General features: G+C 39.6%; 1 protein-coding gene across 2 annotated transcripts; it reads right to left on the reverse strand.

The window, feature by feature from the left end:
* Positions 1-4,943: 4,943 nt before the first annotated feature.
* edil3 (EGF like repeats and discoidin domains 3) lies at positions 4,944-114,059 on the reverse strand. Of its 2 annotated transcripts, none has more exons than XM_022754858.1 (10): positions 113,679-114,059; positions 87,076-87,102; positions 76,184-76,312; positions 54,753-54,866; positions 46,078-46,259; positions 37,479-37,634; positions 36,238-36,382; positions 35,814-35,998; positions 14,108-14,263; positions 4,944-5,390 (listed from the first exon to the last, which is right to left on the reverse strand). In XM_022754858.1, exons 1-10 carry the CDS (start codon positions 113,740-113,742, stop codon positions 5,241-5,243), a joined length of 1,308 nt encoding a protein of 435 aa, XP_022610579.1. In that variant the 5' UTR covers positions 113,743-114,059; the 3' UTR covers positions 4,944-5,240. The 2 variants fall into 2 exon arrangements, with proteins under 2 accessions (XP_022610579.1, XP_022610571.1); XM_022754850.1 differs by having other exon boundaries at positions 87,076-87,105.
* Between the last annotated feature and the right edge of the window lie 30,120 nt (positions 114,060-144,179).

Here is a 144,179-nt window from a genome sequence, read left to right on the forward strand (position 1 = left end):
GGAGAACGTGTTTGAAATGTATCCTGATGAGGCCTGGTACATATTTGATATTGAGTTCTATGATGCCACTGTGAGATATTTAACAGAATTTCTTCTCTGGAGTTTGGTATTCATGAAGTACTTTTTTAAGTGAAGTACCACTACTGTATTGCAACACTGCTTCAAGCTGATGCCACTGATCTCTATCATCTGTCAATAGAATAAAATGAAGAATAACAATCTCTCATTCGTAATACAAGCACCTAATCAAGTTCTAAGAGTTTTGATGAATTAGAAATGGAGCGCTGTTAAACCACTGCATCTTTCTTTATCTTGGTGAAGGAAAAAAGCTTTTTTCACAGAAGGCCTTTTGTAAATGAATGTGTCTTAGCCTCCTTCCACCTCTGGTTTACACAGTGTAGTGACGCTTTAATCTGGAGACTCATTTCATCGGTTTGCAGTTTAATCAGTGGGTCACCAGAATAAATATGACTTGCCTTTTGATCGTGGTAATAGAATTATGCTCTTTGCATGAGAAAAGATAAAAGAAGTGAAATTGGAAAGGGAATATAAAGGTCAAAGAACAGAGAGAAATCCAAACAGCTACACAAATGTTGAAATTAAGGTGGGAAATAGTGTGGCTGTTTTATTATACACAGAGCGTCATGGATAAAAAACAACAACTTTGTGAAACCAGATGAAGATTCCAGGAATTGTTGTCAACACATAGACTGGGAGTAGAAAAGTGGGAGGTGAGAAAACAAGTGAAAAGACATTTTGATGTGTTGATTATAACAATGAAGAGCTGAAGCAGATCACAGAGAAATGTCTTAGAAAGGTCCTAAACATGTGTGCGACAGCAGACAGCAAAATATATTCCTGATTTTACAAATAATATTTTGCAGTGTATTATTAGCTTACCGTGTATTTAAAGTACATTATTCTGTGCTGTAGCAAACATCTTCATATCATCCTGTCACTTTCCTTTGTTCTTCAGGCTCTAGTGAATGTAATGAAACCTTTGCTCTTTGATAACAGTAATAAATTCAAACGGCTTTGAATACAATATCTCTTATCAGCTCTGTCCAGCCAGTTGCACTAATTACAGTCAAATCGAACAAACTCAAACAATGATATTATGTTTTTATAATTGACATCATTGCAGTTATAGGAAATTACCCCTACCTTACTGAAATGGTGCTGCAAACTGAGATAAAAAGTTCCAAAAAATGTTTAAAAGACTCATGGAACTTATTCAATCAGACAAAATTAGCAGATCACAGTGTGTGACCGAAAATCTATGTGGAACTTCCTTGTGTGCTGCATTGATTTGAGACAGGATGCAGAAAGCATCTATTTAAAGAGGAAAGACTCCTTCACCAAAAAGTGGTCACTCTCGCTTTGGATGTACAATCATTATGGATGAAGCTTTAATGGAAAGGACAACCAAACTGAACTGATTGTTTTCTAATCAGCTTTTAATTGCCAAGTAGCTTCACTCACCTGAGTTACGAGGAAATTACATCCCACTGCACTGACACTTTGGTAACAGAATCATTACTGGACATTTCATCTACCACTGCTGTGCATCGGCCCCGTGACTCACTCTGATCCCCTGCCACAACTGTGAGAACTCACTTGGGAGACACAGACACTGGCAATGGCAGGACAAAGAAAATCAATGAAGGCGACTTCATGTGGTAAAACCATGTTGACACTGAGCCAAGCTTGATGGAGTAGAGGGCCAAACACTGCAACAAGATCTTTATCTGATGAATTAAAACCCAAAGTGACAGTGTATTGATACTTATTTGTTTGCAGAAGTTTTTTTTTAATTATTTATCTCTCAAATTATGTTAAATAATTTCCAGAAAAGTTATGTTTAGCTGAATCAGCAATGCACAGAACATGTATTGTTTATATGTTGCGACCTGTTATGTACTGTAACTATAGGGCTGTTACATACTGTCACTAAGGGATCAACTACCATAATCATACTTGGAAACTTGAAATGTCATCACTTCCAGGTTAAAGTGTCAATTTTAAAAATACAGGTTACATTTAATGGATTGTTGATACATAGTGTTTCAAGGCATGTTTCACACCAAAGGAATTAAGTCAAGAAAAAACAAAACAACCATGTCATTTTCACAGATATGTTTTTATTTGTCAAACTGAAAGAGCTTTTGTTTTGAAGCAACATCTTTTTTTGACTGTACACAGCTTCTCACTCTCCTCTGCAGGCTCAAACCTAACCAGCATTATAATAGGTACGTTTTTCTAGATAGTGATTGACACTCAGACTGAGGAGGTAAGAAATAATAGGTGAACAGCTGACGCAGAGATACAAAGACAGGATGAGTTTCCACTTTGCGCCCCCTTTTTAACCCATGAGATGAAGTTTTACAATGCACAAGACAATCAATGGTGAGTACAAAGTAAAGGCTATTACATCTTTTATGATATGCAAGAACATAATGTGCCGGTGGACATCTTTGTTATACTGTACTGCTCAAACTCATACATCATGCAAACTTCCTCAAAGCTTTGTAGCCGGCCTGCTCTGTGATAAGAGCTCACAGGAAATGAACTACGAAGATCCGTCAGAGCAGATTCTGGCTAAGATATAGCTATTTGGAAAGAAGCAACTGAAGAATCAAAATGGAAAATGTTCAAGACAAATAATCGGTGAGACATGATCTGTTTATGCTTATTCTGTGTCCATGAACCGAAAGAATGACAGTCACTGATTTACACCAATAACTATATCACATATTGATAATCCACAGTAAAGTCTTTGACTGAGTTTGGCAATAACAAAAGTAAACCTTTCCAAGATATCCCTGTCTTTAGAAACATCAGGACCATCATAGTCTACTGTATCATATACTGTATACCATAATATAATTTGCCAAACCAGAATACAGTCGGCTATACTCAGTTCCAGTTACCACTCAAAACTTGTGTTTTGTTTTCAGACTTCATACGGTTACTTGTCAACTACAACAACAACCATGTTGATGGCATGACGGCTGAAAATGCCCTGGAACACAACAATACAAAGTAAGCTCCAAAATATTTGGACGGTGACACATTTCTTGATGTTTTCTTGCTGTGCTTTTCATCATTTTGGACGTAGGAGTAAGTCCAACAGTGTTTGATTCCAATGCATTTTTATTCATTAAATATAAAGTGATGAAAATAACAGTGCCACGGTTGTATTTCCAATGTAGTCAGGCAAGCAAATTTGAAAAGGTGCATTAAATTAAATTTGGAATTTCCTGTAAATGTCTTACTTTCTCTTTCAGGCTGTGCTGCAGTCTCAAAACAGAAACACGGTTTTCCTACAATATGAAATGATTGGTTAGTTAAGCGACTGAAAGCTGACAGGTCCCTAGTAAAGCATAAAAGTAGACATGGCTCCTTTCAGCTCTTATTGGAGCACTTGAGAGCTTTGGGGAAACTAGTCAAGAGTGGAAACCACAGGAGTAATCCAGGCCTATTTTTAAGCCGTGTAGAATGGGCTGTAAGTTTTGACACTGCTGCAGTACCTCGGGTACTTGTTTACTTCCATTTCTTTAACCAACCAAGCATCACTGCTCATTTACTGCGGGATGCAGCCAACAGCAGAAGCCATACACTGAAAACTGCATTAACATAAGGTTTCAACGTGATTGGCATAACAGCATCTTTATCCCCCACAACCTTAATGTGTCGAAATATTATCAGCACCCTGAATCCATCTGAACACGCAGCGAGCTGCTGTCATGTCATGTGAAAATACTCACAACTTCTTTAACATTTCATTACTGTATTATTTTAATCCAGATCAAATCCCTTGAAAGAAAGTCACAGTCCATATTTACTTTCGAGCTCTGTACTGTTACCACGGTTCATTGTCATTGTAGGTTCGAGATAATGGCACGTATTAATATATTATTAATCTTGGACATTTGCTCTCTTTTGAAAATAAAGAAATTAATTAATTTATCATTTATCTGGGATAAAAAAAAATAAAAGACTGCTTTCAGTATTTGAATTATGCATATATGGACATGATTTAAATAATTGCTCTCACTCATTTGACATTTTCTTTAAATAATACACAGAAATCTTTAAATAGGTGGCCAAAAATTATACATTTGTGGGTTACTATAAATGACATCTATCCTGAGCTTTTTAATTGATTCAACTTAGATCTCCAAGACAACACTAAGACATTAAACATACATTTGTATGCAACTGACAGCTGAGACAAATTAATCTAAATAAATACAAAAAAAAAGAACAAGCACAAACAGTAATTCCAAATATCTTAGAAAAAGTGTAGCGATAATCAAATAGAATCAAATAAAAAATGGAAACTCCTTATGAGAGCATTAGGATATTTTACTAGAGAGCCTATAAGCCTCAGTGTCAGTGCTGCAGAACCATTCTAAACTGCAGTATTTTGTCTGTTGTCTCACATATCACTCATCTCCAGCAAGCTTTTGCAGTGTGTGTTAATGTTTCAGAACTATTTAAAAATGCACATAAAAATAGGTCCCTAAATCAAAGCCATTTGCTCTCAGGGCTAGAGGTTTTAAATGATTTGTCATAGTATACATTTATAATTCACGCACCATGCAATTTCTTAGTCTTTTACATATAATACAAGAGCATTAATAGTGTTTTGATTGATGTAATAATGCCAGTGTCCATTAGGGTAAAAGCATGGCTTGAGGAAGTGTAGTAATCCAAGTAAAAATATATCCGATAATGTGATAACATGTGATCTCTACATTCTATTTTAGACAGTTTAGTTATGGTATGACATTGGTTAATCATGTCCGATGAAGCACGGCAGACAGATTTCACATCTTTGTTAAAAAGTGATACTGTACAATAGCTTCCATGGCAACAAGTTAAAACCACAGTGAGACCCCCTCTTCCGACTCCACCCCCCTAACCCCACCCCTCCCATATATATATATTACAGAAGTTCATTCCAAACAGGATGGTACATCTTGAAGAATAAAAAGACAAAGATCACGCTTTAAAGAGGAAAACTAAAAGACAAAAGTGAATCAGGGGCAGGTTTGAAATCATTGTACAAAAGAACAAACAGCAACCCACCACAACCAAACACTTATTCTTGAAAAATTCCATTGGAAATCAATTTCTTTTTACAGGTTGCACAGTTTATTTTTGATATACTGGGTGAGAGACTCCAGTATGCCAAGGGACAGGGGGCGATGGCAAGAAAGATGGAGGAAAGGACTTCACTCTTCCTCTGTGCATCCGAGTATTTCTACACGCAAAGTGATCCTGCCGTACCATGACCAAGGAAGGATCCGGATCAGCCGAGCGTAGATGGGCGGGTCTATCACGTTCTTTCTGTGTGTGTCGTTGTCAAAGTTCCCCTGGAATACCTGTGGAAACAGCAGAATGGAGGAATTATGATGATTATTTATAACTGATTGTTTATTTACACAACAAGAACAGAAGCTAGAGTCAAGGTTTTTTCTCTACAAAAACAAACCACCATGAAAAACCATTAATTAACTTCATTCAAAACTTCATTTTAATGCTGCAGCAATATTCAGGGGCTTTTAAGACTGAAAGAATAGTTACCAAATGCTTTAGGAGGCAACATGTTGTGACTTCTTTTTACTGGGAGGCAGGTGCAGAACATTCCTGGTGCATTTCTTGCCTGATTTCTCCAGACTCCAGTTACCTTGAAGGCCTTATGCCTGAACAGGCAGTGAAGTGCAGCCAATCAGAGTTTCAATTCAAACACTGCCAATAACGGTACATTCTCAGAATTCTATTCTTGGTACTTTTCTTTTATGCACCTCACAAGTGAGCACATCAGCAGTTTCCCCCTGCAGAAAATTGTGCGTTGTTAGAGCGGCACAGCTGGAATCCCACCTTCACAATTAGTGACAGACATCTACCGTTGTTTTCTCCTCCTCACCGAGCGCTGGTGTTATTAACATGCATCCTATGCTTGTTGGTCTTCTTCTTTCTTTCAATTTTGTCATAAATGTTCTTGAATTTTTCACTTTGGCAATAAAAGAAAGGCTTTGGTGGATGCCAGAAATGTTGCTATGAATGAAAAACCCTGTTTTTTTTCCAGCTTTGGCTCCATAAAACTCATAGCATATTGTGTTACAGACTAATGTGAGTTCCGGATAAATACACCTACACTGTTATCATGTAGCCACCAGCATATCCTTCATGGAAATACTGAAATGGTCATTGTATTTACTATATTCTACACATTGAAGTTGTTAAGAAAGAGATTTCAGTATGTACATCACTATTACATCAATTCAGTGAGAGCCATTAGAAAAGCCTTGAAACACCAGTTCAAGGATTAACCAGCTGCCAGATACAAACAAATATAACTGTCATACTGGGACGTGTGTTCTGCTGTTGATTATTAGAAGCTTTTTGTTGGTGTTTGCTTAATAGACAGCAGAATGAAGTATATTAGGAAGAAATGTATCTACAATGACTGCTTCATTGAAGGATATGATCATTTAATTTAAACAGACATGATTATGCCTGTGTAAGTGGGATGTAATGGGATTCACTGTTGTGTGAGATGGAAAATCACTGGGCTAAATCCAAGCAGGTGCTGGAAATAGGGAGGTTGGGGGGGTTGACCATTTTGAGAGTGAAGCTTCAACTAATTCCCTTTCATCCTAGGCGCTGGTTTTAGATTTAGCCGATCAACACATGATCTCCAAGGTTTCATCATAACAGGTATTACAGCGATGGCCATGCAGGGTTTTGGAGGACAATAGTTTCGACCTTGTGCAGTTGGACAAAATATTCACACACTATCCTAAAATAGAAGGTCAAAGAGGAGATTTGGAGATTCAAGTTTTACGTGCCCCAGCCTCTGTGTTTGTTAGTAAGCACATTGCCAACTGGAAGACACCATTCACATAAACCTCACGGCGGTAATTACAAAGAGGATAATAGAAAGTGAGAAAAGGAATTGGTCATACAAACTGCGTTAATGCCTCATTCGCACACACTAGAGATACAAAAGGAAACCGAGTAGGGAAGTTGTGAAAGGTTCAGCTTTATCAAAATGTCCGCAACCTGGTGACAATCTGTTGTGCCCCCCCCCATGAAAAAGAAAGAGTTATCTTGTGTTCCACTTCATTGGATAAATAACATATAAAAGCTGAATGAAAAATGTAATAAAAATATTTTTGACAAATTTGTCCACAGACAAACCAGAATGTCTTTGTTTTTTAAGACTGGCAAATCCTGCTTTTACATGGCTAATGTAAACATAATCTTAATCTTAATCTTAATCTTGTTTGCTCAACTAATATTCATCCAATCTTCTGCAGTTTAAGGGACATGCATCTGCTTACACTGCAGTTGAGAAAATGATAATATATATTTTCCTACATGAAACAAGTGTGCAATCTCATCCACCATCATAATAAACCAGAAAAGCTCTTAAAAATATAAATAAAAATATGACTCAAGTACATGATGGTGAAAATTAAACAAAGGTTAAAGGAAAATCAATATACATGAAATGTTGTAATTAATTTATTTCTTGTATGAAAACTAAAAACTAAACTTTTCAATTAACTTAAGACAAAACTTAAAGACAATATGAAGCTCAAACAAAGAAGCTATAGCTTTTACTTTTCTTTTTTTACGTGGTTGTGACTATAGAGAACAACACTCACATTTAGGCTGTTTGTAATTATTCACAAGTATATAATAGCTTTAGGCCACTTAAGCTTGATGTTGGTGCTTGTAACAACCTGAAATATTATAATTGGAAATCCCATTTCATTTTGAGCCTTATGTCACTTTCATCATTATAAAACTCTTAGAAAATGAATTCCACTAAAGCATATAATCATAGGTCTGAATAAGGATTCAATATTGTTCAGATTCTATAGAAGCTGGAGCATGAAAGACATGGTTTGAGCATGTAGTAGATACTGTTGTGAGCCATTTGGTTATCCAGTGTCAGCTGGACATATAAGATGTAATTGTCCCAGATCAATATGCAATAATGTGACAAGATATCAAACCTCCTCCTCCTAGCATGTGTGCGTGTTTCCATTGCTGTGACTTCTTCCATGTCACATCTTGTTCTCAGTGCTTTTGTGAATTAATCTAACTGAGGACTGAAGCTGATATCATGTGACAGGCTTACACTTTCATTGCTGTCCTTATTTCATTCTTTTTCCTCATTTTCTTCCTGCAGCCCCCCCCCTCTCATCTATACTGTAGCATGGAGCTGTAGTCAGACAAGGTTTGCATCTGCAGACAAGCAAAGAACACTACTCTCTGTCATCTCTCCCTCTTCCTCTACTATTTAATAATCAGAGAAAAATCAATAAATATCTAAGGTTTCCTTATCTTGTACTTCTGCAGTTTTCATATATTCCACAAATTTAGAAAAAAGAAATGATTACATCAACACATTTTTAAATAAACAATTATTGACATGACTCCATCTGAAGTCCTGAGCAGTGTGGTTAGGCTCTCCCATTTGCTCCAGCCCACATCTGTTTCAGTGCTTTTTGACAGTGATTCTTTCAACTGCATGATGCTTACACTGATACTTGATAATAAAGTTAAGAAAGTCACGTTGCACGGATCATAAAATTCTACTGATTTTAGAATAACACAACAATAAACACTTGACAGTGGAAAAAAAGAAATGTGTCACTTCCAGGAGTGTTGCCAGAACCATAATATTACAACCAGGGCACATAAAAGCACAATATAAAAGGCAGGACAAGAAGGCCATAAAGGCAGCAGCTGATTGAAATATGACAAGAATCTGTCCTAGACTGTCTGGGGAACTGCACAGTGTCAGAGGCAATGTCTCTAAAATAAACTGTCTGGAACAGGATATGTGAAGAATCTCAATAACAGGACAAATAATATCAGAAAGATAGCAAGGTGATGAAAATATCCTCGACAGCAACATATTGGCAAATGACTTTTAGCGTATTAAATAATTCAGAGGTAGAAAGAAAACAACAAAATATGTCATTTGAAACATGTCTAAACCAGAGGTACTCAAGTGTAACGAAATGATTCCAGCAATTACCAGCAAACTCTATGAAAGCTGTGTGACACTGAGCCATCTGCTGTTATTTCACAAAGCATTTTAAAGAGAGTTTCTTGCCACATAAGCAAGTATGCAATATGTAGACATTATCAATAGTTACTAAAACTTCAAGTATCGATTTCTTCATTTGCATATGATCAAACGCATTGCCTTGGTGAATCATATTTCCAAATTTCAACAAAATAGTTGTGCAGTAGGTTAAAACATGTATTTTACTATGCTGATCCGGTTTGCCGATGTAGACATTTTGCATGAATTCTATGAAATGTATTGTAGATCTTTCCCTCTCTGCCCTGCCTGCAACCCTGTTCTGTTGTGTTTGCCCTGTGGTTTGTTTCTACGCCTTACAACACCTCTGACTACTCGCATTCCAAATATGATTTCATTTACTGGCCTTTGCATGTCCATTCTGTTTTCTCAACGGCCATATAAATACAGTATATATACACGCACACATAACTATGACTAGTTGAGTTAGAGCAGTGGCTGCTGTAAATAGTGACTGTTACAGCAACATAATGAAATTACTGTAACTACGATTAGGTTTCATTAAGCTGAGGAATTAACAGATTTGATTTGTGTCCCACTTCAGCAATGAGAAAACAAAATACAGATAGAGCAGAGCATAAATGACGCAGCTCCTGCAGCTGAAGCCCGACCTGCTGTGTCTGACCACCGTTCATCCTGCCCGACATCAGGGAAAAAAGAGGATGAGCCTCTTGCAACTGCCGGGTGAAGAAGACTGCTAGTTGTCTGTGCTAGCTGCCAGCTACTAAAATACTTTAACAATGTTCTAGTTTTTCACTTTAAACTGTTAGTCTCCGTTTCTCTTGCCAAAGTCAGGAAGCACCACTGATCTCAGCAGCACTGAGACAATCAACCCTTTGACTTTGGCTAACACACACATCCAAGGTGTCTTTACATCTTATAGATTGACCTTTTAGTCAAATATGCGAGAGCTAGTTCACAGTAGGTCTCGCTTCATGCCCTCCAAGTATAATTATATTATCCAATAGTCAAGACACAAGCATACAGGGCACATTTCTGTGTGTGTCTTCAGACTGACCCAGGGGCCAAAAGTCTGCTCCCAACTATTGATTTCCCAGGCTGGTAGATTCATGGGTACGCATTACTAAGGTAGGCCTTATTTGTGTCCGGAGATACAACACTGCCCATACAAGAAAGCAGGTCGCTCACATGTTTTTTGCTCTCTGCCCTCTTGTTGCCTGAGCCAGCTGCGGTGATACCGGGAAAACTCAGCCACGTCTTCATTGAAAGGTCAAGAGCAGTGTGCCAGCTTAGGAGGAGGCAGTTACACTCTATCAAGCAGTAATACACAACTACTCACCTCTTTTAAGAAGCCAGGAATATGTGATCTAGTTATGTGTTTTATTAACCCTCAGGTGCGTTAAACCTTGAAGCTAATATTTTCTAGGGATGGTAGAAAAAGAAGGTATCACTATAATAAGTAGCTAATCTTAAAATGATTGTATTCCCAGCTACAGTATCTAACAGTCAGTCACCCTATGACCCGGAGGGAACTGAAGGCTCTAATGGCTAATTAACCCTGTGTCACCTGAGTGAAACACTATTAAACATAAATCAATTACCTTTGTGCTTGATTGCCCCCATCAACTGTGTAAATATTGACACCCAGGAAAGAGCAGTGGTGCAGCAATAGACCACGCAATGACCCAGGTGCGGATAGTGTGTGCATGTGGGATTGCAGCCGAGCCGATATGTATAATTACACAATGTACCCCAGTTTAATTATGTTTAAACAATGGACTAAGTTGTTACTTGTCAGTTAAAAGTGCAGTACACAGGTACTCGGCAACTCCATGGATTTTGTAGAGGGTTACCGTGGTGTGTGTGTGTCATGTGCCCCCGCTTTGACAACATCTGTATTCTGACAGAGCCTCCTCTCTCAATCTAGATGTAACTGCCTGCAGCCGCTGCCACACAGGAGCTGAAGGGGGGAGCTGAGAAGAATACTTACAAGCCTCTACCGGTGTGCCCAAACCAGACACCCACACACACACACACACACACACACACACAATATATCCCTTCCAAGTCGAGCATTGTGGTGTGGCAGGAGCACCCTCGGGAGTCCAACAGCCAAATGTGTCCTCTAGCATTAATGGCTGCTTCAGTTGACTGAAGGGGGAAAACACCTTGAAGAATCATACATCTGAACAGCCCCTTGGCTCCGCTAGGGACAAACTGATTGACATTTTCAGAAGCCTTGCTAAACATGCCTGCCCTCTAATACAGAGCACACACGCACTCAGATTGACTAGTCTACCCTTGGTTCTGCTCTGAATTATAGACAGGGAACACATGGACGATCAAATGTCTTGTGTCTTGTGCTATACATATATACGTTTTTCTCTTTCCTGAAAATGAGATTTAGAAATAAAACATAATAAACATAATAGGTTCCTGAGGTGTCACCAGTATTTTTCTCTCCTTCCCTTTGTTATTTCAGATGATTCTTGCCAGGCCTTTGGAAGCCTTCCAGTGCTCAGTATTTAGATTGAAAATCATGCTGAGCCTGCAGTGGCCCGTATCCAAAGATCATCATGGGTGTTGAAATTATAAACTCTCGAAGCAAAGAATTTGACTGCAGAATTGGAAAAATATTTCCGACGATCGGCTGCTACTGCTGCTCCGGCTCCGCAAAACAGGATAAGGGTATAAATTGATAACTGGCTATTGATGGGTATTATTCGCTTTGACAAAGTGCTGTCATATTACAGTGTTAGATCACTATCACACTGAGCCAAACAAAATAAAAATCTTATCTTGAAATGACAGTTAAAGTTACCACATAACCTCCACGAACTGCTCAGAATCAGTTTTTACGAGAAAGCCAGACATCATAGCTGATGCTTTTATGTGCACACACTGCAGGGCATGGACTGCAGTAAGACTTTGAAATAAGGTATTATGGAAAATGAGCGGCTGAAGGATTTTTAAGCCATTAGAGACCTATTCACAAATGCTTTCCTTTTGGATTATATTTTTTAAATGTGTGGAAGAAATTTGCATTAATAAATGAACATGGGCCAATATGCATTAAAGATTGAATCTAGTGAAATCTAAATCAATCTGCCTTCAATTACTAATCAAATACGGTGTCAAATAAGGGTCAATTGTTAGAAGGTGGTAGTTTTGTGTGCCTGTCTCACCTCGTCTAAGAGGTTGCTCAGCCACAAAAAAAGTTGCACTCAAGCATGACGACATTGTCTCTGCACCTGAATATCTTACAAGCACTTGAATTATCTGTGCAAACAAAATATGATGCACAACCACAAACCCTGGGGTGAGACTCAGCACCTCCAAGTCTCAGGCCATAGTGGTGGCCAAGTGAAGGGAGTTTAAGTATCTTGGGATCTTGTTCACGAGTGACAGTAAAATGGAGCGCGACATGGACAGGTGGATTGGTGCAGAGTCAGAAATAATTCAGATGCTGTACCGGACTGTTTTGGTGAAGAGAGAGCTGAGCCGGAAGGTGAAGCTTTCCATTTACCAGTCGAGCCTCACCTCTGGTCATGAGCTCTGGGGAGTGACCAAAAAAATTAGATGGCGGATACAAGTGGCCGAAATGAATTTCCTCCGTATGGTGTCTGGGCTCAGCCTTAGAGATAGGGTGAGGGGCCCAGACATCTGGAGGGAACTCAAGAGTAAAGCCACTGCGCCTTCGTGTCGACAGGAGCCAGCTGAGGTTTTCTGGGCATCTGATTAGGATGCCTCCTGGGTGCCTTCCTTTGGAGGTTTTCCGGGCACGTCTAACTGGGAGGAGACCCTGTGGTAGACCCAGAGCTCGCTGGAGGGATAAGGTATCCCAACTGGCCTGGGAATGCCTCGGGATCCCCCAGGAGGAGCTGGGAAATGTTGCTAGGGATACGAATGTCTGGAATATCCTGTTTAGCCTGCTGCCATCACAAACTGACCCGGGATAAGCAGAACATCAAATGTCTTTTTCATGTTCAAAGAGTTAAGTTTTGTTTTATGAGACCTTTTACACATGTTCACTTATGAAAATGTGGTTATTTATTCACGCAAATGTCTTCCACAAGTTTAAAAATGATAATTACACTGTAAAGCATTCTACCTATGATCATATACTTTGAGATTATATTCAAGACATAGATGAAGACCTAAATCAAACTGCAGAATAAAAAAAGAACATATTATATTCCATGATCTCAGTGTATAACAATTTCAAGCACCTCTACAGTATTTGCTTTTAGTGCGATATGAGATATGAGTTCTACTAGATCTCAGCTTCATAATTTTCCATAGTCAACACATCACCAATACGCGAATAAGCAGAAGAAGTATGGCATATCTTTCAATAACACAGAGAGAGAGAAAAGTAAACTACCTCTCTTGCCACCAGTGTCTGAAAGACAAGGGGCTTCAGCTTTGGCTCTAACCTGCTGCCTGCAGCTCTCCTGATATCAGCAGAAAGGCTGCTGCAGCCCTGTGCTGTCTCTGTTGTTGTGGGCGATTGGAATGGACATGTGTACTCTGTTGAAGGGCTGTAAACAAGATTTTCAGCATAGCACTGGCCAGGCCAGGTTTGACAGCACAGTCTTATCTGATCCCAAACCAGCGAGAGGCAGTGGGACAGACCAGGCACACTCAGTTTGAGCCACAGATAAGGAGATGCTAAAGAGAAGTGGAGAAGAGAAACAGACAGGTCCCAAAATCGACATGTTCATACTTAATACCTGCTTCAGGTTTCTACCCTTCCCGTGCATTTTTTCTGTTGACACTGTTTCTCTCGTTTCACTCAGAATGCCCCTTGCCTTCATGGTGTGATATATAATTCAAAACCTCAGTACTCACACTACCCATAGGCATGCATTTATGATTCCACTGTATTTTTCTAAGTTTGCTTTGCGCACATGACGATAAAGATGTGTTGTATACAGTCTGCTCAGTCAATATCTTCGACCTGTTTAAACCCGTTTGTGTTTGTCATTATGTGGTGTGAAAGCGACTTACCTTGTCCTTCCCTTGTTTCTTATCTTGATATACATTCCATCGCTCTCCGTCATTACTGTAAGCAACTTTGTATGAGCCAACAAACTGGACATGGCCAAAGTCTTTAGCTCCCTGGGTGATGATACCTGTGACCTTGGTCGGCACAAGCAAGTCCACCTGAGAGAGGAACAAAAAGAGAGAAACAGAGAGGAAGAGAGAAAAATGATAAATTTAAATGCTCAAGAAACTTAACTGATGAAAAAGTTTCAGAGATGATACATTTTCACAATCTAGTCAGCATCTGTTTTTTTTGTTTTTTATTCTTTTGATGTTATTAGAGGATTTACTGTATAAAGATACTGGGCGCAAGAAGTCAGTTTCAATTATTCACAGAGTATTGAACAACAAGGCTAAGTCCACAACCTCGCCTCAGCAAAACAGAAATCACACACTGCAGCAGCTTCTGAGACCCAGACTGCACCATTTGGGTTAATTTTTAATACACTCTCACATTTGTTGCAAACAATTTGCAGCGCAATGGTGCTAGGCAGTCAACACACAGACTTGCTACTTGTATCGACATTTTAGGGTTCAATTATGCTTCATTATTTAGGAAAGTGCACAACACTGCTGAGTTGAGATTAAGTTGAACCCCAAAATGCACGACAACAAGAATAAGCATTATAGCCCCACCACATTTACCTTGCTCACTCTGCTTCACAGAACATTTTCTGCAATTATGATTAAACAGGTCAAGCGTTTTCTAAGTGCGACTTTACCACCGTGTTATTTATGTCAGATGAATAATGTACAGTTGTGTGAAAGAATAACTACATCCCATGGAAATTGTTGACTTTTTCAACATATTTGAACAAGCAAACATTTGATCCAATTTGATACAGAGCTTATAGATGAAGGTGATGTACTTCAACAAAACAACAAGGAAAACTAGCCTTTTGAATAAAACTTCAACAGATGTAATATTCTTCTGTTGGCCTCAGAAGCGAGTATTGCCCGTTTTAGCAGATATAGCGTCTTGTAGGCCTTTTGCATAATTGTCCTAAAGACAGCTTGCTGAAATTTTTGACCACTTTGCATAAGAAATTCCTTCAGTTGCAAGATGTTTTCTTGTATGTACTGCATGTTTCAAAATCCCTACAAAACACAGATTTCAATGGAATTGATTCAAATTTCAGACAGACGGCCTCACATTATCTTCATGAACACTCTTTAATATGATGCAGAATTCAGTTTCAGAGTTTAATCAACGACTGCAAGCTGCCCAGTCTTTCAAGTGATCAAGCACCCCAAACCATGAGATTTCTACGACTATAGTTGTTGGTATGAGGTTCTTCTCTTGAAAGGCTGTCTTCGATTCGTCTGGTCTGAGCATGTTATTCCAAAATACCCGGCCTTTGCCTATCTCTTCACTGGCAAACTTTAGTCTCGCTCTCATGTTCTTTTTGGTCAGCAAAAGCTTTTTCCTGGCACACCTCCCATGCAAGTCAAATTTGTGCAATCTCTTTCTCATGGTAAACACATGCACTTAGATACCAACAATTGTTGAGTTACTTGCAGGTCCTTTGATGACTGGGGTTGTTGGAGACCTTTTTTTTGCATGAAATGATCTGCTCTGCTCTTGAGCTGACTTTGCAGGGGCGGCCAGTGCTGAACAAATTGGCAGTCGTTTGAGATCTACACCAAGATGATTTTCCTTTCAGTGGAGTGATTTATTTCAAATACTTTAGAAATGTGTTTAAATCCCTTGGCAGACTGATAAGCATCCATCACAACTTTTTTTTTTTTTTTTTCTGAAGGCCAGAGAGAGGTCTTTAGATCTCGGAATGATGACCCCACACAATTCAAGAGCAAAGATAACACCAGATCCTATAGATGACAGAGCTTTAAATAACACAGGTTCCACCTGCATTCACTAACGCTGTTCTAATTATTAGCACTTGATCTGGAATGCCTGTTTTTAATTTTATGGATTTAAAGGTGTGCAACATTTTTGTTTATCAAAATGACATAAAATTCATTTGTTTGTGTACATCAGTGGGTGTTGTGTCGTGTTCATTCAACAGTTTTCTGCACTGTTCTGCACCTTTGACATCTCTGTAGCAAAAAAAACAAATAAAAATAAAAAATATGACAAATTAAGGGTGTGAAATCTCCATAACTTCCCATGCGATACACTTTGTTTAAAGAGCATGTTGATTTATAATGATGGAAAAACATGTAAATAATTGATAGCATTGAGTGGTGTATTTCTAAATCCTCAAAATGCAAGTAGCCAAAAATGTTAGTATAAAACTGTCTCACACATACATCTATGCAGCACCAAGTCGCAGTCAACACAGGATGAAAAAAAGTGTACGACTTGGCATTTTGCTGTCACATGGGAAGACAGTGGCAAAATTTAGAAGCACAGACAGAGCAAGAGAGAGAAACATAAGCATGCAGATTTATTTACTGCTGAATATACACAGCATCGTGACAACAATACATCACACTAATTGGCCTGGTCATAGGCCAACATATACTGTGTCACATGGCTCTGGCGTACATTAAACAAATGAGCGAACAAACTGAAGTAACGCATGAGATATGGCTCAGGTTCATTCCGGGTCTTGACACATTGCAAACCACCACAGTGCACCGCAGCACATTGCACCACACTTTTATTACCTGCAATATCTTACAAACCCTGAAACAATTCTTTTTTTTTTTCCTGAGCTGTGATGTGAATGGGCTCACTCAGAGTTTTCCTCTCTCATAAGGTTCAACACAGCTCGAGAGCTTCTCTTTCCTTCCATCTACTTAAAGATTTAGAACTGTTCCCTGGGTGTTAGAGGGGCCTTCTTAAATGTAGACCCCCCTGCTGTGTACATAAGCAGGCGTAGAGCTGGGTCCTGACACACATGTAGACAAAGCCATGCCTGGGTGACTACAAAGCAAACTGTTGGCTCTCTGAAAGGCATCCAAGTGGGTAAACTCCCAGTTCTCCAATTGTGAGATGTTAAGCTAATGAAAGCGGGACAAAAAGGCATTGAAGTTTGCGTGCACACATAATTCAACTCTTAACAATGCTGTGGTTACAGGTATGCAATTATGCAGATGCTGCTCACAATGTACGCATGCTTCATTTGTTGTGAATACACTATTCATGGAGTTTCTCCTTCAGATGGAAGCTGCCAGTGCTTCCCTTTTTTGTGTAAAGTAGTGCACATTTCTGTTTCTGAAAGCAGCTGTGGCAGCAGTGTGGAATATTTTCCTGTGAAGTATATGATTACCTTTAAACAACAGTGCTGTTATAATGACAGTGACGCCGCAACCCCTGGTAAAAGGGGCCAGGAAGAAACAGTGGCACTGGCTGCTTGGTTGATTTAGAGAGGCATGACACCTCTCATTGTGAAGCTTTGATTATGCTCCAGTTGCAGAACGTTGAGGTAATCTCGCTCTACCCAAGCAGTCAAGTCTGCCACCAAAAACAAAGGCACGCTTGAAGGGGGAACCTGTAATTGCTGTCACAGGTAGCGGTCAAAAAATACGACCGCCCCCAGCGACGTCAGCTCCCAACACTTTGATGGCCCAAACTAAATTAGGGAGCGAGATAAGCTTGTTAAAGCTACGCCTCTCCTCCAGCCCCCGCCTTCTGTTCTTCTTTCATCACACTCTCAACCCCATCCTCTCCTCCATGCGCTGTTAACCCAGACAAACTAGGAGTGTGTGAAGTCTCTGTAGCAATCTCGGAATGCTTGTGGCGTAGATGTTCCAAAGAAAAACAACACGAGAATCAATTTTAGGAATTTACTTGCTGTGTCTGAGATTGAAAAATAAGATTCATGCAACTCTAATCTAAGCTTCCAGTTTCCCCACCAATACAGCTGCACGTCAAAAAAAGGGAGACAGGGTCAATTACTTATTTGTACTTCTGTTTGATGGCAGCGTGCAAACGGGCAACATTTGTGCATTTCTTCCAGACACACACTTATCTCCTGTGCTCATTAAGAGTAGACTTGGTGCGTAAATCACATGTCCCTATTTGAAGTGGCTTTGCCATCGCAATAAAGAGAGTAATGCAGCGAGAGGCAGCCTTATAAGAAGCCAAATGAGGCCCAGTTTCCTTTTTTATGAATACAGAACATGCATACACAGCATCCTGCTGACATTCTCCCTCCAGCTGTGCTAATTTAACTGTTTGTGTAAAACAGACATTTAATCTTCACAGCCTGTGCATGTGTTTCTGTGATACATACTTTCTATATATGATCCTCTTAGGTCACAGTGCAGGATTCAGAATTGCGTGCTCACACTTCACAAAGCCACGAGGACAGTGCTATGGCCCATCAACGCCACAACAGGACAGCTATCATTAAAGCTTAAAGCCAGGGTGAGAGCTTGAAAATCACCCTGTTACACTGCTCTTGTCTCCTCAGGCAGTCTGGAAAAAGCAACAGCAGGTCATTTTCTCACTGAAACACTACAACATGTGAAAAATCACAGTGTTAAACTTCATGTGATATTGCTCAACATGAAATAAAACGCCCCACCCTATCACCATAACACACAGTGATTATCGTATCGAGGTTTTGAAAGATGTGGGTATTTAGGAGGTATAGGGCTGGTCTTATGAAAGATGATATTGAGGTGCATTATGGGAACTGAGGGATCCAGTATTTCTGGAGGTTTATCTGTACTAGAAGCTAAAAATTATAATATCTCTTCCTCTCCTGCTTTGATTTTGACCTTCCTTATTCTCTCGTTAGACTCCCCTTATGGAAGTGAAATACTAAATTGTTGTAGAAATAGCCATCTATGGTCACTGTGTATTTTTGTGAGATTCACTTATAGCGTACAGAGTAAATAGACCAGATACAAAAATACAAGTGAATGTTCAAATGCCATCACTGTTGTTGGTTGGCGTGGAGAGAGAAATGGGAGCCTCACAGCCCCTCAGTGTGTTTTGGGCTTTAAGAAAAGTAGCATGGACTTTTTACATGAGATTTCAGATCTGTCTGCTATCCGAACATAGTACTTGCCACATGACAAAGCTCAATATTCTGTGCTGCTGCAACCATCTTCAGAGAAGCCCCTTAACCCAAAAAGCGCACCTAAAATGACCAAAAAGAAACGAGGGATGAGGCTGAAGGCAGACAATTTCCAGATAAATGGCTGACTGAATACAGCACTTCTCTACAGAGTGCAAAGAAAAGCCTGTTTGAGTCATGACACCTTTCTGAGTTTAAAAATATGCCGTTCCACACACAGGCGAGCTAGCTGAACCAATTCTATATGATGAACCAGGGTCTGAGTCTCACTGAGCTTGAAAGGCTGTTATGTGACATGTATGGCTTTTTCTCTATGAAAGCACATTGTCCCAGTACCATGAAAGTAAAACATGAAGAGATATAAAATGGTGTGCAGCACACTTAAAGCTGCACTCAGCAACCACATCGGCCCAAAAGAAATTGACTGAAACTTGTATTAATTAATTTAGTTTGTTTTGTTCATTAGTGCAAACAAAAGCCTGTAGCCTTTCACAAACTCAGCCCGTGGACAAAGAACCCTAATGACTTATTAAAATGGAAAATCTAGGGTGCTGATTATAAATAGCTTCAGGTCAAAATGAAAAAAAAAAAAAAAAAAAAAAAAAAAGGCAGAAAAAGTTTTTAAGAGCTAACAGCCTGTTCACAGACAAATTTAAATATCCTGAGAAAGTACACCTTTACGCCTTCAGGTAACCTGGAACACGAGGTGGCACTGAGCACGTCTGGTAGCATCCAACTGTTTTAAGATGAAAATCCAAAAATGTAATTCTTCATACTGATACAAACAAACAAATATAGAGCACATCTCATAATTTTACAGCAAACACAGAGGTTTATGACTTAGCATCACACAAGATTTTTGTTTGCCTTAGGTTTCAAGTTAATTATATGGAAAAAGGAGATATCCTGTTTGGAAATGTATAGTTTAATTTCAGGATAGAATGATAGTTTGTATAAAAAATCACTCACTTACTCTGGTTGTCACTACAGGTTAGATCTTCTCATTATCCAATTACACTAAACACAATCTAAACCTTCATGTACACTGTTTATGGATGTACGGTTAAGGACGGGGTCTCATTCTCCATTACTACATTATGACTCATTCTCTCTTCCTCTTTCTTAGGAATATGCACACATGCACACACATTCTTTCAATCAACTTTCTTTATTTGTTTCTTCTTCTACAGTATTATCTGATTTATCATTTTTGTGTGTCTGTAACTCATGGTTTGTCATGTTGTCTAACAGGCTCCATGCAGTAGCACACAGTCCTGTGTTTGACGTTGACATGAAGTCCTCCTTTCCAATTTCTCTGAGGCTATTATGTGGCACACACATGGTGCGCACACACACACACACACACACACACACACACACACACACACACACACACACACACACACACACAGTGAATCCTCTTTCTGACACTTTTGTTTCCATGGGCCGGCGGGGTGTCAGAAGGTCTAAATGCCCGCTGAGTGCGCTCACAGTGCAAGGACAGTCTGAAGTGTGACTCAGTTGCCTGGGAGCATTGAGGATTGTATAGGGCCTCAACTATGCTCAATGGTATAGGCAATGTCATGGAGAGAAAGCATACTGTGTTAGACCGATCATGTGGCACTGACCACCTTCCAGCAAAAACTTAAACATTTTCCTTGTTTGAAATTTGACTTGTTTGCAGTATTTTTGAAACTGCTCAATGTGGGATGTGAGTCAAACACTCTGCTGAAAGAAACATCTCCATGTGGAATAAGCTGTCCTGACATGAGGACACGCGTCTTTGTTGCAGAGCAAGATGACTTTTGGCAGCGCATTACAAGAGTCAGCTGGTTGGCCGGACCAGGCAGATCTTACAGCCAAAATGCTGGGGACATAAATAAGAGAAAAGAACTGTGTAGTGACTGATAGTGAATTGCAAAGTGGTGGCAGGCACACAAAATTTGTAAACAGTTTTACATGGCATGAACATTGCTATGCATTACTTCCCTCTCTTATGCACTCTAGTCTTTAGGCCAGCACACGTGCTGAAGCAATGCTGCATGTAACTGAAATAAAGTCTTATTTACTAAGTCTTACTTAGTCTTATTCTCTCTAAAAATATCTACAGTTTTTCCCTCTTCACAGTACACCTGCTGTGCAAAGAATAGCAATCAGCAAAGACCAGAAGAAATACCTTTCAAGAACCGTATACTCACAGTTCAAACAATTTTAGCCGTGCTTGCGGCATGACTGTAGGGATGGTGGAATCAACCCTACAGCCATGGCCATGTAATTTAAAACAGATATTCATGGTACCCAGAGGATGACTTCTACTTGGTGATCCCCTATCTTCTCCAAAAGCAAGCCAATATTTTCATTTATCTAGTGAAACACGTCAATATCTACTGGGTCGATTGGTGTAACATTTTTTTTTATAAACATTCATCGTCAGAAGATGTATTCTAATTACATTGGTAATCCCCTGACTTTTCCTCTAATGCCACTGTGTGACTGACATCTGTGGCTTTGAGTGAAATATCTCGACAACTATAACATGTATTGTTGTGAAATTTGCTACAGATGTGAATATTCTCCCCCAGAATGAACTGCAATAACTTTGGTGATACCAGGTCAAAATTTCAATACTTTGGTTTATGACCAAGTACCTTCAAACCTAATGATGTTACAATCAGCCTCAGATGCAGTTTGTGTTTAATTTTGATTAGGAAATGCGAGCCTGCTAAAACACCATGACGGTGACCATGGCAAACACTGTGCCTGGTAAAGATCAATATGTTAGCATTGTCACTGTGAACGTTAGCATATCTGACTGTCCTTAGCAAATACTGCTTGTTTAATCCCTTTGAGAATTGGTAGAAAGGTAAATTGGTGAGGCTGTGTTATGTATGACTATAAATGCAAACATTTTATTGTAACACAGCCTGGTTTGAAAAGTGACCCATCCCCTCCCTATTAGTTTGCAACACAAACACCTGCGTGGTCAGCTTGTTTTTTTTTTTTTCCTTCCATTTATAATTTAACACCATAACTTAAGTGCTCTAAAATAGAAAGTGCACATTAAAGTATTATTTAATTTTTGTTTTTTTCTTCCAAAACAAAGGCAGCCCTCAATCAAACCCAGTGTATCAAAGCACAAACATTAGGACCTGAAATCCTATTCTAGTAGGCCGCTCGGAGCACGCAGCCATAAAACAGATGGAGCCTCAGTTCAGCATGTCAAGTTATGTCTAAGTGGTTGCAGGAACTGGGGAAGGGAATTGGCCATGGCAAAAGGAACAGCGAGGAAATCAACCATGGTGGTCTGGATCATTTAAAGCTATTACAGCAAGGAGAACAGCATCTGTACAACCAGTGAGTTGCATACCGTGTCAGTTTGAGTGAAGTGAAGGATTCAGATCCATATGCGTAAAAAATGGCCTTGACACTGCACTAGTAAGGGACTAGGGGGATTTCACACTCTGTTTAATGTTCACTGTGAGTAGACATGTGATGGACACCGATAAAATCTAAAGTAGTCTGTCTCTCCGTGTGATCTTGTCTGGAGTCAAATCTGTAATTCATGCTGGAGGAAAAAAACAACTGCTTTCTGGCAGAATATTAAGCAGGTGTAAAATGTGAAATAGTTTAATGATCTAAAGTCTGGTGTTCCTATTCTAACAATGATGATACAGGTTTTTAAAGGTCCTACAAAATAGGTGAGTTAAAAATAAAATGTTTTATGACACAGGCTGCTGCACTACACAGCTCATCATACCTCGCTCCTCTCTCCCCTCTCCTGCCTCTCACATGGTATATAAAATATTCATATCAAATTTTCACACATGTGTGCACATACACACACACTGCACAAAAAAACATGGTGTGCTTCACACGCAATAAAAAAGGCAACCGTGAAATTACAAAAATAGATAGTAATTATGGACATAAGTGGTCTGTGCAAGACAATACTCACCCTGAAATGAATTAATATCTTATCTTAATTTTGGACTATTCTGAATTAATAATAATCCTGTAGAATGTAGCAGTGTTGCTTAAGTGCAGTCCATACTCTCGTGGGTGCAAAACATAAAGATGTCTGACTTAACCATATGGAATTGAGTAGGGGATACACTGTTTGTCAAGAGATGGCTTAGAGACACCCTGGAAACATGAGATATACATGCAGAACACACTGGACCCAATCTCAGCTGCACTGATTTAAGCTCTGGCGCCTTCACTTCTGACAATTCCTGCAGATCCCACGATTACAGCTGGCGGTGCTGCAGACTCATGAATCAATCATACCAAGATAAAACAGATAAATGCATCCTACGTTAGCTGAGAGCGAGAGAGAGCGAGAGAGACAGAGAGGTGGAGAGAGCAAGAGGGAGATGAGAATCAGGATGTGGTGTTGAAGGATAAGATGGCTTCCTTGGATAATGAAAACAAAAGTGTACCATTACACAGGTTCCAAGCAAATCTGTACATTTAAGGGTATAGTTGGGGAGGGGACACTAAAAAACCACCCGACTGAATCAGGGAAGCAGATGGATTTACCATCCCCTCCGTAACTTCATTTGGAAGCTAATTGAATCAGCATACTAGCTGCAGGGAAATTGAATAAAATAGAGCAAAGAAAGAGCCATATTGGACAGGGTTAAAATGAGGCTCTGACGATAATGCCTTAATGAAATTTACATCAGGCATGTTTTCAAATTAGTGTGGATTCTTTCTAAGATTCTTCTTGAATTCTTGGATAATGTTTCAAGATGATTGAATTAGCAGTAGCTGTGGGCAAAATTTTTGAAGCAACATACCAAATTTATGTCTGTTCAAATTAGAATAAATTTTGCAAGTTGATGGCGCCTCTAACTGGGTCGTGAGCATTTAGATATCTGGTATCAGACTGGCCCCATCTGATATGCTCCTCTATAGAAGACTGGTAATGACCCACAACAGTCTCAATTAATATGATCCTCCATCTTCTAAAAACTTAAGTCTTATTATTGTGCACACTGTACACGGCTACATGTATTGGCACATCTGCAGAAGCAAGTGCTGGCTCAGAAGACAGACAGACATTGTTACATCTGTTATCCTGGTTCCCAAGCTTTGTATAAGTGGGCAGTGCCACAGCTCAGATGTTGCCGCTATAGGCCTAGACTTCCGGGGGTACTCCCATGATGCATTAAGCCCTCTCTCCCTCTCTCCCCCTCTCCCTCTCATGCAATTATATCTACAGCATGTCATTAACTTTGTATTTTCTCTTTCCCATAGTTTTGTGCTCTGTCTCTCTCTCTCTCTGCCCTGATTCTGCAGATATCTCTGACCCCAGAGCTGCACAATCCAGATCTGACACTTCATCTGTTTTCATTATTATTATTATTATTTATTATCATCATCATAATTATTATTATTGGTTCTACTATCATTGCTGCAGTTATTATTGACAACACCATTACACCTATGGGTATTACTATTATTATTTTCACTATAACAATCAGAATACATATATACAACCGTAGCTGTTCCTGTCTCTCTCTTTCTCCTCCTCTCTCCCTCTTTCTCCTCTCTTCCCCAGTTCTCTCCTCTCAACCCTACCGGCTGTCCACCCCGAGTCTGGTTCTGTCAGAGGTTTATGCCTGTTTTTCCTCTCCACTGTTGCCAAGTGCTTGTTCATTGTGGGAACTGTTGGGTTCGTCTGTATAATATTGTAAGGTCTTGACCTTACTCTGTAAAGTGCCTTGAGATAATGTATGTTGTGATTTGGCGCTACACAAATAAAATTGAATTGAGTAGAGTTGAACAAAGACAACATAGCTGCATATCTGATAACAGAAGGAAGCAGGAATTCAACTTGGTGTTAAAACTCTTAATTGTTTTGTTTCTATTTACACTGGCAAATTGATCGCTCGGTGGGAAATCCAACTAAATCCTATCAGCGTTGTGTTGGATACCAAACAGTGTTGCTAACTCCTGTGAAGGTTGAAGGCAAATGAAGTTTACATGCACAGACGTGTAGTTGCAGCATGACAGATTAGAAGGTATGCTCAAGCCAGTGTTTCATACATTTCATATTTTTTCCAGCATCACAGCTGTGGCTAAATGGTTGTGTGCTTCTCACTGATTGCAACAGAAACCACCTGGAGACGTTGTCCCTCTAACATTCTGTTTCTTTAATTAGTTCAGCAAGAATACTTGGCTGCAGGTGCTGTTCCTATTGATTCAGCTTTGTGTGTAGAGTAGTAGAACAAATAATGATAAAACGCTGAGCAGCCGCTAGAATAAAGCATGTATTTAGTCTGACTACTATGACTTTGAACAGTGAGATCTGCAGGGACAATTGCTTTTATCTATTTTCTACCCGATCAACATGGTAGGACAGTAATATAAATACTGGATTTAGGATGATATACTCTGTACGCTGTCGAAACAATTCATGGTTTTAAGGACTGTGTTTTCCATTGTGGGGAGGATCAAGCTTGAAGGACGCAGAAGACAACTCACCCTTGAAAATTCCTTATAAAGTCTTACTGTCCATTTTCCAATGCAAGTACTTTCAACAAAGTACTAGTGTCTTGTTCTTGAAATAAAGACATGATCATTGCTATTCCAGATGATCAAAATCCCTCTTAAATCCTTTCATGCAACAATGCCTTTACACTCTCTGAGGCAGCTTTTCTGTTTTTAGAAAGAACACGCTTCATCTTTGCTGCATAAACACTCAAGAAGAGATGATAGTTTCAATGGGACAAATTAAAGCCATTCTTCTCTGTAGATGGATGAAACAAACACCCTGCTAATTCTATTGATTAAAAGAAATAGAGTTCGCCGTCAGCAGCGCTGTATTTGAGGTAGGATTTGATTAGGAAGCTGTGCTCGGAAAAATTGGTGTAATGATAATACCCGCTTTGATTACAACAAATACACGTTCACAGGCACTGAATGAGAATCAATCTTGCATTACCTCTACTCATTGTTCCTGCTAGCCTTTGCTCCACATGGGACAATGCTCTATGTGAAGTGTCAACATGCACTGAATCTGTAGTATCCCGTGGTAGTAACAGCTGGGGTGTTTAGTATATTAATTTGTTCTATTTGAATTACACTTTTAAATAATTACACTTGTTGTGATTATGAATTCCTGCAAATAATTAAATAAAACATACTTTTACCTGCTTACAGGTTGATGAATACTTTTTTAACACAATTACACCAAAGTGCAGAAAGCTAAATGATAAAAAGCACTTGAAACACACGACTGATACTGAAACAGATTCACCATTTAAGCTGTGAATAATTGTTTCTATGACAACACCATTTTATTTCAAATTGACCTGTTTTTTTTAACCTCAAATCTCACACTATAAATTTTGCTTACAATTATCCCAATAATTCTTCATGTTTGATACATCTATATATTCAAATAAATTACCACATGTATGTATTTAATAAAGACGGACTAAATGGTTGCAAGATTTTTGGCTACAAAAAATGTAGCTTTTATTTGAACTTATTATTGCTTCAAATCTTGGGAACTTTAAGCACAGTAAAAGCTACAACTAAAACTGAAATCCATTAACACTGCTCTTTGCCAAATTGATTTCATTTAAGATTTGCTCTCTACAAAATAAATTTCACTGACTTCAGCTGTCCTGAGTTCTGCTTCTGCCTCTCCATCCGCCCTTGCCTTTCCTCAACAGAGGGAATCCCTGATGTCCACACATTTCAGTGGCTCACCTCTCACTGTTACTCATTAGTTCATCAGTTGTCATTTGCATTTACAATGTTCCTGTGATTCTATTCGTTAATTTGACGGCTTCCCAAACTAAACAGTTACTTGCTTTCTAGTGTTTGTTTACAATGTTGTTTAAAACATATACATGTGTCAGATGCATGTATAAGGTCAGCCAGCAGACACAAATCTGCTTCTGTCAGTTAAGCAAAATCGATTGGTGATAATTTGCTGTGAGTAAGTTGAGACAGAAAAGGTTCTGTCAGTCACAAAAAAGAGATGAGGTGGGAAGTAGAAGGTGACCTAATGCAGCTTGGCAGTATAAGGTTGATCATCCCAGATCAAGTATTGGGTATCATCTGTCTGTCGTGCTGCGTTACTATGCCCAGCCTGAACATGACAAATCTATACTATACTATACTATACTATACTATACTATACTATACTATACTTACATTCAGCCTGCTAGTGTGGCATACAGAGCCATCAGTGAGTTGATATACCTACATTATTATTTTTATTATTTACATGTTTAACATAATTTCCATTTAGTACAGCTCATGTTCAGAGTGTGGTTAAAATTGTCTGTGTTTTATGATAAGGAAAGGTTGGTTTATTGTTTGAAAAATGTAGCATCATCTAGCAGTATGTATCTAACTCCGACCAGCAGGACGAGCGCGTTCGCTACACTGTGTTCGGGGACAAGGGAAGTCTCGCGTGAACACGTTCAGAGAACGAGAACACATACTTGAGTGTGAAATAACTCTGTGTGTGTGTGGCGAACGGTGATGGTAAAAGACATATGTTTGCTCTTTACAGGTAAGAAGGGAGAGTTAGAATTGTGTAAGTGAGGGGTGAATATGTGTCGTAGTTTATGGTCCCGGTTGCGTTAAATGTAGTATTGTTTATGAACGTTACTTGGTCAGCGAAAGTAACGTACCGAAAACGGCTGTTGGGACTGGTTGCTTAGTTACCTCAAGCGAGTCGGAGGACCGAGAGTAAAACTAGGAGCCGGTCTAAAGAGCCCGGACTGCTCGTGTTTAGTTCATAAATAAATACATAAATAACTTAAAATAGATACATGGTTGATTTGATTAATTTGACAATGTTTGGGTATACATGATTGGTGACTGTTATTTTGAAAAACAATATATATGAATGTACAGTGATGAAAATGGTCTGGAATAGTCATACAAACAGACGTGATTTATATTGTTTGGCACGTTAGTGGTTGAATCACGGTCCCCAAACTTTTTTTCAGTGGGGGACCCTCAAACTTTCCTTTCTGAGATGGGAGGGCGAGGTTAGTTATAACGAGGAAATAGATATGGGCAGGGTGACAACCAGATGGCGATTACAGATGAAATTTGTTTGTAGCTGCCCTTCGTTTGGTCTTTGGGCACCACTGTTGATTTTGCAAAAAAATGAGGTAAAAAAGCGGACATGCCTAGCTCTGCTTGCTGGGCGCAATGCCTGTGACCGGGGGGGGGTTGGGGGGGGGCGCCGGCGGGCCACGCGGCGCTAAGCTCTGCTTGCTGGGCGCAATGCCTGTGCCGGGGGGGGGCGCTGGCGGGCCAACCGGGCAGGCTAGCTCTGCTTGCTGGGGCGCAATGCCTGTGCCGGGGGGGGGGGGGTGGGGGGGCGCCGGCGGGCCATCCGGGCGGCTAGCTCTGCTGCTTGCTGGGCGCATGCTGTTGCGCGGGGGGGGCGCTGGCGGGCCACCGGGCGGCTAGCTCTGCTTGCTGGGCGCAATGCTTGCTGCCGGGGGGGGGGTTGTGGGTGGGCGCCGGCGGGCACCGGGCGGCTAGCTCTGTATTGCTGGGCGCAATGCCTGTTGTGCCGGGGGGGGGGGGCTGGCGGGCCACCGGGCGGCTAGTCTGCTTGCTGGGCGCAAGGCCTGTGCCGGGGGGGGGGGGTTGGGGTGGGCGCCGGGCGGGCCACCGGGTGCGGCTAGCTCTGCTTGCTGGGCGCAATGCCTGTGCCGGGGGGGGGGCGCTGTGCCGGGCCACCGGGCGCCTAGCTCTGTTTGTGGGCGGCAATGCTGTGCGGGGGGGGGTTGGGGTGGGCGCCGGCGGGGCCACGGGGGTTGGCCGGAGCTAGCTCTTGCTTCGGCTGGGGGCGCATGCCTGGTGCCCGGGGGGGTGGGGCGCGCGGCGGGCCACGGGCGGCTAGCTCTGCCTGTGCTGGGCGGAAGTAGCTGTGCTTAGGGGGGAGGGGGGGCCTGGGAGGTACTTGGCGGTACAGCTCTGCTTGGCGGGGAAGCATGGCCGGGGTGGGGGGGGTTGGGGTGGGCGCCGGCGGGCCCACCTGGGCGGCTTAGGCTCTGCTTGCTGGGACGCAATGCTGTGCCGGGGGGGGGCGCTGGGCGGGCCACCGGGCGGCTAGCTCTGCTTGCTGGGCGCAATGCCTGTGCCGGGGGGGGGGCGCCGGCGGGCCACCGGGCGGCTAGCTCTGCTGGCTGGGCGCAATGCCTGTGCCGGGGGGGGGCGCCGACGGGCCGCCATGGGCTCATATGCTGAGGTGCCACACCATTAAGACTAGTGTGAATGTCACAATGGAAAAGTTTGTCCAAAGTCCACAAATTGGGTGTCAACGGACTCGGCTCGTCACGCTGAGTAACATATGTCAGCCCCAGCCTTCTGAGTCGCTTCCTTCCGAAGGGCCGCCATGGGTCATCTCTCATATGCTGAGGTGCCACAGTATGTTCATCATTTTTCTGTGTTCGAATGTCAAACACGTTCAGAGAACGAGAACACATACTTGAGTGTGAAATTACTGTGTGTGTGTGTGGCGAACGGTGATGGTAAAAGACATATGTTTGCTCTTTACAGGACAAAATAAAACACTTTTCAAATTAAATGTGTAGTGGAGGGCAGCTTCACTCTGCACCACGCTACACTGGCAGTCTCCTCTGGTATCCAGTGGCATGGATTAACAATCTTTTGGGACTGTCACACCGCTCTCTCTAGGATTCTTAGTTGGTTAAAGCCGGTGTCACTGAGCTAAATGTATCAAATATGAGATAGTATCCTCACTTTTCTCTATGACCTTGTGGGATCCCACGAACCCTTTCTAGGAGGCACTTTTCTCCATGACAGACCAGGGGCTATTCCCCCCTAGACCATAATATTTTACCAGGCCCAAAATGATAACCATGGTGACATACATCGAGAAGGCTTTAGCTGCAGAGTTCATCCATCCCTTGTCTTGGCTAGCCTGCTGGGTTCTTCTTTATAGATAAATTCAGGTCTCTCAAGACAGTACTGGTTATAGAAGTTTTAACACTAACAAAACCACAGATCTCTGCTGGTTGACTCATGCATTTCTATCACCTCATGTTCATTTATCAAGGGAGTAAGTGGAATGTGACATTTAAACCACACAGTACCTTGTAATGCCATCTACTGCAGGATCTCTTATCCTCCTGCTGTATTCAAAACTCTGTTGTGCTTCATGATTCTAATGCTTTGTCTCTGTGTGTTTGGATGTCATTTTCTGCTGGTCCCCTCAACACCAAGCTCCACATGTGGTGGAGGATGAGTTTCTTTTGTCAAAGTCAGAAAAGTATGAATTCAGTGTCTGGACCACCTCCTTGCTTGGCTTCAGCCATATACAGGACAAATAGATTTTGCCAGTGTCAGGGAAAAAAATGGCTGCAACCCAGTTCTGTCATACAGTTTTCTGATGATTGCCAACTTCTACCAGCAAAAACTACACTTACATGGCGGCGCCATTTATTGTTCTTACACCCTTATTCTCTGGTTTCTTGAGGCCAAAGTACTGTGTATGTGGGGCTCAAGCAAAGTTTCATGACTCCATCATGGTAGTCATTTATTATGAGGGAAGCACCATTTCCTCAACAGTCAGGGACTCCATCACTTTGCATGCCGCTCTAAACTGTCACCAGTGGAAAGAAACTATGATATTGGCAATCAAGAAATGCATGCAGGTAAACTGGTGCTAGAGTAATAACACTGACAGGAGCCTGTCGAGTGCTCCTGACAGTGTTATTACAGCAGTGACTGTGATAGGTCACATTACTTATATCTCTCCACTTTTCTTTGTCTCCTCTGTCTTGGTTTATAGTCTCCCACCGTGCTTTCTCCTTGGTCCTGCGTGTTCCTGCAGAGAGACACTTTGTTCCCCCATGTGCATGCAGTGCCTCACCTGCTAAGCTGCCACAATTTACCTCATCAGCATCTGCCTATGCAAGCCTCCACTCTGGCAGTAGTCATTTGCTTAATTGTTATGTGTGCTCTGCTCTGCATTTGTTAGTCTACGTACATTTACTCAAGTTCCTGGGATTTTACTGCACTGCCTTCAATAAAAAAAAAAATACAGCTAAATTCTACTCCTGCCTGCAGCTGCTCGTTTTCTTTTGGGTTCAAAAATCTGCTTCAAACCAAACAGTTACAACAGTGTCACTGTTTTGTGATAATGCCGGGTAAGTCTGTGTAATATAGTAGAATATTTGTACACCTATGTAGAACATGAAATGTGTGACTGAATTTGTGTCTTAGATCCAGATCCTGATGACACAGGTAAAGTTGCATGTGAAATACCATGTGCAGATCTTTGGTCTACTTATCCGTGATGACTTACTGTGACTTACTGTACATCACCTGCTCAGGCAATAACATGTCAGCAAAAATGGATGTCATGTTGCAGCTATATTACCACATTAGCCAGATCGTGCACTGATATGTGTAAATGACTTTAAGCTAAATTTAAATATTAGCACCAACATACCATTTGCACAAGGGCTACTGTAATTTGTTCTACTCTTTATTTTTAGCTCACTCTGCATCATCAGAGGCAGAGGTGATTGTGCCATAGCCACAAACCACACATATTTATCACTTAAAGGAGATAATTGTGTGTGAAAACCTTGGAGACAAGGGATAACAAATGAACCACCAGAACAGAATTACCTTCATAGCTTGTAACCTTTGCAGGCTACAAATAAGTTTAACAAGTTGAAAATAAAGTGATGAATGATAAATGTCTACACAGCACCATTCAGTGGTACACTACATGTTGGGATGGTATTAAAAAAAAAAAAAAACTATACTGCATCATTATTTTCTGTATAATTGTACATAACATGCCTTATAAGGATCGGACTCCATGGAATTACGTAGGCTGTTTATTGGACTAAATTACATTGCACACATGTTCATGTTACAGTGTTTATGCCAACACAGTTGGTTGTGTTGGCATAAACCTGGCAAGGGTTCTTGTTCTTACAAGACTGCACTGGCAACTCCTACTTGAAACTAGGGAAATACTGGAAACAGTGTAAGGCAACAGCCAAAAGTGAAGTTATATAGCAGTGCAGTTTTACAACCGTGCCTAAATGGTACCTATAAAGCAATGATCATATCCGTAAAACTGCTTGTTTAGATGCTGTTTAACAGAAAAAGGACAATTTCCCGATAGGAGAGAAAACAAATGTGAAGAAACATGCACAGTTTTCCTCAGGTAAATACAATGCAAGTCATGTGGGACCCTGGATATGTGATATTTTTTGTCTTATTTTCAGTAACAATACATAGTTATTCAGCCAATGTCCTGCTCATAGCTAACTATCAAACTGATACCTTTTCATGGCGAGGGATTATAAGTCTGACAGTGTTGAATGAATCACTGAAGATAGAACACCACGGACTGTGCAACTCAAATATTATATACATGTTCAGATTATTAGAGAAATGCTCTCTTTATTTCAACTACACATGAGAAACTGAAGTGAGAGATGTGCATTTGGAGAAGGTTAAACATTGTAAAATACAAAATGAATTCAAGTCCACCAAGGAGGTTATGTTTTCCCCCATGTCCGTCTGTTTAAGAAACAGGATTATGCAAAAAGTAATGAACCAATTTGGAGGGATGGGGCCTGGGCCAGGGAAGAGCCCGTACAATTTTCGTACGATGCAGTTAAAGGGGAAGATCCAGGAAACTTTTATCACTTTCCTTGAGATGGAGCTTTTTTTTTTTCAACACATTCGTCAATTTCTCCGGAAATAATGTATCGACGTAAAAAAAATCTGTCATATTTATGGTGTTGAGATCTATGACTTTGTACAATTTGGTGCGGATAATAATCTGGATCTGACAGACGTGTAAGATTGTGTGGTGTTGGCGGAGGTATGCACTCCACTGAGTGCCACTCTACTCTCACTGTGCACAGAGGCATTCATTGCTTTCACAATACTTCTCTTCAGTCTCTTAATTGTGAACAGTGTCTCGATATCCACGGTGTAGCTACATTACAGTTTAACATGCTGTTGGAAATTTTTGTTGAAGTTTAACTCAGAACTTCAGGTGGTCTCAGATCAATGTCAGAATGTCATTCCAAATTGGAACCACATTAGAATTATGCAATATATAAATGTGAAGAAGTTTGATGTAATTTAAAGTTTTATTTTAAATAACATAATAAATGTAACAACCAAGCCCATCAGTGGTAGTTATCTGTACCTCAAAGCTCAGCAGAAAGATTGGATGAGTGAGTCTAGGTGTCTGACTAAGGTATTTGTTCTCTGCAGTTCAGCAGAGGACACAAAACTTATTTCAGGTTTTCCTGTTCCTCACTTTCTGTCAGTGGAGATACCACCTGGAAGCTATGTCCCCTTCCAACAGAATTAAGAGATGTGAGATGAGGCGACATACTCACTAAATTACAAGCTTGTTTATGTCTTTGTCTGATGGATGTTTACCATAATCCACCAAAAAAAAAATGTTGCATTAGCAGGGACACTGTGAAACAGAAAAGTAGCTAATGTCTCTCTGGCAATTTCTCTTTGCTATGTGGACATGTTAATGTGCACAATTAACTAATCAGCTTATGCCAGCTGGAACTCTTGGCAGCTCAGTCTGACAGCCACAGCTCCTCTCTTGAAAACATCTTGAAAGATTCTGGTTCAGTCTCCCTCTGTGTAATTTTATCTCCTGCCAGGCTAGAATAACCAGCTTTGACACCCCAGAAACAAGTCCAGTTCTTGGTGTTTTTGTTTCGATTACAGTTTGCAGTGATTTGTGGGCAGAAATTTTTAATTCTGAAGTATTTAGTGTGCTGATCTCAACATATTACTCTGAGTGATTACATTCAAAAGATTCATTAAATATTTGAGCTGTTTGTTGCTATAATGGACAAGATCGCTCAGTTGAGCAATGTGCTAATTTATGAGTTAAGAAACACTGTATTGCCAGTGAACAGTGCCTGCCTGACAAAACACCACCTGAAATACATATGGCAAACAACTAATAAGACAAAAAATACAAACACAATATATAGAGAAGGAAAGCTGTACTTCGTCGTACCAAAAGTGCTTGGTGCAGGCTAAAAGACAAAATATGTGCATCAGATGATGACTCCACTGTTTGCAATTCAAGTACAATCTTGTCCAGTCCTATATATCAAGAAACCCCATTTGATATTTGGTGTCTGTAAAGAGTTCCCCCGCTGCTTCCACTCCACAGCAGAGCAGTTGTCTTGATTAATACGAATACTTAATTTGTCATTAAGGCTGATTAATTCCATTAATCTTTAAGGTTTAAAGTCATTCAGTAATGTCACTGAGAATCAATTATTTGCCATGGCAACCAGCATAAAGAAGACGAGGATGGTGGAAGTTCAACAAATGCATATAAAGCGATCAGTAAATTTGAAAAATTGGTCAGTTCCAACAGCTGTATCAATATAAATATGAAACCTGACTCTACAGTATATTACTCTTAATGCCTACTTTTCAGAAGCCAGATATTGTATATACCTGTGTGCACAGAAATTGGCCTTGGCAGTGGAAGCCATTGATTTTCTCACTGCTTCTGTATAGCATCACCCCTTTCCTGCCGGCACAGCATGTAATATGAGACCACAAGTTTTCCCTTACCCACAGCAATCAATTTTGCTTAGCCGAGCTCCCTGGCCTGGATGGGGCCCGGCTAAGTACCTGTCTCCTCCGACACACAGCCCCTGCTGCATACCCTCACCCTCAGCAAAAAGCTTTCAGCGTAATAAAAAACATATCTGACTCAAGACCCGACCAATCTAATAATGGCCAGACAAGTCAGTGTGACTACAGAGTGCTAACTGTGTCACTGCTAGGGAGGCGGTGTGTATGGAGCGCAAGTGCAGGAGAAAGACCAAGAAATCAAAGAAATCACTCTGATCTTCAATTCAATGTGAAGATGATCCACATCACAATTTCTTCAATGCTATCAGTTCTACAGGTTGAAGTATGCCATGGTTTCTCACCCTAAAAGCAAAAAGCATTTATGGCATTTTATGTTAAAAGAAAAGGGGAAAAAAATCCAATATATGAGGCCATATATGAGGGCATGCTGGGCATGATTGAGTCTGATTGATATGTATCTTAAACTCCCTCAGCTTCGATCAGTCTCACATATTGTTCAGCAGAAAGACTGGGTTGTAAATGTTCACTTAGAGACATGTCTTGTCCCTTACAGGATACATTTTCAGCCATCAGTTACAGTAATGAAAACAAATGGATTGGCCGGTTTCATAGAGATAGCAAGCCTGGGCTGCAGCCAAAGATAACAGGGCTAAACTCCTCCAACAGAGGCAGCGTGGGTGTTGGATTCAAAAAGACTGGCACGGAAAAAAATAAGAGATGACTACCTATTACTGACTGTTTCGAAGAATGATACTAAGAGCTAGCTAATAGAGGAAGGATTTTAAGATATAATTCCATTCACAACTGACACTGACCCATCAATGAAGTATTTCACTATGAAATATAATTGAATCCATTGGCATGCATTACCATGTACTCCGTCAATTATTATGCCAGGGAGGTAAGAGCTAATCCTTTAGCAGAGTGAAAGTCAGCTATCTGTAATAAGAAGGCTGGCTGTTGTTTTTTTTTCCTTCAAATATATTGATCTAATCTCTACAGTATAACAGATAACAGGTTGAGCTCAGATAGCATCTTACCTGTAGCCACTGTGACTGATCACTGTGTCCAGCTGTCCAAGCATTGACCTTGCCCTGTTTGTCCAAACGGGCCTTCCCAGGCTCCCAGGTGAACATGTCCATGTTGAGCGTCCTGAAGATGCTGGAGGCCATGACCTGGTAGTCCTGGATATGGCCTGACTTCATTCCCAGTGGTTCAGAACAGCCTGGTAACAATAGACACAAACAGATTTGCTCTAACCATACTGACTGTACACCCCCCCCCCCCCCCCCCCCCCCAAAAAAAAAAAAAAGTCAAAAAACTGTATATTTTCTGTGTTGTTACCACATTAAAAAAAAATGCAGTCTAAAACAACCTTGCAGGAGGCGTACTGCAGTGGATTTTCAAATCATCTTATGCTGACTTTGTGTACACAGTTGAAAGGATTTAGTTCAACTCACTCACCTGTTAGCTCACAGCCGAGCAGCTCCATGCGTAAGGTACAGTGCCTCCTGCAGACTTGGGGGTAGATGCGCACGTACTGGGCTTCAATGGGAGGGGTGAAGGAGTTGGCTGATGGAGCGTTGTTATCGACATTTCCTCTGAAAATCTGTTGCAGGGGATGAAATAACAGCAGATGGGGGCGGGGAGGATGGTGAAGCAGATCAGTTTTACCGTAATGTGGCAGTCGATCTGGCGCTGTCTCTAGTGTCTACTCCACACTCAACAAATTGCTGTCATTCAAGGTCAATGAGCTAGAATTACAGGGGAAAACAGACAATTTCTCGCACCATTTGAGCCCGTAATTCATAAGAACAGTGGTGTGTTTTAAATTAGTGCTCCAATTATATCGCCATACCTTCTGGAGTGTTTTATCCAAATGACCTGAGATAGTCTGACAGAAACTCTTTGACTTGAGTGACTGATGGGCTGTAAGTCTGACGTGCGGAGAGGAAGGGACAGAGAAAGAGAAAGCTACGGATAGACAGAGCGGTGTGTTCATGCGATATAGGAAATAGCAGTCACGGGGTGGCAACAGGTCAAAGTAAAAAAACAACAATTTATATTAGGTCAAGTATCAGGGCTTGTAACTGCTTCAAACACACCCACAGGCCCTATTACACAGGCATTTGTCCCACTCTGCTCATACAGTTACAACGTCCACCTCCAAAACTACTGTATACAAATTTACACTCAATCATGCACATTCTTGCTTTATGTAATTACAAATTTTGACTGAAAGCAAAAGACAAGACAGACAAGGAATAAAATCAAGATCATAGAATATTCAAGTCCAGCAGTATTGTTCTGCGTAATAAATTTGAGAACAAGTTTGGAAGTCAGGGTCATTCAGAGCTCAGCCAAATGGAGGACAGCCGTGGTTTGCTGTCAGGAATGATAGAACGCTGTGTGGCCTATTTGGTGGCTGTTCATCCCCAAATAGTATAAAAATTCAATCTAGAAGTCATAAAAGTGGAGGGGGTAAGGGGCAGCAAGATGGGCCCGGTGTGTGCTAGCTAATTAAAAAGCCATCTCATCACGTCCTCCACCCTGCCCTTGACTGAGTGCATAGTCTCTAGTCACCGTGTGTGCATGTGTACGAGTGTGTGTCTGTGTGTTACAGAGCGGGAAGCTAAAGGGAAAGAGCGGGAGAGATGACAATGGGTGTGCATGTCTGTGTTTGTGTGCCCACGTGTGTGTCTCACCATATCCTCATCTTTGCCCTTGACTTTGTATGTTCTCCAGGTCTTTCCGTCATCACTGTAGGCTACTTTGTAAGACTTGACGTACTCCGGGCTGCCGATACGCTTTGCACCCTGGGTAATTAGGCCCGTGACCCGCATTCTCCTCTGCAAGTTTATCTGTGGACAAAAAAAAAGAAAAAAAAGAAAGGTAAAATCAAGAAATTAGAACTTTATTTTCAGACACTATAAATGTGTGCATCTGTGTGCATGAGCAGTAAGTGTATGCAAGTCATGGGAATCAATTCACCCCCTTGTATCTTTTCTGTCAGGGCCATCCATCTTATTCAGAAAGTCTGTGATCAAATGGAACATTTAATCAATTCTCATGCTCCAGATCCATTCTGTCAACCCTGTGCAGACTGTCAATATGGTGCCAATGTAAAGTGGCTCAGAGAGCCAAGAGGAAAAGAGAGAGCTTAGAAAGAGGAAAGTGATGAATGCTTCGATAGATCCTGCTTAGTGCACACATCACAGGATCATTATTATCTGAGCACAATAGATGTGTTACACACCAGTGTGAGCTTTGCTTTGACATGCATTTCACTAACAGGTCACTTTGCTAAAGCGCAATTTAGCAAAACTGCACCTTTTCCAGACATTTCCATCTCATGAATTAGCGACAGCATGTTTAATAGGGTTGAAATTTTGCCATCATTGGATGGATCTCGGTTTAATTTATGTATCTGTGTTTAAATGCCAGTGTAGTCTCTTCATGATGCTAAATTTAGAGTTAACAGGTGGACAACTGAATTACTGGGTCTTTAAAAAAGTGCAAAAAAAAAAGACAGCTATAATATTGCATCCTTGCTTTTATTGCTTTAAACTAAGTGGTCACCATACTGTCTGGTCAAAACTAATTGCTCTTAAAAGATGCTTCAATAAAGGGCCGGATGTCATTAAATTCCAGAAGACATGATGATCTCAATGACTAGTTTCACATCTCCAAATGTTTATCTTTGTTGTAATAAAAAAAAAAAAGTCACAGATTAAATAAAAATAAATTTCCAAGAATTCTTCCTCGATTGACTGGAGTCCCGGCCTATCACACTCATGGTGGTTGGTGCTTCCTCAGTGCCATCCATCCTTTTTCATCTTGGAGAAAATTTTAAGAGACTGCCTCCAATTAAAGGATTGCAGCAAGCCTTGAGAGACCTGTGAGTTATGTTACAGATGTCACATCCATGTTTTTCTACAGTCAGTGTATTCAACCTGTCATCGCTGCTTCAAAAGTGGTTGCCCTGTAATTCTGGTGAACTTGTTTAAAAAAATGAGACAAGTCTCCAGAGATATTTTGTTATTTTTCTTAACAGCTAATGGCAGTTGACGGCAGCTCACCTCACTGTGACAACATGAAGAGGCCTGCGGTAAATAAGGAGTACTGCTGTGTTGGGTTACTCACACACTGCACTCACAGTTACACACACAAGGCTTTTTTTATAGTTAATTTTAATGATAAAAAAGTAAGGCAGGATAACACAAGGAAATTTCAGATTTATAATACTGTAGTGCACCTTTGATAGTCTGTGACAAATAAAATGAAGCAAATAAATGGTGATGACAATTCTTCATTAATCAATTTGGAAGTACATTCACAGCAAGCTGCTTCATTTTTAGGTAAAAAAGAGTTTGGTTCATCTAGCTCACCCTCTGACGAAATATAATAACATAGCCATCTATTCTTCTATAACTGCAGAACCAAAGGGCAGCGCTAATACAGTTTTAAGCAAAGTATTAAGCAAAGGACCATTAACCTGGAAAGACCAAATCAAAAAAACATTAAAATTAAAAAAAATACAGACTTAATAGAGTCTGGCTCAAGGTTGCATTTTTTCTTCATTTTATTTTTAGGATGATGCATTGTACACGGCAAAATCCATAACTTGATGTGATATTGCAAACAAACAAGTCTATATTTCATTTTATGGTTGTGAAGCTGAAGTCTGTTTCGACTTAAGAACATGAACCATTTTAAAGCTGATCCATGAGAAATGGAAGTCTAACTTCACTCACAATGTGACCACATTCAGGACGGTATTCCGGGGGTTTGAGCACATTTTCCGGTGTGGAAATGGTAACATTACTATGAAATAAGGCAATTTACAAGTAAAATATTTGAGAGCAAAAGCTCAAACCGATAGGCAGAGCCCACTAAGTTATACTCTCCTTTTCTGTTAATGAAAAAACTCTAAGCTGTGTCTCCTGAGGACATTAGAGATTAGAGTATTCGCTCTTACGGATCTAGCACTAAAAACGAACTGTTTTCTACAACCTTGTCTGAACTGTCATAAACTACTGGAGTAATGTACAATAGTTCTATTGCTGCATGGATTTCTTTGCTAATGTCCATTTGTAGTGACAAGACTCAATTACACATATTTTTCTACATACTTAAGCCATCGTTAGAAGTTAATTATACATAAGCACCCCTCTTAGAGCCTCAGAGCTGCAATGACCCACCCTTTCTCATTCACAGCATTTCTTCGCTCTTCTCAGTTTTCTCCATAGAGATAGATACTTCTCGCACTAATTAGAGGCCCTGTCACTAAAAGGCCACTGCCTGGGTAATTGGGGTGATCCTTCACATTTTTAATGACCACTCAGAAACACACCTCTGTCACTTCAGCGCTAATAGTGATGCATTTATTTGTCTGAGTGAAGCATCTTTGGAAACATCCTCCATGCGCAGAACCTTTGGCTACAGAGTTATATGTGTCGGTTTGAAGGAAAATACCTCTGTGTGAGAGACAATTAACCTAAATCGCTTGAAATGCTTACAGGGGTGTATAAAGATTACACCGACACACAAATAACACCACAACAAATTTAGTACATAGTAGTGATTGTTTGAACAAAAAAAAAGTTCTGAATTTGTTTCTTGGTATACCACTTTCCTAATATTATTTCATAAAATATGGCATAAATCTTGGACGTTGACATAATTGTGGTGTCGTCCCAGCTAAATCTGGTATTATGCTGATATGTCTTGTACGTAGTTGCCCTATACTGTCATAGTCATTACTGGGTGGTAATGACAGTGACAGTGATTTTGCACAATCCATCTTCATACAAAGACATAAAAAAACATGATTCAGACATTTTTCCAAAATCAGAATTATATTGTCTATAAGTGTATTTTGATGCATCATGGTGCAGAAAAACTGCAACAATTATTATGCAACTAATGTTACAAAACTAAGAAAATAAATAATAATTGTGTGTCCTTAGCAGACATTGCACTCTCTAAGTTTGGTTTAAAACTTTGCTACAAAGAACACTGCAAAGCAAAGTTTAGAGTTAACTCTTACCCTTTCAACCTTTCCCTTTTTTCCACACACACAGAGTATCTTATGTCAGAAGTGCTCTGGGCAAAATCCATGAGTGTCTGAAAAAATGAACTTACATCAAACTGTATCTGTTCTCGAACTTCATTTGCAACACAAAGAAAATACCACTCGTTTACATGGTGTGATTTAACCTGTTTAACCTGAAAAACATTTGCTACAGTGAGAAAATGTTCAGTATATAACCATCAGCAACATCCTGGAACTGACTATATACTGTAGCTGTAATTCAAACACAATGCCTTTAGGAAACACAATTTTATGGTTATGGTTGTACCTTTAGCAGCAAAAATGACTGTAACAAGGCAGCTCTTGATTTGCAATGAACAAAGCTACAGGCTGCATTAAGAGGGCCAGAGGATTCTGGTTTTGAAATTCTTTGTATTTCTGTTTTTATCTAGATTTAGAGCTCAGTGACATAAGAAATCCATGTCAGAAGCAAAATTTGACTTATGCAACATAAGAGAACTGAAACGAGTCATCAATTAATGACAACTATTTTCATCATTTCAGTCAGTGTTCAAGCAAAAATGGTTCCAGATTTCAGGATTTGCAGTTTTTCTCCATCATATGTGATAGCTAAGTAACTATTTTAAGATTTTTTGATTGTTAGTCTGAGAAATCAAGCTATTTGAATAGGTCAGTTTCAGCTCTGAGGAATTGTAAATGCTTTTCTGACATTTTGTAGACAGAACAATCATTGCTTTATTGAGAAAATGATCAACATTATAAACATTAATGAAAATAATGACTAGTTTCAGCCCTAATCATGACTAAAACTTAAATTCTTCATCTCCATTGCTTATAATTCAGTAGTGCTGCTCTTCACTAACTTACTGTATGTCATATTACAGTAAATCAGAACATAAAAGCCCTCTGATAAACAATGACGAACAACATGAAATAACTTTTTTTTAATACTTTCCATTAAATGCTTTCAACGGCTCATTAGGCCCTATTTAAATAGGAGAAAACATTTATTTACAGCAACAGCCTTTGTGTGAGCATGTAAGTGACTACACAGTGACTCGCTTCCAGTCATTTATATTGCAAAGACCACTATCTATTCCCAAATATAATCATAGCAACAAGCAAGAGCTCACACCTATGCTTATACAAATGTCAAGAGCATATAAAGGGAAAAAAAACCTGTGCGATTGCGCACTGAGATCCAAACTGCTGAGGGAACTACAGCAGAATTGTAACAATTAAACTGCCCTTGAAACTACCTAAGAGACCAGTGGCACTGTTGTGTAATAAAAAATTGCATGGGAGTACATAGTGTACACACACTCAAACTCAAAGAGTATGTCATTGTGCTCTCTCGATCTCTTACACATATGTGGGGACATAACGCCTATAAATTACATCAGGTTTCTTTTTTTTTTTTTTTTTGATGATTTATATGATGTTTATTGTGCAAGGTAATCAAACCACATGCTCTGTATATCGTACCTAACCATAGTCACATCACAAAACCTGAGCTATAAGCGAGTCCTTGTAAATGTGGCCACTCAACCAATATCCTTCCTAGAGTACAGGATAAAAATAATCCAGTGTCACAACCCTGGATATGCAAGCATGTTATCATTGTATTTGGTCCAAGGTTTAAATGATTTTAAATAGTATGAACAAAAACCCCAAATCTAAACACCACTGACATGTTGTGGCAGCACCCGAAATAGGCAGGCCCACTACTGCCTGCCATCTGAAGCAGTTCTGCCTGGGAATAGATGGCCACCGCAGCAATGTTAAAGACTCATTCAGAAAACACTTTTTGCATCATAGCGTATGTATCCAAAAGCTTAATTAAATTACTGTTGATTGCTGTCATGCTGAGTTTACAAAATAAACTGTGATGAAAAGGCATTCGTCAGGGTCACATCTCAACCATATAACAGACTGTAGAATATTTGATTGTGTAAAGTTACAGTAGAATGAAAAGAGTAAAGCTTTGAGTCTTATATATACACATGCCAGCAAATGTGAGCACACTGATGGAGATCTGCATCTGAACATTATGTCATTTACTGTTTAGCGTCCATTAAATTATGTATACAACCTTTTAGCCTTCACAAGCGATTTGGATTGTTTCATTCTTCCAACACGACCGGCTGCAGCTATATTTTGCTGATATTGGTCAGACCAGCAGCATATTTCCCTTGAGTGTTCAAATGCAATTTTATGTGTGAGCTAGTAGTGGCGAGGCTGTGGAAAACTGATATTCTCACAGCACACAGATGTGTGAACAGTGGCGAGCTCACGCGCACGCACAATTCACAAGCACACAAACTGACGTAAACACAAACAAACACATTTACAGTGTTTGTATGCTTTGTCTGCAGCCCTGTGATGTATTATTCAAAGTATGTTGCTCTATGTTTGATTCATTTGTTGAGGTTTAGGGGGAAAGAGCTGAAACTGGCTGACATCCAAAAGTTACATACTGCACCAGAGAAAACCTTACAAATAGCCAGAGAAATCTCATCCCTTATCCTGATAGGGTTGTCAACTGTCAGTGTAACCTGTTTCACATGACAGACATGCAAACACAGTCACGCCACATCACTCTCCACAACAGAAGCACACCACCGACTCCTTAGCATAATCCCAATGCACTGACATGACTGTACACCTCTGTACTCACGTCCCAATTATCCAGGCCCTCTGTAGAAACACACAATGCCTACAGCATCCCGCACAACATCCCACATGGCATCATTAAAGTCAAACAAACCGGCTGAATGTTTTATGTTCCGTTGTCTTCACCCTCTCCATGTGCCAGGCTCCTTTTCTCTCACTCATGTCGGCTCTTCCTTTGACGCTCTCTCTCTCTCTCTCTCTCTCTCTCTCTTTCTCTCTATCTTTTTCCTTTTTTTTTTTTTTACAAATCCATTTTTGCCTTGTGTTACTCTTATTCTCTTGCTGTTAGGTACAGCTTCACTTTCTCCATCACGCTGTCACAGTTTAGTATGTTTTTTTTTTTTTCTGTTATATTTTGTTTACGGTTCACTGTCTGTGGATCGTGTATCTGATAACAGCACGCCTCAAAGGCTGCTGTCAGAAACTCTGTCGTCACAGAAGTGACTCAAGAGTAAGAGAAATGTAACAAAGTTGGAAAAAAACATTATTTGCGTAATAGTTAATTACTCAACTAGCCAAATAAATAATATGTATTTTTATTATTTATTATCGTGTCTTACTATCTGGAATACTGAGGGACTGGACCAAGGACTGGCCTTGGAAGAGAACTGGAGTTGAAGGCAAATTCATACCACATGGCTATACATCATTTGACAGTTGTTTTATATGCCACAGCCGTTTCACCACAGGCTCTTGATGTATGACTATTCACTCAACATAAATCCAGAAAATCTGTTCTACACAGGTCTGCGTTCGTACACTAGAGCAAGGGGCTGCACGATTAATCGTTTTTGAATCGCGATCTCGATTCACACCCCTCTTCAATCTCATTTTTACATGACAACAATTCTGCCATATTTGCATTAGCAGAGAGAGCCACTGCATCAAACCAAAGGCTACCCTTTCCCCCTGAGCTCCCTGTGACAAATGACAGAACTGTGTTACACCACCTGACGATCCGTACACAGCAAAGACGGGGAGGATGTGAAAACAAATCTAATGCGTATGTCATGTTGACATAAAAAGCAAAATGAGTCAGATAGATTATGATATGCCGATTGCTGGTTGCACCACAGTATGTGTAGTGTGGGGAAGGAATAAATAAAAATGCCTCTGTTCCTGTTTGATTCATTGGACTACCCAAAAAGGATTATGATCGAGGTTAACAACATCCTTGGTCTGTTAAATCATACAGCGTAACATCTAATCTTTTGTTTACATTTGTCATTTACATTGTGAGAGGCCCTGTAAACAACAGCTAATAATTAATGATCACATTTTTTTACCATCTTCCTATAATGAAAACATATAATGTAATTATAATAATAAAGAGGGAATATGTTCCTCAAGAATCAAGGGAGAGCTGTGATCTCAATTCAGATTTAAAAATATCATGATTCACATTTCACTTATAATTATGCAGCCTTAACTGGAGCCAGATCATTGCAAGTGAGGGAAGCGCAGAAGCTTCTTCATTATCATTTAAATCATTGCCTAATGCAATGAGATCTAATAAACAGCTAGGGTTGAAATTCTGTAATACCACACATGGGAAATGATCATTTAGGATTAAAACAAGCCCATAAATAAGAGTTCTGGGGTCTTGGCAGGGCAGGATTGGCGGGGACAGAAGCTCGGGACTGAAGAAATAATTCAGGACCACGAGGCAATCTATCCCATCGATCTGTCCATGTAGCTCTTTGACAGTAAGCACCCACTTATGGCACAGCAAGAAGGTTACATTTAAGAAAGCCTAAGTAAGAGGGGAGTTGAATGTATTATAGTTTTGGTGCTGTAATCATCAATTTCACAATTCACATGATGTTAGAGGTCAAGGCTCCTCCGTGGTCATTGAAGCACAATTATACAAAAGGAAAAGAAGAACTGAAGTGTTGAGCTGAATTCAATCATTTTCTATGAATAACAGGGAGTTTACTGTCAATGTTACTGTTGAGTGTTGTGCAAATTTATAAATCTAATCTCTCTAGACAGCACAGTCAGAATTTACATGAGACATTAGAAAGAGAAAGTGTCAGTGCATTGAATAATTACAATAATGCTTACCATAGTTTTTTTCCATGTATGATGCAAAATACAGCATACTCGCTACTGTGGGCAAGTCACAACTAAATGTGAGAACGCACGATGACACAGTTGAGTAACTTTTAGCAATTCATCACCACAAAGTGAGACACACCGGCCACTAGCTGGAAACTGTTATGCCCTTTCACATTGTTCCTCACACTTGACTACACCTGCATCTGTTCTACCCCCATCTTACACTTTTATGGCTCTTTATTACCCTGTAAGTGAGCCATCAATTTTACAGTATGTGTAATTAATTGTAAAGTTAAAACTGTTGCTTTTTCACAATCAACAGTTAATGCAAACCATCAACTACCAAGTGGAGTTATACGACAGGGAGCTTTTAAACATAAGTCAAACAAAACTACTTAAAGTCACGAAAATCAAGAGAATAAAGTGTATCCATAATTAAGATTGTGCTTCTGTCTTAATTCATTTGTATCTGGCCCTGTCCCGGCTTTCGTGTTGCCTGTCCTCTGACTGTGCTTTACCTGGATCCATGGCCATCTGTCATTTTCGGCAGCAGTCCAGGCATTGACCAGGCCCTTCTTGTTGAGGCGTGCAAAGTACGGGTACCACTTCTGCAAGCCAAAGAGAGCACGGTGGGTGGAGGAGGCTGTTATCTGTTGGTTGGAGATTATACCACCCTCCATGCCCAGTGGTCCGGAGCATTCTGAGTGAAGAGAGGGAGAAAGAGAAAGATGACCCTTCAAAAATGTGTGCAACTCAGTCTATGGAATGCATACAGATTTTTTTTTTTTTTGGGGGGGGGATATAGATGATGTCATTTTGTCCTCCACACCTTGTTTCATTTTTCTCTTCAGTATCTCCACATCAGAGTCAATATCCTTGTTTATCTCTCACACACAAACACCCCAGTCTCCTGTACTTGTATTACAACCAGACACAGCCATTAAAACTGTAACTGTATCTGTTATATTGTTGTAACGACATGGTTCTTTAAGGTCAGCATAGTTTTATTGTTTGACCCTGACTTCTTTTTCTCTTACTATAATTGTTGCTTTGATTCATCACAAAAAAAAAAAAAAAAAAAAGGCAAAATGCTTTTGAGTCACAGCTGCCAACGAGAGGACTCCCCTCTGCCTTCATGCTGTCTGCACTAACAGGTCACTCCTCCATCAGTCACACAGCCCTCAGGCTTCCTCCCAAGGAGCCGCAGCCACTCCTGGACAGCATCATCCCCAAAGTCAACAAGCTTTGTAACACCTTAAAATATCCTGCAGGCTGCAGCATTAAAGTGGGGAGGCAGGACAGCGACTGTGAAAAGCACTGTCCTTTCTTCTTCAAGCAGCTTGTTTTCCCTCTTAATCCTAATTGGTATGTCCAGACACATCAAGAGCATTTTAATAGACATACCTGTGGTGAAAGGGATTCTGGCAATGTTTATCCAATGGAGAATTTATTGTTCTGCAAAACTAATTTACTTTCTTGGTGGTTTCCATTTAAAAAAAAAAAAAAAAAAAAAAAAAGCCAATCGGGAAATCAAGTAATAATAGAAAACACATGAGAAATGAAAGCACAATGTAAAAATAGATGGGAAGGGGGCATGCATCCATATGGTATGTTTGATAAATATAGCACATACCACAATATACAATTTTATTGCATAAAATTGAAAAATCCCAAAAAGTTGCCACTACTCCCCAAATGAGATTTTCCTAATTGCTCATTTACACATAAAAACATCTGGTTTTCTATCAAAACATATCACAGCTTGTGAGGTTTAGCCAGCATCGGGTCAGATTCAATTAGGATGTGAAATGCATGCAAATCGTATACTTTGCCTCTGCAATTATAAACCAACTCAGCCCGTGGAAAGGCATCATCAAAGAAAACTCAGTTGTGCCAAGAAAACAACCTAAACAGTTCAACTGTGGTTGCTCCAATTGTTGTCCAAAACAGCTATGGGATATTGCCATCAAAAATGAATCAGATGTCACTGTGGGTCGTCAGAATCCTTCAGCCTGAATAAATTGTGTTACGACTTCTGCAATGAAATTGTCTCTCCACTGGAAAATATTCAAAGTTGTAATATGCATCTTATTCACTTAAAAATAGCTAAGAAAGCGGTTTCCCATGCTGCGAGAAGTGACACAAAGCTGGTTTGAATTCTGCTCGGCAGTCAGGATGCAAAGACACCCTCGTCATTACACTTCTCCTAGCCCACAGTGTCTCTTAAAAATAAACAGCATCGCAGCTGTTTGTGTGCTGAATAAGTTATGACAGATGCTTAAGTTTTAATTAGTCTTTAAGTCAAGCATATAGTTGACATAAATACAAGGAAATACAGCTGAGCATTTTTTTTTTTTTTTCTTTTTCAAGTATCTCTCCTAATTGAACATGATTGCAATGAATGCTGTATCATACTGCTGCTACCACCTTCTTTTCACTGTGTAAGGGAAAGTGGCTTGACAGTATTTCAGTTATTTATGGTTTGACCCAAAAAGGATGATGAACATCCAGCAGGAAATATACTGAGGACACTTGCAAGTGAAGAACAGCTGACACTGGCTAAATAGTTGAAAAAGTCTGAGGACAAATACTCAATGTTTACTGGATTTTTTGATGCAGGGCAGTCTGTGTTACACAGAGAAACTACCTAAAACTGCAGTCTGGGGCATTTAATTCTATATCAGAATTTTAAAGTCATGAGTTTGAACATAAACCTCAAATGGGCGGCCAAATGGATTTAGTTTCCCACAGCTTTTCTTATTGTGTAACAGCCGTAAACAGGCAGGGATTCCGCCTTCTCTGTTGTTGGTGTTTATTTCTAATGACAACAGGGATAAAATTGATTAGAGCAATAAAACAGAGGACACACAAAATTTATAATACTTCTCTGTGTGAACAGTGGTGGATCTGATTAAAATTTAATCAGTCCATTTGATTTCTCCCATTAGCGCATGTCTGGTTACAGATGATGAAATAGCTGTGCGTAAGAGACTAAAAAACCACAGCTGAGAGAACTTGGAAGTGCCCCAAAAGAATGAGGACATATCAAGCCAAGAGTTCAGCTAGAGGCACTGCTTGCTCATGCCGGATAAACTGTAAGTGTCAGTGTAAGTGAGCCTTCGGGGGACGCCTGGAGCAATGGTCACCAGACGGCTGTGATGCGTTCATCGCCATTTAAGCAAAACACCTAAACATTTCACACCCAGCACTGACACACTGACAGACAAGACACACACATACCAGCAGACAATGAAACTGGCAGCACTAAGAGCTGTGAGATGACTCTCACCCCACAAGAAATCCAAGAGTGAGAGAAGAATGGAACAATGAAAGCAAACCCTAGCACGACTTATCCAGCTGGTAAAACAGTGGGGTTCTAGTCAACAGGGAGCCAGGGAGACAGTGAGTAATGTCTGAGGATGGTCCAGGGGGATCAAGTGGTGGAGAGAAGAGAGCAGAGAGTATATCCGTGTGTGTGTGTGTGTGTGTGTGTGTGTGTACTGACAGTACTGACAGAGATGTTTTTTTTATATATTCCACTATGGTAAATCACTCTTGCTTCACTGGTTTTTCCTTGTGTGTGACTCACCGCTTCCAGACCTATGAGAGGATGGTGTAGGTGGCTGCGGTAGCCTACTGCTGAAACTAAAAGAAGCTTGGATGAACAGCTTTCATCTTGAGACGTAGTAAACCACTTTAAACCAAAGGCTTGGAAAAAGAGAGAGCCAGATTAGGACTTTCCAAAATGACCAGTGTGTTGCACATACAGTGATCCACGTTACATTTGCATTTTAGCGCTGTAGCCCTAATCCTTGTAATTCAGAGACAATGGACGTCTTTGTATTTTAGTGGCTTTTTCTGCTTAACACAGGAAGAGGAAGAGGAAAAAGTGCCTTAGACAAGGAGGTACGTCCATCTGCAAGATATCTAAAAATGAATGGACGTCCATGGAATTGGACATACACATTTATGTCCTCGGCCAGGGAGCAATTCATTCAAAGTGATTTAATTCATTCTATAATTTTTAGCCATGAAAATAAATAAATAAAATATATATTTCAAATCCTATGGGTGTGTTTGCAGACTCAGCAATCAATAGGGACATTTTTTAGGTGTTGCAGTAAATAGCACTATGCACTGATTATATTTCCTTTTTCCAACTCAAAGCAAAACAACATTAAGAGTCTATAATTGTGCTAGTGGCTCTTAGGCACAGGGGCACTTTGAGCTAAATGCTAATGTTTTGGCGAGCTAACATGCTGATGGTAAACAAGTGCAATGTTAACCATTTCAGTTTAGAGTATTAGCCCGCTAACATTTGCTAATTAGCACTAAAAGTACAGCTCAAAAAAGTTATTAGGCTACAGCACCTTCTCTAAAACCATGGATGTCTGCACAAACCTCTGTGTTAATCCATCTGGAAGATGTTGAGATATTTAACAACATGTGTAAAAATGTGTTGATGGACATGTAGGAAAAATCAAGGCGCCACCAAAGTCAATAGGATTCATCCTCTGGGACTGTCATGGTAATCCATCAAATAGTTGTTGATTTTGGACCAGAGTGGTGGAACGACAGACAGACTGTCACTGCGTTCCCTAGAACCAGGTCACTAGCATGGCTAAAAACATGTTTCAAACTAATTCACAGAGAGCAACATGTGATCATTTGCTTTGTGGAATTAGACATACCGATACATGGCTGATCTAAAGGAGTGTTAACTGAGTTGAGGGAAATAGCTCCTGATCAAATGTAAAGAATGTAGGGAGTGAAAGCTTTTTGGGGATCGTGTAAAAATAATACATGCTATTTGGACACAAGCACCAAATGGCATATCACCCTGATTTAACTTTTTTTTTTTTCTCTCCTTACTTCGACATGACGTTAGGGCTGAGGTGCAATGTTACAGCAACACATTATCATATTTGTCTAGATGTTGTGCTTCCAGCGCTGCTCTCTTGTAAGATATTTTATGTGGATGTTGTGGCAAGACACTGTTGCAAAGCCGCGGTCCGTCTCACCTTGCGGCAATGATGGGCCAGTCTTAACGAGCTGCCTGCCAGCCGTCCGTCAGAGCAGCAGAGGCAGCCAGCCCCCGGGCCTTGGCCTGCTGGCCCCTGAGCATACATCAGCCCTGCGACAGCACGCATCACTAACACCAGCACTACCATGATGTGACAGCTGAATCCATCTCCCACAAGCCCTACCTACAGCCTAAACAAATTAGAGCCCCACTGAAATTAATGCCAGCACACCAATACTAATGAGCATGCGGTGGAACGAGGGAATGAGGAAAAGAGTAATAAACACACAAAACAGACGTCAGCCATGCAACGGAAGTTCTTCAGGTGACAAATGAGACTGATTTAAATGCACTTGTACGTATAAGATGTAGGTGTCTGAGAATGTCCGCATGTTCCTGTGCAGTTAGTTTCAAAATGTGCAAGACAGCAATCAGTATTCTAATAAAAGATTTAACAATATTATAATTGAATAAAAAGGAGCAAACATAAGTACATGCATACATGTTTTCACACAAATATACACACTCATATTGTATGCTGTGCAGTTTTATACAGTGGAGTCTGGGTGGTCTACAGCAAAATGAATAACTAGTGCAACCATGTGCTTAAAATAACAACAACGGTCCCAAACTGGCTGCTTTAAGGTCAAGCCAAGGGTGCTGAAATATTTCTTTGTTGTTGTGTTCTCAATAACTGTTTAATATAGAGTTATGCTACAGCTAGGACTGGTATCAAAAACCTCATGGTTGCCAGTTGTCAAAGCAACACATGGGTACATAGAAGTCAGAAAAAGTGACTGTCAGGAGAAGCGATGGAAAGATGGAAGTAAGGCAAACTTGGTGTGCTTAAATCAATTTCGCTTCTGCTGACAGCAGATGTGTCTACAATCATGTTAGCCTTAAGATGCGTTTGTGAGCAGTCACCACACCACAGTCACCACCTTCTCTCAATATCGGTCTTTAACTGACCATTTAACCCATATTAGTGTCTGAATGTGTGACTGTCTCTGGACAATTACAGCAGTAACAACATCAAATTAGTTTCAGCGGAAAGACCGAGGCAGCTCGTTCCAAGTGTTATCTGACTGTATTTCATGCTTTCATGTGTATTTTACTCGGATTCACGTTGGCAAGTGATAGATACGATTCTTCTCCTCACTTCTCGCTTTCCATTGGATCATGGGAATCAATATTGAAGGCACTGTAATTATTTCAGTAAAACAGGATAATCACTGAACAGGCAGGGAATGGCCAAAACCCCACTACTGCTTTCACATAATATTGTCACGCTGATTTCAGGTATAGTGCGGCACAGGCAGAAAATGTACAGCTGCTTAATCTGCGTCCGTCAATGTGTGTGCGGGACCTGCCCACACACACAATGTGGGCTGAAGGAACAAGTCAGAAGAGATGATGAGTCCTTGCATAGAAGTGCATTCCAGGCATTCTACCTTTTTTTTTTTCCTGTGTGCACTGTATTCACTGGGGACCTGACTGTACTTCTTATGATAAGACTGCAACATATTCAACAAACACTCAATTTAAATATGAAAAGTCTAAATTTAGATTTAGATTTTAAAAGGGGCATACCACCGCTCAGTTTACTCATCACAAGGAGCTCTGGAGAAGCTCTGTTGAATTAACCCCGAGTGATGTCGCAGTAATGTCATCAGGGTTATCTCAGCTTGAAGACTACGGATTTTTAGCTGAAAGTTTGTGTAAGTGAGAATGTCACTCTTAAGTTTGCTAGGTGTGGGCGTTGACGAGGCAAAGAAGGTGTCTTCATCGAGTAACACTATGGGAAATGTAGGTTTTGGAACTACAATGATACCAGGGATGAAGAATCAAAGTCAAAAGTTGCTGCAGTACCTGCTGCTTTCATCTGTAGCATTCAAGCTACAGATGAAAGACTGAGACTGGTGGCAGTAAATTTATCGAATAAACCTAATAGAATCCTGCCTGTTATCATTCATATCATTTATCCATTTCAAAACTGTAGCTGTGGTTTGGAGATTTTGACAGACACGGATATTAGTTTGTTTTTGAAATGTTTTCAATAATAAATTCTGTAAGAGAAAACAAATCTTTTTTTTTCTATTCCTGCTGCTGGTAATCCAATCTCTCAGTTTCTGACTGCTTTTCGACATGAAGCAGCATTGCCACAAAAAATACTGTAGGCTATAGTTCAGTCTGAAAGAATTGGGACCGTGTTGTGTTTGGCTCAACTCCAGCGCAGCAAGTGTTTGGGGTTGTTAACATTAGGTGAGTGGTGTAGGACTTATGGCCCGTTTTACCCTTGTGGGATATGTTTAAAAAGGGCTAAATTTTCTAGACATTTCATCTGCTCTGGATGTACACACCATCGAATTAAAAGCGAGAGCCAGCACTTTCAACTCATGGTCCCTGTTTCCTTTCCAGTGTAATGTGTTGAGGTACAGACTGCACCACAACTTCGAAAATTATAGGCTGAATTAATGGTTGTATAATATGCTGTACAAATATTGAATTTAATGAGAAAATGAAAATGAGCATCATTAAACAAATAATGGAGCTTAGTATACATTCAATCAGCAAGACTAAATCTTTCTTCTGACAAGTGAGTGCTTCACTTACGAAACCAACCTAATCACAGTTCACAAATTTCCCTCTGCCTTCTGTTTTTCAGGTTTTCAAAGCAACTACCAACATTTTTCCCTCCCTGACGCAGACTTGTTCGAAATTCCTGTCTGTTGAGATCTAGTCTGTCGCAGAACAACTGTGCTGCACCTCAGATAGTAAATCTGATAGATTAATTTGTGAGTAGCAGTGCAGGGGTGGCTCAGGGCTGAGTCCACTGATACATTAATCCGAAAGTGTTCCTCGACTGAGCAGACAAAATCCCCCACAATAGCATAATAAACACATGAAGCCGCTTTGAGCGCTACGGTGTCTTGCAAAAAGAAAGCCACTTCTGATAAGACAGAAACTCTCTGGCTCTGTTAAATGAAAAGAGGGCCTGCTTGTACAAAGTGACTTCTCAGCATTCAAATGTTTTGATTTTTTTAATTCATTCATTCATTTTTTTTTTATCATTACGCTTTAGGGTCCATGCAGAAATTTTCTTGTTATTCATGTTTTCTACTAAACTAATAGAAGGAGAAAATTTGATTTATTTTCATGATGTTGATGAAATTTTAATAAACGGGCTGTGCATACTTTTGCATATCTAATGTTGCTCGGATCTCATATTCATGTTGTACTGTTTGAACATCAGTTAAACAGAATCAGGAGTAATTCTGTACTTTTAGCTGATAACTGATCTCAGTGGATGGATTTCAGGATGTACCTATGATGCCTTTCATTCAGAAAGCATGAACATTGTATGGGATGTAAAGACTCCAGATATTTTCATGCTCCTCTAGCTATAACCAAAAATATACCGAGGTAATTTCAGTTTATGTATACACTGTAATCCTGTAATCTGTTCAGTCATATATCATATAAGAGCAACTCATACCCCATATGCATTTTCAGATATAATCGAGGAAGGATTATTTAATAAACATGCACGATTTCCCCTTATTCATTAGATTAAATTCTACAGTATACACCAAAACAAACAAACCTTTCAAACTTTTTTTTTTTTTTTTCTATGTCAAATGTTGCAAATGCCTATTTTCCTTCTTTACTTTTGGTGCTCGAATCTCTCTCAAACATATTATTTACCTGCAGTGGTGCACACCGAGCACATGATGGTTCCTGCAATTATCACTTCCCTTCACTTGATAGCTCACCCTTAAACCCACATGACTCCAGCCAGATGTAATGTACAGTTTTCTTATGACCTTATTTTGAACTTCTGGATGTTGTTGTAAACAAGATAAGATAAATTTTGGGTTACATGTGATCCCAAAAAATCTACAGTGAAAATAAAAACAATGGACTAATTATGAAACATCCATAAGAAAAGAAAAGTCCTCAAGACTTAATAAACTCGTAAAACACATGAACAGTTTTCATCACAGGTTGGTGCACTATCCACTGAAGCATGGTTAGATGTTCGATCAGTTTGCTTCTTGGCTAATACTACCCGCTGTGCAATTACCTGCAGCATCAGGTGTGCTGTAAACACTGGGAAGTTCTAAAAGAGTTGAAAGACAAAACATTAAAAAAAGAAACATGAGCACTTACTGTATTGACAGTTCCTCCCCATGTACTCCCCTGGGCATTCGCAGGAATAGTTGGCAACCAGATCTGTGCAAATGCCCCCATTCTTGCATGGGTCCCTTTCGCATTCGTTAATATCTAGAAGAGCCAAGAAACAACAACAACAAAAAAAAAAGTTGCATTCATTTATTTAAAGCAGACAGTCGGCAATTAGAAAGACCTCATCCTCATTAGAATGCATTGGTAGGGTGCATATATTGAATTTTCCCTGTGTGTTACTTGATTCTGTTTGCCCCTGAGAAGCTCTCACAAAGACACTGGTTTCTTGAAACTAATAAATCAAATTGCTCCTTAGGAGACCATTAATGCTAGAACATAGGCCCAAGTTCTCAAATGTTAAGAACAATTAACCCAGTGTATTTTCTTTGTAGTTTAAAGAATTATCATACTTTCCAATGTGATTTCCAAAGTGAAATCTCTACAGAAACTAACTGCTCAATTCTTCTTCTAAGGGTTTTTGGATGTTGGCCAGTTTCCAGAAATGTTGACTTATTGATAATGATAAATTAATGATGTCTTTGTGAGAGTTAAGAATTAAAATAGCATTTAGGGTGTTTATAATTGCATTGCAGCCCTCCTAAACTGCATACATACAATTCAAATTTTGCTAAGTTGGCCTGTTAGATTTTATATCTGTTAACACCAAATCTAGCCAAAGCAGAAAAACTGCCAAAAATCTTTAACATGAATTATTTGAAAATCAGAGATGCCTTTGAATTGGGAGTTTTTCTTTTCTTTTCTTTTCTTTTTTCAGCTGACCATACACTCTAAAACTATTATTTCCTCACAGGCAGTATTTGATTTATGAGTAAACAAAGGTTCTGTTTGATTATATTATCAATAATATTATATAGTTTAGTATAAGTTTTTTTTTTTTTTGTTCTACTTTACTTTCCAGACATGAGCAAGTCTTAACCAGACACCATTATATTTATTTTATTCAAACATTAATCAGTGGCAAATCAGACGGACCACAGCTGGACTCACTGACTCATCTGAAATGTTACTGAATACCTTCACTAAATTAAAAAACAAAATACTGCACCAGTAATTTAGCAGTAAAAGTAAAAACCCTCTTCATTCAAATAGCACAGCCACACAGAGCCAACTATCAATATGACTAATTCTCACAGGATTATCATCTACTGTACAGCCACCTTTGCTCTGTAATTGCTCTCTAAAATAGCTCTTCTCTGTTTGATTAATCTAACCAGTTACAGAAGGTGACAGACCCTCAAACCCACCCATCACACCAATTTGCATGCTGCTCTATTACAGATCCAGTTCGGGGGAAGGAGATTATAGGGATGGTTTAGAAGGAGAGGCAGGAAACGGCATTTGAACATTTTTTTACAAATTTCTAATGATTTCCAAACTTGCCTGTGGCAGCCGCAGGACTTTTAATCCTCTAAAACATACCCTGAGTCGTCTGTGACTCATAGGTGTATTTTGGCTTCATGTATATGAAACTAGGTTTGAGATTTGGAAAGCTTAAGAAAGTGAAACATGATTAAAGTAAGTCCGTTACGGTGCTTCATCTCTGTGAGGGTTTATCTATAAAATCTATAATAGTCACTTGAGCACATTTGTAATATCTCAAAATACATCTTTTTTTTTTTGGTTAATGTCTCATGCTCCGGGGAAATACAGTCATGGTCTTCACACATAATGGTCACCGAGGTACTGTGACTTGAGGCAGTAGCATTTTTAATCTGCAGCAGAGCAGAGTACTAAAAAATAAATAAATGAAAAGAGTGAAATAAAAGTGAGGGAGAGAGGCTCTGAGAGAAAAAGAGAAATGTTTTGTGATTCACCCAAAAATCCACGGGGGATCCGGGAGACAACTCTATTCGGGTGAAAAGATGTTTGATGAAACTGAGCTGTAAAACCTTTCCCAAAAGACGAAAAATAAAATGTGACGCACGTTGAACCTGAAACACACATCTACTTTGTTTTCATTTATGTGGTGTGCACAAGATGACATTTTGTTTTGTGTGTCAGCCTGGATGTGTACGATTGTATATAATCTTGAATACAATCTAACACTGTGTTTTTATATATTTATTTTCTTTATTTTGTGAGCACGTAGCCGTAGCATTTCAAAACAAGGCCTGCTGTTTCTTGTAATGCGATGGCTACATCCCCATTCTTGTTGGACAGACTGGAGGAAAAGAAAAAAAAAAAAAATCACCTTCTGGCTTACAGAGCAAAACAAAAGAGTTGATTTTCACAGTTGGCACTTAAAACATCCACCACAAAAATGCTTTACACAAAGTAGGTGGATGAAAGAAAAACTGCAGGGTCCACTCATGTTTGATTAGGATGGAATGTGTAAATTATAACAGAGAGAAGTGAAACATGTTTACACTGTCAGGCTGTGAGGATTCATGTGCATGACATTTTGTCATGAGGGGCGCTGCATTACGTTTGCATTTTGCCATTGCACAGATGGTTTGCGGCCGTCTATCTGTCTGTACATGGTTTTTCAGGGTCTGTTCCCTAAGACATTTTCAAAGCCATTTAATACAAAGCCATTAAAGCTCCAATTCGCAGTTGGCGCACAGTCTCCCATCTCCCCCAAAAATTACATCAGCGTTAGATCAGAATTTGTCTACAGTCCGCCAGGGATCATGTAGTTGAGTCTACGTGGTTTGCATCATGGAGATTCGACCTATATGCAACAACTGGAGAGATGCACTGTATAGTAAATACGGAGTTGGGCTTCAATCTGAAGCTTGGAGAGGGACAAAACCGATTTAATGATTTTCCTCACACAATAACGACTCAAACAATTCAATCTCATAATCATTATAAAACTGATAGGTGATAGGAAGAAGGGGAATTTTTAAAAGCACTTTAAACAGCATATAACAGATCAGACTTATCTGATGTATGTAATTTCACGAAATTTAGTTCAAAGTTAAGTATTTGTTATGATCTACACTCTGCCATGATTGGTGCATGTAAGAGAGCCAATCTCTCAAAGACTCCAGGTCTGTCAGTGATGGCGTGGTGTTTTTTCGGATGCGTTGCAAACTTCTAACTGGTTGCTATAATCAGATGCTATCGTACTTCTCCATAGCTGATTCCAGTTACTATCATGGTTCAGATGAGAAACAGAATCATGCTTAAAGCCATTTTCCGCATGTTTGCCAGAGTTTTTTCTTTTCTTAAACTTGAGCCGTGGCTGTAACTGTTCTTTGAATAGCTAGCACAGGACAATAAGGGATAATTACGAATCTAAAAACAGCCGGCATGACTAATACAAGAAACTAGACTCCTACTGACAACACATTAGCTGCAAACAAATGAACAAACAAACACTTGTCAGAAGGAAACATCTTGATTATGGAAGGTTACTGCAATCAAGGGGGATTATGTTTTAATTAATTCCAGTTTGAGGGGCCTTACAATCCCATTAACAACCATAACCCTGAAAAATACCAACTGGAGTCCGCCTTGTAAAGAAAAACAATGGCCAGTCCTCATTCAACAATTTAGCTTTTCAGTTATTTTAATGGTTATAATCCTCAATAACCAGTAAATGTTTGCAACTGTGACAACAACAATAACAATACTAATGCAATTATTAATTAAGGGCACAGCATACCCATATGAAACATCATTCATGTATTCCACAGCAGATTAATTTGTACAGGGAATATCTGGTCTTTACTAATCGCCTGAGTGGAACACTCAAATGGAAATATGATTTTATAACCACTTGTAAACATTGAGATATAATGAATTCAATACATTAACTGAATGTAGATCCATCTGAGATCAGATGCTGTAGCATTAATATGTATGTCTATAAGTGAACAGCTTACTCTTGACGATAATAGAAGTGAACAATATGCCCTGAACAATAAGCGAAAAAAAAACTAACAATCCTCAGCTCATTCTGCACACAGAACAATCTACTGTTATTTCACAACAGCAAAAACTCCACTTAGATACGTAATGCTGTAGTTACCCTTTGAGTTCATATCCTGCTTTGTTGTCACCGGTGGGTTCAAATACAGAGGTGAGCCAAATGGGCAAGCCACTCAAATAGCCTGGAGCACAACATACCACAGAGAAAAGAAAACACAGCCAGCCCATCTTACGATTTGCCTCTCTTTTATGAGAGGCCATCAGTCCCTGGGAGATCAGCGCAGGGAAAGTGAGACTTAAAAGCGGCGCATTGCCAGTAAATCAGGTGGGAGAAAAGGGATTACTTCGGGGAATGCAGTTAATCCACTCGGTAAAAACTAGAGAAGAAGGGAGAGGAGAAGCATGGAGAAGATGGGAGAGACAGAAACTGTGAAAGCAAAAAGAGAGGACAGGGGGGAGGAAATACACAGAGAAAGAAAGATGTGCTAGCCCAGTGGTCAGGTAAATGAACTGTGTTTACACAACTTCTTTAACACAGTCACAGTTACAGGCAGACATCCAAGTAGTTCCTCTCATTGATAATAGTCCAATATCTACCATTCTGCATTTAAATATATTCATTAAAGCCTTAAAATGGTAAAACAAAATTTTTCCGTCTTCTGTTTAATGAGGATGGTGCTATCTTGGTTATGACGATTTAACAAGCCACTTTGAGTAACGATTTCTACAGTGCATGGAGACAATAAAACTACCAGGCATACACACTTTAATGCAATCCAGCACTCTGGCTCTCCAATAATACGACTGTAGTGTCGCTTATAATGCTCAGTTATTGTTGAAACGGAGCCAGAACAATGCTGATTCATCTGAACCTGTATTTAGTGGCATTCCACTGGACTGTAATACTTTGCAATCTGTTATTTTGTCCACATACACTGATTGGCAAAATGCTATGCTATGCAACTTCACTACCTGCAGATCAGTAAATAATAGAAATGAATCAAATCTGATACAGTCTAAAGACAAATTGAACAGAATCATCAAAAGGTAACTTCAGTACAGAGAATTGTAGAGAGCAGCTGTTGGTTTTTCATGTGACATATTAGGAATGATAATGGAATTCCATACATTTATCAGTGTGTTATTATCACCCATCTCTAACCCATGCACAATGCCTCTCCTTAAAAAAAAAAAAAAACAAGGTTTGCAATCCCAAAAATATATTCCTTCAGTCTGTAGTCAGACTCTCATCATCCTCTCATCGGTCCACTGGAACGTCTCGCTCCCTGGCTTTGCTTCACTATTGCTCTCTAAAAAGTGTCTCAGTCAGACAATAATGAGAGCAATGAATAGTGCTATGTGTCAGAACTGATACTGGCTGTGAGCACTAAATTGGCTACAGTGTGTCCAGGGAGGGAGAACAAGGCCTGCAAAGGGAGGGGTCACCTGTGCCCTCTCCGCTGGGCTGCACTGACCTCTACAGCGCCCTGCACCTGCTACAGCCACACAAAACACACAGCCCGATGAATCTGCTTTCCAGTTCATTCAACAGTGGAGTTATTGTGTCAAATCGCGCACATAGGAAGGTTATTGAAGACGTAAATATGCCATAAAGTTGAGGCAAAAAAAAAATGATGAAATTCCAAGTGTATTGAACCTCTTTTCTGCCTGCCTGAGTGTAAATAATTGTGCAGTAGAGAACTGACACAAAATAATAATTTATTGCTGCAAATTTTTAGCAATAAAAATGTTTAATAGGAGTTTTTTTTCCATTCAAAAATAGATTATTTTTGAAAGAAAGAAAACAATATCTTTGGAACTTATTCACGAATGTCACCTCCAAGCTAAGAGTTATGTGTTTGTCTGGCAGCTGATCCAGCAGGGGCAATGAGATACGATAGGAACCAAGGGACATGTGCAGACAGTGCAATGTTAGCAGTGGTGTTAACGAACAACACAATTTATCATCTAAAGTGACCAGTGCTGACATTTGTGGGTAAGTTTTTTTACGCGGTACGTTTAACTGCTGGAGGTGACCAGCTAGCAGTTAAATCTAGCCTGCAAAATGATGCCCACATGTACTTGTTTCTCTTGTTTGTCAAGTCAAGGTACAAAACAAGACGTGTCTAGGCTTGTAACTAAGAGTTGTGTTGAAAGGTGAACGACTGCCTGTACTCTGGAGCAGCTTTTCTTTAAGGACCTCTCTCTATTTGGCTGCATCCATCCTTCCCTCAATTCTGACCAGTCTCCCTGTCCCTGCCGCTGAAAAGCCCCCCCACAGCATGATGCTGCCACCATCATGGTTCACTGTAGGGATGGTATTAGCCAGGTGATGAGCTGTGCCTGGTGTTTGCCAGACATTCTGTTTGGAGTTCTGCCCAAAGAGTTCAATTTTTGTCTCATCAGACAGGAAAATCGCTTTTCTCCTGAGTCCTTTAAATATTGTTTGGCAAACTGTCATATGCCTTTTACTCAAAGTGGCGTCTCTATAGCCACTGTATCATAAAGCAGTGTTTTCCACTTGGGCTGACTGCCCAGGTGTATTTAATGGTAGAGTATATATAGTGACCCATTTTAACATTTTTTTAGTTCAATCTTTTTTTTATCCGTCTGAACAATCTCCATTTGCTCTAACCCTCCCATCCCTGCTTGTTCACCCACCACTGTCTAATTTGGCTGTGAAAATATTTTCACACTTCTCATAAAAACATAAAAGATCTCTAAAGTAGTGTTTTGTGCTGTTACTTCATTGTAGAGCTGCAGCACTTGCTCTCTCTCTCCAACACAAAAACATTGACAACAGACCTATCTGTCATAATCAAACTGTCCATCGGGAGAACTGGGTGAAATCCCACCACACTGGTGGACCAGTGCACCGTCAGAACATCATTTGGGTGCGAAGGGTGTGCTGCATGCGTGTGCCGACTGGGTTCCTCGGCATATCACAAAATGTAATCAACCATCTCCAGCAGATCCACGCATGCCAAAAGTTTACCGCAGTAAAAGGCCTGAATACTTTTGCAGATGACAGAATTCATAATTTGCTAAAATGTCTCGAAATGTGTTTTCACTATGTTGTTTGTTGATTGATGAGCAAAAATGGCACTTTTATCAATTCAAAATTAAATATGCAACACAATAGAGTGTGCAAAAAGTGAAGGGGTCTGTATATTTTATGAAGCCGCAACAACAAAAACAGGATTGTCTTCCTCAGATAACAGAGGGAATTTAATTTGTGGAGCTGGTTTACATCAAAATAATCACTTTAATTTCAGTTGGACTTAAATATATGTACAATAGCATCAGCCTAAACGTAAATTGGTCCCAAACAACAACATAAATCATTGAAATAAATGCCTGCTAATAGCTTGTAATCCTCTCACACTTGTAAAGCCCCCAAATGTAATTAGGAGAATGAAAGGTAATGTCCCAGTAGTATTGCCCCTACATTTCACCCACTTCCTTCATTAAATTACAGTCAGATGTTGGGTAAAACTGGTTAAAGCCTTCTTTTTCCTCTGCCAAGACACTGTAAGCTACACAATTGGAGGCTGGTCAAGACTTTGCTGTTAATAAGAAATGTGCCATGTTACATCTCTACATCTGGAGTTTATTTAGTAGTCATGCACAATTTCCCCTGAGGAAGGTTCATCTTCTGTTACCTGTTTTTATGTCACAGAGGCAGCAGCCATACAGATGTTTGGCGAGCAAGCTGATCCTCTTGACCCCTTCTATCTGGGCGAAGGGCAGCGGTCAGACCTCTACAGTCGGTGATCGACATAAATGAAGTGGACAACTGGTTGTTTATGCCTATACCAGATAATTAACCCATGACCTTGAACACTCGCACTTCCTTGAAAGTAATCATCCTTTTTTTTTTTTTTTTTTTTTTTTAAATAGCAGTTAAGGGTTCCCCTGAGACATACTGCTGCTGATTTGCTGATGATGATGGTGCCCTGTGATTCATGGTGGTCCTGCAGATCTTGGATTTGATACTGAAAAAAAAGATTTTAATCTTTGGGTACACATAATGAATTCATGAGTGGGAAAAATGAAAAACACGGTCAATGATTTACATCACTTGGATGCTACTCTGAGTAGGGAGAATGTACATCATTGGCTTATAAGATTGGTGAAAGAGTGCTTTATTAAGGAAGAGTTATATGCGTAAAGATAAAGATCATTTGGTATATTTATATGGGGTCCACGTCAAGGATGTAATATACAGTGATAGTTCTAGGATTATATAGACTATACATACTCAACCACACATGATGTTATCATACAGTGACCACCCAGACACATCTAAGGGAGCAGAACATTACAGTAAAAACAACACAGCAAAGCGTGTTCTGCTGCACATGCCACGGCATGCACATGATAATACTTTATTAACTCCATGGGACCATATAAACATATGTTCAGCTGATGATAGCGTTGCAGTTTTGATAACAGCAGCTTATAGCGTGCTGTCCTTTCTTCAGTTCCCTCTGTGATTAGTGTGCTCATCAATCGTGTGATGCAATCCTTGCGCTTATTTATTTCTTTTGTGAATATTATTTCCTCCCACTCATTTTTGGCAGTTTTGATGTAACACAGCACTCTCTTGAAGGAGACAGAGAGAAAAAAAAAGGAGCCATCTGCCCATATCTCAGTGGGAAAGACAGGACATCTCTGCAGGTTGTGTGTACAGACCGAGGCTTTTCTTACCAGTAAAAGTCAAGACACATGCTAGTCTTTTCCACCTGCATTTCACCACATATGTAATCTCATATCTCCTGTACAGTATCTATGTGGAATAGGTTATTGCTTGCCGGTGTGAATTCCATTCGGCATATTTCTATAATGCTACTGCCCCATCTTTGTATGTGGGCTATCAGCCTTGGATGTTGTGTTTGACAGTCTCTGGTGCAGTGAAATGTGTCTAGTCCACACCACACAAGGCCAAGACAAGCCTCGTCTCTTCAAGTTGAGTCAGATAGAAGATAGAACAAGGAAGTGCCTGTCTCAACCGTCAATCTATCATGTCAATCTATCCTCGCCTTACCCATGCCACTGAAGTGACTATCAGCACATAGGGCAGGATTCCTATCTGTAGTCTGATGAAGTCACAGAACCAGTTGACAGAGAGATTTAACATCACCCTGTGATCCTTGACATGCGTTTTCATGGTGATATATGTGAGCCTTGGTCGCATGCATCTGGGCTTAACATGAGCATTGATTTTATTGATCTCCCTTACAGAACTTCTCAAGTCTCATCTCATATGCAGGTTAGTTTTCACAGTGGTACAACATGCTGTATGTTTCAAGGGATATGATGATGCATGATGCTGTGAATGCAGGATTAAGAATAGTGTATTCCAAGGACATTCTTTTTAAAGTGGGATTAGCCCACTGAGAAGTTATTCAGAGCCGCACTCCAGAAGCCCTTGAAAAGGTATCTTAGGATGCATTGCAGAGAGGTCTGAGTATCTGAGAGGCAAAACACTCATCATTTCGAAGACATGCAGACCAGGGGCTCTGCCGAAGCTGGGATGTGCAGAATGTGAAAAGCCCCAAGCTCGGAGGCAGAATGACACTCGGAGGAAAGCCTTAAGTGTCATTTTAAGCTTACAGATGGAGCCTCCGCAGCAGGTGTGTGAGGGGAATACTGATCTAACTCGAAAGAAAACAGAGTCTGATCCACGAGCCTTTTAACATTACTAAGGTACACTTACTAGAAGGCTTAAATGGTATGAGATGCAGATAGAAAGTGGAGGGAGGTGATGGGGAAAGTATAGGTTTTATTTGGGAGAAAAAATTTGTTCATAATGTATTAACACACAATAATTATTTTGTGCACAATATGTTGATTTTAACATTACTGAGAGAGTTAGTTACATTCAAGAGACAAATGTCAACAAGGTTGTTGAAACATGTAAGTGTAGCGCTGAAATCTGTTTGTCATTCTAAATTTGCATGTTAGCATGATAACATTTGTTAATTAGCACTTAACACAAACAACACAGCTGTGTTTGATGAGAATGCCACTAGTTTTGTAGTTATTTAGTCATACTACACTGAAAACACGTACCCGATGATGGAACAATGGGATCAGCAAAGTTATTCCAATTCATCCTCTGGAGAACAGTAATGTGTTTACCAAATTTCATAGCAATTTTCGCCAATAGATGTCGATATATTTCAATAACTAGTATGTGACTTCATATGGTCAATGAGCGAATTTGAGGACGTAGTTGGAAACTGTTGTGGAACCACTGTAAGCAATAACTTTCAATGGAAAGTCGCTTAAGGTTGCTATGTGACATAATATTAGCATTCTTGATGTTATGTCACATTTGCATTCTGCTTACTGTCAGCCCGTTCCAGCCCTTTATCTGTTTGATTCTCTCCTACTCTTTGTGCTCACATATACAGTATTTCAATACAGCCAAATTCCCAATAAAGCCGTTCTCATTTACATGTTTTTCTGTTTTTGTTGTCAAACAATGGAACAAGTATGAAATAGTAACTAAAACGTGGCCCAGTAGGACTACATGTTAACTTCCAAGCTGCTGCTGTGGTCTGGATTTCATAACATCGTCTGACAAAATCCATATACATACATTAAAAACAACGGATGTGCTGTGATCGTACCCATACTTATTTGTAAAATGATCACTCAGAAAAAATATAAGATGCTCATTCACTTCTATTTTAGCTGACATATGGTCAATTGCATGAGATGCAAATGAATGATGTGTGCCTGTGGGGGAAAACCCACTATCATGCTCGTGGTGCAATACTCACAACTCTCTGTTGCTAAATTTGTGACTAGCTGCTTTTTTTTCTTTTTTAAGCCACTAAAGGGGTCTGAACAGTTGGTAAATGTAGTGACAAAGGCCTCAAGTTGGCAACACTGCCCACTGCCTATAAAGTTCCCTGCAAGACCATTGGTAGCTTCATCACTCAGTCAGTCAGTCAGTCAGTCAGTCAGTCAGTCAGTCAGTCAGTCAGTCAGTCAGTCAGTCAGTCAGTCACAGGCATTAATGTTTATCAAAAAAAAAAATATATATATACACACACACACATATATCCTGACATATATCCTCTAGGACAAATCTAATGTCAATTTATCCAGTAGTTTTAAGACCTTTCAGTCTGAACCAGTCTGAACCTCATGGTGGCATTAGAGGAAAAGTTAGGGAATCACCATAGTTAGTAGGACTTTTGGACATAACATGCAAAAAGCAGGCATAAAGTATTTATGATTCAAGTTAAATCATTAGGATGCAGGAAAAGTTGCAAATATTTAAAATCATATCCACTAAAAAAAGATGGTCTTGATAAAGGTCAGACTCTGAATGACTTTAGTTTAATATTGATAATGCTGCCAAATTAAGATGCATCAGTGGTTTCAGCAGAGGGTGATTTCACACTGATCTTATTAATTCATTTCCTTGCCGACCCTCTCTCTGAACTACCCTTTTCTGTGTCTAATGAATACAAGATTCCATGAATGCTTAAAGTGCTATCATCCCCATAGCGGACATTCACCAATCTATATCATTTCTTCCACGCTGAGTCATATTTATGATTGAATCAAATGTGGAATAACATCTCCCTGCTGGACACCAACCAAAATCCTATGTTATGCTTTACAAACTGCACATTCCCATGACCATGAACCTCTTTTTTTTTTCTGTCACACTGAATGAGCGCAGTTTGTAGTAAAACAACACTGATACTAATTTGGCCACACACTGACCATCCTGAATTAATGCAGCTCTGTGTAGTCAAGCTGAACGTTTATCAATGCTCTGTTTTGGCTTGCAGTGCCAGCCCAAAGCCCTGAGCAGGACTGAGTCTAACTCTTTTCTGCCACCTGGGATTTAGAAATGCATCTCTATTTATGCTTTGGCCATCTGCCAACAGGTCCATCCTTACTGCAGAGGCCAGGAGGCGACAGCGCAGCTCAAGTGACCGAGGGAGCCTTACACAATTAGGCCCTGGTAACAGCTCGTTCCCTGCAACTCTTCCACAGGAAGGATAAACCATGTGACTGGGTGTTCAGGGACTGGGAACAAGGGAGGAGAAAAAAAAACACTTAGGTGAACAAATATACAGGCTCCTTTTTGGCAATTCTCATCTCATTATTTTCTTGCTGCTTTTGTACATAACATCCATAGTACACATTTCCATTTCTTTAGTTTTTTCTACTTTTGTCATCTTCTCTTTTAATCTCAACAAACATAATGGAAGAATTCCAGGCACAAACAAAAACTCTTCTGAAGCCCTTTTCCACATTCTTTCAAATGGCCTTTCCATAGAAAACTTACCTAAGCCACCCCTCTGACCATTTCATATAGCTTCAACTTTCTGAATGCATTCTGTGCCATTATTATTGGTTATAACAGCAATGCTGCATGGTGGGGAAAAAAACTGTCCTGTCTGTAATTTTGCTAGCAAAGTACTACCTTGCCAAAGAAGAAAGGTCATCTTACTCAAAGTATGTTTCTACAGCAGTTTTTATTTGGCAGGATTTGCAGAACTGAGTGCTTACTGAAGGCATATGGAAAAGGTGACATATCAGTGATGGGCCAGTGCACTGACAGATGAGGGTGTGAGAATGTGCATAAGGCTAACACCAACACGATCAGGGCCATGCACAAATGGATCTTGGTAAACAGTGAGCGTTGTCATTCTTTGTTTTCAGTAAACTTGAGAAAATAAGGTCAGTTCTCATCTATGAAGTATAAGGCTCCATCTAGAAGGCTAAATAAAATATCTATGTCAGTGGCACAGAAAAAGTGGCCAGTAAAACCTTTCAGCTTGTTATCCAAAATGCCCTCTGACAAAAGGTGAGATGAGGTCAGCACCTCCTGGGATGGAGGAAGGGGCAGCAGGATACCCGAGAAAATAGACATTTGAGGTACAACATTGGTCTTTGACCGTGTCTCTCTCTCTCACACACTCACTCACACACACACACACACACACACACACACACACACACACACACACACACACACACACACACACACACCGAAAGCAAACAAAAAACATATATAGCTGACAAGAAATACTGACAAATAAAATACACTTGTACTATTATATATACAGTTCACCATACTGTAAACACTATCTATTGGCCTGGTTTTAACAGATATTGTCCAAAAACTGCCTTTATGCTATATCTATTCTCAAGTAAACAGGACAAATCCTTATGACAGCTTATTGAACAGTAGTGATATCCAAAACTATCACTGCCTCTTATTAAGACCAAATATAAAAGACCTAAAGAAAAAAATAAAGGACAAAGAATTTTACATGCTTATAAATGAAAAATCTGGGCCTGTTTCTTTGCATCTCATCTGTTGGATTACCTATTGAATTTGACATATTATCAATTGAAAGCTGATTTCTCTACTGTGTACAGGGGAAGATTGTGGCCCAGTTACTGGAACCTTCTTTTCGCACATCTGCATATTCTGAATGTACAGAGGCCCTTTGAGACACCCTGCAAGGAGACATGAACCGTGTTGTCCTTTAACAAAGTAGCGTTAAGAGAAGTGAGACTTTTGAATGAGACAGTGCCACCAGGCTCCAATGAAATGGGGGAAAGCAGATTGTGCTCCAAAGAAGACAAAACAACAATCAGCAGTTCATTCCAAATGAACTAATTATAAATGTGCACTATATATCATGTCAGCTTTGCACGACACTAGGATTGAATCAAAGCGAGGATGTGCACGGACGCAAAAAGTAGGTGGTCATCCTCGTCTGGCACCACTGATTCACTGAGGTCCATCTGGGAATCATTAAGGATACTGTATCTACTTATGGAAACACCAGAGTAGGTGCCTGCAGCTTCAATGAGCAGACAAAATGGCAGTGGTGCATATCTCAGTAAAAGTGGCACCACGCCACAATACCTGAGACGCCACCACAGCACAGATAAAATAAACTATAACACCCCCTCCAGTGGCACACAGCCATCCATGTAGGCCTCCTGTATAACATCCAGAATCTAGGTCAGAAATTCAGGCCTGTGCTTGCGGCATGTTACCTATTGTTAGGGCAACACGCCAGACATACCTTTACTAGTCTCTCTGAGACAGAAAGGAACCAAAAACTTGCAACAACAGACAACAGTCAGTGTAGGCGAGAACGTCCCCCGGTCTGGATTTGACTGAAGTCTCCTTACTTGCGGAGTACAAACCCCTTGTCAGAGTAATAGCCTGTGCCAGGTACGCCTTCACTCGCCCAACAATTGAAATGATTGTGCATCTGACAAGTAACCTAATACTGGCTATATTCTGTAAACATCAGACAACTGCTTCCACAACAACATTTTTCATAGAAGCACCAAGAGTATATAACACACTAACAGTCAATCAGCCACCTTGAGAAACAGCTGTAGGCTTACACGCACACACTCACATCCATGTAAACCCCTTTGGAATCATCAATCAACATCCCCTTATACTACTTTAGCATCCTCACAACCATAAAGTGCGTTAATAAACCAACTTCTGTTACTATAAAATGGAAATACTTAGCTTAAAAAAGACAAACCAAACTAACAAAACAAGACAATATGGCAAAATCAAATCCTTTCTGTTTTGTTTGAAAGCTTTCTGGGTGAGACTCACTGATTCTATCAATGAAACTACCACAATAACATCATCAGAATCAGTATGAAGGGAAACCATTCATGTATGACATGCAAACAAAAACAACTTATTCTATTCTTTCTTTTCTTCTTTCCTGCATTCAATCTTTTCCTTCCTCAAATATACTGATGAACACTGTGATGAACAAAACAAAGACCGCCGCTGAAGCGGGTTTCGACACCAATCTCTATTTCTGCACATGGAAAAAAAAAAGAAGCAAAAACATGAAAGTCATTTGAAAGCTGCACTGACTGACCAGATTATAACCGAACCACCACATAAAGAGGAGCTCTGCAGTTTCCAGTGATAGAAATGTGTGGCGCTTAGAAGGAAGAAATACCAAATGCGCAGTGAGCTAAAACAACTTGACTGCTGGCCCACAAGCATATCCATCTTTCCATTTTGATCTGCAGAGACTCCTGTGAGACAGAAAGAGAAAGTGTCTCTCCTCGAGTTGTTGATCATTGGCGTCTGTCGGTTTGGCTGTGAAACTGGTGGCTTCCTTTGGATGTTTGGTGGACTATGGACCCTTCCCCCAGGATTCTCCACATTCATCTCTTCCTGTAAATGCAGCTTTGTAGCCACAGACTGAGAGCAGTGGGTGGGCTGTGGGACTGTGAATGTAGTGTTGAGAGGGTGTCTGGAAATGAGGGTGTCCGCACAGCTCTACATCACAGTAACGGTGCAGTGGGGAGAGCCTTGAGGCTGCCAGTGTTCACAATAGTTCTGAGGCCACTTCACATATTGGGGAACATTTTTAGATCTGTGATACAATGATGACCTTGGGAAACTCTAGCAGGAGCGCATCTAGACTCACAAGATAAACAATGTGAGCTTTTTGAAGAATTTCACAGTACCACACTGTGAATATACATTGGAGTGATCGACATAAATAAAAAAACATGAAATGTTACTGTTTTGACATACTGCTACTGCAGACTGTCTGCAGGTGTGTGTGCAAGTTTCATTATTCTGAGAAAACAAACCAGTTTTAAAAGTTATTCATGCTAATTCATGCATATGAAAATAAAACTGGTGTGCAGATTAGCATAATTTCAGTAAAACTTCCCAACTCTTGTAACCCGGAGGCTGTTAAGACGAGACAGATTTATACCTACAAGAACAGACCTCAAGCACTATGACTAAACTGATGCCTGTTGTTTGTTTTGAAAATAGGTTGACTTTCTGTGGACAAAGTATTCCTCCTGTCTGTTTACCATGGAAAAGTTTTTCCTCAACAAACTTTTTCACAAACTTTTAGCTGTGCTTAAATCTATCTTAATCCATTTAGCTAAGCCTGCCCCCGAAACTTTTTTTTCTTTTTTTTAACTTAAAGTGATAATACACCCTAAAACAAATTTCAGCTTTACTGCGTAGATGATCTAAGACAGTTAGTGGATTTCTCTACATGAACAACTTTCCCCCGGAGCTATGAACAAAATAGTGACAGCACTTTTTGGAGCTTCGGTACTGAGATGAATAGGAAGCTAATTTTGTAGACACACTGGCAATGTGCAAGATCATTTGTGGGAAATATAGGTCCATTTTCTGGTTCAGAACTGTTATCATTCTACAAAATAGAGTTCACTGTGGACAGAGGGGGCAAACAAACACTGATTTAGTCCACATGTTTGGCATTCTGGCCGTTTTGTTTACCGTCAGGGGAGCAGCTCCAGGAGTGTGGGAATGATAGCGCCAACATTGTTGATGAGGTGAAATCCCAGCACACAAACTATACATACACACACACACACACACACACACACATTTTATAAAAAAAAAATATATATATATATATATATTATTCAATTGCTTAAAGTTTTCTTGCTTAAGGAGAAATATATTTATTTTTACAGCATATAAGCATGTTTCTTTAAACAGCACTGTATTAGGTAGTTAATTGAAAGGTTTTTAAGGCGGGGTGAGCCATTAACATTTAACAGCTACAAAATGAAAAGGAAGTCTTCATGCTTCGTCAAGATCTGAGGTTACTTTAACAGTGTGGTCTCACAGCCAGAAGGTGATAACAACTGCCTCAGTCACAGTGAGAGGGAGCAGAAAACCAGAAGCTCACCAATCTCTCCACACCTCACCCACTGTCCTCTCCTGGTGGCCTCCATGGGAGGAGTGGAGGATATGCCAGTTAACAAGCGCTACCTGCCTCCCTCCCCCTGCCATCATAACATCCTGAAGATATGCTGCCACAAAGTCACCTCCTGTGATACAGTGGCAGGTTTGAGAGGGGCGAGTCATTTTTCGCTTGAAGAGGAGCAGGTAACCACTCAGGGGTGTGTTAGCACTGTGAAGTGGTGGGTGTTCATGGGAGCGGAAAGGGTGCTGGGAGAAACTGTCGGACCCCTGCCTCTGCCTTGTGCCTGACTAATAGAGTCTATTGTTGCAGTCAATTTTTTAAGGGTTAAAATGTCCTTTTGATACTCATTCATGCTACCTTGGGCTGGTATGTTATTGTCTGTGCTATCATTTTGCTCTAAGGCAGTAAATTGAGAACAACAAACAGATGAGAGTGGAAAATAAGTCAGATGTCTATTTCTCTTGCTCACACTCCATAAAAATCTATGCGAAGGCGAGGAGTCAGAGGGCCTGATGAAACATGAGGGAGGAAAAAAGTAAACAAGAAAAGGAGATGGAAGTGTCACTGGATGCCTCCTTACTTACTGCAAAATACACTAAACAGGTCACTAATGCAGTCCTATATGTGGTACAAAAGAGTAAAGAGCTGACGAAAAGACAGTCCGCAGTCTGCCCCAGGTGAGATGACTAACAGTATTGGCTCCTTTTGCCACAGCCATAAACCCTGGTTGATTATCCTGTGGTATGATGCTGTGGAGGCAGCAGGGCTAATACAGCATGATAGTGGCTGTCGATACATGATCAAATACATGGGCCTTGCTTTAAAAAAAAGAAAAAACTCATACATCCCACATTTAGCCTCAATCAATCCTGCACTGCTGGTGTGTTTCAGTAAGAAAGGCAAAGACATTTATTGATCAAAGAGTAAGATGGAATCTGGTCAAAGGACTTGCAGGCCATATGAGGATGGAAAGGCACTGATTTAGAAAATGAACACGAGTTATATAAGAGACAAGTTTGCCAAATTAACTTGTTAACTCTTTTTTTTTTTCCTTTTACAGTGACAGTATGTTTCTGCACAAATAACCAACAGCCTGAGGACACCAGTTCATACTTTATGGAAATAGCTTCTTTATTAGCTTTAATTTTCTCTTTGATTTGCAGTGAGCCCCACATATAGCATCACTGAGTGAGAGAGTTGAGGGAGGGAGAAGAACGAGTTGCAGAAACTTCTGATCAAGCTCCACTATTCAAAGACTATAGAGGGCAACTCATCCTCATCTGATCTGACAACTCTCCAAGACAGGATTTAGTATTAATGCATCAAATTAAATCACGTTGTTCATATCAGCCTCAACACAAGGTGGGCCTGTTACACACGGCTGTTTATGGTGAGACATTACAGTAAAATTCAGTGCAGAAAAAATAAAAGACTCCAATGAAAATCCCAAGAGTTTATACTTCATTTGTCCTTGATAGACTAAGAACGTGTGACCTAAAAATGACGACTGAGGCAATCAGTCCCAATCTTCACACTGTGACAGTTCATTACAATGTTTGGCTGCTTTCCCAATAACGTGGCACTTGTTCACTTGTCACCACAGGGACATGACGCCACACTATTCAGAAGATGAATGACTTTGCTATAGTGAGGGCTCTAACAATAAAAGCAGTGACACTTGGCCAAAGTTAGCCCTGGTTTACTGATGTGGTCTTGAAAGATAGATGTGGCACAACAGATTTAGAACAGGTATTAAACTGTATCACACTGGGTCTGAGTAATAATTTAAAAGTAAAATATAACATCAAAGCTTTGAGATAAAAACTTAGTTTTATAAAAGTTAATTACTAATGCAAAGTGCAAAACACACCTTCAGAATTTAACATTTAAGTGATCTTTGAAAAGCCTGAAACAAGAGACTGTGAGATCTAATTGCATGTAAACATAGAGTGGCATGTAAAGTGGCTGAGTGAAATCAGACATAGAAAACTTTCACTTTAATGAATGCCTGCTGTGGCTGCACACTTCCATCACCCTTCAGCTGTGATTGTCTGAAGTCTGACCTGAATGTGGAAACATCAACACCTCAAGTTGAGTCACTGATGGCTGCGTTCCGAAGAGAAAAAGAAGTCAGAAATATTAAGTACTTACAGTACCTGCCCATCAAAGGAGTCTGAAATAGCTTGTACTTATCCTAGCTGTCCATGTGCAACATCATTCCTGGCTGTGCTTCATAAAACTGTTCTAACAAGCAGGATATGTAGTGCATGTATTTAGGATAACATTCAAAGGTGTGAAATTGGATTTAGCTCTGACGGAGCAAGGATGGTAAGAGCTGGAGTAAAAAGCCAGGGCTGGCCTACACATATTTATGTTACATCTGTATAGTACACAGTATACAAAGCTTAACATCGATCTGGGCCAACACTGATTTAAAACACTGGATTAAATATCACATAAACTGAAGGGTAATCCTACAATCCGAGACCATCCTGAATCCAGCATCTTAAATCCAACTTAAAAAACTTACTGTAAAGATGCTGAGTGAAGGGTTTGTTTTCTTAAGTATTTGGTTTAATATTTTATAATGAATAGCTAATACTCCAAGCAGCAGACTTCCATTCTGTCGCAACAGCTGTGACCTTATTAAAACAAAGACTAGTGAGTGTATTGATGAATTTATAATATCGACAGATGCAGTACTTAAAAGTTATGTACTAGTTTGAACTGTCATCAGCAGTGGAAAGACTTACATCATTATCTACCCATAAAATTGGGTGACATTCATTAAAACAGCACACAGATTATATGACAGATTGTTCACCTGCTGCCTTTTGTTTTGTTTCTTGTACCATACAGAATTCTCAGCCAGTGTTTTTTTATTTTTATCAATTTTATCCTGTTCATTAAGCTTGCCATCCATTAAACACCAGTATCATACCAACTACGCTGTCATTCCAAAAGAACAATTATTTATGTGCCTTTATCATTTAATTGAAGGAACTACCCAGATGCTAGATTTGATTATTAATGTCTTCAGGTACAGGATTCTTTCTCTCTCTCTCTCTCTCTCTCTCTCTCTCTCTCTCTCTCTCTCTGTCTCACCCACTCTCTTCCATTCAACTGTAATGACTGTGAAGGAAATTGGCAGACATTAATGTGTATTCAACCCATATTGAATCAATTTCTCACCACCCTAAGGCCTTAATAGGCAACAATAACTGAATTATGACATAAATGCTAGCCAATTGCTCATAGTTCTGGCTGGAGACACACACAATGACATACTGTTGATAAAATGACTTCCTGCATTTCCTTTTATATTTTGTGCATTTTAATAAAATAGGGGGGAAAAAAGAAAAACAATGATGTGGAAACCAATAAATGGCTGAGACTGACTGTTCCAAAATAAAAGTCCACGTATTATTTTTTTTTCTTGTTTAACCTTGGTGTAAATGTGGCAGTTATGAGACAGAAACAAATGGTTTGTGGCTTCTCGCTCTCTCTCTCTCTCTCTCCCTCTCTTTCTTTCAAACAAAGTAAGGATCCATCTCACCACACAGTTTGCACCATGATACATTAAACCCATTACTTACAAGCACACCTGCAATGAAGGACAACCGCGTAGTGCAGGCTAATGCGATGCTCAGCCAAGCACACACACATGCAGGGCAGCCATAGGCCCTGGCCTAAATATTATACTGCAGGATTAGCAAGATTTAGCACTTGACGACAAAGCTACATGCTATTTCCAAATCCTGGCATGTATTCAAAATGCAGGATATGAATGTAAAGGTTTAATGCTACACTTGTGTATTTCAACTGGTGGCTAGCTAATGTTGATTCCACCTGCTCTGTGTCATCCTTTCTTTTTCAAATAAATTAATCAGTTTCACTTGTCAGAAAATAATGAGTAAGTGGTGCTGCAAGTAATATTGACGCAACGAAGCCTTGAAAGAATCTAATACTTGCTGAAAACAATAACTACTACAGTTTACTACTTCACCTTGTTTTTGCTTTGAACAGTTATTAAATCAAACAAAAGGAATTTCAGGACAAAAGATGGAGAAATCAATAGAAGTTTTTGTTGTTTTAAGAAGCGCGATGTTTATCATTTCTCAGCACTTTCATTTCGTTCATTGTAAAATGCTGTAAATTAAATCAAAACCCACTAGTGACACCTCTTATTACATCATGGTTACACACAACTACAATGATGTGTCCACATTTTTACAGTTGCTGGTGTTGCTCGCTCCCTCGTGTGCCTGGTATCTCAGGTATGCAGTTTGCAGTGATTACCCCTGTGTCCAGTTTCAGGGCGTTAGAGGCTTTAGAGTTCAGAGAGTCAGTTTAAAGATAGAGGATAAATTGTACTGGGGTTGAGAACGATGCTCCTGGACTAACAAAGTATTATTTCATAGACAGCAAAGACCTTCTGACACTAACCTTTATTAAGAGCATGCTCAACAAAAGAAAGCAAGTTCAGCACTTCTTTTCTCTACCAAACCCACTATCATTTTGCTGAACTCATCCTTTCAACTGCAATTTACTTTGTTGGCTTTTCAACATTTATTCATTGCTCAAGGTCATTATTTGTGTTCAAAAAACCTTTCAAATCAGACGGACAAATCATACTTCATGGAAATGTGTAAAAAGAGTGGCATAGGTTTTCCACCCTTACATACTTGTTGACTTAATATAGTTTTTTATGAGAATTGAAATGTTTTCAAGGTTCCTTAGAGAAACGTGGAAGAGAGCAGCATAGCTTACTGTGTTGGCAGTGAACTCCACTGAAGCCTGGTGGACACTTGCAGACGTAACCAATGAAGGTGTCGCCCCTGTAGGTCTCGCTGATCTCGCATGTTCCTCTGTTGTGGCAGGGGTTTGGATGACAGGGGCCTGTGTAGAAAGGGAGGAAAACGGCGTTAAGAAGTTAAGACTGTGAGACAGTGATAATGGTCTGCATCTTTTAGTTTCTTGTTTACCGTGTATACCAGAGCACTGTGTTCTAGGTAATAGATTCTGTCTGGTGTAGCACACTGCTTTTCAGTGAGTGCATGAATAAAATGAATATCGTCATGGCAACAGCAGCAAAAACATTTTCACAAAATCTTACCAACCCACTGCTTTAAGAAAGTAAATAAATCAAAAGTGTGTATCGGCTGTGTATTATAAAACATTTACAGATAAAAAAAAGAAAAGAAAAAAAAGAATGAATAAATTAAATGGGGTTAGACAGTGTATAAGTAAAACAGTTTGACAGGGAAAACTGAGGATTACAGGAGAGCAGGGAGAGGCTGGCTTTCAGTGACTGCTGCTGGTCTCTATGGTCTGGAGGGCAGCCCAAGGCACCATCTAAGACTCCCTGAATATGTCCCCTCCAGGAAGGCAACACTTCATTCTCGCAGTGCTATGTGGAGAGAGCAGACTAGCTCCAAGGTAGAGTGCTATCACCTATATGCACTGAAAAGTATTCACGCCAACACACATATGCATATACCAAGAGTGGCGGGGCAAAGTGAACTGCTGAATACTGAGCAGAATAACTTGAGTTTGAAGAAAAAAACTCTAATGAAAACAGACATCCCCAAAGCAGTGGAGGCAGACTGGCTGTAAGGTCAAACACTCAAGTCATGAGCTGACCATGTGCCCAAAAAGAAAGCAGTTAAAAGTCTTTATGACTATCGCCCAGTTGCCCTAACACCAGTTGTTTAGAAGTGCTATGAGAGGTTTGTACTATTTCACATCAAGCCATCACCCCTCCTGATCTTGTTTATCCAGGAAACACATCTGCGAAGGATGCAGTCTCAATCAAACTTCACACAGCCCTGTCCCAACTCGAGCATCCAGACACATATGGCAGGAAGCTATTTCTTGACTTTAACTCCGCTTTTAATACTATAATCCCCAATAAACTGGTAGACAAGCTCAACAACCTGGGATTAGCCACTTCACTCTGTTTATGGATTATAGACTTCCTCACTAACAGACCACAAAATTTCAGAATGGGTAAACACACATCCTTCAACCCTAATCCTGAGCACAGGTGTACCACAGGGCTCTGTGCTTAGTCCAGCCCTCTTCACCCATGACTGCACCCCCATCCTTCTCTTCTAACACTAGTGAAGTTTGTTGACGACACCACTACATGGACTCATATCTGACAATGGGGAGGCACAATACAGACAGGAGGTCCAACACTGGACAATAGTCTGGTCCTAGAAGCCACAAAAACCAATTAGACCCGGATTAGGAGATCCAGGATGACCACACACCTCTGCCCCCTCTCCACATAAATGGTGAGAAGGAAATGGAGAGTGTGGTATGCTTTATTCCTGTGGGCCTGTCACTGTTTACCTGCCTTATTCAAATGCCTTTATTTACTATATCATCAAAAAGAGGACACTACCTCCTCACATTTACCTTGTTTCTTTTTTTCTATTGCTGTTGGTCTCTGAGAGTTAATTACCTAACATAATTTTGTTGTTTGCCCATGATGACAAATGAAGTGTCTTATGTCTTATGATATCAATAATACCAACCCACAAAACAGACAATTAGTACAAAATATCTCATAATGCAAACAAGCTGTTCCTTTGAAATATATATATAAGAAAATGAAAAGTGGACACTTATTATACACAATTCACCAGTAGAACAGGTCTAATTGCTTATTTTTGTCCTTTCCATCCCCCACACAGAAGGCCAATTATCAATATCATAATCAGAATCTGATCCCTGCAGGCATATTGCTTTTTAATAGTTGCTCAACACGCAATTAGAAAAGAGGAACAGTAATAATAATAAATACACAGTAAGGAATAGAAAAATGTACAATGCAAATGTGCAAATAGTTAAAAGTAATGTGAGTAACAGTGAACAAAGGTGCAAAAAGTGGACATGTGCAAAATAAACAGTTATGTGACGTGTAAACTGAATGAATAATGTGGGTCAATGGTATATTAACACTAGTTTAACAGCAAAATGCTGATGAGTTTATAGTAATTTAAACATGAGTTAGCATTAGTGGCAGTAAAATGTGGAAGATGTCAAAATTGTTCAAACTCAGCAGAAAGGGTAGGAACTGTATATTTGATGCATTCACTGCATTCAGAACCTCACATCACCTTGAATGTTGGCCCCCTTGTAAAAGTTTGCACATGCTGCCATTCCACACAAAACACATTACAACAGTTCCTCATTCCTTCTGAAAATCAAAGGGTTTTTATGCTGTGCCCTGTCCGAGGGTCGGTACAGTTCAGTACAGAAAAGGCCTTTGTGTGCCAAACGCTAATTTGCAAGGGAATTCATATTCATAGCCACTTCATCATCATTACCATTGTTTATTATTCAATTTTTGGGTGTAGCGAACACTGGGAAGCTTTGCAGCTGCTACTGTATTCACACTTTGGGGATTTAGCAAACAAAAGAATTTCAATAAAAAAAAAAAAGAAACTTTAAAGTTATGCAGGTAATGATTCATAACGAAGATGGAACAATTTTACCTCTGTCAGTGTGCTCTTTTATTCTTTTGAATTTTTTCAGTTCATGCGCATATTATTTCTTTGGGACCAACAATAATAACCAAGGCCTTGACTCAACATTATTTTAACCAAATGTATGACAGAGCAATTTATTACTTCACTTGCAGTGCCCACAACATGGTGTCATATTACTGCCATCTAAAATCTTCCTCGGACTAACCTGCAGTGCGGGGCCAAATGTAAATAACGAGGCTTTGACCCATGCTTATTGGTTTCATAACTCAAGGGCCTGCCAATAGCCGTCTCATCTTTTAAACATCGAGTTGGTTCAACTGCACCAAGGGTGTCAAAAGTTTGTGGATTGAGATTGGATGGCAAAACTTAAGAAGTCTCCCTTTGGATATTAATGCAAACTTGGCTAACCCTCAGCATGTGTTGAACATTAAAAGACCAATGTGAAAAGAAAGTCTAAGGGTCTATGTGCTAACATATGGCAGAAGGGTTAAGGTTAGACAGAAGAAGTAGAAGAAGCAAAACAAATTTGCTTGCATGAGCCTTTTTTTAAAGCTTTCTGTCTCTTGATACAATTTCTATTCTAGTGTCTTTACGGTCATATCTTACTGTTGACAGGTGAACTGTGCTTTGACAGGTCTCTTATTTCATTTTAAGTGATGCGCAACAAGAAGAAGTCTCAAGGGTGAGACTATCATGCCCTCTTAAGTCAATTTGACAAATGAACGGCCATAAACACAAAATCTGACAATGCCAAGAAAATGGGCACGGCCTTGGATTGTATTCTACATCATCCCTACCCAGAACATGTGTGCACTTACAATGAACTCAATAGAGAAAATAAATAAATAAGCACCACTAGCAAGCTTATTATTGTTCTCTCATTGGGATTGGTAGGCCTCTGGATATGAATTACAAACGAGGTAATCCTATCGAAGTCATGCCATTTCAAAGCCAGGACCTGTATCAGTAATAATGGGAGCGGTGGCTAATCGGTTGAACAGAGGAACGAATAATAGCTTTCACAGAGGCCCTGCTCTCTCGAGGAGAGGAGGGGTGAGGTTTCAGGGCTGTTTTGACGTGACGATCTATAGTCGCAGCAAAGCGTACTGACAGCCTCCCTAATGGAGAGCGCATAAAGTGGAAAAAAAAAGCAGGGAGGGAAGGAGGCAGAGGGAGAGAGAGAGAGTCAACGTGAGTGTGTGTGAGAGATGCAGAGAGAGTGTGTCCTGTGCGACATCTACGTTTGAGTCAGATATTTGTGTTTTTCTTCAAGATATGAAAGGCTCTAAAACATTACAAAGAAACATTTCAGAAATATCGATTTACTGATATTGTGATTTATGAAGACGGATGACAATTCTGAAGAAAAGCTTCAAGGTGAGGCTGCGTGTTTTAAAAAGCCTGTGTGTTGAAAAAAGGTCATAAGCTGATGACCTGCAATGATATTGAGTCAGGATCAGATGCCACAGTCACATTAGCACACACAGAATATCTGACATTCACTCAGCATTTTATATGAAAACATTATTCCACAGAGAGGACGCAAACTGGCCTTGCTAATAGGAAAATACTGCATATAATTGCTATTGCTATGATCATGTCCTCAGTGGGTTGAGGTTTAGGATATTCTTTTAAAACCTGCTGGAAAAATATAATAATAATAATACCATATACAAATCTGCTGGACTAAATAGTCTTGCTTGTATTTTCCATTTTGGGAAATAAAGTGCAACTTCATGCTTTAAAGAAACAATTTCACTTTTTCACTGCACCAGCTGACCATTTTTAGTAAAGCATGAGTGCACAAATGAATGACAGGCATGGTGTAGGCTGCAGGGAGGAAGGGGCCCAACACATCTAAGATAAAACACAAGAAAAGAAAAGGCCAGGAGATGGGCATCGTGTGTCATCGGAGAAGATCTCATCACGCTGTCAGTTGACGCTCAGTTCACCCTGCGTGCGAGTTGTGCGATGCGTGTCTGGAGGAAACATTGGCAGCTTTCTTGTGTGAATGTCAGCTGCTGCTTTGCTGTACAAGCCAACGCTCGCCCGGTGATTGATGTGAGCCTGTGTTGTGTCCGGCACGAGCGCTGTGATTTCTTTTCTGGCAGCAAAGAGAAGCCAATCAATCAGCTGTGAAAACCTGACCGATGGTTAAACACAGGAAAGCATCCTTTGTTTTCGTTCCACATCAATCGCAACGGCCTGACATTTTCAGGGTTAAGTCTACATACAGTATGTGTATGTTACATCTTAGCCGACAGCTGTCACAAACAACAGCTCACTCCAAATGTGCAAGCAATACTAATTTCATTAAGGAGGATAATGTAGTGTGTTCTGTATCTTATACATGACATAACCCTTATAAATGACGTTGTTTACAACACTACAATGCACCACTGAAGCTGAGAAGCTTGAGGTATTAAGACTCACTTGACTTTGTAAGAGGGATATAATTAAAGACTGAGCCTCTTGTTCTTGGTTTTTCTATTACAGACACTCAGAGAAAACATTTCTCTCTAAAAAAAAAATAATGTGAACAATACATTGCAGGTATTTCACTAACAACTAAACGCAGGGAAAAAAGAAAGAAGTGCTGTTACAGCTACCCTTGTGTCCACTTAGTCTGAATAGTTTTAACATGATTGTGTGGGGTCACGAGGAGGTCGGACAAAGCATTATTGACTGTTCCTTGACAAAGATTTCTGCTGATCCCAGTCAAGTGGGTCATGTTGTGGGGGCAGCTGACCATTTGCTGTGCAGCAGGAGAGGGAGTGCCTTTAATCTAATACCCGTAGTAACCACAAATAAGCGTCTGTACAAAAGATTTGATCTTCCATTGAAGACTGAGTTACAACAGTTACAACCACTACCTTAACCTTAAAAAAGCCTTTATTTCAAGGAGATTCTGTAGAATCAAGTGAAATGTCAGTCAATGACAAAACGACCCTGAAAATTAAAACAGCTCTGAATTTCAGTCCTAATTTCTCCATCTTACATAGTACTGAGTTAACAGTGACAAACTGACCCATCAACCACCCAGTTTCCTAAAACCTTGAAAAAGAAAAAAAAAAAAAACTCACATTTTACTTTTACCTGCCTCAAGACTGTGAAATTTACATTCATGCTCCTCAGCTCTGAATGCACACCCAGCCACATCACAGAGAAATCTGACATGGCCTAATTGTGTCAAATCTATTTTAACCCAGCCTCTTTTTCCGTGATGGCTTCACTGGTTCACAAGCTCATGGTCACTGCACCCATCCTTCACCTCGACTGATGAAAGCTGGCACTGAACCACCAGTATTACATCAGTGCTCTCAGCGTGCGCTGCCGTAGGTTCCTGCTTTCAATAAGTCCTTGGACTCCTATCCTCCTGTGCCCTTCCCACTTTGCCATTTCAGCCCATCAGCATTGGACAATGTCAGACAAATGCACTTAGAGTTCAAAGTAGTAAGAATCACGCAGAAACAAAGTGGTTTGGAATATGTCAAATAAATATCTGAAAGGAGAGGTCACACTAAAGATCAGCATCATTCCAGGAAGATCCAGAGAACGGCAGAAATGGAGGTTGTCTTGTCAGAGTCTAAATGCCATGAAAATGTCAAAGCAGTGTCCCTGCCTGCTAAAGGTCTTGCCTAAAAAAAGGCATTCTCCTGATTGTAATGGTTGTGAGCAATGCCAAATTGAAAGAAGAAATCAGCTGTAAAACATTAAGATTTCAGATAAGCGGACAGAGGCTGTCTCTAACCAGTTCAATAGAGAACTATTTCTCTGTGCTCTGCTTGGAGACTGTCAGTTTACCACTTAACCTTATTTTCCTCCGATGGGCATCTGAAGTATTTTGAGTGCTCCACGGCAATGGAGCTTTTACATTCACAGTGTTAGTTGAGGCACCTGGTTGAAATTCATTTCAGAAAGTGTATATTTTCCGATTACCTCATCCCTGACCTTTTGTAATGAAACATATATATTTGTGAATATGTGCAGCCTCTGCAGTGCTTTAATTTGTGGTTGGTGAGTGGAAGCCAGAGCACCTCCCTGAAAGAACTGCACCCTGAATACTTTTGCTTTATCAATACCAGGAGCAGTGTGGATCTGACAGGCTGATGTTAGGCCAAACATTTGATAAAAAAGTAAGACTCTTCAGTATGAGAAACACATTTTGCAGCGACAAAGAAAGCAAACAACAAAGTAACCCTCAATTTTATGCAACTACAGGCAGGTGCAAATTAAATGGTGGAGATGTTTATTCACTCTTTCATTCAGTGTAAACTTAGAATGCGGCTTGATGATAGAAACTCAGTCTACAAACAAGTTAGCATGTGTGATATGTGCATGAAGCATGAACTGCACTGGAATACACGATAACAAAAAATCAACATACCGAGCTTATAAAAATCTGTAAAATGGACAATGGGTGTTAGAAGAAACAGTTCTCTTTTCTCAGACGGTTATGCAAGTATATGACAGCATAACTATCGTAGCACTCTCTGTCTCTTTATCTATACTTTTTAGACTTGGATAGTCAATACATAGAAATGAATATTCCACTTCAGACACTGTCTGTGCAAATGATGAGCTCATCTACTGGCACTGAAAAGCCTCTGAAGAGTTTTGAGCAAGTGACAATCTGAGAGGAGCGGTTGTTGAAGAGGAACATTTTTCTTGATGTGGAAATGTCAGTATCAGAGTCTCTTTGCACATAATGAAAGACCACTGCCCATTAAAATCACTTCTTATTTATAACAAGTGGAGGATTTAAATATACTTTTACTATGCAGATGACTTTGTGACTGATCAAACACCATTATGAAAAAAAAAAGTTCATTACACACATTCAAGATTAAATTTAATAATTAATGTAACAAAATCAAAGGGGGTAATGATGTAATATGCCACATTAACATACTGACTGACTCACACCACACTATGGAACACAAAAAAAAGAGTCATACTCAGCTCACACCATCTGGTTATTTGTAGCAAAAATGTACAGTAAGTCATGTCTATGTCCTTTGCAGTTTTATTATACTCAAGAATTTTCAGTGTCTTACAATATGAAAAGACTTTCTTAGATGTAAAGAACAAATCCCACCTCATGTAGATAAAATGTAGCCAATTTTAATATTCCACTGAGGCAGTGGACAAAATGAAATCCAATATTCTCTCAAGGTTAGCACACTAAGCATATATTCTCTCTAGACCTCAAAGTTTCAATTTTAATAGTAGCTTTAGATGCCGTGCAGATGGTTGGCAAATGTTCACAGACTATACTCAAATTACATCAAATCAGCATGGGGCATAGACACAGAGATGCACACAGAAGAAGCACAGCTGAAGAATAGTCTGCCTTTATATGAGCCCAGACAAAGGGTGTGAATATGGATATTAAAGATATAGAGACTGTGAAATAGCAGCCGATATGCTAAATTCTTCAAACCTGTCATGAGTAATTTGGCTTTCCACATCACCCTGTCCTATTTTCTCTCTAAGTCCAGTTCCAGGTCAGTGGTCACAAGTCACACCTAATTCAGGTCATTTTCAGATCCGATAATTATTTCTTGCTCCCTTTTCTCTCTGTTATCTGAAATATGTACAGTCTATATAAGAGAAAAACCCGAATTGTGACTTACAAATAACTGTCGATCATTCGCATGTTAACAGCTGGCAGTATCATTATTTTAGAAAAAATTAAGACAGTAGGGATGATGTAGTGTATTAAATACATATTAATTTTAATCATTGAACTTCATATCCATATGTTGCCTTGAGAGAATCTGCTCTATAATCTGTCTGTTGTGTGACATTTATTCCATCAGTCAATCAAATCAAATCAAATATAAATTGTGCCTTTTTAGTTTGAAAATTGGAGGGAGAGTTGACATTTGAATGGTGACATTTAATTTCGAATTTTCAATTGTTAATTATTTTGCTAAAATAAAACTTTTCAGTGTTCACTTTCAGTTTAATTGAAAAAGTCTTTGTCGCAAATGTCTATTCAGATAAATTCACATCAAATTCATTTTTTCCCTCGTCAATTTCGACTCAAGATCCTATAATGACAGGGCAAAAACAGAGTTTTAGGCAATTTTAATAATGATATTAATTAAAAAGAAAGACTGAAAAATGACATTGACTTAAGTATTCAGACCCTTAGCTGTGACACTTGAACTTCAGCTCAAGTGCCTCCCATTCCTCTTGCTCATCTCTGAGATGTCTCTACACCTTGATTGGAGTCCACCTGTGGTAAATGGACATGATCTGGAGGACCATCACTGCAGCACTCCCCCAGTCTGGGATTTATGTCAAGAGTGGTCAGACAGAAGCCTCTCCTCAGTGAAAGTGTGCAAAAAAAGAACGTAAAGGTCTTTCAAACTGAGAGAAACAAGATTCTCTGGTCTGATGAAACCAAGATTTAACTATTTGACCTGAATTCTAAGCATCATGTCTGGAGGAAACCAGACACGATGCTTTGAATTTGTTGTCCTGGATATTTCTCCCATCTCCACTGGATCTCTGGAGCTCAGCCAGAGTGACCATTGGGTTCTTGGTCACCTTTGTTAACAAGCCCCCCCCCCTACCAGATCTGTGTCTCGACACAATCCTGTCTCAGATATCTGTGGGCAGTTCCTTTGACCTCATGACTTGGTCTTTGCTCTGATAGCCATTGTAAGGTGTGAGTCATTACATAGACAGGTGTGTATGCCTCTCCATATCATGTCCAGTCAAGTGGTTTTACCACAGATTGCCTCCAATCAAGGAGTGATGATGATCAAGAGAAATTGGCGAAACCTGATCTTAAGTTCAAATGTCATGCCAGTGGGGTATATCAGTTTTTTCTTTTTAATTAGTTTGCTACAAAAATATATAATGTTTTTTGCTTTGTCATTATGGGTTATTGAGTGTAGAAAAATGTATAGTGTATTGTAGAGGGAAAAAGCTAATTTGCATGATTTTAGCATAAGGCTGCAACATAACAATACTTTCTAACAGCACTATATGTGTGTATGTGCCCATGCATATGTGTATAGCTACATGTGTTTCTATTTTTTGTCTAACGGATTAGAGACAGAGATTACACTGCGTTTAGCATCACAACAACAAACTGCTTTGATTGCTGGGGTATTACGTCTTATTGAAATTAATCATTCTTGTTTTAACCCATTTGATCTCAAATAATCCAGCAGAGATTAATATTAATGAAAGAAGCATAGACAAAAACAAATAGATGCTGAGGATGCTTTTAGAGCTAGGAAGTTTGTATTCAGTTGCAGTACTTCCCCAGGATATGAAGTGACATTTTAATTACATCACTGATGAAGATAAATCAGGTTCTTGTTTACTGTTGTCCTCTGTGGTCTTGCTTTCGTAATAAAACTCTCATTACATTAGTTTTCTCAATAATGAGAAGCAGAACTTGTGAATACCAAATATGGTCTCTAATACTATGATTTTAAAAGGGAGTTTTTGTATGATAGTTCACAGTTCTTTAATTTACTACCTATCATATGCAAACACTAAGAGCAGCTCAAAACACACTCAATGCTCCCTTCAGGGACCGGATGCACTGTACATTTAGATTGATATTAATGGCGCACATTTAAGGATACAATGCATTGTACTCTGGATAATATACAGTAAGGTTTTGAGGTATAGAAATTGCTCTAGGTTAATGCTACTCTTAAGCTAATGGATTTCTAAAGTCAACACTCACACTAAGAGCTAATTTACAAAAACAGCCCTAAAAATGATGCTAAATACTCAGGTATGCAGGAAATTGCATGATGAAAAGCAATCAAGCAAAAGCAATTATTGGACTGAATGGGACTATGCAGCTCTGAAAACAATCTCGAAACTCTGTACCAGACAAAGACCGGATATTTCTCTTGAGTCACACTATTAGAGGAGGTTTAAATAGGGCTGCGTTATGAACTGAACTACCAAATGATATAATCATAAGTGCTGCTGACCAGGCATGATCAGTGAGTCGATGCAGGAGTTAGAGTCAGTAGTAATAAAGAAAGGAAGGGGCTTGGTGAAGATTCAGAAATTGAAGGAGCTCTCTCCCTCCCTCTCTCCATCTCTCTCTCTCTCTCACACACACACACATACATACACAAATGAAGGGAAATCATGTTACCAAGCATAAAAATTTCCCACCTGCTGAAGTTGGTTCCTCACCATCTGCTGCTGTTGAGACACAGATCAGGAGAAAGAAGGAGGAGGGGAAGAGAGAAAAAATTACATTAGCTTTATCACAACAATGTCACAGTATTCAGTGCTACAGCTGCATGTAACACTGCTGATTAGACTTTATTATTAACTGCACTGTACACTACCATATGTGCAATAACATTTGACATGTAATCCAATGGAGAAGTATGTAAGGCCAGACACACCTGCTACCTGTAGGGTACTACATCCTGCCAGCAGAAATACGCCACATTGCTGCCATGAAAAGTAACCTGGCACAGTGTCGGGGCCCATCCCCCATTCATACATCGCTACTATGCTATGTCCTGGTCGGTGGCCTTTGACTAATATGTGCTCATCATTCTGGACCAGTGTAGGATTAGCCCCTGTGGCATACATCCTCACATGCTGCATCCCTGGCTCCCGAGCCCCACTCCAGCTCCGTAGCTGAGATTTGGCCTGTCTACCTTCATTACCACAGCCCTCTATCCCCATCATCACTTGTAAAATTGGTTTCAAAAAATGTGCCTGAAAGCTGGACACAGTTGCAGAGGCAGAAGACCAAGGGCATCAAATGCATGGGTTGACAAATAAACTTGGCATTATTGTTGGGGATGAAATACGTTACAGCATGAACCGATTCCGTTGGAACAGGTCGAAGGCTGGGTGGATGGATGGATAGATGGATAAATATATATGTAAAGATAAAGATAAAGATATGTGTTACTTCTCAATAGCTAATGATACTGCCTACCATAGAGCATGCTCGCTTAATTAAAGTATGATTCAGTGTCATGTACATGTTTTCATCCACAGCACTGAATACTAATTAGGTATTAGCATACAGAGAGGGTTAAGGCCACATAGATCATGAGGCATTTCATGCAGCTGCAAATGCATCCAAATCCATCTTAAAAGACTAATCAAGTCTCATTTCCAGTAGCAACACAGAGAAACACGAGTAGATTTTTCTCCTCTTCCCAAACCAAACATCATTGCTCTGTCAGCCTGCACTCCCTGTGGTGTTTTTGGATGTGAAAATAAAAAGTCCTCTCAGAGGGTTTCAAAAACTTTTATATTGCCAATCTAATTTAATGTGGTACCTTGTTGCTGGGGGTAAAGGGGTAGATTGTATTCAGTGTATCTACTAAATGTCTAGCAAGACAAGCTGAGCTGACAAACTTAACACACCCACAGAACATATGATTTCAAGAGCAGACACAAATCTTTTTTCTCAGCAGCTGCAAACTGAAGGAGAGAATGATTCACTCAGACACCGTTGTGACAAACAGATGGAATTAAAGAGCGAAATTCAGCCTCTGACACTGCTTTAAATGTGAGAGAAAGCTTTAATTGAAGTCACAAGGAGCCAAAGCCAAAGCACTTTCCTAACCTCTCATCTGTTTGGCAGCAGAAGCTCTCCTTTGTGTTTTCCCATGCACTGGGCTAATGTAATCCCAAAACCAAGCACATTCCACGCTTCACTTAGTGCGGTTTTCTTTCTGCCATTCCCTCTCTCCTCTTGTACCATAGGGGTCGAGACACACACATGCAAGGCCACAGACACACACTGTCTTATACTGTACACAATTGCACACTCGCAAAGAAAGAGAGAGAGAGAGAGAGAGAGAAAAACCATCATATGCCTCTGAGTCCTGACAGCTATTCACACCCACACATAAATACACATGCTGAGAAGATGGAGATACATAAAAGGAAGTTGTTTTTTTTTTTGTTTTGCTTATCCAAGTGTTGGAATGGTGAATCATAAAGAGTGAATAAAGTACAGTGTTATTTGTACAATACACTAAGCTGGGAAAAATTATGTCTTCATGTGTCACTTGTTGATGTTCCCAAGATGAGTTGAAACACCCACTGCCAGTTGCATCATGTGGCTTAATTCCCATGGAAATAAACATCACTGATTATTTATCACTGCCTGTGACAAGATAAATGTGTTTGGCTTCACTGAAACAGTGAAAAACTAAACTCGTAACTACTGATCCAGTCACTAGTACTGAATTAATGCCCAGGTAGTTGCAAAACTGGTTTAATGTGACAGGTAGCGGACAAATCAGCGGTGTTAGAGATCGTCCTCATTAAAAAACAGCAGCGGTCGTTTGTTCAAACAGTATTTACTGTCCTCTCTAAGTGGCAAAAGCAGAGATAATGTGACACTGTTACAGCAAAATCTCTTAAGGAGGAAGTCGGGATGGATGGTTGGGTTAACGAGGTGTGTGACTGTGACACGTGTACATAGTTCATGGCCCATCTGGTACCGACAGTCAACAGTGGTTTCTTGTAACCGTGATGGTTTCCCAATCATAACCAAATAGGTTCATTAGCTAATCATATCCAAACTTAATCACAGAGCAGGCATGCATAGTTTTTTGAAAAGTCATATGGTTTAGATACTGCCAAGTGACCTACTTTGTTACTGAGGTATGAAGATTTTTTTAAAAGTTGTGTTGGAGCCAATGTTTAGTTTCAAAGCGGGGCTCTAAAGTGCTCGGTTTTCATTTGACAGCTCCCAGTTTCATGTTTTTTTTTATCTCATTATTCTGTTTAGATGTCCTGTATTTATTAACAACCATGATTGGAGAAAGGATGCAGGATAAGGATACTCTTCAGTGAATCAATAAATGGCTTCACAGACTGGTTTTGTACAAATATGTACAAATATTCTGGTGGAAATGCTGCTAATATTGTTTTAGGAAGCCACATGAAATAAAAACAACAAAAAAAAAGGTATCGCACTCAGCAATGAAAAAAGTGCAAATTATTTTCATCAGATCGTGGCAATGTGATTTAGATCATGTGTGCCCTTGTTCTTTCTTTGAGAATTGAAATGTTCTGTTCATAAAATCCTGCAAATCCACCAGATCTTAAAATTTCCCTCCACAATAAAAGCTGTCATCAAAGCCAAACCAGTGTATTTGGTTCAGCAGTAGGACTATAAACAGATATTTAATGAATGTTGAAACAATCATGATTTACCACTCATGTGTGCTTGCGTCACACTGTGTCTCAAAAAAAAAGAAAAAAAAGAATGGGATGACATATACACCAACATCAAGCAGCCAGTTCAGTTCAATGTCCATCATTAAAAAGTGGTGAAAACCAAACCCCATTCTACCATTTGAGCTGTGACGACGCATAACATCAAACAACATAAGTTAATCTTCTCCATTATTAAGTATCACAAGTTTGAGCTTACCAACAAGCTACAAATGAATTTTTGGAATCCATTAATGGGTTATATGGGAGTGTGATAATACTTTAATTACTTCCTTCCTCAGATATGTCTTCTACTTTCTGTTTTTCAGGTTTATGTGGGGAGGTCATATTTCACTTTTATTTTTTGTGTTTGTTTTATTTTTGCTGTATGTTGTTTGGAAAACCGTATTGCTGCTAACTTGGCCAGGGCCCCCTTAAAAAAGAGATCTTGTCTTTTAATGGAACTCAACTGGTAAAATAAGAATTAAACAAAATAAAAATAAAACCTATTATAGGCATGTGTTCATGTTTTCTTGGGTTTTTCTTATAATAACACCAGGTGGCACAAGTGTAAGACAATGTCATTTCGTGGTTATAGTCCTAATGTTATTAAGATAGAGAGATAGATAGATAATCTATTTTAACAACATGTAATGTTCTTGACAGACAGACAAGAACATTATAAAGCATATTCGATATTTCATTATGTACAACAAACAACTGACACGTGGTTACATCTCGAGACTGCACTAATAAATTTGTAAAACACGCAAGGTTGTGGAGATGACTTATTTAAATGGTCCCTCCTCCTTCACAGGAGAACGTCCTCTCTGTTGCACGATAAGCCTCCATCCTGGGACATATTGGTTTAATCTGACTGACAGCCAGGAGGCAGTAATAACCATCCATAATCTAAATGGGAAGCAGCCAACCTGCCCAGCACAGGGCTGATATGACCTCAAGGTGTTCAGCGGAGATAGAGGGGCTGGTGCGCAGGATGAACAGGTACAAAACCCATTCAAAACACAGCTACAGTACGTGCACGCCACACACACACACACACACACACTGGGATGAGGATATACATGCATATATAAAAACACATATTAAAGTGTAACATGTAACATGACAGACAAATGTGTTCATGCAATCTTAAGTTTTAACTTAATCACTTTGTTCCGAATAAAGGCTGAAACCAGTGGATCCACATCACAAATAAAATGTATGTCAATATACATGGCAGTATACATGGCAACAAATGCTATTTTATTTAAACAGGGCGGATTGACTGGGCATGACGTTTAACTGATCCAACAGTTTGGTTTTATTAGTCACAAAGTGCTTAAAATGGCGTGTAAAACAATCTTATTAACCACACGAGGTAAATTAAATTAAATTAAATTAATAAATGAAAACCACTCTATAACTCAAAGCTCATTCATTCAGTTTTACAATGTGGAGAAGAGGCACTTGATGTTGAGTTTGAGGCCACACAGGCTACATTGTGAACTGGTCATACTGCTGGTATGATGCCTAAGAGAAAATGTGTCACATGGCTTGTCACTGCGGTGAACACTGCCAGCCAAAAGAGCTGAAATTAAGAAGAAATGGTGGAATATCAGAATTGATGACAAAAGTGCATCGCTCCATCCCTTTAATAAGATTGCATCTTCAGCGGTGTTGTTCCTGAGACACAGCGTGACACAGCTGCAATAGATTTTCTCTGTGCATCAAACACAAGAATCATCTAGTTCCAATTTAGATCAACAGCGCCTGCCTCACTGTGAAGATCAGGAGGGATATGGAGGAAACAAACAAGTCATTAATACGTGAGCTTGGCCTCAAAATCCAGCCACCATGTTATATATAGTTATGTACTGTAGTTGCTATATATAGCTAGTTTTACAGCAGCCTATAGTGAGGCATAGTTGCTCAAGGTGTTGAACTAAAGAGTGCTTAACAGAAACATCTCATAGATCATAGCCAATGATCAGACTGATTTTCTCAGCTAAGCTTCTGACATTAATTTCAATTTGCAACAAAACTGAACTAGAACTTAAGTAAAATTGAAAAATAAAAAGCCCTACCCCTGGTGGAAACTCTAATAACACATCACATACTGTACTGAGATTTCTCTTAATGCATCACTCATGATTTGGAGATTTATAGGGCTGATGGCAGATGTGATATATTTGTATGAGGTGCCAAGGAGGAAGTGACACACTTGAAGTGAATGAGAGTGTGAAATGCATTTGGATCACCTCTGATAAACCATGTGATCACAGTTTCACAAGCTGACAGACACTTAGAAATGGAATCTGAGAAGGTGACATACAGAGAGAGAGAGAGAGAGAGAGACAGAGAGAGAGAGAGAGAGAGAGAGAGAGAGAGATAGCAGAAAGGATAGAAAGAGAGAGACCTAATCACAAAAAACTAAAGAACCTTCAGAATACTGTAATGCCACCCTATTAGTTTATCAGTTGCAACTTACATGAGACATTCTGCTCTCTATATTTTCTGAAAGATTTTCACAATAAAGTGCTTCGTCTGGTCTGGTTGTGTTCAGTTTCTCTCTTTAATGTGGCAATCTTAAATTTTAACAAGTGAAAGCTAAGCCCTACTTAAATTCTTGACAGCTGTGAGTGTCACAGCAAATAATGTAAGAGTAAATGATTTTTCCAACAGTGAATACAGACAACAAAACGTCTACTTTTCTCCCAACATCCCTTGTTGAGACAGCGAAAGGTTTGGACTAGGAGGATTTTTTTTTAGGATACTTGTTACCTGCCGAAAATGCCAATATGACTGGAAGGCTGAGAGATGAGATAGATAGATAGTGTGAACGATGAGAAGAGCAAAGTTTCATGAAATGTCTGTGGATGTGTGATTAACATTGTGCTATATTTGTCAATTTTTGTTAAAGAGATAAATATGTAGAATTTTAAGACATAATAGTCCATTAGGTTTAATGTGATGAGGTAAATACATTTGGATCGCTTTGAGTGGGACGAGGTTGCATCAAATATTTTATGTACTTTTTCACAGTTGTTTCCTTGGTATTAGCATTAACCCTATAACCCTGTAAGGCTTTCACAATCAAAAGTATTGTTTTGATGTATCAACATTTGTCTGGGTGCAGGGTCAACACAATGATTGCGATAATTGTAATAATGATAGCAGTCCATTAAACAGTTGTGGGTGCCAGCGTCTGTTCATAGCGTATTATGTTGCGTTTGATGACATTGACCTGGTGGTTGTTTTGTACACAGGAAAGGCTGCGGAGGAACTTTGTTTTAATATTTCGTTATTATTCACAGGAACAGGCTTTTTTTTATCATTAGGAGGTGGGTGATACGCTGCATGAACTGTTGCCCACAACATTTTTGGGATGAAGACAATATCTAGTAAAATGTTTTGGAGATGTAATCCCCAAATAGCCTAAGATAGCAGCTTATATTGTAACTGCTAACAGCACCATCACAGACTATCATCTATTGAAGAAGATAATGATCCCTTTTGTTACAAACTGGTCAAATAATGCACGCAAAATAGCCAAAATAAAGTAAAATTTTAATTATCTAATTATCTACCTTATATTGTGACCAGCAAATGTAGATGTTAGCTGCAGTTAACTTCTTTGTATTGATTATATTGCCAAATTAGTGATTAATTGGGATTTAACAACTGAAAACCCAACCAATATTTGCTGGACAGCAAGAAAATTGAGCTCTGTCTGACATGATGGCTCTGAAAAGCTTATCACTCTTACCTTCACGGCCAGTCGGCCCATGACAAAGTCAAGAACAATCCGGGTTATGGATTGTATTCCCATTTAGCACTGTAGCATCAAGAGTGACAGTTGGCTGTCAGTGCTAATGCTGGCAGCCCAGACACCACTCTCTGGGGCTGACAAATCCTGTTTGTGTCTGTCAAGTGTCTCTTGTTATGAATCTCAAGCAGTGAAACTTTTGTTGGAGTTTTAATGTTTCTTCCCAGCAGTTGGCAGTGAGTAGGAGATGTGAGCTGTTTTAATCAGGATACAGTAGCTTGAAAAACACAGAATCCAATAAATTATCACAAGAACCAGTTTAATTTGCCACAGGACTGCATTTAATTATTATGTGATTCAAGTCACAGTTTAAAATGTTCCACGTGTTTTCAGCCATAAATGAGCAGTATTAATTACCACTATCAGCTTAACAGGCAGCTGCAGAATAAGAATGATTTTGAATTGTAATAGTCTAGCTGAAATAGTAATTCTCAGTAAGCATTACTATTAATATAAGTGACACAATTCAGCAAAACAGCATTTATACTCACAAAGTTTTAATGCCACTCATATTATATTGTCAGAATATTTGGAAAAGCAGACTAAGACTGTTGAAACTGTGTGAACAATGTTTGTTTCTTTGTTTAAAGACAGTTACAGAACTTAGTCCAGCTGGCAATAAACACTGTCAGAATTTATACTGTTCCATGCTTTTTCTGACAAGAAAATGAAAAAACAATGTCTGAACTGGCTTGTTGCAAATGAGGATTTAGTTATCTGTACTGTGGCACATATGGCAATCTGTGTTCATGTGCTACATTAGCACTACAGATATCACCTTTCCTTGTGTCCCTCCAACCCACACACACACACACACACACACACACATATTCGTGCTCACTCTCACTCTCCAACCCCCAGCAGATGCTCAATGCACATCTATCTCCCACATAACATCACCCTTAAAAGTGTGCATTCCATCATAGCAGTGCTTATTACCATTAAATAAATCATCTCGCTATGGAGTGGGAGGCTAACTGTGAAATGACTCACAAACACAATACCAACAATAATTAGAGAGGCATTGTTGATGTTCTTCCAACTAATGACAAGGAAGTGCACAACCACATCCCTTTTTATCAGCTGGAGTGGTAAACACTATCTCTCTGTACGTAAATAACCCATCCATCCTCATTTTACTTTTTTGTCAGTGGAGCAAGAGCGCAGGGTAAAGTCCTCCGTTAACGAGTGGCTCTTGACATTAGGAGGGAAAAAAAAATACGCTCCAGACTGAGATCAGGGATTTTTTTACCCCTTACGACTCATCTGCTTTGCTTTGTGGATGCTTTACGAGTTATTTCAACCTCTTTTTAAAGTATGTAATAATACATAGAACTAGAATATTGAAAAACACAGCTGCACAATATGAACAAAAAAAAAAAATCTATCTTATTGCAATTCTCCTGACAGATAACACAAACTGTGGTATGGTTTACGACATATAGCATTTTTGCTTTAGTGCTGTATTTCCTAATGTAGTGTTGAAAATACTGCCAAAACAGTTTATAATGGGAATACACTCGCTGCTCTATAAAGCAGTGATGGATGATGCGTGTTTCAAAATCCAGATATCAGTTTATTAAATTTTAAAATTGGCTGCAGTAGAGTCAGCCTAATAATGTGCACTTTAAACTGGAGGAGATGTTACATTATACCAAATCACTGTAGTTTCCATAGTGCTGTGAACACTAAATAAAACTTTATAAATCAGTTTGGCATGTGGTATATAAAATAAACATGTAAAAAGGAGTCCTCGCTTTTTAGTCCAAAGCATTTGCCTATGGTAAAATATCAAATTATATACTGAAATATATGACACTTTATTATTTATCTCTGTTAATAATGTGTGTTTTTGGTTCCTGACATGCTAGTTTCTAAAATACCCTTGAATTGGGAGGTTTAATCAGTATATTTACTGGAGTCTGTTATGTACATATTGTGTTGTTCTCTCACAACATCAACATGAATTTTACAATATTGATCTGGGCTGAAACAGAGCAGTTATCTTGCAGTAATTTTCTTTTCAGAGTGTGCCTGAGTCAAATGGGAGAAACCATACAACTGTTTAAAATCTATAACATCACAGAGTATATACAGTATGTGATTGTTTGTGGAGGGGATGTTCAGTCAAGTAGAGCATCAAATTGCTATTCCAAGCATAACATAAAAATAACCCATTGGCTCTGACTGTCTACAAGGAAGTGTTTTTGTAATGTGGTCAATACAGACTGCAGACATATCCGAGGCCTGATTCATACTGTGTTTTCGACAAACAATCAATATGTTTTTTTTTTTTCCAAGCCTTCTCCTAGGTTTCAGCGTGCAAAACCAGGTGTCAGCAAATAATGTATGTTCTCAATAGTGCTATGGCCAGTATGGATTGTCAATACCCTATAGGAGGCCACCTCAAGAATACAGAGGTAAACAAAATTGACAATTTTACCAACAAGTGTCGATAAAATTAAATCCCTGATGCTGGTAATTGAAATTCTGAGATTTGACAGATTCCACATCAACAGGTCGAAAACTCCAAGATCCAGTCTGATAATAAAACTGTTTACAGATTAATTATTGCTATTCTTCCAGAAATAATTCCAAACAGGATGACGGTTGTTGCTCTGTTTAATGAGCAACGACCAGATGTCTTGGCAAAAAAGGCTGATATGCATGACAGTGCATGTGCAAGTGTTCTTTCTCAGCAGGGAGATATTCTTTCTAAAGCATGTTTTTCTGCATCCTGTTTGTACAGCTTGAAGCAAAAATGATCTTAGAACCCACATGTTTATAAATGATGTTATATAAACGACTTAAACCTGGCACTTTAATGAGATGGGCAGGGTGATCTGGAATGGGGGGGGGGGGCAACAACTTGCTGACTTCAACGTATTGTGTTTCATGGATTTTGGAAAAAAAAGAACAGGCCCACATAAACAGTGAAAAGACCATTATTGCTGCGATTACAAAAACAAAGTAAATTTGCAATATATACACGAGGTCAGATCAAAACCGTAGTTCCTCTGGTTTCACTTACTGTGGCTTTTAAAACAACAAATTACATATAAAGCAAAAACAGTGGATATATACAGAGAAGGTAGGGGGATTCAGGAAGTATCTATATTTATTTGATCTTCGTATTCAAATGAATAATGCAAGTAGGGATTATAACTGCAACAGTGCCAAGGAGAAGAAAAATGGAGGAGGGAGGTACAGAAGAAGGAAGGGAAGGAAGAAGAAACAGCAGACTACAGCAGTACAAGCCCAGGACATTAAGAGACAGATGGCCACCATTTTAAAGGAACAGTTCCCACCAAAATAAAAAATGCTGTCATCATTACCTTCACCCTCATGTATGTAAGTCAATTTCTGCCAAACTGTGTACGATCAGTAAACAAAAGCAAATAAGCTAGAGCGCGCTGAACCCATTATGCAGCACAAGCTGTTTCAAGAAATGTTACGGTAATTTTCCCGCCCCTTTTGGATCACAAACCACGATTTACTTCAATTATCTGAGAGGAAGCTCTAAAGGTTAACTCCTATTGTCTTGGGGAAAAAAACAATCTACATAAAAGTTCAACTGACAGAGAAGATTTTCATTTTTCATTCTTGGGTCAACTGTAAAACAGGGACACTTTATCACCTGTAAACACATATGATATAACACCAAACTGTTAGTGAAACACGCTGCAGCTTTATAACTTGTTGCACAGAAAGCTGCAGTCATGGGCTTTGGATTAACGCAAACAAACACCTACCCACAGCTGCCATCTGTTTTAGAGGATTTGGTTCTCACTTCGCTACTTGACACTTTACAGTATCATGCACAACACTTGGTAAAAGGATTGAACAAAACTGTGTTTTCATTCCATTTCTTTCATCAATACTGACTGTAATAACAGTGATGGTATGGGTCACAGCTTTCTTGATTTCTGAAGTGCACTTCAGATATTTTAGTCGAGAAAAAACCATTGGATGTTAAGGTCTTATGTAGGCCAGGGATTTAGCACAAGGAAGAGTTGTTTAAAGTCATCATGAATACTCTATAATATGCAGCTCTGCTTTATATTCAACTGAAGGACCTCTGAAAACAAGGGAAGTGCTTATGCAGAGATTTAGCTCATACGCATGTTCAGTAGAAATTAGAAAAACCAAGGGAAACCACATGACTTTAATTCAGCATAATTTACATGATCAGTATCAGAACAGCTGATACTGTTCATAGAAAGGCCAGAAAAGGTGCTCTAGGAATGGGGATTAATAATATGATGATCACAGTTTGAGACCAAACAAATATAAAAGCCTATCACAAAGCCCCTGTACATATATATCATATATACACATATATATTATATACATGTTCTTACTGTTATTTTACAAAACCAATTTCTGAAGTCAAGGAGAATAGCTGAAATGAAAGACGCCATCAGTCCACATCAAGTGATCACGTCTTCCATTGTGTAGCTCATTGTTCACCAAATGACAAAGAACCCAAACTTGAAAGCATAAACTGCATCTTTGTTTCCTTGCCAAGTGTGCATCTGAAGTGTAATTTGTTCACATCAAAGAAGAGAAAACCCTGACTCATTCCAGTGTATTCCACATTGTTAGTGTGGAAAGAGAGGAGGGGTGAAACTCTCACTCCTGCTAATTGGATGTAATAGCTGGAGGGAATAAGCTCGCTTTGGCCTCAGGGAGGGGAAAGCGAGAAGAGAGAAAAGATGTTTAAAGAGGGCTGAAAAATGCTAAACATCCATGGAAGAGTAGAAAGACAGACAGTGTGGTCATAGTGAGCCAGACACTTACACAGTCTGCTGTTCAGAAACAGCTCAATAAAGATACACAAATGAGAAAAAAAAAAGACCATGCAGAGTTGTGGAATGCAGAGATTTGAAAAGCACATCAAACGGATAAAATGGGTATTGATAACAGAGAGCACGCTGGCAGCAAAACCTGTGAAAGCCTTTTGGAGGACCTGGTCCAGAAAGAAGAGATCTCGGTCTTCGTTGCAGGGACATTTGAAGATGAAAGAAACCTTAGGTGCTCCTGTGAAGTCAGTCAATTGCTGAGGGCAGTCCTTTAAACTCCCCCCTCCCTCATTGAGCTAAAACCAATTTCTACAGCTAGTGGAACTGAGGCAGAACGGCCCAGTATTAGTGTTTAGAGACATACGACCAGTGATTCTCTTATTTCAAACAGATCGAAATCTGTTTTCAAAGGAAATTTCAGACTGAAGTCATTTCATTGCAGTGGAATTCAATGTGATCAGTCATTTTGCTTGTGGCTGCAAGAACCAATCTGTGCTGAGCTTTTGTGAAGAGAGATGAAGTCCACTCTGACATGCAAATTAAACACACTGACCAGTTGCAAACCTTTGAGGGACCACTGACCAGAGAGTCCAAAATGAAAGAAACTATAATATTAATTTTGTAAAATCATCTAATTTCATCTAAACCTGCACAGTTGGGAGTATAAATTAAAACTCTAAAAAGAAATGTGGCATAGTTTTAACCAGCTATGAGACAGGAGTGGAAAGGACAAATATGTTCAACTGGCCAGTTAGCTTAGCTTAGCACAAAGACTGGAAGTGTGTGTGGGGGTATGTGGCACATTAACAACAGTTTTCCATTTTTAGATTTATTTTTGAATTGATTAAACAAGACATACACACTGTTCAACAGTGATCTTCAGATGGTGACCACTATACCGATTTGTGTTACTTTTGGACTGTTTCTGGTCTTTATGCTAAACTAAGCTAACCAAGTTAATGTAAATCATCTGTTGGTGGGCATGAAACAAAGTTTTGTTTCAACTCCATTACTGGTCCCGCCACCATACAATATGATGTAAGCTCTGGGCAAACTTAACCAAAACCTCCAGCTGTCATGGCCCATAATCGGCACTTATAATCAGTATGCTGTGGTTGAGCTTTGGCCACTGTGAGGTTATAGGCTTCACCCAAAGTAATCTTCACCTCAAAGACTTGCACACACAAAGTCCTCTCTTTGGTGTCCTTGTCATAAAAACAACTTCTGTTGCCACAAAAGCCCACAGCTATAGCACTCAAAGGAGTGGAGATCTTTCTTCCCAGCCAGAGGTATCATACCCTCTTAGGTCTGGGTAAGCCCAAACCACTTTCTCCAAGAAATGCTTTTAATCGTTTAAGACCACCTCCACTGCTGCTCTGACTTCATACTGTGAGTAAACTAAATTTACTTTTCAGACAGTCTGTGCTGCGATATATTCCCACGGGAGTCCTAAAGTCCAGATAAGACCACCAAGGCAACAGTGCATGGTGTGGTTAAGACCTAAACTGTGCTCAGAGAAAAAAAGAACTCAGTGGCTTGAAGGGAGGGGTTAAATAAAAACAAAACAAAAGGGAAAAAGAAAAGGGAAAAAAATGCCCAGCTAGCTTCTTTCTTTTCTGTAGTGTAAAGGTCTCCATCCTTGTTAGGGAATAAGCTGGTCCCCTATTCTGCCCTCTATTGCTCTCATTACTGTGCATCCTGCCTCAGCCAACTCTAAGTCCTGCAGAGGTGCACAGAGGGCTTTTGTCTGAGGATAAGATCGATACCTCTCCTCATCACGGGCCAGGGGCAGCGATAATGCACTCAGCCCAAGGCCTGGAGGGTTCACAGGATTTTGCAGCAACCTGGGACCAAGGACTCTAGCTTTCCTGAGGTGAGACCGTTAGCCATGTACAGTATGACCCATGAAGTCACCATGGAATAAAAATGTGCAATGGTTCCAAAACTATGGTGACATTTTAGATGAACATATTTTTAGATATTAAAATATATATCAAGGATTATGTTAACTCACAAAAGGTAATTAAAAGGGATGTTGCCACTTTAAATCACAATAAAACATGATCCGATGCAGTAGCAACACCTAATATAAATGTTACAGGGTTAATTATTCACTGCTCGCATTATGCCCCTTTCATGAATGCCTAATTGTATTGGCTACCTTTGGCACCCAATCTCCTGCAGGGAAACGCAAAGGTGGTCCAATCATGCAGATCCAACACAATACAAGGTACAGGAACATTCTTCTTTCATATACAACATCCTGCCATGACACTGCAGGCTCAATAAAATTTATTATCATCTGAGTCTCTGACCACAACATCAAGTCGAGGCATAAGTTAGCTCACCTTTGACCATCCTTAGTAAAGCCATTTATTTTATGTGACAGCCTCAGTAGGCAACTGATAAAAACTGCTCAGGGGCAAGTTAACTGCTGGGGCAGTATTTCTTTTACATTTACTATCCCTTCAGGCCTATAGCATAGAGGATTTAATGATCATTCTTACACTGTTTATGTTGTTGCATGTGCATGTGATGCAAGCTTTTAAAGTGTGGCCAGAATACTGTGTTGACAAATATATATAAAAAGTATATATAAAAAGAAATGTTTAAAGCATAAACATGCCATTAAATTCTCATTTGTACACTAATTAAACTACCTTTAAAGCTAAAAAATAAACATATGAGATCACTCCAAACAAATAGCCAAAACAAATAAATAGTGTCTGCATCCCTGCTCTGTTGTAATTCAGACTGGGGAAAAAAAACACAGCATCAAGGCCATTTGATGGATGATGTTAATTAATGTAATTCATAAACATCCTATTTCAGGTTCTTGCTCATTAAGAGCCAGCAAAGCTCATTTGGTTTAATAAACATTTTTCTGGATTGACAATATTATTTTCAATATTCCCATTATATGAGGAGAGTAATGTAATTTTTGTAAAGAAGTGACATTCAGTCTTAAATGGTCGTATTTACCACATTATGGCTGTGATGTGTGCAGAACAGTTTCTTGTATTGTTATCATTATTTACATGTACTGTAGATATTTAGCAGTGTCGCACAGGACTAACATGAATTTTCAAAAAATGTATGCATGTACATGCCAGCGCAGAACTGTGTTCAACAAATGATAGATCTTCTTAGCCTAAATACAGGACACATGCACAAAGTGTTTCTTTAACATTCTGTTTATAATAGTGTTTGCGCTTTCTTCCACTGGCAACCACTGTTGGATCTTGCACCATCCATCTAAAATCCTTGTGAAATTTTTTATGCCGTGTTAAAAAAAAAAATCGAGCAAGCAGAGTTTCTGGGAAAACACACAATTTAGGTCAGAAGGGATTGGTAATTATCAAATTCTTTCTTTCAGTATCTCTGGTTGAGTGGGAGCAGTGATTGACACCTCCTTCCTCCTAACATCCACTGGGCAGCTGATGTTACAGCTTGTGGCTCAGTTCACGTCCGCGACATGCCTCTCTCTGTTTTCTCTGGCCCCTCCCCACCACATCTCTCTGCACACTCATTACAGATGCCCTAGTTTGCTCGTGAGCCAGGAGAGCCTTGCTAGCCTCATTACAAACTTGGACACCTCCCATCTTTTGTATCTTTTTTTTTTTTTTCCCAGACAAGATCTCCCACATTCATGCTTGTATCCCAGAAGTAGCATAAAGAGATTCATCAAACATGTATAAAGAAGTGGAGCTCACATCTCATCCAAATCTTCACAGTAAGCACTGAAAAGGAAGGTGTCTGTGATGCAAAGTGCCACTGCAGATTAATGGGTGAGGAAAGAAAAAATGGGCAAAGGGAAAATGCATTTTAGTCAAAAACTGTGTCACTAATTCACAGGATTAATGCATATTCAGCAGCACATGAAGGCATTTCTGTGACCCTGTTTGTTAAATGTTTACCTCATTAGCTCTCTTGTTGTCAGGATGTTTTCCATGTGGCATTTTGGATGAAAGGGAAATTATGCCACACAAATACACTCCGTGACTGAGCAACCCTCTGATTCAAATTTCACAAAGGATACACTAGTATGGCAAATTCAAATGTTTAGTCTTTTTGCTGTGTTTTTGCGAGTGTGGGGAAGAGACAGGGAGACACAGATAGCTTCAAAGAACAAAATCACAAGTTTGATAAATCCAGGAAAAGCATTTAATTGAATATTTCCCAAATTTAAATTTTATGGATCCTTACATTGAAGGAAACATTTGTGGAAAATACACTTGTACGCTTTCTTGTCAAGAGATACAAAAGAAGATCAACGTCACTCTCATATCTGTCTGTTCAATATGTTAAATAGCTGGGGCTAGCAGTCAGTTAACGTAGCATAAAGAATGGGAAGAAGGGGAAGCAGTAATCCTTTTTTTTAAATCCATACCAAGAAAGAAAAAAAAATGTAAAAGTGACCATTTGCTGTTTTTGGGAGGCTAGCTGCTGGACTATTTTAAACTTTTTTTTTTTTTTTTTTTTTATGACTGAAGCAAATATGACATAAGCTAATCCAACAATCTGCTGGCTCCAGCTACATATTGAAGAAATGGATGAGAATGGTATTCTTCTTGTCAATAAAGTGCACAAACCCATTTCCCCCAAAATGTTGACCAATTCCTTTAAAGTGTCTTCTGAATGTAACATCTCATATATTAATAGTTTAAATGTGCTCCAAAAAGATATCCTAATGTGGAGAGATGCTGTCAAAGGCCTCTGTGAGCCAGACTCATTTAACATCCAGGCAGCAGTGCAGAGGTATTTCCATTTGAATTTTTGGAGCAAGCCACATCCTTCTACCCAACCAGAGAAGACCAAAGTAGGGGCGGGAGCTCACAGCTGTCAATCAATACACAAATGTTCTTCTGGTTACTTTCCTCACACAGAGGCTTCAAGCTAGTATTAGCTTTAAAGTCTGCTGCTAGCACCAGCTTGATTTCCAGAATGTGCACAGCTTTAAATGTGCTTCATCACAGCTTCATAACAGCTGTCAGCCCAGTTTAAGTTATTAGGCCTAACATACAGAGCTAACAAACACTGCACCACTTCTCACTTTCTCACTACAGATCAGCTCTGTCACATGCTACTATTGTTTATTTGATTAAGGTTGTACTCCCAGTTTCAACTGTGAGAAATGTTGAAGCGAAAGCTACACAGCACTACTGCATTATGCATGTTAGAGGAACATAAAGAAGTAGTTACAAAATATCTTCTGATCCTTGTTCCACTCCATTTCTACTATGCTCCACGCCCGCTGGCTTAAGCTGTGCATTGTGTGTACTGAAAAGGGCAGACCTTGACAAATTGAATTTTTTCATCCTGCTTACCCCTTGGTCAGTGAATTTCATGTAGCAGGCACTACTTACTCAGACAGCCTCGTTGCTGAGCAAGACAGGCCCAGTGGACAGTGGCTTTATCAGTGATAATGTAGAGTCACGGGTGATTACTGAACATCAGCGTATTATACTGTAGCTACTTCAGAGTGATTATTTTGTGACTGTTTAAATAACCTCTCAGTTCATTTCAGTGGTAGAAGCAAAACTGACCTGGAGAACACAAATAAACTATCATACACTTTAACTTTAAACACATATTGGAAATGAAGTACTGATGCATGACTGAATGACAGCATCAAATACAAAAAAACAAACAAACATGGAACTGCTAAATAAGCACATGTTCCACACTTCAACACAGGAGTCCAATACACAGTGAGGGGACAACCTTTCCAATAGTTTTATTCATGACATCAAACCAAATCCTCTCCCAGCTGCAGCAGCCACCCAACAGCCATAGTCTGATGTGTTATAATTATAACTTCTAGAGCTTGTGTGTGTGTGTGTGTGTGTGTGTGTGTGTGTGTGTGAGCAAGAGCGAGAGAGACACAGACAAAGAGAGTGTGAGATATCCCACAAAGATTCCTCTTCAATGCACTGAACCTGGTTAAAAATACACTGTGATTTAAACTTCTGAACTTCTTCAGCTGCTAATTTAACTTGTCAAACTTTTGAAAGCTTCAGAGATTTACAAGCACTGCATTCACAGTGTAATTCAGTATGATTTTGCTCGCATCTGCAGTGGAGTACACCTAGATCAGCTGAGACAGGTTAGAAAAGATCATATGGTAAATATTTCATATACCTCAAACAGTGGTGGATAACAAAGAGACCAACCTGTCAAACTACCTGGTTTAGAAGAAAAAAGAAAAAGCAAGACAAGTTGAGCACGGTGACAGATATCAGTGGAATTAGTGGGGATGCACAACACGGAAACAAAACTAAATATGAGCGATATTTCTTAGAATAAAACTCACAAATAAGTGGTCAACAAGGTCTGTACAGACATGCAGTTGTGACAGTCAACGACAAGAAGGCACTAAGAGTGACAAAACCAATGGTGGTGAGAATGTGTGTCTATCTATAAGCGTGCTGGTCGTGTGACAGACAATGTGTCCAGGGTGTACCGGGAATTCATGCCCAGTGCATGCTGGGGCTGGCTCCAGCCCCCTGTAATCCTAAACAAAACAGGTGGATATGTATAAGAAACTGCTGGATGGGTGGATCCCCCACTTTAGGCAATTGTTAGGATCAGTGGCAATAAGTGATGATTTTAATGAGACAAACAATTATCTGTATAATCACACATGCAGCACGCAAAGGTTTGCAGAATAGCAGTGTCTTATCACCACCGTGTCTGCTTTTTCTTGTGGGCTTTACTGTCCATAAGGAGGACTCTTTCAGGAATACACAACACTGTTTAATTGCTGATAAATGTGTATCCAAAGACATTATCTTTTAACATAGTAATATAATAGGATCTTATTAGCACTTTCATTTTTCATTTTTCAACATCATAATAAACCCCTCCACTCTATTGTTTGAACAGATGTCCCTGTATAGAGACAGTGACATAACCTATACAAGTGGCTACAGCAACAATCATCTTATCCTTGGTTTTATTAATGAATACTGAATACTGTCCAGTGCTGAACTACATCACTGCTTGTTGCATTAAGTTGAATTTAACTTCTTCCTGTCACTAAGTCAGGGAGACCAGCGGTTGTGCTGCTCTTTGTCACTCCCTGTCTTTTGGTGCTCATCTAGGGCTTCCCTGTCACTTGTTCTTGCAGCCTCAGACTCAGAGAAACTTCACCTCGCATATCCAGATTTTCTATGGTGTCAGTTGGCGTACGATTGCCCTTACGCCCCTAAAAAGAAGAATTAAAAAAAGTCATCTGATCATCAGTATCATACCTGTACCTAACAATAACCGAAATGGTGCAACTTGCCGCAACCCTTGCTCTTTTTATAAGTGACAATGGACCCTGATTACACGGTGGAGAAGATGATCCTTTTTCAGTTTTCTAATGGGCTACACTTTGAAGTTTGAAGGTGAGTGGTTGCTGTTCAGTGAACTTCACATTAAAAGGGGATTTTCGCTCTGGTTCTCAGCTCTCTCTTTCTCTCCCTCTCCCTCTGTGTCCCCCTGTCTGGTACTACCCACCCCAAGGGTAATCTAAAACATCTGGACGGCTGATATTCCACTTTAAAAAATTGCTCTTCAGTTCTCAATGGATAGCATATATTTTATGCCATTGCCTCAAATAACCCTTTTGAAAAGTACTTGGCGATAGTCCAGGGGCAGTTTACTCATATTTGAATTGAAGCATGGGCTCTCACTAGAAAATGGGCATGTACAGATTGATGATATCAAATAACATACCAAGATTTTTTTTTTTACAATTTCTTTTAACTGATATACTCCTTGTTCTCAATCAATCACTCACAAAACACCCCCTTGTTGGCATTCAGCACTATTTAGCATAAAAGCAGGCAGGCTGACATGATAAATAAAGGGATGTTGTTTTTGTTTTTTGGCAAATGAGTGAAGTATGACTGCACATCCACACTGTGCAAAAGAGCCAGAATTGCTGCCTAGACTTTGTGTGATGACATTTCTGGGTTACCTCTCCGAGCTTCAAGCACACAAACCCCATACACATCTGTGCACACACAAACACAGTAAAGCACACAGCACACAGTACAGGTACTGACAAAACCAAATATACGTTAAAATGTCGTAAACTAAACAGCTGAAGAGTCTGGGAATGAGATGAAGTGCACAAACAAATCCTCAGATCAGGCCTGTATCTACTACTGTACATTTTACCAGAGCGAGAGAAGAGAACGACAAAGATAATCAGAATGACAGATGAATGGAGAGAGAATATGGAACCAGATGAAATAAAGTTTTGGATTTGATGATTAATTGTCAACAGTGATCATTTTTTATTAATTTAGATGAACATGTATCTCTTTTTTTAAGCTTTTGCTGCATCATTTACTGTACATTCATGCAAAAGATGAAAAGGGTTAATGATTCAATTTAACTTTATAACCCTGATGAGTAGACTGTTAGATAGGGCTCATGATTTAAGTATGTCTGTAGAATAGGAATGAGTAGCCCACATCTGCATAGGGCTTGTTGGAAGTAAGAACCTAGGCCACCTGCACCCATCTGATCTCAAATAAGTTACTGAAAATGCAGTTGTGTTCCAGAGCCCAATGGGGACACTTTACCAGACCAAAGCAAAGCTCATTGCTGTAACTCAATGTTATTTTCACTAAAGCAGGTTTAACTTCAGGCTGCAACAACTAAAGCGTGCTTGTCCAATAAATACAAGCAGGAATGTTGCAAGCTTTGTGTTTATTTGAAAAAATAACCCACAAAATGTCCACCCATTATAAAGTTAGTGTCTAAATGGCCTACACACACCTGACACTGCTAAAATTGAAAGCATCACACACAAAAACTATATAAACTACTAACGCACGCTCAAAGACTGAACATAAAAGAGATTTTACATCCTCACAAAGAGAAGATATTACATCGCAAAAATGTGTCAGGAACTGGCTTTTTGTGTAAAGATAAAACATTTAAACATTCAAAAGGTCCGTGTATCATTCATCCACCAATGTTCAGGCTTTAAACTTTGAAAAATTACATTTCAGTTTTAATCCTATTGTTTTAAAGCTTTGGTCTCACAATAAATTTTAAAAGAGCTGGAACTGTTCACACCTCCTCAGATTTACAGGCTGCTGCAGTTTCACACCTAATCCAACATAATTTATTCTGTTTATTGATCTGCTGTGGTAAAGTGGACTCTTTCACTCATGGTCAACACAGACAATGAATGGCTGATGCTGCTCTGACAAGATGGGTGGGTCCGGAGCGCTCAGTTGCCACTCCCGCCACAATACAAAGATTGCGCTTAGCTCGCATCGAAAATCCACCATGACGCTTGTCAGAGATCTTTGCATTCCTGCCTCCCAAGTCCCTTCCTTAACACACACACACACACACACACCCCTACACACAAGCATGTACAAGCCTAAGCGATATCTTAATAGGTTGACGCACTTCATGTATGTAGAGCCAGGTGAATTACAGAAGCAAAGGAGATTAATTTACACAATGAAGGCCCTGTTGTTGGTGCTGACTGCAGGCTGTAAACATTACTTTTGAGCTCATACTATAGCTAAATTGTACCCTATGTACAAAATGTATATGATAAGTATTATTCAAATAACAGATTGACAGATATCAGACTTTTCTCCATCAAATTGCAATGTTTTATATTGATTCCCAAAATGAGTAATTTTGGCTCCTTCACTATAATTATACTGTATGAGCTAACACAAAAAGAGAATGATGAAACGTGTACTTTCCCATTTCATGTACAAGCAAAAGAAACATAGTGAGGATTGCCGGACTATTGCTGAATTCTTTGGATTGCATTTTTCAGATTAAGAGCTCTAATCTCATTCTAGTTAAAAAAAAAAAAAATCAAATATTATCATTTTTGAGAAAGCTAGAGACTACAGATTATAACATACACTTAAGCATAACATTAGTTATTGCAGTAAGCATTATGAAGGTATTGCGGTGGTGACACTGTAACTGAACGTTAGCCCATGTTTGTGTTCGTATTTGAAATCATTTGAGTCTAATAAGTATCTATTCTGCCCTCTGTATTAAGCAATATCACACACTGTGATAAATGCATATAATTATATTATATAAAATATGAAAGAAATGTTATAATAATTTGAGAGTCATTTCAGCCACATTCCCCAGGTGCAGCCAGAAGCACGTGTGCGAGTAAATTAAAAATGTGCTGCTCACAGCTTGTACTCCTACCAGTTGAGTAACTGTGGAATCATTAGCTTTGACTTTCTGATATCAAGATGAATTTCAAAGGATGCTGTTCAATGCCAGAAGTTGAACTCATCAAAGCTTTTTTTCAACACCAAAGGAAGGTCATTTTGTCCAGACACATACCATGGCCTCAAAAAATAATGCAGCTGTTATCTTGTTGTGGTGGCCAAGTTTCTGAACCTTAGGATGCTGGGTAATACATATATTTTCTTATGTTCATCACAATGCTTAGTGACTAAGCCACAGCTCTGCCACATGCCACTATCTATTGACAGCACGGTTAGCAACTGTTCAGTAATGTTGAATATTGTTGTCCTCTATACCTATATGAGTGATGTGCAACGATGTAAAAATGTACCATCTACTTTAGTTTAAATGTGTTCTGTCTGAATGGCTTTTCTTTTTATATAATATTTATTTTAAAAAGACCTGTGTCAAGAAAGTAATGAGCCTCAGCAAACTCCTGAGCAACCCCAAATAATATGTTACAAGACATCACACAACTTCATTATCTGCTATTCTGTTTTTGCCACACACGCACTGTGGGCTTGCACTGCTTGTGCCTCCAAAAGTTGAGTCATTAATCGTGACCCAGTGGGATTACTTAAAAACAGCATGCGGTCTTCTGAATGCTCAAAATATGAAAAGGACGGGCTGCTGCACGTTCTCAGCTGAAAAAGTGAAGTACACTCAGCATGAACTGACACTACAAACGAAACATTTATATGATGTTTTTTCTGTTTCAGAAGGCTCACTTTTCTTCTTCTTTTTTTTTTCTTGGCACAGTCATAGTCTGAATCTTTTGACAATGTTTTTAATAGAATGCTAAGAAGGTCACTGCTTTAAGCCAGCCTTCCTTCATAATGTTACATGCTGCTTTTAGTAAACCATAGACCTTTAACATGGCTGGGAAAATTTGGAATCAATGTTTCCAGAGTTTTGTGAATAGAAACATCGGATATTGATTGAAGGATTAGGGAAAAACAGGCAAAGCCTTGTGTGAAAAGAGGCTATTTTTACTGCTGATTAGTCTTTGTGTTCTGTGTGATGTGTTTAAACACTGTTCCTTTTCACTCTCTGATGTACAAATGTAGGATTGATGAGCCTCAAGTCACCTACAAAATCTAGAACTTGGCCTAAAGCACAGCACGCTGCCAACACCAACACCTTAGACACTTATGACTAGACGGCTACAAAGACATAACACAACAGTGACACATTCATTTTGTTTCTATCTGAAAGCTTATATGAGTGTGTTAGCCCAAACAACTCATTTTACCACTGTGCTGCCCATCCTCATCTCAGGGCCATATTAAAGTTCTTTGGTAAGCACTTCCCCAGTGCGTGTCCTTGCAACCTCTATAACCGTCCCTCTAGTGCCCTCCCAATAAGTCAAGCATGAAATGTAGGCAGGACAACAGAGGCTCGACTACAGCTAAGACAAATAGCACTGTATCCATTAACTTGTCAGCATAGGAGACAAATTAACTCTCCTTCAAGTATTAATGGGATTAAGGAGCGTCTGAGCTGACAATGAATAGCACAATCAAGTTCCACAAACACGGAAAATTTAAAGACCAAGCCAATGTCATCACAGCCGCAAGAGAAGGCTTTGCCCATGTTGCGTTTCCTTATGCGTGGGTTGCTGCCCGTTGAGTTGCTTTGATTCCACTGGTTATCATTCCTGCTAATCTGACAGAGGCGTGACCTTTCTTCTCCACTGATTGAAGACTGTGCCATTCAAAACCGGAGTGAAGGGCACTGTTGATGTAGGTTGCAAGCCATTGTTATTAAAAGTCACCCTTACATCAACTAACCTTAAGTGCCTAGCTAATGTAATGAGCTTTTAGATAAATCACTATCATCTGAATCTACATGCATTTAAGGAGAATATCTTCCATTCATTTCTCCAGTAAGTTTAAAACCAAAGGTTGAGTTTTTTTGTCCTCTACTGTGAAGGGGCAACCAGATGCCTCTCATTTAAAGTAAACAAAGGACAATTTAACGTTGTCGTGTATATCCATGTATATCTCTTAGGTTAAGAAAGTAAATAAGGGGCTTTTTTAGACTTTTGTAGAAAATGCCAATACTAGGGCTGCAACTAAATGATTCTTTTCATTATCTATTCATCTGCCAATTATGTTCTCAAATAACTGTCTATAAAATATCAGCAAATAGTGAAAGGCTCCTGCTATAATTTCCCAAGCACATTTGTGAGGATTTAACCAGCAAATGCTTGGATTCTTTGTTGAAAAATTGACAAAAAAAAACCTCTTGATCAATTCTCAAAATAGTTTTTGATTAATTTTATTGTTCGACTGATCCATTCAGAGGTTATATAATCTGGAGTGATCAATATATAAAATGATTCATTACAATTATAGCCCATTTAAGTGAATTAGTCTTTGCTGTTCCATGGCTCCATGATATCCCGAGCAGTATTAAGTTATATCCAACCAACATTTGCATCCCTCTCATTTCCAGCCAGGTCTATTGTTTGTCCAAATGTACCAGATGCCATTCCTGCTAGCAGGGAATTAGCCTTCTGTCAGTCTTTCCCTCAAGTTTTAAACCGGCAAATCTACAGACTGTGAGCATGATGAGCAGCTGATCAAGCCAATCTGAAGCCACGATCATTCGAGGAATCACAAAGTTATTACGCCAGTTTTGTGTTTGACAAACTTCTCCAACTGTATTAAGCCAGCGAAATCTTTGAGCAAAATGAACAGTGACCGACGATATTAACACTAAACATGATTCACCAATAGCAGACAATCACATCGCCTCTCCAGATGGCTGTCCATTTGCCTAAAAGGCTCTAATTGCGCAGCCATTATAACAAGACTGAGACTAAAATTAAGATTCATAAAATTCATTAAAACCGACTCTCTAAACAAGCACAAAAGCTTCTTACATTTCCATACAGAGAGGCCCACAAGCCTAGTCATGTGCATTGTCCAGGCGGACAGGCAGGATCCCAAACAATGTGTGAGCGTCAGCACCAGTAACCGACCAGAGGAAGTGATGTATTGCACACTGACTTGGAACAATGCAGTCTGTTTTACCTGAAGGCGAATGTTTCTACCCCATCAATTTGTTTCAGTGGACAGAGGCGCCCTGTGACACCCTCAATAGAGTGTTTGTTAGCAGCTGTCTCTAAAGACATTGAGCAATGAGAAATGGTAAATTCAACGTAGATTTTGGTGAATTCAAAAACATTGCAACAATGCTTTCTTCCAATGTCTTTTTTTTTTTATGGCGGGGAGTTTGAATGACTTGGAACCATTTTCAACTTGACTCTGGAATGTTTCTTGTTTTCTTTTTCTCCAGTAATCCCAGAGTCAGACAGATGAAGCTGTTAATGTTGCTAAAATAGCTGCCAGGGTGACCATAACGGCTTGCTCACATACAGATCAAATACTGTTAACCCTCTCCATGTCCTCCTCAAACCAGCTCCTCGCTGTGGACAGGATTACACAGCTTTACTCCTCTGTTCCCAAAGATGGACAAAAATCCCTTTACAATACCACAAATTTAACTGGAATATGATTAATTGGGGGACTGGTTGAGGGTGTATTTTTAACTCACTGAGCCTTGAAACAAGTCGACCCACGGCACCACGGCTCCCTGCATTTCCTCTGCATTCATTATGCCAGCCTACTGGGGAGTATTATGTCTTGTATGACTCTGAGTTGACACTGCAAGGCTTAGGGAGCCTTAGAAACTCTGCTTCAGGCACACTCCTGGTGAAGAGACTGAGGTCTGTCTGGCATGTGTGACTCCTGAGGCAAGCATGTTGCTAAATGAATAGAGACAGGGAGGATGGCATGACCCACTTCCACAAGGGGTACACTGCTTTCTTCACACAAATCCCACAGGTACTGTTCACGGAAAATATACAGTGGGCAGAGGCTTAGATATCCCTATCACCAGACAAATGGAAGGGCAAAGGAGGGGAGGATGTGAAATGATTTGAATGCTGATTCATTTGATCAGGTGAAGCTACACGCTTTCAGCAGTCTCCTCTCCATATAAAGCAGTCTGACAGTTTCTGGAAAGACTACATTAGACTTGCAATGCGCAATTAACCTTCTCGTGATGTCATCCTAGTCAATAATGTTGCCGCGATGCAACTAATACAGGAGGCACTCTAGCATATCTCCTCTTAGTGATAGCATCTGGGTCTGTCTAAAGCCCACTTTTGCGTAATTCAGTTGGTTAAAGAGGGATAAGTGGCTTCCTTTCTGTCTTAATAGCGGAGCCATACCTGGACGCACAGCTTTCTTTCCCTTACATCCTGTCGAGGAGCGAAGCAAACAGCTTAAGATTTAGAATTCTGGAGCAGAGCACATTTCCACGTTAAATGTGCGCGCCTGATGCACGGATTGATTTCCCCCCTTAATCACAGAGAAATTACGCACGAAAATAAGAACGTTTGTTTGATCTACTCAAACAAGTGTCTTTTAAACGCAAGTAATTAACTAACGAGTCGTGCGAATATTACGAATATTAGTTTTCTTCTACCAAAATGTACAGACAGACCGCTCGTAGGCTATTCCGCAAAGGCTCTCCATAGACGCACATTAGTAATCTATTCACTTGGTCAGTTTTCATGTGTGAAGATGCCCCGATCGGCGTTGATCAGTTTGCGGTACTACTCCCACGCTAAAGGGCTAATCGTGGAAAAAAAAAATGTTTTGACAGGCTGTCACTTTTCCACTCACCTTTCACATGCTGCGGGACAGCTGCGCTCACAAACAGGGCGATGGAAAGGAGTAGCGGTCCCATTCTCTCTCACAATGAACAGGTCTGACTTCCAAGGTTACGGAGATGTGGTTAAAAAAAAAAAAAAAAACTAAAAAAAAAAAGAAACAAGCGGAGCAATAGCCAAAAAGTTCTCCCTCTTTCGCTCTCGCTGGGCTGTAGGGTTTGCCCTGAGAGCTGTTGTTATATGTCCTGTTAGGTAAAGTCCTCCTCTGTGATAAAGTCGGCAGAGAGACGCACTCGCCTCCTGGATTTTGTCGCGCAGGAACAAGTGAACTGTGTGTCTGCCGGGTCTCTCTCGTTCGCTCTCTCTCTCTCTCTCTGCTGCTGCTTTCCCAGCCCCTACCGCAGTGGTGCGATGTAGTGATGAGAGCGACGTGTGCGCTCAAAGCTCTCGGACAACTACTGTGAAGTGTCCCGCTGTTAGAAAAGCCAACACTTCCTGCCTGGACCTCCAAAATAAAGCCGGTCAATTAATCCATTTTAATTCAAAATACAACGACTGATTCTGATTTACACTTCTATGGAGGTCTTGTTTTACTTTATTTTCCTCACAGTCTCTTTTTTTAATGCACACATTGCAATGTCATGCCCATGAAGGCTTGTGTGAGATATTTCACTCAATATTTGAGAATTGAATAGTTGGGACCAAAGTAAAAAAAATATATAATGATGTAGCCTCGTTTTTGTTTTGAAAGTACAACCACTTATCATTCCGGTTAGGCTGTGTGAATTGACACAGATTCCAGGACAGTCTCCCCGTGGGGGATGCGCGCTTCACCGTCGGTCACAGTAAACCGACTGGGGCGCTGTCTCGCTGATGGAGTCAACTCTTCCTCCCCCTCCTCCTCCTCCCCCTCCTCCTCCTCCTCCTCCTCCTCCTGAAGAGCACTTCCAAAAAGCCTGCTGGGTTGGGACTTTAAATTGTGTATAATCAGCCACTTCAGCCTTTCCTTAACCTCTTTCTTTTCATTCCCTATGGCTCCCTATTCAAGCCTTAGGAAGTTGGATGCTCACTGATGAATTTAGCAGTTTCAAGTACCCTTTCTCTGGAAAGCCTTGTTGAGTTTTAAAGTGCAGGTCCTGAACCACCATCACCATCCCAAAGATAATGTTGATAGAGTCTTACCTAAAATACACTGTGTTGCTTGAAAAAAGTTACTTACAAACATTCATCAACACATTTTGTTGAGCTTTAGGTCTTCTGTGGACATCCTGCATATATTATCTCATTATAGGCTGACATTAACTTTAAAGATTATTTTTTTGTGTGTATGATGTTGTCTGTGGTTCCTGAAAAGGTAAGTGTAAGAGAGGTGGGGTGTGTGTGATGGTGACCAAAACACAGTGTAACACTAGAGACCCTCTTGCAATGTGACCGTACATCCCGGACCCTGAGTACTAACTAGTCATTACATTATTACATGAGTAGCCTACTCAGTACGGATGTCACCATACCAGAAATTTGGTAGCAATACTAATGAAATTCCACAATTCTCAACAAAGAAAACAAAAAAAGCTGCTGGACACACAGCTACACACAAACACACTTCCATATAGTTAGTGAGCAAGCAGCAGTTTGAATTGACAGACCCATGGTGTGAAAATATTCATTTAAAAAGTCAGCATTATATTTTGACAGACTGAATGGTGATGACGGTCACCTACTAATGTTGTGAGCACACATCTGTTAGCCTAAACAAGCTAGTGGTAGCCTTTGTGAACGTTGTGTGTGGCGCTTTGCTCCAACAGATGTCAGCTTTCGCAATTCACAAATAACATGAATATGAGCCTAATATGATGTTAACAACTGAAACTCACTCAGCCTGAATTCTGTGTACAGATCCAGATGTCTGTCTTTAAGCTCCTTTTACAAGTTTAAAATGTTTCATCCTCTCTTCTGAAATTCTCTGTGGAGCCATTTGCATACTGGCTTTTGGTTTTCTATGACTTGTCCCTACTGATCCTTCTCAAATACAACATATCTTCATTCACCAATTTCACGGACCTGTTGCTGCACCCACACTTACTGCTGCCATTCAATGTTATGTTGTTATTGTTCACTGTCCACGTCTTCTTCTCTTTTGAGTGATGTCATACTAAAATGCTTGCCGGGTTATTATACTGCCCTTGTGAGTCCTGGAAGAAACACATCTCCAATAGCTACCTATGGTGCTTTTGGTACCAATAATACAGCGATTATCAAACTCAGCCTTCATTTTCCATTCAGCTACACACCCGTAAGGTTTCATGACCACAGAGGTGGTGGCAAAGTACTCAAAACCGCCTTTGTGGTGACGCACACACACACACACACACACACACACACACACACACGCAGTGGGAAAAAGAATTCTAGTCCTGTTGTCACAGCTGGTAAACATGCAAGTTACTTTGATTTCAAGGATGTCGAAGGTAAACTGTTTGCCTACACTGCAACACGCTTATTATGACTCAACAAATGGCAATAACACCCGTGCAGACAATTTCATGGCCTAGACCTTGCATTTATAGTTGTACCTTCAGCTCAATCCATTCAGACCCCACTGACAAGGCACTGATCAAACTGGAATGTAAACTGCTGTAGGTATCTCACTGGGCTGTGGCATTTTCAAAATTATATTATTTCGCACAAGGGTGACGCTGCACTGATTGTTTATGGGCCACGTGTGATATTTCAGTTATCACTGATTGGATTTTGATGAAAACCGGGGTTAAATGAATCTGACACTTGGCGATTTCAAAATTACACCCACGGTGCGGACTATGATTAAAGGCCCAATCAAGAGCTATTTTTCACTATGTATTTTTGCATATTTATTGTTCCCCTTTAACTTTTAAATATAATATTTGATGGTCAAAATAGGAGGGTAGAAGATTTTATTTTGGTGTGCTCAGAATATTAAGATGTTTTTTTAGAACAATGTTGATTGATTTGAATGTTCTCCTCATGCAGGTGCCATTTACGGTAGGTCAATGAGTGGCATCTTTCACAGATTACTGATCTACAGTAAAAACTGCACTATTTAGAGGGGATGTTGTGCATTTGGTTTAATACCATACTTGTGAACTCTATTTCTATTTCCACACACTTTAGTCAGATTTTCCCACAACTGAATAAAAAACTGGGCAAAGCTCAGACTTTAAGCTGATGTCATCATCCAACATCCCGTACTTATCAGTCTGACCTTGAGGTGTTTCCAAGTTCCTCGTCATGAATCATAAAAGATATCAAGTGTCTTATGGTTTAATGTAGATAGAGACCTATAACTGTATGCACTTGGTCAAGACTAATAAATCATCTGCAGTAGCCACAGTAACGTCTGCTATCGTCTTAATGAGAGGCTGCCCTCTGTTCTTATGATCACAGCACCTCCCATTGTTTCAGGTTCCCAGGCTCCATATCCTTAGCAGATCATTCTTAGTGGCGAATGTGATCCCTTTAAAACGTATTATCACAAGGAGGATTATCAATGAGAGGGAAACAATAACTGTGCACTGAAATGTCTTAAACACTGGTTACAATTTATGAATATATCTTATGCTAATCCTGCATATCAAGACATCAATAAACTGGTGTTAATTCAGTGGTGTTACCTTTCGTTTGGAGCTGGATTAAGAATGTACTCTTTAAATCAGATAAACATAATACCTTCATGTCCATTTATGATCATAAAACTCCACAAAAGTCCTAATTAGGGTTCAGTCATCTGTGCCAGAGAGAGACAGAGAGAAAAAAAAAAATCAAACAACAGAGAGATGATCAAAGAGATTTGGCCACCAGCACTGAGGCTTGCTGGTAAATCTGTACAGTAAGTACAGGGCCTTTGACCTCCTCCCAGTTCCTACTGCCAGCCTACACACACTGAACACAGCTTCTACAACTGTATTCTGTAAATCCTCCACAGCAGTACATCTAAACCTCGCAACAGCCAGGCCTTCTTTGAACTCTACTCCTCTCGCCTCTTTTGCCCTTGTCTTTCCCCTGGCTTGTCGAGAGGCTGAGCTCAGACCAGTGAATCCTCTTCAGCTCACATCCATCCTCATTTAGGCCATGGGGACCCATTTAGGATGAGCAACGGACTGGAAAACACAGTGACCTTCTCATATTTGACTCATTTACTGCTGTTTTTATTTCAGCCACTAAAAGCGGACGCCATGTTTTTATTTCTAGCAAAAGTTACAGAGTCGGAGAGGAGTGGCAATACCGTTTCTCTCCCAGCAAGAATCCAGACCTTCAAGGGAACAGAGATTTTATCCTTTTATTTAAATGGACAGAGGGGCCAAAGCACCTTTAGGACACAGAAATAATCTCAAATTGAAACATAATGTGTGAAGAATCTATGAATTCAGACTGAGCATGTACTACTGGCAAGAGGCTTTATTATCTATCATGCCCTCAGCATTTCCATAACCACAATTTTAATGAGGTTAACCTCTTTAAAATAGTGGATAAGGGGATAACCACTTTTTTTTCTTCCTTGCCTGTCTGTGTTTCCATCAGTATGCTGCCTCTCCTTTCCCACTCCCCACGTCTCTCACAGGGGGAGAAGAGGTTTTTCATATCCACTCGCTCCCTCTCTCATCTCCCTTGTCTCCAGGTTCTCGTGTTCTCCTTCCCAATCAGACTGCTTGAGTGTCATGTTCAAGGCCTCCCTCATTCTCCCTGCACTCCCCACAAAGACAGTCTAACATAGGCCTAAGGCAGAAGAGGAGAGAACGAGACAGTAAAGAGAAAGAGGTGGCGATGGTGGTTGGGGGGGATGGGGGGGGTGGGGGTTCAGTGAGATAGTAAAGGAGATGGATGAAGAACGTGAGAGAGACAGAGAGCGAGGGGCAGCGCGAGACAGTGAGAAAGGCAAGCAGCACTAAATTAGATGCTCTTGGAGAAGAGACAGTGAATTAATTCCAAAGAGTACATTGCATTGTATCTTCTTTTCCCTTCCTCTTTCAGCATTGGGACATAGAGCGGAGTTATGTTCCCCCAGCAGTCTTCTCTATTTCTCTCTTCTCACTTCTTTTAGTCCCAGGCTGTTGATACCACTGGCATCAGCTCGTGTTTCGCCTCTCTTTGTTATTCTGCTTATTATTATACTTTTTTGTCTGCAGCAAATACACTGAGTGCTAACATTACAAATGCACCAAGAATGAAAATTTGAATTTGATTGAGCTCTGATTGTAATGTTCAATATAAAGCCATTTTGAGCATTGAGGCACTTTTTGGAAATCAGACAAATTGTGCAACTGCTATAATAGTACTGTGTATTTCATCTTTAAAATATAATAGAAAAAAAAAATAAAAACAACTGCTAAGATATTGCATTCACATCAAAAGTATTTCTTTCTGTACTTTTACAATGTCATCCATTGATTTTCTTTTTTTAGTTTTCCAGAGTGAATGAACCATGATACAGTGCCCCACAAGGAACATTTTCCATAACTTGCCCCCACTGTGTGACCATAATAACAATGATCTGACACTGCGCACTCCATCCCATCTGTTTCCACTATGAATAAGTCCAAGGCAACAATCTTGTGGATGACTGAAACAGTGGCCTGAACCACCACATTCAGAAACCTGCATTTCTCATTTTAAATTACGGTTGGAAATCATAATATTTGGCTGGTTTTGCTGAGTAGTCAGCTCTGCTCCGCTGACGTTCCACTCTACAGCGTTTCTGTCAGTTTGTGCTGAATACATTATGGAGTGACATATCAGGTTTAACTGAATGAATGACATAAGCTTTCAAACTATTTTAAAATCTCCCTTTTATAGCATACCATTGTTTAATTACTGAATCATTTTTATACACCTGACAGAGCTGACTTAAAGTGGCATTATGTTAGTATTATAGTATAAAACATTCAAAGAATTAACTGAGATTATTGACATAATGTGAAGAAAAAACAGTTTTGACACTATGTCAGAGATGTCTATGTATTGTGTTTCAGACATGTAACTGCTGAAGCTAGCATGCTAACCAGCAAGGACCGGCCTGTCACTTTGGAGGTTACAGTGGCTCACTATCACTTCCTGGAAGTGCAGTCTGCCCTCAGTCCAACATGACAGGATGAAGAAGCTCTCCCTCTCCCTCACATTCCTTGTCCTCCTGTACTCCTGCCACCACTACATCTTCCCCGTCTCTCTGACTGGGCAGAGTTGGCATGAAATCACCGCTGTCAGTCTAACAGTAACCGAAGAAAACAACCTACCCAGTTACATCATCAGATCGCAAGGAAAACCTGTGTGGAAAACATAATCCATGTCAACAACTGCCCTATGCTGAGGTTACATTTATTCAAGCTAATGTTAGCTCAACATGAGGGTGAGGGTTAAAACCAGTGCGATCCCAGTCCCAGAACATGCACAGAGAAGACTCTCAACCCACAAGGATTTGTCCCAGTACGCCCGACAGCCATTCCAATCATGGCAAAGGCGAAGGGGACTAGGAAATGCACAAAGAGTATCCTTTCCAGTTTCTTACAATATAGGTGGACATCCCAACTTTCTGGTAACATGCTGCCCCCTATTTGTATGAATTTACCAGTTGGCCAGTTCATACACATTGGCCCTTTAATAAGTAGTGTGCAAGTAACTCCAAACGCAATGCTGCTACAGAGGCTGAGACTGTTTCTAAGTCTTTTACTAGAGTGCAGTCACTGTCAGTGTCTGAAACTAATTCAATTTCAGACAGCTGCAGACACCATTAATCACCAAATTCAGGATGTGAAAACACATTTTAAGCAAACAATCAATGTTTCTTTTCCTAGCTCAGAAAGGCTTTTAACTAAACTCTACAGATTCCTCAAATCAAGAGAACTTAGCAGGGTGTTATTTTAACAGACTCAAATTTCTTCTTGGGCTTTATTCCGATTTTAATTACAGATGGTTTTGTTTATTCAGACGTTCAGGATTCAGTTTTGATTATGGTTTGTTTAAAGGTATCCCTTAAGTCTTGACACATTTCAGATTGTGTTCGTTGCATAACCGCTGAGATCAAGGAGAGAATTTTACCAGCCTGCAAGTCAGAGAGTTACAGCTTGTACTCTCAGAGTGAGCAAATATTTTCTTCACCTGCTGAAGCTTGGGACTAAAGAAGAATTTATAGAGATGGCACTCAACCCTTAACTGAGGACTTAACTTCAAAGCTTGCGTAAGCCCTCACTGCAGTCGTGACACACAAAACTGCAACAACTGTTCTACTGTAATATAGGCATACAAAATGGCTAGTAGTGAAATCATAAATGTATGTATGGTGATGTGGTGGGGAGGTTCTTTTAGTCTCTTACTTTGATCTTCTTCCTGAAGTCATTGTCCACACATCAATACCAAATAACAACAAAGGCAAATTGCTTGGAAGGATTCTATTTCTCACTATGCTGTTCACCTCGCATGAGACAGCAGGATTTATGATGCAACAATGTGAGTTGTGAGGAACCCTCCTCCTACACCATCAAAGATTTGCATGACCCCCACCATCACCACCCCGAAATCCCAACCCACTCCTTCCTCCTGTCGCTCCTGTTAACTATAACCAGAACCAGCAAAATGCTCACTAAAATGTCTTATACAGGCCAAAGAGGAGTCGTTGCTGGACAAAAGTGTAACTTTGTTCTGTAGGGATCTTGAGTGAATTGAGTTAATTACACCTTCTTTGGTTTGATTTGATTAGTATTTCAATCATTCAACTGTTCCATTGCTGGCAGGTTGATCAAATCAACAGCCAGTACAGTGAGATATTTGGCACTGCTGTAAACAGATTTAGATGTAGACAATCGGAGCTTGGATGAGTGATGAACATTTAATGTGTTTATTTGATATAAATGCTATTTTTTAGCAAATTTTCAAATGGCATTGCTGTATGCTCTGTTACAAAGTAGAAAGACAAATCTAGCTATTCCTGGTGAGTATCCTATTTGACAAGAGTGATTAAAAGCAGTATCTGTTCAGTGTCAGCAGTGATGATAAATCTCATTTGAAGTTTGCTTTTCAGCAATAAGCAGTAGCAGCTGGCCCATGTTTGCCCTCTGCACTAACCTCAGTCTAGACAAACCTCTTAAAATCTGTTCAGCCAAGACCAATCTGGCAAAAACTTTAGCCACAAGAAAATTGGGCTTTGATTTGGATTTTCCTAATGCAAGAGTCCCTAGAGGTTTGCTATTAAGTCCATGTCCAAAGGACATAGACATATGGGTGACTCACTCTCTTTGAACAGTGAGAACAGATTATTTTTAGCCGAGGCAATAGAATCAATCATGGGAATCAGTGGTCTGTGCCACAACTGCCTGAAAATAAATGGTATCAGTGGTAATATGTGAGGGATAATGGTAAGGGGTTTCAGGTAAGGCGACACCATGCTTCAGTGAACTGCTTATAAAACCATTTACTGGGGCTACTTAAGGCCCAGTAAAGTTAGTAACCATAGAAAGTGTTTACTGACACCCAGAGGGTCTCACATATTATCAACCTACACACAAAAGGCATTTGGGAATCGCAAGGAGTATTTGTGTTTTTATTGCTTGTTGCGTAAGTGTGTGTGTGAGTGAGTGAGTGAGTATGTTGATTATGTCCTTGTGATTGTATGTGTTTGTGTAGTATTTTTTTGTAATTTGTGTAGTATAAGGCTAGCTGTCCTGGCTCTGTCCGGGTAACTAGAAAGTGCCCCCCCCCCAAAAAAAAAAAAAAAAGCTAATTAGATACCACCAGGTAGTGAGGAAAAATTGTCACTGATGTTCAGCTACTGAAAGGGCATTTTTAAACTTTTCTCAAAGGTTTCCCAGGGATTCCAAAGGCAACAACACTGAAAACACACTGTAGTTGGAGGTAATGAGCTTGTTGCCCTGTGGCTCTTTTCTGCTGAAAATAAAGAGAATAACTGTGTCTGGATTTTGTGCAACTTAAGCCTTTTCTTTCCAAAGACATTTTAAACCTTTGACTCAAAGTATGAGTAAATGTTTCTGTACCTGTGAGAACTTTAAGCTGTTTTTTTTTGTTTTTTTTTTCCCACAGCCCAGGCATGATGATGATGATGATGATGATGATAATGACAATGATGAGGATGGCACATCTTAAGCCAAAGCACATGCAGTTGCTCTGTGGGTGGAAAACGAAAAAATAGGAGAGAAATAAGAGGTGACACTTAATGTGAGCCTCCATTTATAGTGTAAACAAAGGTATTGCAGTGTTTACTTACTCATGAAATCTTTTTTTTCCTAAGTGAAATTATTGAATAACTTGAGGAAGGATGACAAACTGCAATGATAGTTAATGTCACAGATTACTAAATGTCAGTTCCGCTGTTATTTTAATTGTATTGTTCAATTATTTCTGGATGGATTCTCAGTTCAGATCAACTTACTCACAAGCAACGCAATGACTAATGTCAGTGCAAACCATATTATTGAATGACTGTGCAAACAGTATATTCAATAGGTCAATAACTTACAAAGAAAGCTGTGATGACACATCTTGAAAAATAAAAGAGACAGGAAAGAAGCGGAGAGCAATCGAAGGTTATATTCTCTTTTGTCATGCATCCCAAACTAAGGACCTCATTTATAATGGAAACAAGCATCTGGGTATGTTCAACAATCCAATGCCCTTGTATTAGCAAGCTACAGAGACATGCCTTTAACTGGTATTGATAGAGAACAGTGCCCTGGAGACCAGCATCTTTGAAAAGCTCCCTTTATGGCAGAATCAACCAGAATAGAACTGATTCTTTTGTATTTACCTTTCAAGTTTAGCCAAAAAAGTAAATCACTTTTGGTTTAAACCAATCAAAAATACAATGCATAACATTATACACTCTGCAGGTTTATTGGTAGAGACAGTGGGAAGGCAGAGGTTACGGATGAATCCCTGCATCACCACTGACTGCCTTTGCAAAAACTATCAAATGATCTATAAGTCCCTGGGTTATGATCAATATATCGACCCTGCTTCTGGATACTGTCCTCGTTTTCTCTATTGGCTTTTCCACCATCAAATGGTCTGAGGTTGAACACTGTAATATGATAGCTGTCAAGGAATGTTTGTGTCCATTCTCACCCAGTCAGGCATTTAAGAATACTGTTTATGCACCCCCACCGGAATATGTAAATAATTCAGAGGTTATGCAAGAGGTTGTCTTGGCTGCGCCTGTGTCAGACTGTGAGAAACTATCTTCTAGGCGAGGGAGGATTTTCAATTTTCTCATCCCCCTTCTTTACAAAGCAGTACACTTGACATTTTTCCATTCCAGTTAAAGAGCCATCTTTGAGCAGAATAAGCCTTCCAAAATTTGTGTCTTTTTCCCTTAGATATCTGGAAAACAGTGGTGGGAAACTGAGGAAACTGCAGGATAATCAGCACACTGCTGGTGGAAATGAAGCGGGCAACACAAAATCCACTTTTCCTCATCGATAAGGAGATATCAGACTTTCATGAGACTTCTAAATGATGGCAAGTTACAATATAAAGACTATTATTTCTAATGAATTTGGATACCTTTTAGTTAGGCTCATCCCAGCCCTCAAATAAAATGAAAAAAATGAAATGGAGGCAAACAGTCTATATGAATGTAGGCTATAGTATTCGTTGCAAAAGTTTTATTGCCCCAGAAAACTATTATTTTCTTTCTGTCATTGCCTTTTTAAAATTTAAATTGCACACTCATCCTCCATGAAAATTGCCATATCAATATATACTGCATTTTATTTATAGATATACAGTACCTAATTTCACTTTATGAAAGCTTGTAAATGAATTTAAAAGGACTTGACCATGCTCCGCAGGTAGTCAGTTTTTTGTAACAGTTTGAAAATGAGTGAGTTAACTTAAGACTCAAGAGGATGTGCACTCAGGCATGTCCAGCCTAACAAAGATATTAACGCAGTGAGTAACACAGGGGCTTTGAATTAACACAAGAGCTTTGAATTAATATCTGTATCCAGGCTCTGAATGATCGTTTTGCAAGGCACATTATCTACTGTGAATCAAAGCTGGCCCAAAAGTGTAACAACCTGAGCGGGTAAAAGGTCTCTCCTGAGTCCCCACTACCACCACCCACATAAATCTCCATAGAAACTACGAATCTCAGGGGGCGTTAATGAGATAAACAGACAAACAAATACATATCCGTAGTTGTGTTCTGCATCTTTACCACAGCTAATTACACACATGTGGATTGCAGTATTTTTCCATATGTCCATGGTTCATATTTACTCATTTAAATATTTTATCTTTAGTTGGAAAGGTGTGAACATAGACACACAGGTACGTGCAGTGAATCTTCTTGAATGTCAGTTCTAGGTCTATAAATGATCAGGAGGTGCTTTGATCTGAATCTGACGTCAGTAGCCTGACAAGAGAATGCCTTTGAAACCCTAGCTTAAAAAACACCCAGTTACTGTATATAAATTCTGAATGGTTCAAGTAAAGGACACTCGGTGTGCCTAATTAAATGAAAAGCCAAAAGAAAAGTTATAATCTAAGTCAAAACATATGGTGAAGTTAATTGTACTTTAAAATCCATCCAAATCCATTTCATCCCAAAATGAAATACATTCAACCATCCCATCACAGGTCGAAGGTGAAGAGTGCAAGAGTGCTCGAGACTGTATAGTGTCTTGCAAAAGAATTCATCCCCCTTGGTGTTTTTCCTGAGAGTGGGTCAAGGTTTTGTCCATTCAAAATGGTAAAATATTTTTGGTTCATTATGAATCTGTGGTGGGACTAATTAGACTGCGGCAGAGGACGTCAGTTGACTAGGCAGTCCTTCAATGTGGTCCAAGGATGCATTTGCGTTCACACTGTGGCCACGTGTGGCCCAGACTACCTTCAAATGTGTTCTGAGTGACAGGGTCTCAAATGCATCCTCAATGCGTCTTGGGTGTGTTCACACCTTTACTTGGTGCTGACCTCTTGTGATCAGATCACAGTGAGACTGATGTTAGTGCCAGGTCTGAGCAGGGCCAAATATACCTGTTCTGAAAGGCCCCCCAAGTCTGCAACATTACTAGGAGCTCTCCAAACAGGTCAGGAACAAGGTTTTGGAGAAGTATATATCAGGGTTGGCTCTAAAAAATCTCCAACTGTGAACATCCAATGTAGCACCATTAAATCAAGTATAGCAAAATAGAAAGACTTTGGCTTCCCACCAAAACTCATAGAGCGGGCAATTAATCAGAGATTCAACAAAGACACCAAAGATAACACTGAAAGAACTGCAAAGATCCACAGCAGAGATGGGAGTATCTGTCCATACGACCATTTAGGCCATATACTAAAGAGTGGCCAGAAAAAAAAAACATTGCTTAAAGAAAGAAATAAGAAAACATACTTGGAGTTCACCAAACAGCATGTGGCAGATTCCCCAAACATATGAAAGAGGGTTCTCTGGTGAGATGAGACTAAAATTGAACTTTTTGGCCATCATGGGAAACGCTATGTATGGCGCAAACCACATGGCGCATGATTTGAAGACTGGTGTACCCATCTAAATTGAAGGAACTTGCCTTGAGTAATGGGCAGAAATCCCAGGGATTACAGAACGTACCCCAAGAGACTTGCAGTTGTAATTGCAGCAAAAGATAACTCTAAAAAGTGCTAACTTTGAAGAGGTGAATACACACTCAAATTTTCTGTTTTCTTGTTTTAGATATTGTTTGTGCAACTGCCTTGTTGGCAGCCCGGATCCTGCCCGATTTGGAAATGAGAGTCAATCTAAGTTTACTATTAAACTGGAGCCAGAATTTCAACAGTTGTCTGAGCTCTTTAGGCTGATCAAATGTGAAATCGTCTTTTGGGACCATATCTCCAGGCCTAATCCCAAGAAGATGATTAGGTTGTTGATTTAATTTTTTTCCTTCAACATGAAAAAGAAGAACACCAGAATCAGCTGAATGCCACATCTTGCCAAACTGCAGTTGTTTTATTGCATATTTGTATAAGACAAGTACAAACCATTTCAGAATGAGGTTTGACTCCTCATAGAGGTTCCTCTGGCTCGGTCATGCCTTCCAAAAAATTTGACATGCAGTGTTTGCAGGCAGGAAGATGGTGAGGGCTCATATAATCGTTTAGAGCTGTTGTACCTTTCCCCATTGCACAAATCCAACTTTTTCTCTTGTTGTGGCATAAAAATGTTAGGGTAAAATGAAATGTAATGGATATGAAATTTTCGCAAAACTACTGCAAACAAATATAAAAACATTTGGCTCAACTTTCTGTCTCTGTTGGGTTTTTCTTTTGGCATGCAGAAATTCTGAAAAAAGTTGACACAGAGAAGATAAACTGCTCAAATAACAGAAAGGAGCACACATTATGAAGAAAGGGGGAAAAAAATCATCCTAAAACAGTAGCGCAAGGAAACAATACCAACAGGAACTTAGGTTTCAATTTCAGTCTCCATTTCCGGCGGAGCTATTACATCGGTGCAACAAAGAAGAAAGAGGAAAATGAATCACGGAGGGAAAGCTGGCCCATGAAGTGAAGTTGAAACACCTGCGAACACACTTAGCATCACAGCAGAGAAAGACAGACACAGAGCAGAAATGAGTGTTCAGCTTGCGGCTTAACCTAAAGACCCAACTGGTATGAAATGAATGAGAGATGTCGGGTTTAGTATTTATGTTGGAAATGCCTGCTAGTAGTAATTTAAATTAACGCTTTATTAAATGATGATCTGTTTGATTTATGGTTGTTCTTCGAAGCTCTGTGACGTGACTTAACTTGGTAATGATTGATGTAAATATTGTTCAAGCACAATGCCGCAGACAGTTTACAGAATTAAGTTTAGATTATGTCTTATCAAATGGAGATACTGTAAATTTATTTCATGGGAATGGGTAAATAAGAAAATGTCTTCTATAAAAAGGGGATTGGTTTGTTTTGAAAGTAATGGCATTTTGTGTACATTTTCCCTTTTTCTTCTTTAATTTTATGAAGTTAAAGAAGATCACAACTACTGCAAACATCAATAACTATACTCAGTGTTTGTTTATTAAAAACAAAACTGGACTGTAACAAAGTAAACAAAGCAAAGTGGAAGCGGACTGAAAATAAAGAGGAGTGAGTTAACCAGTGAATCCTCTTAAGTTAACCAGGCTGTTTTCAAGTTTTGGCAGGAGCGGGAAAAAACCCTTGTATAACTTGTCAATCATTAATCATATGTTCAGTTGAACTAGAACAAAACAAAGCGGGTGGACAATGACATAATTGACATGCACTCATGTATGTAGAAGCACTGTAGAGTGACCAGCACAATGAGAACAACTGACCTGAGACAAATCATAGTTTGCAGGCGATAAAACTATGCAGGCTTCCACGTGTTTGGATCTCACTGTTGTTTTTCCATGAAGTGTTGGCAGCGCTCATGAACACGAGACTTTAGGGAGTTACACTTCCCAGATCGTCTGCATGTTTTTGTAGTATCTCAGGAATTGCAGCTGTTTTCCATTCAAGTGTGAGTGAACTTGCTTTTGGGAATTTGCAGGGTTTTTGTTTTCGGTGTCAGACGTGGTGCTGACATGTGAGTGTGTGGGCGTGTGTGTGTGTTTAAGTGCATAATTACACAGTTTTAAGTTAGGGAGAGGAGGAGAGGTAGTCTTGGCATAGCAAGTTACTTTAAAACTCATAAGAGGTACAGTCTAGGGTGGAATATTATTTCTGTTTCTTTTTTTTTTCCTGTTAAAAACAGTGTTGCAAATTCTGATGCATTTAATAGCTTATTATTTACTGCTAATTACTGAATGCATTCAACCGAGTATTTGTTAAAAGTACATGTGAGCTTTTATGATTGGAATAAACATTTGAGAACAAACGTGTTAATGGGATAAAAGGCAGTTTTGATGACAACAATTGGAATTGCAGAACACTAATCTGAGCACATCAGAGACTCAGAGATGAACATTCAGTACTCTCCAAAGGTTTTATGAGAAAATGAAGTCACTGTCGAACACACAACATCTCACTCATTACAACTCATGTGTAACCGTTCTGTTTGCCACTCGCCTCTGAACCTCTCCTTTGAATTTTCAATATTTTGTCTAAAATAAAGTTACAATTTTCAAGACTAGCCTCCCCACACAGTAGATTTCTGTCTGATCTTCCGACTCTCCTGCCTCACTCACAAACAAAGTATGCACACACATACAGGTAACACACGTTTAATACTGAGGACTATCGAGCCCTCTCTCTCATTTCCTGTCAGTGCATCTGTCACAGTCTCTTCTTTAAGTGAGACTGAGATCCTGAGACATGTTGTAGGTCACACACACACACACACACACACACACACACACACACACACACACACACACACACACACAACTTAAAAAAACAAAAAAAAATGAGTTCGGTCAATGTGCGGAATTGAGGATGTAGTTGAAAACTGATGCTGATGTGAAAGCACTGTAAACAACTACATTCCACTGAAAGGAGCTAAAGCCTATTGGAAAAGTCAAGATGACATATTATACCAATTAGCATATTCATGACATCATCACATCGTATTTGTATCCTAGTGTAAGCCTGTTTCAGCCCGTAAGCTGTTTGTGTCTCTCCTACTCTCAGTGCGCAGGTATGCAGTATTTTAATAGAGCTGAATTCCCAATAAAGCTGTCTTCATTTACATGTTTTTCTGTTTTTGTTGTCACACAACAGAACAAATATGAAATTGTGACTGAAACTTGGCTCATTAAAACTACATGTTTACCAACAGTCACCTCCAAGCCATTTCCAAGCTGCTGCTTTGCACTGCTAACATCCTGATTTTATATTACTGTTTAATCCACCAAACCACATCAGTCCCATTCAGAGTTTCCTTGGTCCCTGGTCTATTAATGTAAAATCAGTTGTTAGAAATCTTGAGTATTGTTTGATTCAAACCTGAGCTTTGAACGCCACGTTACAAAAGTTGTCCAGTCCTGCTTCCTCCAAATAAGAACCGTCTCCGAAATCAAACCTTTAATCTTTGATCTGGAAAGAGTAATTCATGCATTCATTTTCTCATGACTGGGGAATCTCATGTCTGGCATAAACCAAAAGTCACTCTCCCGCTTCCAACTACTTCAGAATACAGCAGCTAGGCTTCTTACTGGTTTTAACAGACAACATCACATCACTCCAATGCTTGCTTCCCTTCATTGGCTCCCTTTCTGTTTTAGATTTGATTTTAAGATTTTATTGATCACTTTTAAAACACACTGGGGCTTAGCCCTGAGCTACATAATAGAATTGTTAACTCCATACAAGCCAGCACGCAGCCTTAGATCCGCAGGTGGGGCCCTTCTGGCCGTTCCAAAATCAAGGCTTATATCTAAAATTGGATGGCTTTTCTGACAACCTGCCCGAGGAGATAAGGCTAGCAGAATCAGTGACTTCTTTTAAATCACTTCTTAAAACCCATTTTTGCTTTTATGTGATGTCAAATTTTTATCGTCCTTTTATCGTTCTTGCATTGCTTTTATTGTGTGTGCATGTGTGTGTGCATGTGTGTGTGCATGTGCGTGCTTTTATACAACATCTAGTCTCTTTAATTGTCCTTCTTTACATTGAAGTCTATTGTACATCTTCCCTCTTATTATAATCATAACTGTGACATTGTCTGACAAAAATCACCAAACACATAAGTTAAAGACAAAGGCTGATCTGAGATTTCAGCTGTATTTACATGTAAAATGATCACTCAGAGAGAAAGTTAGGAGCTCATTCATGTGCGATGTGTTTAATTGAATGACACATAGAGAGGTGTGCCTGTGGAGGGAAAGCCCAACCTTGTGTTTGTGGGGCTGGTGCCACTCTTCTATGGAAAGTAGCTAAGCTTTGTCCAGAAAGTCGATTTATTGCTAGGTGTTTTTTTTTTTTTTTTTTTTTTTTTTTTTTTTAAAGCCAGTAAAGGGGCTGAAAAGTCAGTAAATCTAGCAACAAAGGCCGTAAGTTGGCAACACTATCTGTAAACGCCTCCTTGATGCCATAATAGAAACTGTTTGCACCAATTAATTTGGCACAAATTTTGAAAGCGGAACAGCCAATGGGAAAACTATAACACTGCCATCCAATAGTTAACTTAATAGCTCAGTCAGTTAATCAGTGATATTCTTGTTTATAGAGCTTGCTGTACTGTTGTGACCCACCCAAAACCACAGAGCTGCATCAGATATCATTCACTGACCACATTACAGGGTCACACAGGATTTCTGTATAATATATGAAAGTAAATGGAGAAAAAGATTTATCTGAAGTGAAAATGCACAAATGCCTATCCATTCACCCCAACCTCCTCCTAACACAAAGTTTGTCACTCTACGTCACCTAACTTCCTTCTTTGATCCCATACTCGGTAGAGCCACTAGAAGTTGCCTAATTAATAAAACGCAACTATGAGTCATAATAATCTGCCTGCACAGACGACCTATGGGGTAGTTTTTTTTGGGGGGGGGGTTTTCACAGGAGGACAATGTCAGAACATAAAGAAAAAAAAATGATCAGGGAAAAAATATTTGGCTATTGTAATGTCTGTCTACAAACAGTGGAAATGCTGTAGTTCGGTTAAAGGGTAAGTCTACCGGTTTTACACATTGAGTCTGTTTACAGGTGTTCAGGAGTGTTACTGCATATGTGACATATTATGAAAAACTCCTGAGTACTGCACACATAAAAAAATGAAACGGGTTTCTAATAATTTCAAACAAAAAAGCAACTTTTTTGGTGTATGCTCTATGTGAGCAGCACTGGAATGAATGAGCAGCCATGTTTGAGTACCTCATTCATTGTATAATACATTCATGCATCTACTTCAAACCAAACCCTCCATCGGATCTGGCAGCAATGTCTGTACATAGCTTCAAGAAGGCTTGTCAAGCGAATGAAGTGGCACTCAGTCACGAGTGCCACTTCAAGCACTGGAAACTGCCCACTTCATCTTCAGTAAGGGTGGCTCATTTCCAGGGGGGTCTGCATGCATAATGTCACATCACCGCTGAGCATGTTGGAATATCCAGCCCCCATTTTGTGTCTCTGACACACACTGATAAGTCACCAGCTCCAGTCTCATTCGTGTAGGTGCCTGGTGATTCTTTCTTCACCTGATGCTCGAATCGCCAGACAAAATTTGATAAATGGCCAGGCGATTCAGGAGCTGGGACCAGAGTACGGTGCCACTTATACTTCTCAGTATTTAGTTATGTCAAAGTTAATACACTGTGCAAAAAAGTTTTTTTTAAATTGCATTTTTATCTCACCAGGTGCCAGTCATGCCTTTTGGGGCTTTGTCAGAACAGCGGTACATGCATTAGAGGGACTTTCTTGGCCCAAATTAAGACTCTCAGACTGCACTTAGTCTCATGCTTTGAGCTTTCTGGTGAAACTAGACAGTCTGAGAGGAAGTTACAGGCTTAAATCGGGGGCACAAAACTTGCCTTAGCAGTACATGCCCGATTACCAAAGACACTCGTTATGAACATATGTAGAATGTAGATGGAAATGAAAGGTGAAATTGTTGTGGTAGTTTAGTAGTTTAGTGTAACATTACTTTTAATATTTGTATTTTTGTCAAATCAGACATAACAGTTAAACCTGTCATTTGACAGGCAAGCATGTAAGTGTTTAGACTATACCCATCATGCATAGCTAGGAACTGGAAAAAAAGGAAATATGTGTCCTGACTTAATCTTCATTTTGAGATAGTGAAGGAATGGATAATTTATTCTTGGTTGGTTGAATATTTTTTTATATCTTTGCAATCATTTTTTTTCAAATTCTGCTCTGAGAAGAATGCAATGGAGATGGTATTTTTGAATCTCAAAATATAAGAAAATGCTGCCAGTTTTTTTTTTTTTTCTTTTTTTTTTTTAAGTTTACATATGCAACCATCTCGGGTGATCCACATTGTGCTCAGAGATGTGCAGTAATGTCAGAAGCCAATGAAGGTCCGTGATATCCAGGAAACAGTGGGTGCTCCGGCCACACACAGGCAGAAGATGTTGTATGCTCCAGGATACTGTTGCAGTATCCTGTCTTTACATACATCTCTTGGAGTTGTTGACGAACACTAGACGGAACCACTGTGCGTCTCCAAACGTAACTTGATTCCTGCTCTGCAGAAATGCTAAATGTTTACATGCAGTATAATTTACTTTGGAAGTGTGGGCAATCCTGATTGTGCTGCAATCATGAACACTAAATACATCCTAACTTGACATATGGTTTAGCTCTGTGTTTGGGTTAGGGGGATTATATGTAATGCTCTGTGCATGTTAGGTTGCCTATATGCACACGATTACAGCAGAATGGCTTTGCGATTTAAGAGAGAGAGATGTCAGCAATACCATGCCACAGTGCTACCTTGAGTGTCGCAGAACACAATATTTTGACGCTCAAATTATTGAAACTTTAACCTTTTTGTACCACTGACCTTTCAACGCATGTCCAATCAGATTACAGATGACCCCGACTACCCTAAAATTAAGCCTGTATTGGCTTTTCTATGGCCTGGATTTGAAGGATAGAATAGTTTGACATTTCGGAAAAATATGTTTATTTGCTTTTGGGCTGGGAGTTAGATGAGAGAATTGATAACACTCTCACATCTCTGTGGTAAATATGAATCTATCGGCAGAAGCTGATTATCTTAGCTTAGCACAAAGACTGTAAACCTCAGAAAACAGCCTGCCTAGTTCTGTCCGAAGGTAGCAAAGTCCACCTGCCAGAAACTCTAAGGAAAGTTTGTCAAGAAATACAGAATGTTGAAGTATTCCTTTAAAGCTCTTGATTGTAAATGCCACACATACCACAAATTATTGCCATCTTAATTTGCTGTATGAGGTATGAGATATATATTTTAAACATTTTCTCTATCCAAGAACACTTATGACAATAATGCATGTGTTTAAGTCTCTATTATTATAACTGTGAACTATAGTCTCTTGTTTACTTCATTTTAAATGCATTAACCTTTTCTTCAAGTCTGGGTTATAAAATGTTTTAAAGTCACTTAAGATGATAAACCTATCAGATAGCGTGCAGCCCCTGTCTTACTTCCATGTAATTACAGTATGTTAGGGGGAAAACAACTGAACCTTGAAAAAGCATGGAGCACAAGGCGGGGGGCCAATGTCACACACTAACAGCACAAACTGTAATTAATATGTTGTACTAAATACAAGTTAAAGCACTTGAACCTGAACTGAGGATTACATGGAGTTAAGGCCAATATATTCTGTCTCTGAGGGATAAATTCAGTGCAACAGACTTTCAGTGAGTTTATGTGTAAATTGGATATGATTTGCGTTATTCTTTCCTGACCTTGACATGATATAACTCCTTGACTGATAAATTGCATCTTGTTTTATGGATATGAAAAGCAGTTATATTATTGTCCTTTTCATGTGTTAGACGTTGAAGACACAAACATGGCTTTGTTACTGGACAGCTTTCTATTGCACAATACAATTCTCATCCCATCACAGAACACTATGTTTTGTTTTTGTTCTCTTTCCTCACTCCCCACTCACAGCTTCTCACTCTGGGGACATCATGTGAACAGCACAACAAACTGGTGGTGGGTGCCAGGAGAGTTGTTGCTGGTGATGTGCACAGTATCTCCCTATGTGTATGTGTGTGCCACTGTGCAAGTTTACTGTTTACATCAGTGATATATAGAGCGAAACAAAGCATGAAAAACCTGTGGGTATGTGTATATGTCACCGTGTTGGTGTGTCTGCTGTGTGTGTGTCTTTGTGTCTGTTAATTAGAGTGAGTGTGTATGTTTACTCCTGACTGGGAGTGCAGGGGTTACCATGGATGCTATTTGCTTTTCTGGTTAAGTATGTGCCTTTTGTACATATTGCAGAGTTAACTGTGTAATTGTTTATTCTAGGTCTTTTCTTTTTTTTCCATGGGCAAGGAGGAGACTTTTTTGAAATTATTTTCCAGCTATATCAGCTATGCTGGGTTTTGTTGTATATGGGTGGTGCACGCAATATCAATAGGTACAAAAATTAGCTAGTTAAAGTTACCTCCTGTTTTTTCAGTTCTTTCTCTCCCTCTCACCTTAGCCAGATGTCACAACATGTCTTCACCTCCTGTATCCATAGTCTCAAATTAAAAGCCCTTGGCGGAGTTCTGCTACTTCTTGTAGAACGAAAATGTACATGTCCTCTGCTGTAAAATGTATACATGAAACAAGAACAAACAACTGCACTTCCTGTGTTTGCCGTACTGCCAACAGGATTTGGTAAAAATTTCAATTTACCGAGAGGCCCTCCTCTGTCCTATGTTTTGTTGCTCTAATAAGTCAACCCAATTTCGCCCAGTGGCATTTTGGTCTGCGACCATTGATAACACCCCTTGTCAGTTGCAAATGAACTTACTCCAGAACTCCAGACTTATTTACATATGCAATTCGTTCTGGTGATGCCATGCTAGAAAATTCGCCATTTTTTTCTCTGTTTTGTACTATTGTTGATTGAATAGTTTTAGATTTTGGACCTTTGATGGAACAAAACAATACATTTGAAGATGGCATGTTGTTCTCTGAAAAAGTGATTACATTTTAATATCAGATTGATTATTAACCAAGAAATTGTTCAATTAAATTCAAGGTGATCAGATTAATCAATAGTGAAACTATTTGTTAGTTTCAGTCCTAACGTATATTATCATTCTTATACCATGGACAAATGCAAAAACAACAGCTTTGTTCAAATGATCAAATTCCATTATGATGTAATTGTAGTTAGTTTGATTTGTTGTTAGGTCTTTTTCACCACATAGATTCATGTGGTATTGTGGCACAAAGTGAAAGTATTGTTAATAAAATCCAACTGTGATGTTGGGTATAACCAGAGTCAAACCTTTTAACCCATGGAGGTCAGTGAAACAATGCCTGTTACTCAACAGCAGATTTAGTGTGGCATTGCTCTTTAAGAGCCTTGCGAACATGCCACCATGAACCTTAAGACCTTAGGAAGGATGGATCTCTACAGCAACTGACCCCTGCTGCTGGGTATTTCATCACAGGCAATTTAATGTTTCCACTGAGACTGGCTTATGTGTGAGTATTTTAGCTCATATCACCACTACTGCACCTACTGTAAACCACTGTAACAGTTTTTTTCTCTCTATATTTCTCCATGATATACAGCATAGAGCTTCAGGCTTAGCAGTAATGTCTGTTCAAAAATGTCCTTATGGAGCATGCATGTCTACACTGCTACTCGTCTAGCACACTGTTTTTTTGTTTTTTTTCTTTTTTTAGCGTTGATCTTATCAATGCCCTGTACCATATAATGAAAACTAACATTGCCTCTTGCAAACATATCACTGTGTCCCTCAAAAACACAAGTGTTCTGTATAATCCAGCACATCAGGCAGAGCCAAAATGCTGAGTCCAAGAAACCTGCTTTCTGCAAACGGCGCTGCCTCCCATTGCCTTTTCTGCTTACTCCTACACTTTATCTGCATGCAATATTTACCCAAGACATGGGCCTTCACCACACAGACAAGATGCTGGCCTCTGGCTTACGATTTCTCTGTTTCTTGTTGGATCTGAGCTTGATTAATATCGCACGCCCATTGAAAAACCTATCCATAAAGTTGTCTTTGATGATAAATGGGAGGCGTGTAAACAGGAGACGTGGGATATGTAAATGACTTTGTCTTTGGTGTACTGTTTGGTCCCCAGTCAGATATCACATGGGAGGATTCTCCATGTCTTGGATACAGAAAAGAGGGAGCTCGATATGAAAGGGGTTCTTGGGGGTTTGTGCTCATGCAAGCATGTTACAGTGGGAATTAGCTGTCCAACTGATGCAGGCAGTTGTTCCATCAAAGGAGACTGTAAAATGAACCCAATATATGATACTCAGATATGACTGAATCATTGATGTCTTACATTTAGAGCAGTGAGTTCTTTCATTTGTATGGAAGGAGAGACTTTAGGATGTCCTTTTTATGGCTTTGGCATTTACGCAGATTGGATAGTTGTTGATGCAGTGATAAAAGAACGATCATAATAACCAAATTTAGGATTCCTTCAGATTAATAGCAAATGGTGCCTGGAGATATCAAAGGCTGAGCGGCTGCCAGTGGAGATAAAAATAACATGTTACAATGAAATAAATAACTTTTTCACCTTGTTAGTGAGTTCTCTGCATCATGATGTATATTTCTCTGGTTTATATCCATTTCTATTACTTATACTTCACCTCCTCGCGTCACCTTACTGTTATCACATGATTTAAAATCTTACCAACTGAAAAGACTGAAAAAAATAGTAAATAATATGCTGTTTCAAAAACAAATCTTGTATTGCAGAAGAACCACACTATTAAAATGTTGTTTCCTTGCGGCCTGATGTGTATATAAACTGGTATTGGCATTATGACACCAATACAATTTTGCAGTAAATAGACCAAGGCCACTTTAAAAGCCATCTGAATGCAACCACTCAGATCAGTTTGCTTTTAATGTCCACCCTCAAGGTTGTGTGGGTTTGTCTCAGCTGCTCAGTTACATCCAATATCACCGTCAAGGGCGTCCATTGTATTAACAACACAACTTGGTTGATCCTGATCAAAACTGAAGTGAGATAACATCAGACAGTGCTTCAAACATGACTCCTGGGAGCCAGTGTCCACCCAGCATCACACTGCTCTACCCACTGAGATAGTTTACAGTCACCACAGGGACTGTGGGAAAAGATATGGACCTATCGATTCCTAAAGGAACATTTACAGGAATTCACAGCCCTCTGCAGACCCGGCAAATTCCTCAGGATATGAGAGTAAATTTATCTGTCGTGGGCAGTGTTGAAGCCGAGTAAAGGCTTTGATTAACTGTAAGGTGTCATGCGGTCAGGATGAAAAGAGTCCAGATGGGGAAATGAGAAGTTCATAAAACTGACAGATCCACTGGAGGAAAAAAAAGAAAAAAAAATCATACTTGTAAATGTTTCATGTGCTCTAGTTTATGCATGATACATGTAAAGGTTTTTTGCAATGTAAAGTAAAACTGATTCTGGTATTCTGTGAGCAAAGAAAAATGCACAGGGGAATGCTGTTGTTTTCATTTAGAAAACAGTGTCTTCATTGAAATTCAGACCAGTGCAAGGACAGATACAGTATCCATGCTACACATATCCGTTTAATATGTAGGAGATGTGATTGATAAAAACAAACAGGAGAAAAGGATTAGGACTGATGAATTTAGAAAGAGAGAATGTCTTACTGGTTCAGAGCAATGAGCAGTTGTTTAAAGTACTGACATAATTTGGCTTGGACAGTAACTCAGTGAGTTTGGCTTATTTGAAATAAGCTCTCCATCTACTATCTTGGAGCACAGCAGTCCCTCATCATTTCCAGGAGGCCATCTTGTCAAAGAGCCCTTATTTATTTCTCAATGTGAGTGCTGTGTAATAGTTGGAGGACTCCAGACAAACATAAACCACTAAACCTTTGAAACTTCCACTCTCTTTCGCTGATGAAATGACGTGCTTGTCTCCCTCTTTTATTTTAGATCTGAGCAGATTTATCATGACCACCTCACAATGTCACTTCCAGACTGGTACCAGTAAATCAGGCTCAACTTTAAATCTGTCTTAAACACCCTTTGTGCACAAATAAAGAGAGAAAAACATGAATATGCAGCCATAGCAGAGACTGACTGCAGCAACAGCCAACATATCAATTCTAAGGAAAATGGAAGGTGTCTATGATATGTGAATGTTAGCTTATTTATTCATTTTCTTCCTCTGCCTTCACATGCCAAAGGCGTTTTGCTTTGACTATCTCCAGGCACAAGAGGATGTCTGTCAGTCAGCAAGCAAAATTGGAGGACCAAACAGACTGCTCACCTACTGTCTACCTCTGTGGGGAAGATAACACTAATGTTGGCGCACACACATATGCCCTGTTCTACACACAGAGACACAGATTCTTATTTTGTTGACTGCAGAAGAATCTATGCTAAATATAGGATACAGTATCGCAGCGATGTGCACAATGCAGGAACATTTTTCAGTTTATACTGCATTAAGGCTTTTAAGCCAACAACACCTTCCTTCAAATTGTATGTGAGATGTGACAGGCATCATTTACCTGTTCTGACTAACTTTGCTTTGTGGTTAATGAAAGAAATGAAATGAAATGAAAGAAAATGAAGGAAATGAAAGAAATGAAAGAAAATTCTGTGTTAGAAATAGCTGCTTCAGTGTCAGTGTCAACGATATTTGAATTATAAATTTAGATTGATAGTCTGAATAGAATAGTCTATATGGAATCACACTATTGAAAGAGAAACTGAAAAACCAGCTTTCAAGGAATGGTTAAGAGATGTTATTATGTAACATTATGTAACATATGCATATATGTATTTAAAATGCAGTAACAACTGCAGATACAGATTATACCATGTTATATAATTTTAGCAGACACACAACAGGTTCCACACATGCAACTCATCTTTGTTACAAATTAAAGTTGGTTTTGGCACAAAGATCTCACTGCACACACTACACAACTCCTCCCATGCAGATTTGTGCTGATGTGCTTGTGGCTCAATGTTCTGCCATCTGTGAGTCTTGAAAGTATTTTTGTGCAAAAAATGTATAAGTGGAGATCAAGTCGCCCCATGGTTTGGTCCTGTGCCAGGGCCGTGGACACTGGCAGAGAAGTAGCCAAACAGTACATGATTGAATGATGATTGGCTCAAGCAGCAGCAGTGTGAGGAAAACCTCTTATCGTGTCTGAACAGATTTCCAATACTTCACTGCCTAATACAGCATTAGTGTGCCAGGCCAACATTTCATTGTCTTGCCAGTGCGACTTACATTATATTACAGAGAATGAATTCAACACAATCGACTACAGTTCCTCAGCCAGACCGACTCAGCCGTAATTAAGTGAATAAATGATGTGATACACTGTTGCGCACACAGGTCTTATTAATATCCCCAAAAACTGGCAAAAATATATACTGTGGATATTTATCGCAAGGAGATAAGCTACATTTCTGGAATAATTACTGAATCACAATATATTAGCTACTAAATTATTTTGCATGTTGTCAAAACAAATAAAGCTTATTTGCTTTATTGAATTATCTTATTTCTAACTCACTAAATAAACCAGACACCCCATCAAAACCTGAGGCTTTTTTTTTTTTTTCCCCCCAACATCCCAAACTGAAGGCTTCTTTCCACTCAGAACTGCTATTAATATTGTATGCTAGACTTTTACAGCAGCCCATATTTCATGTGCCATGAAACGGCAGACACTTTCACATTTATAATATTTGTAATACCAGGGAGGCAGGCACACACTAAACCAGAGATAGTCCACAATGCTGTAAAATTGCAACTAGTTATGTATGTGTTGACTGGAGAATGACTATTCAATGATACTCTCATCTGGCTGAGTTTTTTTTTTGCTTAGCATAACATATTTTATGTTGTATATGATTATGCCATTATGTATTTCTGAATAGCTGCGCTATAGAGTAACAGTCAATGATATGGATTTACACATGCAGGAGCGCAAAGTGATGCAGCAGTGGGATCTTTAAGCTTCATGAATATTTCTCACAACTGATGTTTACAATGCGTTCTACATAATATTACACAACACACTCGCACAAGATATAACATTGCAGCATAACATGCCCGATGAATTTATTAGGAAAACTCGGCTGATAAAAATTTAAACAAATTAAATTACCAGCGCTTGTACAACCTCATTGAGACTTTTACTGTAAAAGTTTCAGCTTGCTTCATCAAAGACTTACTAACAACAAGCAGCTAGTCAGAAGAATTCGCTGCATGACACTACTGATGTTGGTTTGCTTATAGGAAGATTAAAATATACAGGCACATGTGCTCTTGCTCAATTCTATCCTAACATTTAAAAAAATACATCCAAATTGTGTGACACTTTTCAATCACTCACTGCAGGAGACATTTTCCCAATAAACAAACAAACAACAAATAAAATTGGTATTGACTCTACATGTAAACATTTAAAAGCTGGCATTGCAAGGGCAAATGTCCACATCCATATGAACTGTGTGACAAAGCCACCGTGCTGGTCAACAAGCAAAGCCTGTGTAGGAGTTTGAAAACCTCTGGCCTATAGTGTCTGGATGCACCATGAAACACAAAAACAGACTTACGGTATGTATGAGTGTTTGTCAAGGTAATCACAACCTGTCACCTACTGCCTTCGAAAACTTTTATTAAATATGCTGGCAGTAACAAATAAATATAAAAAATATGCTACATTATATTGTTAAGGGCAGCGGTCCCCAAACCCGAGGCCGAGGTTAGTCTATAACAGGAAATGATATGGGCCAGGGTGACAACCAGTATTATTGTGGAGATTACAATGATAATTTGTTGTAGCTGCCCTTCGTTTGGCTTTGGCACCACCTGTTGATTTGCAAAAAAAAGTAATAAAAAGTCTTCACATGTGTTTATTTGAAGTACCACAGATACTCCATTTATTTTATAGAAAATAACAACACAAACTGATGGTAATGTTCAAGTAAGAATGAGGTGATGTGATTTTGTAACAGGTACAGTTGAGTTAACAAACGGTAAGTGTTCTGTCTTTACAGGTAGTGAAATAATATTAATACAGAATAGTGGTCAGAATCAGGTAGAACATGTTGCCTATAAAAAGAGCATTACTATAATGACATTTTTTAATATCTATTGCTATTGAAATCAGTAGGCTTACCATATCAGTGTGAGCTGTGGGCTTGCTTCTGACTGGTGAGGAGATCGATGTCAGGTTCCATTCCAGTTACAGCCAGTCTCAGAGACTGATGCAGGTGTTGATCTGTGAGACTTGATCTCGTCGGATTTTTTATCAGCTTCATGTGTGAAAAAGTTTGCTCACAGATATATGTGCTCCCAAAAACTGTGGACATCTTTGTTGCGTGCTTTCTTATGTTGGGGTAGGTCTCATTTGGGAGGGCAGCATAGTACTTGATCAGACTGTTGGGGCTGAATACGTCTTTCAGCACATCACAGGTCTGCAACTCAGCCAGCTCAAATTGAAGAGAAGGCAGGGTGTCGTTAATGTCGGCAGCAAAAGGGTTCTGGAATGTGCGGATTTCTTTAACGTGGACATGAAGCTCACGGAACCGCACACCGAACTCCGCCCTCAGTGTTTCCAGTGCGTCCTTGCACTTCTCGGTTGGGAACGGGACCGCCGGTTTCTCAGCTGAGAGGCTTCGAGTAGCAGGGAGATGGGTGAAGTCTTGTTTTTGCACCTGTCCAATAAGCAGCGCTAGTTTAAGCTCAAATACTTTGATGTGGGAATACATGTCAGATTAGTTTTCCCTTGCCTTGGAGCTGCAAGTTGAGGCCGTTTAAAATTTCTGACACATCTGTTAATAAAGGCGAGGTCCCATTTCCATTCTGTGTCGATCAGCTCTGGGACAGTTTTTCCCTTTGTCAGGAGAAAGGCATTGATTTCGGGTAGCAGGTCGTAAAAACGCTTCAAAACTCTGCCCCGGCTTAACCAGCGGACTTCAGTGTCGTAAAGCACGTCTCCGTGGGCTGATTCTAGCTCGGAGAGAAAGGCTTGGAACTGCCTGTGTTTAAGTCCGTTTGCTCTGATGAAGTTTATGCAGGACACAACCACCTTCATGACAGATTCCCACCTCAGAACTTTGCAGCTTGACGCTGGCTCGGTCACGATCAAAGTCACGTCAGAATATACCATTGTGTGAGGAGGTGAAGATGAGCCACTATTAACTATAAATAGCTCATAACTATGGTCAATTTTAATTAGAATGCCAACCTTTAAGTACGGATATGTTATGATGTTATGATAGGAAAATGCAATTTAATAAAAATTGGTTGATGTTTAGAGGGATTGTCTGGGATCGTTAAGTGGGCCACTCCAATTGCTTTGGCGGGCCGGATGTGGCCCGCGGGCTGTAGTTTGGGGACCCCTGGTTAAGGGCAATGACAACACTGAAAAAGTTTTTTTTTTTTGCTCAACAGAATCTCAACAAACTTCATTGTAAAGTAAATGCTTTCCTCAGGCCCTCTTCCCCATCTTTCCCATAGGGGTTCAAATGCGTCATTACATTTTATGGCATGATCATCAGAAACCAAATAGACAATCAACATAAATGTGACACATCAAGAGAGTGAGCTAACATTACATTGGCACACCTAGGTGTGTTTATTGCAAAAAACCTGAAATACTTTAAAATGGAAATTGAATTTACTCCCCAGGAGATTTTTGATGAAAGGATCGTAGCTGGAAATCGAAGTGCTTATCAAACAGACAGTGTGGCTGCCAGCTGCTACAGAAGTTAGAGTTGGGATGACCTCAGAGATTCCCATGGCTCAACACTTGGCTGGAAATAAGAGATGATAATAGATGGGCAGATGGGCATGGAGACAGGGTGCTGCAGTGACACAGAGGTAGAAAACAAAGCTAATATCAAGAGAAAAAAGTCAAAAGCAAGATAGAAATGGATTCTTGCTTTTTTGTTGACGGAATCAAACGTGACATCAAAAAGTGACAGAAAAAGTAAAAAATAAAAAGACAGAAAGTCATAAATATTTTATTGGTGTGAATCCACAAGACACCAAATGTATGAGTTCAACTTATGAATGCTCAAATACTGTGTATTTAACGTTATTCTCTAAGATTTCAGTTGTCGGAAAGAATGATTGGCATTTAAGACAACAAATAAAAGGTGAAATGTGTGTACTGAGTTACATGCAGTGAGGTTCTATATTATATCATTATATTTGTATAGATCATATTCTACATTGGGGCAATAAATGGCTAATGCCCAATACTTGTGAACTCTATCATTAAATCGATCCCATAGATGTAACTATGTTTAAATGACAGTAAGTATGGCTTGTATGGCACAGCCAACATATACTGTACATAAACTGTATTCAAGCAGTCCATAGCAAGATTGTTGATGAGGCAAGGACTGCAGCTAATGCAACACTACTAACATGAGGAATTGAGGAGCAAGATTTTAATTTTAAATATTTCACTAATTTAAAAGCAAGAAGGCAAGGCAATTATCTTGGGTAGAAACAGAAAAAAGAAAAAGAAAAAACACACCAAAGACATTTAGATTGTGCACTAACTTTCTGACTCACAATTGGAAATTCAGTTCATCTTTAATTCCATTAATCAGGGAGTGGTGGGCTTCAAGAAATGCTCTGTAAGATGCATCAATGAAGAGTAGATTGACACTGCTGTCAAAAAAGAAATCGATGTCATAATTTTCTGTGGCTTCTAATATGCAGTGGGCCCATCTATTTCTTCAAGGGCAAAACAAAGGTAGCAACAACACACAAAATGATCGTGAGCGATCATCTTGGCACTCCATCATCCCTAATGCCTTTTTTTCAGAATTGCCCACAATTCATCTGACATGATTTCTGCTTGTTGATGAGATTCTGTAACATCTCTGTCATGCTTTTCGAATCACCAGG

This window comes from Seriola dumerili, unplaced genomic scaffold (assembly GCF_002260705.1).
Source record: "Seriola dumerili isolate Sdu_G_001 unplaced genomic scaffold, Sdu_1.0 BDQW01000017.1, whole genome shotgun sequence".
Classification (NCBI taxonomy): Eukaryota; Metazoa; Chordata; class Actinopteri; order Carangiformes; family Carangidae; genus Seriola; species Seriola dumerili.

Excerpts from the sequence above, each read along its gene's own strand:
- edil3 (XM_022754850.1), bottom strand. The coding sequence starts at position 113,742 with ATGGGACCGCTACTCCTTTCCATCGCCCTGTTTGTGAGCGCAGCTGTC. Across the intron at positions 87,106-113,678 it reads TGTCCCGCAGCATGTGAAAG|CAGCAGATGGTGAGGAACCA; the intron begins GTGAGTGGAAAA and ends GTGTCTCAACAG. Across the intron at positions 5,391-14,107 it reads AGAAACAAGGGAAGGACAAG|GTATTCCAGGGGAACTTTGA; the intron begins GTAAGTCGCTTT and ends CTGTTTCCACAG.